At 41.8% G+C, this 143,470-nt stretch overlaps 9 protein-coding genes across 11 annotated transcripts; 5 read left to right on the top strand and 4 right to left on the bottom strand.

Moving 5' to 3' along the window:
- Positions 1-53,023: 53,023 nt before the first annotated feature.
- chst3a (carbohydrate (chondroitin 6) sulfotransferase 3a) lies at positions 53,024-62,425 on the bottom strand. Of its 2 annotated transcripts, none has more exons than XM_041947399.1 (5): positions 62,042-62,425; positions 60,353-60,388; positions 59,898-60,051; positions 58,551-59,102; positions 53,024-57,431 (listed from the first exon to the last, which is right to left on the bottom strand). In XM_041947399.1, the coding sequence occupies exons 3-5, from the start codon at positions 60,029-60,031 to the stop codon at positions 56,735-56,737; spliced, it is 1,383 nt and encodes a 460-aa protein (XP_041803333.1). In that variant the 5' UTR covers positions 60,032-60,051; positions 60,353-60,388; positions 62,042-62,425; the 3' UTR covers positions 53,024-56,734. The 2 variants fall into 2 exon arrangements, with proteins under 2 accessions (XP_041803333.1, XP_041803332.1); XM_041947398.1 differs by having other exon boundaries at positions 60,353-60,385.
- Positions 62,426-68,019: 5,594 nt separating this feature from the next.
- Positions 68,020-80,648, top strand: cdhr1a (cadherin-related family member 1a). Its single transcript, XM_041948090.1, has 17 exons — positions 68,020-68,130; positions 68,861-68,956; positions 69,416-69,561; positions 69,661-69,711; positions 69,870-69,959; positions 70,105-70,191; positions 70,889-71,005; positions 71,305-71,448; positions 72,187-72,265; positions 72,344-72,444; positions 72,799-73,002; positions 73,761-73,913; positions 74,035-74,199; positions 75,252-75,319; positions 77,620-77,848; positions 77,927-78,184; positions 80,082-80,648. Exons 1-17 carry the CDS (start codon positions 68,052-68,054, stop codon positions 80,646-80,648), a joined length of 2,634 nt encoding a protein of 877 aa, XP_041804024.1. The 5' UTR covers positions 68,020-68,051.
- A 4,358-nt stretch (positions 80,649-85,006) lies between these two features.
- lrit2 (leucine-rich repeat, immunoglobulin-like and transmembrane domains 2) lies at positions 85,007-90,737 on the bottom strand. Its single transcript, XM_041948089.1, has 5 exons — positions 90,593-90,737; positions 88,774-88,858; positions 87,732-88,522; positions 85,534-86,270; positions 85,007-85,267 (listed from the first exon to the last, which is right to left on the bottom strand). Exons 1-5 carry the CDS (start codon positions 90,735-90,737, stop codon positions 85,241-85,243), a joined length of 1,785 nt encoding a protein of 594 aa, XP_041804023.1. The 3' UTR covers positions 85,007-85,240.
- Positions 90,359-94,834, bottom strand: lrit1a (leucine-rich repeat, immunoglobulin-like and transmembrane domains 1a). Its single transcript, XM_041947980.1, has 4 exons — positions 94,713-94,834; positions 93,757-94,217; positions 92,115-92,420; positions 90,359-91,808 (listed from the first exon to the last, which is right to left on the bottom strand). The coding sequence occupies exons 1-4, from the start codon at positions 94,832-94,834 to the stop codon at positions 90,742-90,744; spliced, it is 1,956 nt and encodes a 651-aa protein (XP_041803914.1). The 3' UTR covers positions 90,359-90,741.
- Positions 94,835-98,424: 3,590 nt separating this feature from the next.
- rgra (retinal G protein coupled receptor a) lies at positions 98,425-102,820 on the top strand. Its single transcript, XM_041947956.1, has 7 exons — positions 98,425-98,582; positions 98,925-99,081; positions 99,535-99,656; positions 100,267-100,420; positions 100,540-100,657; positions 102,059-102,172; positions 102,543-102,820. The coding sequence occupies exons 1-7, from the start codon at positions 98,504-98,506 to the stop codon at positions 102,684-102,686; spliced, it is 888 nt and encodes a 295-aa protein (XP_041803890.1). The 5' UTR covers positions 98,425-98,503; the 3' UTR covers positions 102,687-102,820.
- A 12,754-nt stretch (positions 102,821-115,574) lies between these two features.
- slc18a3a (solute carrier family 18 member 3a) lies at positions 115,575-117,134 on the top strand. The gene has a single exon (XM_041948152.1). It carries the CDS (start codon positions 115,575-115,577, stop codon positions 117,132-117,134), a length of 1,560 nt encoding a protein of 519 aa, XP_041804086.1.
- A 1,814-nt stretch (positions 117,135-118,948) lies between these two features.
- On the top strand, positions 118,949-125,618 carry chata (choline O-acetyltransferase a; the record flags this gene model as incomplete). Its single annotated transcript, XM_041948088.1, has 14 exons — positions 118,949-119,017; positions 119,440-119,631; positions 119,909-120,027; positions 120,633-120,686; positions 120,808-120,988; positions 122,248-122,425; positions 122,519-122,688; positions 123,219-123,319; positions 123,434-123,562; positions 123,648-123,770; positions 123,987-124,128; positions 124,319-124,381; positions 124,471-124,608; positions 125,187-125,618. Coding segments are annotated over 14 exons (2,091 nt in total), but the record flags the coding sequence as incomplete, so codon positions are not given.
- A 1,830-nt stretch (positions 125,619-127,448) lies between these two features.
- c11h10orf53 (chromosome 11 C10orf53 homolog) lies at positions 127,449-127,899 on the top strand. The gene is made up of 3 exons (XM_041948171.1): positions 127,449-127,542; positions 127,628-127,747; positions 127,835-127,899. The coding sequence occupies exons 1-3, from the start codon at positions 127,449-127,451 to the stop codon at positions 127,897-127,899; spliced, it is 279 nt and encodes a 92-aa protein (XP_041804105.1).
- A 792-nt stretch (positions 127,900-128,691) lies between these two features.
- Positions 128,692-142,960, bottom strand: ogdhl (oxoglutarate dehydrogenase L). 2 transcript variants are annotated; one of them, XM_041947137.1, is made up of 23 exons: positions 142,810-142,960; positions 142,157-142,383; positions 141,632-141,802; positions 140,644-140,746; positions 138,998-139,113; positions 138,753-138,907; positions 138,275-138,421; positions 138,103-138,193; positions 137,819-137,998; positions 137,614-137,742; positions 137,281-137,460; positions 137,026-137,178; positions 136,275-136,377; positions 136,043-136,171; positions 135,564-135,714; positions 132,772-132,899; positions 132,511-132,689; positions 132,293-132,364; positions 131,538-131,663; positions 130,540-130,612; positions 130,287-130,450; positions 130,034-130,188; positions 128,692-129,923 (listed from the first exon to the last, which is right to left on the bottom strand). In XM_041947137.1, the coding sequence occupies exons 2-23, from the start codon at positions 142,376-142,378 to the stop codon at positions 129,800-129,802; spliced, it is 3,051 nt and encodes a 1,016-aa protein (XP_041803071.1). In that variant the 5' UTR covers positions 142,379-142,383; positions 142,810-142,960; the 3' UTR covers positions 128,692-129,799. The 2 variants fall into 2 exon arrangements, with proteins under 2 accessions (XP_041803071.1, XP_041803072.1); XM_041947138.1 differs by lacking the exons at positions 137,281-137,460; positions 140,644-140,746; positions 141,632-141,802; positions 142,157-142,383; positions 142,810-142,960 and having other exon boundaries at positions 138,998-139,075.
- Between the last annotated feature and the right edge of the window lie 510 nt (positions 142,961-143,470).

Below are 143,470 nucleotides of genomic sequence, written 5' to 3'. Positions count from 1 at the left end.
ATGGAGAAAAGATGCTAAATAGTGGTGTGATCACATGTGGATGATGAAACATCACCTTTAGGAGGTAACCTCTGTGTTTGGTATTATTCATTTATTAAGAATAAAAGTTAAAGTATCTTAGTTCACTTCAGCGACCTCTGCAAAAGTTGGACAACAGAACGCTGACAGCCATACACACACTACAGGCAATATGCACAGCAGCTATGTCATGTTAAAATATATAAAATTGCAGTCATCCCAACAAACATCAGTAAAAGGTAAGGTAAGATAATAAATCAATCTCATTTTATGTTAGCAGTTTATTTCCTTGACCTTAAAACAAGGTGTTTTTTTTCTATTTTAGCAGAATGAACTCACTGCTGGAAGGAGTTAAGACTCTGAGGTTGTTTGCCATAATAATTTATTCCTTTAAAGTCATAATCAGGCAGCATCAGAGGAATGTAAGAAGTTCAGCTCCATTGCTACCTTCCCATCAGCGAGTCATTATTACAATATTGCTGCTCTTAAGTAGCTCACTGACTGGCTGACCAGCTTTCGAATACACACTAAACCACTTGCAAGCCTGCACAAAATGGCCGATTGGCTCATTGCTTTCAGTGATAAAATGAAGAAACTCACAACAAGGAGGACACTGACACCTGCTAACACAAAGTTACTTGTCAACTCAAACCTGAGGCATTTTTGAAGGAAAACTTTTTAATGTGTTGTGCAGTCAGCTGTATTTCAGTACATAAACTTGAGTTTAGGTTCATTTTAGAATGTAAATTATTTTGACTGGAAAATGGTCAGTTAAGATGCAGCTCGGAAACTAGAGTGTGTGCTTAAATGGACATATTTGTATAGAAAAATAAATAAAGATGGCACTATTGAAATGATGGCATCATGATTTTGAAAGATGACACTTGAAACTTTCCTCCTTTGTATTAAAGTGAAGTCAAATTAATCTGCAAACAGATCTTAAATGTATCAGTCAATCGTATTTGATGACGGCTCCTTTAGGACAGTGCTCATTTAGTTTGTGTCCATCGTGACAGTTGCGAGCATAATTGGCTGCTAAAACCAACTTCTATGATTACATGCTGTTGATTATTGCGGATGAATGTTGAAACTGTAAAACAACTGGAGCATTTAGCAGTTTTCCAAATGATATAGCGTAGAGCCCCAAAACACACGCAGACACACACTATGGACAGCCTTAAATTCATTTGTCTCGTGTTAAGCTCATTTCCAGGAGATGAGGAAATGGAGTGGGGTTTTTTTCTTCCTTTTCATCTTTCGATAGGATTTAGGAAGCATGTAAGTGAGGGTTTTCTTTGTTATTTACACCAGTGCCTGGGCCCCTAAGTTTATCCTGCCTCATATGGAGCCAGCTTAAGAGGCGGTGAGCCCGGGGAACAATGCCTCTTAGAGGAAACAAAATGACTCCTGTGTTTCATCTGTTGTTATGGTAAAAAGCAGTGGCTCTAAATGACCACTTCTATGCATATGTGGATTGGTGTTTGCCTTTGCTCTGGCGGGGTGCCAGCGGCTGATCCTTCTGTTCTCCATATGGCAGCATTGTGGTGAAAATGCTGGACAATCGCCCCCGCCCTGGGAGAAGCCCCCGGGTCTCGCTGCTGGAGGAGAAGCTGTTGGTTTCACTTTTTTTTTTATCAGAACCCCCATAGGCAGGACCAGACAGCCTGCAGGCACACACACAGAGGCAGACTCACACTCACACATTCATTGATGAATATACAGGTTATTTAACAAGCTTCTGTACGATGGCCACAAATGAATTGCATTAAAGGGTGGAGAAGGGCTGCGCAGGAGGCAGAGAGACAGGAAGCGTTAGATGTGTACAATCCATACAAAAAAATATTCAAACTCATTCAATTTACATGGGAGTGTTGTTTGGAAGAATCCTATTCCTCTCTAGCATCTCTGTGTAATTCTATCAGGGCGTATTAATCCACTAAAGGAGAGATTTGAGTTAAATTCAATCAGTTCATAAGCCTGCCGATCTGATCTGAGGCTTTCCTTTCCTCTGATGCACATCTAAATAAACACCTTATCATTACAGCACTTCTGTGTTCACATAATAAATCACTTTGTTTCATTTGCTCAATAATAAAAATAAAAAAAAAATAAGAGCAAAGTAGAAACTGTACAACTACAAGAGAGTGAGGCCCCTGGTGGAAATACCCACAGGCTCTAATAGCTCACTTGACTAATTTGGAATGAATTTTAAAAAGTTCATTACTATATGTAAATGCATAGCCACGACGAAATCTGCCGGATCTGCAAATATGCTGATGATGCAGCGACAGACAATGTAGGCCGTGTTGTTTTATTTTAATGAACAATGCTCTCCCCGCAGACGGATAATGTGATTACCCGTTGCTCCTCCTCGGCAGTTGGGTTGTCTCAGTTTGCTGAAGTTATCGTGTCCTCCCTGTCACTCCGCTCTGTTTGCATGGCTGTCACATCGGCCACCCTTAATGGAGAAATTAATTACCACTGGTGTCATCTCTCATGACACAGGAGTCAATTTGATCATGTTAACCAAATGAAAGGACCACTTGATATACCCGTCCTTTGTAATCACGCTTTGATTGAGAGGATTAAAACGCATTTAGGCTATTTAACAGTATTCATTAGACACAACTGCCATTATGTGATGTGAACTATTAATTGATTAGGGGGGTCACATTCTCACTCTTTAACCTTGATAAAAGTGCTGGAATTGAGATGTCACACGCATCGAAAATGTAATGTAAAGATATACGAAATTACACAATATTTTTTGGCATTAATAAGATCGCACGTTATTAGCAAATAAAAAGGAGAAAGTCTTTAGAAAATTGATAATTAAAAGCATCAATTTGCTTTGTCTGAGGAGAAACATTACACATTGACGTCATGGCACGGAAGCTAAGTTTTGTAGATTTGCAGTCAGTGGTTCAAAGATTGATGCAGATGTACTCGATAACTATACTTAGAGGTGCACTATACAGGATTACTGTTTATTGACAATTTTTTTGGCGCTGTGTCCATCATTGTCATAGCTTCCCCTTGGAATGTGTGCAGTTTATGGTCTGGCACCTGGTCGTACCTGCGCTCCGTTATTGGCTGAGAGCTACACACCCACTGCCCAAAGGTTGCAGCACAGAAACATCCTGAAAACAGCAAAATAAGGCAGAGGACAGGTAAATACACTGCCACACACTAGTGGGTCAAAAGTCAATGATCAGTATTTCACAAAAAGAAAAAAAGTTCAGAAATGAAAACAGATTTATGTATCAGAACTTTGCTTTTTCTCATTTCCTCTCACATTTACCATCTCACGACTCCACAGATTTGTCTCGTGACCTGTAGCCTGGAAACCGCTGGAAAAACTGCATCTAAAGTAAACAAGTCAGCTGCACCTGAAGCAGCTACAACAGTAACATGCTGCCTCCACACTGATGCATCAGTATGGACATCTAATAATGACATATGAATGTAATCAGTCACAGGGCCCATTTTACTGAAGAACAAATAATTAACTGTTGTTCCTTTAAGTACATTTTGCTAATAATACTTCTGCACTTTTACTTAAGTAGGATTTTGAATGCAGTACTTTTACTTGTAACGGAGTATTTTTACTTTGTTTACTTCTCGTACTTCTACGTTGGCAAGTGAGAGATCTGAGTACTTCTTCCACCACTGTTTGCCGTCCAAATGTAGCCTGTTAACCTACCGCTGACTGCTAAAATGGGAAACCCCTGCCTGCCTCTTGAAAACACACACACACACGCACACAAACACACACACACTAGACCTGTCAAAGGACTCCTTTGTTCGTTCCATCATTCATTTCTTTTTCTACCAAAGTTCACTCCTAAGCCTACCCTGGACTCCCCTTTCTAGAGCCATCTGAATGTTGCTTTGTCACTCCTTGCAGATTCCTCATAGAGCTCAGGCGAAGCTTAACTAATCACTCATAAATGTTGCTGAGTGGACGGCCACCGCACACAGCAAAACAAATCGCTCGCCATGAACACCCTAATTGGCCCCAAGGTCAGAGGCGAGTCAGAGTCTCAAGAGACAAAATACAACACTGTTATTGGAGAAGAAAAATGTATCTGTTTCTTCTATTTTCTCGCTTACAAACAAACCCACACGGCCAGGCGAGCGTGTGCATGTAGCCCGCGGGACATGCGGGGCTCCCAAACGCTCCCCACTCTTCAGAAGCGTCCCTCTCCGCCACTGTGCGGGTTTGTGAATTGTTAAAGAGTAACAAAGCTGTTTTGTGCCCGGCAGATAAAAGACCTGTGTACCAGCGAGGTCGGCCACTCCATAAATATGTTGGCTCTTCTTATTACAAGCTGTGTCCATGACAAAGGACAAACAGCTGGGGAAAGAAATGCTACATGGCAGGAATGGACAAGGGCCATTTTCAGCCTGGCTGGTCAGACACCAGCCCCTGAGCTGTCCCCGCGAAGGCTGTTTACTTGACCTACAGGAGAGAGAGAGAGAGAGAGAAAGTTGACACAGTAAGCCTCCAGCTCTCTCATACACTGTCACCCTCTCTCTCGCTCTCTGATGACAAAGATTAAGCCTTGGAACAATATCTCCAATGCTGAGGAAGGGTCATCAATTACCCTATGATACTCTTCATTACCTTCCACCTGTTTCATCCACCACCTCCCCTCCGTGCTCTGCCCGGCTGTACGGTGTCGGTCGCATCGTGAAGGGAAGTTTAGAACATGTGCAGATGTGTATTTACGGACTTAGTAACTGTCAGCTTTGCATGTTTGAAATAATAACGTGCCGGGGTAAATTTGAGTGCTTTAGATAGAAAGTGGTAATTTGGTAATTTTCCTCCTGAATCCTGGCTTTGAAACAACATTTAGGGAGATTAAAAAAAAAACTACATAAACATATAGCTGAGAAGTTTAATATAAATGAAATTAGTTATTTAGTCTAACATTTCTTCAGGGGTGGGATGGTGCTGGGTTGGGATGTATTATTGCACGAACCAAATCTTTGATTGCATGAATAAAGTTCTCTTATATGACTGTTTGTGTTTTTCTGAGATATGACAGCAATCAGATATTATTATGTAAGAATGATGGAGAGATGCAAATCACAAAAAACTAGAGACTGGAAAACATAATTATTTTTGATTAATTGTTATTTTACACTGCAAATCACGTCGCATTCTAATGTATTTCATCTTCCGCTGTGAATTCCGCTTTGAGGTTTTTCTCTGAATTAGATTATTTCCGATATGTGGATCAGTCATAGTGGAGGAACCTGTTTATGTCTGATAAAGAAGATTGGTTTCTGAAAGAGAACAAATAAATTGGCAGCGTGTGAGGTGCATTCAGAAAACAGCAAATGCAAAGCAGCTCCTACTGAACTTGACTCTTGGAAACAGAGCTATCTTGAGAATCACGAGGAGACTGAATAAAAACAGACGACAAAAAACACGCCAGGCGACCACAAATGCATACATGAGTATTCTTCTTCGGGCCATCTCAGCTAACTCTGCTTTACAACTCTGTTAATTAATGCTGAAGCAAATGTTTGGCCAGTTCATTAACCCACTGCTATTCATCTCTCACACTTTGATTGAGGAAATTTGGAGGATGAGCTTGAGTGAAAGTTATATTTTTTGTCCTTGCTATCCCTTTAAAATCTGCACTTATCCTTATGGGCTTTTCAATTAAGCCAAAGTACCAACAGACGTCATCGACATAAAAATCATCCACCAAAGAGATGCATCTTTGGTTTTAATAGTGTAGTTTCAAATGGCTACTAATTAAAAATCATGAACATGACGGTGTCTTTTTTTGGCTTATCTATTGATCACTAAAAATTTTTGCTCAGGCACCTTGACTGCTCCCTGTATAAGGGAGGACCCCTGCTGGAGGCATCATTTGTCAGAGAGTCAGGGTTTGCTCCCCTCATTATATATTCATGTAAAGTACAGGATTTCTTATCTGGGCTGACCCTCTGTGCTTGCCGTGTGTCAGCCTGGCTGTGATGGTGGGGATTTGTTTGTTCAGTTGATTTTGGCGGCTGTGTTTCTCATTTTGTTTCAGATGATGTTCAACAGAGCGGCGCCCTTTTGGGAATTGTGCTTCCGCTTCTCCTCCTCTGAGATAATTAATATTTAAAAGATGTTTGCTAACTTTAAAAATCTTACAAATGTTGATTAAACCATTCAGTTAGTGCCATGTAATCGCTGGAGCTTCATTTCATAAGCAGATGAACTCGCTCATTTTGTGGATAAAAGTCTGTTTTACATACACATAAACAGACATTACATACAATATTATCTATTAACACTATAATTCTGACTGCAAGTAAATAACATGTTTATGTTGATAAATGCAGTGGGATGAGCACGACTGTAAATTCAGTGATTCTCTCGCTCTTGTTATTTGTCAGCAAAATAAGAATCTTTTAGAAATAATGTCAACCTTTTTATTCATAAATTGGTGCAACATTTTATTTTAATGACCACATTAATTACTGAATTACTTTACATGAACTCTAATGGCGGCTCTGCAGCTATCTCTTTCGAAAGGCCTCATGCAAAATGAATTAAAGGGTATGTATGAAGGAAAGGAAAGTCTCAAGGGAGGGAGATTTGTCTAAGTGTATTTAAGAAGCAATACTTGTAATTTATGAGCGTATTTCTTTTTGTAATTAAATACCACCTGAATATTTAACACCATAGTGTGGCTCAGTGAAATGGGCACAATGCCGTTTGGACTATCAAGTAACTATTGTCTCACAAAATGAGATATTAACTGCATTGAAAACCATCCCCTGTCGCATTTGATAATTTATTTGCATAATTAGGTCTTAATTTTAATTCACTATGCAAATATATGCCCCTTTTAAATTGCATTTAAATGTGAACTGGATCCAATGTCAGGACTAATGTGAATGTATTTAATTTTATTATCTGAAAAGCATGAGAAATTGTTCGGGGCTAAACAGGACAGGGAGCAGCACAAATGCTTTAACAATATTTGAAATATAATCCTTTTACCCATGTCTCAGAAAAAAAAAAAGAAAAACAAATATTTTCTCCCACGATAATGTTGTTTTCACAGTGTCCTATAAGAACTTTGTGTTGAATTATACAGTATCTGTTTCTATTTGGATGTCCCTTCCTTTCTAGGGAGTGTTATCTCTTGTTTCACTTCTTCAAAAAGGAGTTGTGCTTAGGAGGCATGCATTGCCATCTATTATTCTGTGAATCAAATGGGGGCAGAGACAGGGCAGCTGAGAGAGAGTGAGCCTCCGGTCCAGTCCAATGGTGGCCTTTGTGGACTGAGGGAATACAAACTCCAAGACAGGACAAAGTCAGAGGAAATTGACCTGCTTGATCCTTTCCCTGAGAGGGAGGCGGCACTCGTCCTTTCATCTTTTCCCAAGGGCCCAGATCTTTGGGCTACACTTAACAAACAAAATACTGTCTGGACCTAACTCAGGGCTGTGGTTGTCTTTGGAGCTGGGAGATGCTGATACCCAGGGTGGCAGTGGGCTGGTAAGGAGAAGGAGGGGGGTAACCTGAGACAGACAGGCCTCTGGGGCAGGGAAGTAGCCAAAAGGGACAAATTAGCTTTAGACAATGGGGGACCTTTTCCACCAGGGGGATAATTAAACGTTTCTTCATCAAAGCTGAGACAGTTTGCAAGCTGCTCATTTTGTAATTCTATCATGTTCGCCCCTGAGATATGCTTTCTGTATTATGTCCACCCCCACCACTCAAACCCCTTTCTCAATACATCACCACTGCCATCATTTAGATTCTGTTTGATTACTCTGTTGGGGGTGTTAATTATACAGAGTTAGCAGTGGTCTAATTGAGCTCGCTGGAAACAGAGGCTCTATTGGGGTGGCAACATGTATGTTCCCTCTTAGCTTACTGCACAAAGACCTTTGTTTTCCATTCTTGCTCAATGTGAGAACCATTCAACAACACATTGGGAGGCTTTTGCAATTGTTGCAGGGCATAATTATGAGGTAACAGGTTGGCCTGTCCTGAGCACCGGTAGATAAAGTAGGGTTAGGGAGCAGCTTTAAGTTAACCTGAAGTATGGAAGATAACTTCACATCCCATAAGATTAAATAAAAAGAGAAAAGAAGATCAAAAGTGTTTTTTTAGAACACGTTCATGAGTTGAAAACGTTTCTTTTCTGTGTGCATGCATGTGCTTGTGCTGTGTAGTACATGTCCGAATGGGGGTGATGCATAATGTGCATGCCTCTGAATGTGCGTACGGGTAAAAGACATTGTGCGACGGGTCTTTTTCCTTGGCCACTGAGCTGTGGACCACAGGGTTTGTTGTGTGCCTTGGATCACACGGAGGAAGCTGAATGATGTTGCCCCAGCTCTCTGAAGGAAGGCCATGCTTGGCTGGCTCCAGAACAGCCTTAACAGGATATCACAGAAGAAACTGTGGCTTTTGTCCAGCTCTCCTTTGAAAAAAAAAAAGCTGTGTCAAAGGGACTTGGGAGGGTGTTTCTTTTTCAACAGATGCTAGAACAGTGTGTAGTGGCTCTCTAGAAGCCCATATCTACAATGGCGCCTATCTAACCCTGTGACATCATCAAAGAGCGTGCTGTGTGGGGCTGCCCGGCTGCAGTGTAGGATTCATGCCATTACAACACCAGCAACATGTCTTGTAAGGCACCAGTGAACAACGACGAGCGCCGGTGCTTTTACCCCTGCTGGAGCGTTTTCTAACTGCAACAAGGTAAACCAGGAGAGCTCGGATTTTGATTCTGTTCCAGAGAGAGAGTAGATTTTTCTGCACGGCTGTATCTTGAAAAAATGAACCTGAACCTGAAAATAAACTAGAGCCGTTTGCGTTTGGAGAGCTGAGCAACATCATCTGTGATACACTCTTTTGTGCTGGAGAGAGGAGTGAGATTACGCAAATTGCACAAGTGCCAAATCTACGACACAGTAAATTCATCCGCTCGCTTCAATTGTGCAGCTCTTATTCACTCAGCATGCGCGCACCGACATGCATGTTCTTATGCGCAGTACAGTATGTTAACAATATGCCTGCATTCACATGGGAAGCATTACAGAAACAGTGAGAGTGTTTGCCAGGCTAAAGCCATGCTGTGAGCAGCCCATCTCTGTGAAAGCCTTAGCCTCGGGGCTATAGACAGACCCCTGGGACCAGCCGGCACTCAAGGGCCTATTTGTTCAACAGAATGTGTTATTCTATCACAGCAAGCCTGTCACAGCAGCAATCATTCAAATACCCATTCATTTCTGGAATTCTGAATCCTCAGGCCTCTGTGGACCATCAAGAGCCCGTTTATTTGTTTACTTGTAGAGTGGACTTGTCTCCTTGATTCATAGTCACTGATGTTAATTTCACTCAGGAAGATAATCTTTAGTTCTTTAGCAAGATTTTAAGACCTGTGGTGTCTGTCAAGAAGCACGACAATTACAGGCATGAATAAACATAGTAATGGTGAAAATGCACTTTCTGCATTATGTTTACCTTAGATAGCTAAACCGCAGCTAACGTGATGATGACAGAATATACTGCAGCATGTTTGAATTAAGACTATTCTTACAGCAGATTATGAGATCCTTGATACAAATGCATTGTGACAGATTTATCCCACCAATGCGTGCTGGGATAGGCTTTGGCCTTGTGCAACCCTCAACAAGATGAGCGGTATATGGATCACACAAGTCATTTTGAAATAACAGATCGTGTCCACCCTCTCGCAGCTCTAATAGCTTATCCAGTTCCACCCAAAACACAAAAACAATTCTTTTTAGACAATGCAAAGGTGAGTTATTGAGTTAAGTAGGTTGAGAAAACCGCGATCTGTCTTTCTTGTTATTGAAGCTGAACACGATCTTTTTTGGGCTGCAGACTGCGTTGCCGCGGTCGTTTCAAATCCACCTCCATCCCCGCTCATGAATGTTTTTCTAATTGAAAGTGATATCTTAGTGCGAGTCGCTGGTCAGAGCCTGTGAGGAGTGGTGGTACAATAGACCTGTCAGGGTTGATGGATCTCCAACACAGCTGGGATATGGGTCTCCAGACCGAAGCCAATAAGAGCAGGGCCGGTATGTAAAAACAGAGGCTCAGAGCTGTCCGTCCACGACTCGCACAAACGTACATACAAACACACACATACACACACGTGTATGCACACACAGACCTGATCAATAGCATATTCTTCTGAGAGAGAGGAGGTGGAGCTAGGATTATAGAGTGAGTGATATTGGAGAGAAGTGAAGGGGGCTGTGAAGATAGTTTCTCATAATCAGTATTTTGTACTGGACGTCTGGATTTTTTTTTTTTTTTTTTGTAGTTTCAGTATAATCAATGAGAGAGTCCATTTGGGCTCGGCTGGTTGATGATAGCCAGTCATTACAGATTAGCCAGAGTGAGTAATGGGAGCCCCACAGGGCAACGTAATGCAATTCAATAACTGCACTTGTGGGTGGGTGTGTGGTTTGTGGTCATGGTGATTATGTTTTTGGGCTGAGGGAAACATGCTAACCTGGCCAGAAATCACCAACAAAAGCCCACTTTAAGAGCGATGCTTCTTTTTATCTCTGTGAGATAATGAAGGGGATTAAAGTTTGTATAGATAATGTTTCTTTTTCTTCCACAACTTCATACGCTAATCCCGTCACCTGCTGTGGTGAATACTTCAGTCTAATCTCTGGCTTACTTTACTGTTGTACTACTTGAAAAACAAAACAAGGCACCTCTCTGATGCCAATTAATTAGGAGGATATGAATATTTCAGTGCTCTATGATACAATGGTGGCTGCACCAAGGTAGAATTCACAACAGCTCCTAATGGAATATTAATAATGTGGTGACGTTATGCTCTTCTTTTTCTCAGCTTTCAGTCAAGGTGTACATGTGGAAAGGGTTCATATGTTGGTCACACTCCCCGGGAGAGCATCATTAACCTAAATGTTTATTTTTTCAGCGGCTGAAACTGCAAACCCTTAACTTAAAATGAGTGTTTGCTGTATTTAAGGTTTATTCGGGTGATTGATCCAAGACATTCATCCATGACTAAGACGTGGAATTTTAAATTGATTAAAAAACAAGAGCTATAGCACATCAACACTCCTGCTGCTGGTTGCAACAGCTGTTTTCATATTTATTGTGCCATAGTTATAATGGTGAGCGTTTGCTGGGTGGAGATTCACAGACTACTAAATTAAAATGGGTCACGCCACACAACTACTTCTTAAATTGAGATTAGTCCCTAAATATTTATACAACTATAACCAGTAAATGTTATGTAGCTAACTGCACCAACTAACAAACCAACCAACTAACATTAGGCACTAATATCTATATTGATTAGACTGATGAGTAAGAGAGGAAATGAGATATGGTTAACACAGGCAATTTCCCCCAAATAACACAATCCCTCAAATAATAAAACATTTTGCAAATAATTTTTGACTAACTGGCAAATTATCGTCAGTTATATTACCGTAATCAGATATTTAGCTTTCATTTTAAACTGCACAAATACAACTGAAGTTTAATATATTTTTGCACCCGCTAGAATGGCAAAATTATGTTCTGAAGTTGTTCATTGTGCAATGCTACAGGAAATGCTTGTTTGCAGAGGTGGTTGCATTTGTTGGACAGTCTTACAGATGTTTCCTAGCAACCAGTTTGCACAATCCTAAAATCTGGCTAAGACATTTCATAAGACACAAGAAATTTCAGGTGCTGCCAGATTTAGAAAATCAGCCACAATGTGCCAAGAAAGTAAGACGAACGTGACTGTAAATCATTGAATTGAGAGCAGCTAATCTAATTTAAATCTAATTTTCTAATTTATTTTCTCATTTATTAAAAAAGCCTTCCATTAATGAATTTACAGGACGAGACCTTGTGCCTTTCCAAACCATTTTGTATTTTTGCGTCACAGCCCTCCTTTTAGCAAAAACAAAAATACATACGCCTCCAGCCCTGATCATTTCTGTAAAGTCCCTAATTGTGACAAGCACCCATTATGAAAATGACATAAATGTCCTGTTTAGCAACATATGACCTTAACATGGGCATTATCCCTGTAATTTATGTACGTAACGTGACGAGTAACGTTAAGAACCTCAACAGTCTCATCATATTTTCAACTTTCGTGACTGCATAGTAAAGAGCCCAAAGAGCGTCTCTGTGTTTCAGTATGAGAGTCCTCCCGACCGTTTACATATGAGAATAGTGGCGCTTACAACATTACAATGAAAGTGAGAGTCCCTGTTTTCCAGCCATTATACATCCATCTGACATGCATGTCAAAAATATGCAGTATTTACATCAGATTCACAACATTTTCCCATCATTCCCTCACGTGGCTCTGCTTCATTTTCTTAATACTGCCTAAGATTTGCAGGTGTTGAAGGTGTTCACAGATACCACAAGGGAAATATTTGGGACACCAAAGCATTTCTGTGCCAACAAAACATTTCAAAGCTGTTGTTTTACATTTATTCATTTAATTATTCTTCACTTTCATGCCAAAACCATAATTATTTTCACATTAACACCTGCTGCATCTCCCGTGTGTGTGTATGTTTGTTCTATCTGTTTAATCTTCATCATTAGGTGGGTTAGCCTGGGCTGCAAATTGCTGTTTATTACACGAGAAAGTCAGCTTCATGTACTATCTGCTGGAAACTGTGCAGCAGCAGCAGCATAAGGATAAACCTGCAGTAGTGATATGAAAGAGATGCAGATTTACTTTGCCTTCTTGCTTCTCTTCTCTTCTCTTCTCTTCTCTTCTGGCAAGGATCACACTGGCAGAGCTTGTGTTATTCATGGACAGACTCATTTCCTGCAGCAGCAGCAGCAGCAGCACGGTTCGATAGTGAAGCTGTAAAACAGTTTCAGCTAGCCATAAACACATTTGATGAAAACAAATTAGGAGCGAGAAATATAACTGACGGAAAACATAACAGCCGGCAATGGAATCACATTAGAGGGGACGCTGGATGCCGCTGCAAATAAATGTACATTTAATAAATGGATAAATACAACACATAAAGCCCTATGTTGCCAAAACTCATTCATCATTTAAATGTCTCCCTCTTTTTCCATTAAATCCTGTATTAAAACACCTTGCAAATAAATGTGAGGCTTTAACAACTTGACAGTTCGCCACTGCAGCAACCTGTTGACATTCAGTTCCTGAAACATCGCTTAAGGGAAACTTAACGCCTTTCAGATGAAATCACTAATGGCAATAATCTTTTGACAACATGAGATGAAAGTCTCTCTGATTTGTCGCTGTGATGCAGTACTATTCTTGTTAATGAATTTTTAATATCCTTAATGACAGGAGAGGAACGATGTAATTAAAAGAGCAAGTTAGGAAAAACGCTGACTCCAACTCTTTATGGGGACCGTTTTAATGTTAGTTTAATTGGAACTAACACATTATCTTAATGAACAGATTGCCTTCAAGGAGACCATTTCCCCTCCCCTATAGCAAGCTCAAACTAGCCACTATGCATATAAAGAAATTTCTTTTGCAATCTATGAAACAACGAAGAAGAAGATTTGAGGAAAAGCTACAGGGAAAGTTGTTTTTTTTTTTCTTTGCTGTGACATTTATTTTTGTAAACTTCCACAAAGCACTCTGTCACAAGGCAGGGATGAAGGGTTCGAGGTGGTGGGGATTGGGGGGTTGGGCGCAGCCCCGGGTTGCTGCAGAAGCTTTGTGGCATGAAATGCATGCATAAAGCCAAACGTGGCCAACAAGCGGACAAATTGACCACTCCACAACCTTGACACCGTTGACACCTGGACACCTATCAGCGCTCTGTCTGTTCTTTTTTTTTTTTTTTTTACACCCTGAGAGGAAGACATGGGGAGGCAGGATTGGGGTGAGGGTGTTTTTACGCTGGGGAGCTTTGGGCAGTTGAGTTTAATTTGGGATTTACAAGTGACATTGTGCCCCCATGGCTGTCTTCTTACAGGGGCCAGGTTTATGGAGTGAGACAGTGGGGTCTTTTCCTTGTGATTAGCAGGCCTGCGACCAGCCATGCACAAAGTATTATAGCCCACAGCATTATGTATCAGAGTTTACAGACCCCCTCCATCTCCACAGACCCCTTCATCACCCAACGATCAAACCCCCACCTTCACTCACACCTTTCGAAGGTCAAGCCTCTCAAACAAGTCAATAACTGATGAAGATGTGCAATGTCTCTCTGTAGACAGAAGAAAATGAAAAAAAAAAGAGAGAATTTTTTTGAGAGAAATTTTACAAGCACAACAAGGACACACACACACACACACACACACACACACACACACAAACAGATTAATATTATTAAATGTTGGGGTTTCCAACTAAGGGGGGAAAGCGGAGTATGAACTGTGAACAGCCACATGACGACCCGGAGGCTTATCTCACGGAGGCTGTTTGGCTTAAGCCATGGCATTAATACACTGATAGCCTACGGAATAGCCAAGCATAAAATGAATGTGAAAGGATGAAGAAACAACAAGAAAAGGCAGGAAGAAAGAGGATGAAAGTGGTTAGGCCTCCAGCTTAACAGACCAGAAATATAGAACTACCAGAAGCATTACAGGGAGGCCCTTATTGATATGAGTGTTATTTCTGAGACATGCTTTTGTCACCGCTTTACAAACAAAACCGAGAAAGACTAATAGAAATAACTTTTGGAAAGTTCTCCAGGGGCCGCAACATTTAGAAATAGAGAAATGTTGAAAGGCAAAAAAAGATAATGAACTTGGACACATTTATCAACAAGACAGAATAATAAGGTACTCTAAGACTGATAATTGAATTTGAACAAACATAAAGATCCGGTAAAACAGAAGGGATTGAAGAAAACAAATCCTCTGTACAGCCTTTGTAACCTAGCCCAGTGCTGAGGCTTTTATCCCTTTATTTTATTGATTAAAAAAATCCCAGAGGCACTAAAACGTACAGTCAATGATTAATGTCCCTCTCAGAAAAAGAAATTATATGGAATAAATTAAACTACTGCAGCAGCAAATTGAAAAATAAGAATGTAAATGAGCTTTGAATACTTAATATCATAGAGAAAAATAGGCAATGAGGCCCAAAAATGATGAGGGATTAGCACAGAAACATGACATTAGCTCTAATGGCAAAGAGTAGATTTTCTCTACTGTCAAAATTTAACTGTCGCATCTGATTTTCTGCCAGGTAAATGAAAAATGGGAGACAGTGTGTGGCAATCGAAAGCTCTAACCTTTTTCACAACGTGATAAAATACAGAGTCAGAGTTGCGTAGCAGTGCTCCAAGTCTGAAATAAGGGAATAGAAAAATATCTGTTTTTAAATGCAATTATAAGGACTAAGCAGCACTTATCCATTCTATGATTTTGCTGTGGTTTGTGCAGTCACAGCTTTTGTTTGCTGGAGTAGCAGAAATATCGTATAACTAGTAAATGACAACAGACCACCAGCAGCATTTGCACTGGAATGGAAGAGATATATAGACATTGACCTGTTTTAACTTTATATTTTCTTTCCTGCGGTGTGTTCACATCAGCAGGAACAAACAAGCTCTTGAAGCCAGCACTTAAAATGCTGTTTTTCAGCTGCTATCCTGCCTCCCACATTACTCCTCTGGTTATCCTGCAGGAGAGAGGAAAGGTGTGAACTGCATCAAGCAAGGCTCTCTCAGTTGGAACCTTTAATTATAACTTCACAGTATCAGTTACAGCAACCTTGCGCAGATGCTAAAACCCTCAGAGGCTTGGCTACTCTTCCTTACTTAATCTGAGCGAGAGTCAGTGAGACAGTGCTGTACCATCAGCCAATTCAATCAGAAGCCAGGACGGCACCGCACTCTGCATCGGGGTCCAATCACAGCACCAAACAGTTCAAGTCACATGACCTAGCTACTTAGCATCCTTCATCAACACCTGTTTTCTTTTTTTGTGTGTGTGCGCAATATTGTCATTTGCCTCTTCCTCTCTGCCTCTCGCAGGCTCTCTCTTTCCAGAGGATATGCTGGGGTCTGTGCGTGCAGAGCTAAAGACGCTATAAAAATTGCTGAGGTATAAAATCGAAAGTGCTCAAGCTGTCTGCGACTGGAATTGCTGGCTGGCTCAGGCCTGTTGGAGGTGGTGAAGGATCCCCGGCCAAGACCCGCTAATGTTGTAAATCAGAGAAAGTTTGGGCTTGTTTGTTTACATATTACAGGCTTTACAGTGGGCCTACAACAGTACACAAGGAGCTATGCTTGGCCCAGGCTATTGTATGGGTCATAAAGCTAAAGAATATAATGGCTGTGCACAGCTTGAACCACCCACTCCTGCACTTGTTCACTGGTGTTACTGTTTTTCTCAGATGAGGGAAAACTTGGGAAGATGCACAGATAGAAGGAGAAGCTTTGTCCACGCTGACGAAACACAACAATTTAGTCATTTATTTATTTTGGCTTTTAAAAGGGGGAATAAAAGAGCACAACCACTCCAGAAAAAGACATTAATCATCATGTGATACGGAACCATGAAAAGATGAACAGCACTGTATAAACAAAGTTGTTTGGATGACAAAATTATAAAGTTTTGACAGGCGGGATGTTAATTTATTGATGTTGATTTATTATTTCTTTAATTTACATTTTCCTGGCTGATCTTCATAATTCAGTAACAGAAAATGTGTATTTGTATTTTTGGCCACATAATAAAAGTGTAATTATCAAGAATGGCTGCGAGATTAATCAAAACAGTAGTTAAAGAAAAAACTTTTTATGAGTCAGATCGCTGAAACATCTCTCCACAGCCTACAGGGCGAGGGGGAACATAAAAAGTTTTTCTATGTGAGTGTGTGTGCCTGTGTGTGCGTATAATCCCCAGTTGGTTCAGTGATATATACTGTGGCACCCTGGTGTACAGTACATTTTCAAAACATGCACTCAGGTGTTACCGTGTCTTTCCAGGTGCACTGTGAGCCAAAACACTTATCCTTAAGAGAGATCAAGCTTGCACGATATCTTATCAGTGCCTACAGTGGCACACGTACAGTGGAAGTACACTCAGCTACTCATGCAGACCCTGCTTACAGGAGATCAAACGCAGGTCAGAGACTCCAACATACACTTGCTCATAATCCACACAAGTGCCTCTCTGTACGTATGTGTATGACTGTGTGTGTGTGTGTGTGTGTGTGTGTGTGTGTGTGTGTGTGTGTGACAGAGAGAGAGAAAGGAGAAAGTGGGGGAGACAGCTCAAGGATTTTTCCGTGTGTGTCAACAGCAGTGGTGTGGTTGTTTCGTGACAGTCATAGGCAGAGCACAGGAAATGCACCACGGTGTGGCCAGTCACAGCTGAATTTCTTCAGCGATAAGGATGGATTTTTTTTCTGAGAGGCCTGACAGTCCATCCATACAGCACCATAATGTATTTGCTGAGGTCTGATCAGTAAAGAAAAACATACCAGAAAATGCAGTTTAGATTTTTTTTGCATAGAAAGAGAGCAATACTGTGTCTAATTTCTGTTTCTTGTGGTCGGATTTAAAAGAGAACACATGTCAAGCTGACCTCTTACACATGCACTCACAAAGTCACACACACATAGACATGTGCACACAAAAGGGGGGGAAAAATGAAGGATGGAGGAAGGTGACAGGTAAACAAATTCAGTGTCATATTCCCCTGCTGTCTTCACTGTGCCACTTGGCATTTTAATGGAAGGGAATCTGATGTAACATATAGTGGTAACTACAACAGCAGCCTCGTACCAGAGGGGAAAACTTAACTCCTCAGACCTATGCATTAAACATATTGTAGAATAGAGTGTAACATTTATCACTGTCATTCCTAGAGAGTTTGTGTAAATTTAAATGCGCTCAAGCGTGCTGATGCCCCCCCCCTCCACAATGTATGCGTACAATGCCACCCCAAAGCCCATTTTCCTGAAATCCTTCTCATTGTTCTGCACGACCATACCACCAAACAGCTATTCATCTTTGGGGAATATGCTGTACAGAAATGTCTTTGTATGTGGGGCCTTTTTCTGTTGCCGTGTTTCATACAGCAGAATCTATCCACCTATTTTTCATGGTTAAATAAATAAATAAAAACCTTAAATGAAAGAAAATATATCCAACAAGATTGCATATTTAGGCTGATTTCAGCATGATATGTATAAATGATTACCTAAAAATGGGTTTCTGGCAAAGGCAATATTTTTTACGTAGAGGTTATGTGTAGCATTTCTACTTCAGTCATTTTAAAAAAAGAAATTACATTGCTGTAATCTATTACTGGTTTTTGGCTTTTGCTCTGACCTGCAGGAATGAGTATCAACCACAGAAAGACGTAAAGACAATTAAATAAGACTTTGTGGATTATTCATGACAAGCACTTTTCCAGGATTGTGAGCCGGAGTAAAATGGAACAATGATGCCTTTAAGTGTGGAATATATCGGGACAGTAGTGCATGGCAATACCAGCTGACACATTAAACATTAAAATAAATTACCTAACCTTTACAACTTGCAGTGCCAATAACAGGAAAAAATGACAGATCATGGGTTATTATTCACTGAGAGATCCTATACATAATAATGATGTCATCAATAATGGCCATGATGTCATGGCTCCTGCAGCTTTTAAAAAACATTTAAGGGAATTACTTTATTTTAAACCATCAGTCCAAGTCCAGGCCTTAGCCACTCAACTGGAAAAAAAGGACAATCTTTAAAAGACTGAGACCGAAAGAGAGAGAGAGAGAATGAAGGGTGCTGAGAGAGGAAGAAAGAAAAATGTGCCACATTACGTTTCTGTTACCAAACTGCACTCATGAGTCAATTTGCCAAATAATGCGAGCAGAACTTGACTGAAGAGGCACTTCAGCACTATTAACGTGTAAGGTTGTCAGTGACCAGCAGATGACAAATATATCTCATATGACAAATAACAGAATTATCCTGAATCTTTCATTCTTGGTGGGCTGTTGTGCAAGCAGAAGTCATTTCGACTGAAGCCAGGACATTAAGCCTGTAAATGTGTATGTAGGCCTATACATGATGTTTTGGTGCTTGTCATCTTCCTTTTCTTAGCACACAAAGACCACAAAAGCTCACCAAACTTAGCTTCAGCCCTCCACAGCACTATAGCATACTGTGTGAATGAACATATTTGCATAAGATATGCTTTTACATGGTGTTTGTGTGTGTGAGACACATGCCTTTGTGCGATACTGCATGTTTGATTGTGCCTGTACAAGTATAGTGTTATAACTATGCATTATTGTGGGTGTTTGTGTGCATGGGCATCTAGGTTTGTTATGCAGTGACTTACATAGACTGACATTGCCTGCGCGTTTTCTGTTGATAGGTTTGGCTTTGGAATGAACGCATAAAAAAAATACAGTGGGGTTATTATCTAAGTCCAGGCCTTAGCCACTTAGTTTTGTGTGATATAAATGTTTTTCATCAGCAAACAAGAGTGTGTTCTTTACTTTCTGACGACGCCTCTTGATTGATGCCATATGAGATATTATAATCATCTGGTCCCCTTTGGAATTTATATATATATATATATATATATATATATATATATATATATATATATATATATATATATATATATATAGTCACAAAGTCCAGAGTCAATACCAACTTTACTACAAAGCATGCTAAATACATTGGCTAATGTTAGCTACCACACTCCTGGGGCTGATCCGGCTGATAAATGCATCTTACAGTTTGTAAAATACACTATCAGCTATTGTTATGAAGCAACCAACACCAGGTCATGCAGCTGAGCCAAGTTACAGCTAGCTGGCTAACTTTGCTTGCTTGCATGCTAACATCATTGCTAGCAAAACACTATCTGAGTGGATATGTTAGTTGGCTAGCTTCCAAAATGGGACTCACATACATCATTATTGATTTAGCCAAGAGTAATGCAAGGCTGGCATAGCCTACTAGCTAACTGCAATCTAAGCTAAACTAAGCTAAGCCAGCTATAACTTAAACACATACCTGGCTTTGGTTGCTTTGTAACATTTTTCTACATATGATAAACGAATATGACAAAATACTGATAAGATCATCATGATCTTTTAGTTTTGTTTTTTGTGATAAACACATTCCTTTGTTTGTAAAAGTGCTAAATCAGAACATGCGTTCTGTGACAGAAAGGAGGCACCAGCCATTCTGGTCTATGTGCATCCCCATTGTAAGGGCTCATCAAGTCTCACAATATATCCGGACAAAAAGGTACATCTCCTTTGTGTGAGGCTCACGTTTGCGTCCCTCTCATGTCCTTCATTGTAGTGTTTTGTGTGATATAAATGTTTTTCAACAGCAAACAAGAGTGTGTTCTTTACTTTCTGACGACGCCTCTTGATTGATGCCTTCTGCTCACAATGATCATACATTATAGAGCACATTACAGCATATTGTGCCATTCAGTAAGGGTCATTTTCAGAAAGCCGTTTACTCTGCCTCTGCAGAAAATCTTAAATAAATTTAATTGTCTGCATCCACCATCAGAAATTACTTTTGCTTCATAATTAAGAGCTTTCACATCCATAAACTTAAATCACTGTGCACAGCTGTTGAGGTGTAATTAAAGCATTAAATATGTGAACGATCAACTCCCACTAAACAAGATGACACCAACACCCCCGGCACAGAACTTAGAGGTGAACTGCAAGCTGGCTGGGCTTTTTCTAAAGCTAAGACCTGGAGTGTTTCTCTCTTTCTTATGTTTTCCAGCTCTCAGATGTCATTCCCATAAATCTCACTGGTTCACCACAGCATATTAGTAGCTGAACTGATGCTAACACCATTAGCTGATGATTTAATGACACTGTAGATGAGGACAGTCATCCTCTTTCTATCATTCTTCTTTTTTTTTCATTCCCGCCGTCTGGCTGAAGATACAGGGAATCTGTGTGTTTTTGAGGATGAGGGTGGTGGCGCTCGTATCTCATCCACCTCCATTACGCCAAGGTCACTCCGTTGCTTTTCTTAATGTGATCAGGGAAAGTGTCACTTTTGCAGTTCTGTGGCAGTAAATAAGAACTGGCTCTAATTTGAATGTAGTGTACCAGAGGCCCTTTATGGGTTGTTAATTTAGTGTTTAAATACATTTAACAGTTGAGAGAGAGTACTGATTAGGCCGGCTCTCCATGTGAAGGCTATTTTTCTCTCCACTATTTTCACTGACTTGCTGTAGATTATTATTGTTATGATGTGACAGATGAACACCATGCTTATTTTGAATTAAGATGAACTTCAAAGGCAGAGAGAGCAATAAAATGTGTCATTTTCTTAAATCATTTCTCCTTCATTTCCCCTTTCAATTACTTATTTCTACATTTCTGCAACAAATAAAAGTGCACAAGGTGAAATTTGATGAACCTGGGTTTTAAAGTGACTCATGTATTATATAAACCCTGTTTCCTTGAAACTAGTTTTAAATACAACCAAAACACCACTATATAAGGACATATCTGCAAAACAATCACAGACAATGTATTTCATTTTATTTGTGTGCAATATTCATTCATGGCAACTAAAAGCATTTTTTATGATTATGTCCAGGCATTCAAAGCTCTTGAATAAGGTTTGGGAATTGGTGAGGTTGTGGTATTGGTTAAATAAAAGTCAAAAATGACTCAAAACACAAGACACAATGTGTCAACAGCTTTATTAACATTTAACCCAAACCACATTTTTACTAAACGTAACCAAAGTCCTGTCCCATGTTGCCAAACTTTGTAATAACACTGTTTCTTTGTAGTGCAGTACAAAAAATTAGGACTTACATTGAAAAAACCTTGCTACCAAACATCATTAAATCAATAGAATTATCAAGGTATTTAAGATGTTAAAGGTACAATGTATTCGAAATGGCCTCCTGTTGAAGGCCACTCCAAACACATTGGGGGCAGGATTTTCCCAGGTAACTGCTATCTGCTGCTCACTATACTCTTTGTTGTAGCTATCATTGGCTGTAGCCCGAATGTTGGAGTTTACACTGATGACAATGGCTCAGCCATCTTCCAGGGAACATGCCGGATCGGGACTGAGCACAGCCTGCGAGACCGAAGGAGGCCAGTTTGATGACAGGGAAAATGGTGCTGAGGTGATTTACAGCGGCTCCAACCAGAACTCTAACTGCAGTGACAATTGAGACATGGCTGGCCGGGACAGAAGAACACATGACTTTCACCCAGGAGCCCGAAGTTAATGTCACTTGAGAAACCAAAAGTGAGACCAAAAGTGAACAATCTTTTCCTAAACCTAACCAGGTAGTTCTGGTGCCTAATACTAACCAAACTTTAGACCACCAAATATTAGGAAGGTAGTTTTATTGCCGTGGATGTGTTTACACTGGAGGTAGCTGAAAGCTCTGGTGTGTCTCATACAGGCAATAAAGGGTATCTTTTACATCCGTATAAGATGCCAAGGGATGTGACAAAGCATTGGGAATGAGAACGGGTTGTCAATGCACAGGGAAACTGATGAATTTCCCTGGCTTCACTGCTAAGCTAAGGCCAAAGGGCAGCCTGCACTGCATGTTGCTCACTCTGAGCCCAGCAGCTACAACTGATGAAGTCCTTGAGTTTTCATTGCCTTTTATTATATTTCTGTAACTCACCGCTTTCGCCCACTTCCTCCACCAGCTGAGAGCACATGGTGGCCATGAAAACCAATAAGGCCCAACCAGCCACCTCCACACTACAGATTTCTCCTGACACCTAATGCCAGTTATGAAATTGGAGGATAAGTTAATGTGTCACAGTAGCATTGATTTTTCATTTGCTTCTCACTGCCGCCAGTCCCAGAGCCGGCCCAGGCCTTTCCTTCATGCTTCACGATGGATTACCGTGGCCCCCGTTGAAACAGAGCATCGTGGGGTGACAAGGGAGCCGACGTGGCTGTTCATGAGAGGTGCCACACCTGATTACAGGTGACACCATACCACCGTCATCCGCTGTGCCAGGAGAGCTCAAATATCAAGATCAACCCCTTGTTCAGTGCAGTTTTAATCAAATTGTCTGAGTCTTCCAGTGAATATTGGGATTTTAACACATTCCTCAATAATACTTCTATGAAATATGCATTTATGTGCATATTTTCTTCAAGCAGAATATATATTTTTTTATCTGATCTATAAATTGTCAGAAATTTGAATGCAGTTCTAATGATGTATGGAGCAATAAGGAGGCCTCTACAGTGGGGATAAAATGAGTGGTACAAGAAATCTGTGGCTGGTCCCTATGAAAGGAAAAATGCGCTCACGTAACAACAACACGGTGCTCAATGAGCTATGTCCTCAGTTCCATATGAGATTGGTTAATACAAAAGCTTGCTGGTGAAAAACATTGTCCTGCTCCCAGTGACAAAGACAAAGTGCCTGTGTTTGGCGTATGCGAGTCAAAGGGACAGGTGACGACAGGGAGGGAGACCAGGGAGGGAATTTGAATTTCACATCTAGGAGGAGGCAGCATGTCATTAAAAACCCTAATTTCAGTGTCAGGTAGACTTACAGGTGATCCATCATCTTGTCAGAAGAATTTTATTTTATTTTCAAAGGAGTTCAAAGCAGGCTCTCCAGACTTTTCGCTTCAGTTCCAATTAGGTTTAAACACAATTAACAGAAAAGTCTAGTCCCATGTGTATGGTCGAGAGATACCTGCCCGCTCAAGCAGATCTGAAGGAAAACAATTTATAATACAACTGAATAGCAAACATTCTGAATAAATAATAAATGAACTAAACTCCCTGTACAGTACATGTATCATCCTCCAGCACAATGAAACTACATCATAATTAACAGATAATAACTACTCTGAAGTTAATATTCCAGGGTTCCGCATATAGCTGCTGCACTGCTCTTCATATACCACCTGCAAACTGCATATCAGCACCCATGAATGCCATTTATTGGTACATTTCTAAATGTTAACGCCTGTCAACTCCAATCTCTCCAAAGGAGGCGCTCGGGAAATAAAATGCATCGGAGGGAACCTGAGAGGAGGACACACGTTAACCTAGATAGGCTGTGACAAAACACCATTACCATCTCCTGTTCACACAGCGACGTACAGGACAGCTAGTAGTCCCCTGTCCCTGGGAGGAATCCATCTAAATGAGACACACACACCCACACACACATACACATATCTTCTCACACTGTGGGATTCTTTGAAAAAGGGCTGTAAACTTTTTTGTTGCTATAATGAATGTACATGATTACTAGTCTGCAAAGAAAACATTAACAGGTATATTTCATTGCTCTGATAAAACTGCTATTGAGCTGCTATTTTACTCCTTTTATTGGTAAAAGTACAAATGTATTAACATCAAATTATCCTTAACATAGTAGAAGTGAAAATACTCATTATGCTGAATGCCCAGTTTCAGAATAATGCACATTACATTATTGGATTATAGTAATTAACGCAATAATGTGTCCATCACTCCAGCTGGTAAAGGTGGAGCTGATTTTAATTACTTTTTAGTCATTGCTTGTGAATTTCCTCCAAGGGATCAATAAGTCTTATCTCAACCTGTAATAACAGATTGTAATAAACAGATTATAACATAATATAACATTATAATAACAGATTATATTTTATACCATTACTAAGAAGCTGCACCAGTAACTAAAGGCATTAAATAAATGTAGTGGAGTAAAAAGTACAATATTTGCCTCTGAATTGTAGTGGAGCAGAAGAATAAATAGCAAAAAATGCAACTACTCAAGTACAAGTAACTTAGAATTGTACAGCACTTAAATAGCCGTCAGTTCTTCAGTAAATGTACTTTCCATCACTATCTTTTAAGCATGCTCCCTACAATGCAGTATTTTGATTAAGCATCTTTATGTATGTAAATGTAAAAATACTCCATTAAAGTAGGGCATTTAAAGTCCTACCCAGTTAAAACAACAGAAGTATTATTACAAAATTTACTTCAAGTATGAAATGTAAAAATACACATTATGTAGTAAAATGGTCCCTGTGCGCTTCATGTTATTTTATATATTATATAACTGTATCATAAACGCTGGGGGATTCATTTAGTCATTGTTTCTATGCTGCAGCTGGTTTAGGTGGAGCTAATACTGCTAGTATTAAAAAAATTATTTCAGTAAAGTCAGAATACTTCACCAGAAAAAGGTAAAAGTTCTGCCATTTTAGCAACAATTAGATCTTTTTTTAGCAATTATGGATAAAACTTATGTAACTTTTGAAAGTAACATTAACATTGGGGTCGTCTAAGTCTGCCTCTAAGTAAATGTCATTATCATAACATCAAAGTTACAAAGTTAAAGTTACCCATGAAAATTAACATAGCTAACGTGAAATCGCTAATTACATTTTCACCTATAGTCTGTGCAACTTACTCTGTGCCTGTTTTTTTATTTTTATTTTTTTGTGAGGCACATCGAACATTTCATCATGTAACTCTTTCTTAGACTTTAAAAGACAAAAAAAAAAAAAAAAGTGAGGCCAGGGTTTTGCTATGTCATCATCACATTATGGTTGACATATAGGTGGTGTTTCCTTTTCTTCCTGGGGCGCTTGGCATCTGAGGTACCTTTCATGCATTCTGTCCCCCCTCACTCAATCCCCACATTTTGAGAAGACTATTCGTAATAAAGGCATTAATGGCGAATGTAGTGAAGTAAAAGTAGATTACTGGCTCAAAAACGTACTTCAGTATCATGCAGAAGTGCATCTTAAAAAAGGAATACAAAAAGTACTTATTCCTTAAAAAAAATTAAGGAATACTCACTAACGTATGTGTTACTACCCAACCCCGAGTTTAGTTTTTAATAATCTCTCATATTTTATAAACTACACAGGTTTTATATGGAAAACCTGTTCTGTATGTTAAGACTAACTATATTTGTGAAATGTAGTGAAGTAAAAAGTACAACATTTCTTTTCAAATGTTGTGGAGTTTATCAAGTTTTCAGGAAAAAAGGGACTGTAAGGGGCTGTAAAAGAAATGTTTATAGAGTAAAAGGAACAGCATTTCCTTCTAAAATGTGGTGCAGATGAAGATAATACTAAGTAGAGTACATGGGATGTCCATCTCAGAAACTATCAGTTATCGTTTGACAGATTAGCCTCTGGGGGGCCAACGGCCAATGTTTTGGGGCCAGCAGATATAACAGATAACACATATCCAGGCCGAGACTTCCTATTTCGTGTGCCGGTCTTTGTCTGCAGTCAGATTAGCTGCTTGACTTTCAGACTTGACAACAACTTCAACATTTCAGCTAATCTCCATCAACAGATATCTGCGTAGAAATTCAGACCTAAAAAAAGCTAGTATAGAGCTAAATCGTCGTCAGTTGTTAGCCGATGTGTTCCGCAATTTCAGCCAATACGTTCCACCTCTTTTGATCTCTGTTTGCCTGTTTGCCTACTTGCAACCGAACCCTGCTTGAACGTGATTGGTCAGTATAACTCAGGCTAAAAATATATAGAGATTAATGAGAAGGTGATGAAAATATATACATAGTTTGTATGTAGGATATGACAAATCAGCTAACTCTCTGCCTGCTTTCTTTCATAGAAGAAAACACACACTGTAAAAGACAAATCTTCTCCACCTCCAGTGTGTAGATATTGAATGGTGACAGACCTCAGATGGATGTGACACCAGCAGTCCAACCACAGTGTGCTCCTGCTGGTGTCATAACACGGATATATAACCACTGTCGTCCTTACATCAGGCTGCCTAAATGGACAAAAATGCCAGGGCAGCAAAAAATGGCGAGCAAAACCCAGGGCTTCATTAGCAGAACCTTCCCAGCATGCTTTGCGATGACAAATGATTGACTTGGAACAATATCTAAGGCGATCAGGATAAAGTACAAGCCATTTCAAGGCTCAGCAAAATTCAAATTCTAATTAGACCTTGCACCACATTCCAAATAAAAATGGGTCCCAGGGTGGTTTACCCTATCAGGTGTCTCTCCCAGACCACTGAAACAAAACGAATAAAGAAAATGATTAAAGCGATAACAAAGGCATAAAATTCAAATTATAGCAGCATCACATCTGGGATCTGTATGTCACCACACTAGCGTTCCCGCTCTCCCTCTCTCTTTCTCTGACTCTCACTAACCCGTCCACACACACACACACATACACACAGCATTCCTTTCTTTCTGCATGAGGGCAATCGAAGAACGGGGGGGAAAAAGTCCAAGAGCAGGAGAGAGAGAGAGAGAGTGACAAAGCAGGGAAATTAAAAGGTAGAGAGCGAGAACGCAAATAGGCTCTCAGCTTTAAGGTTATTAATGACTCCTCAAAAATGTGCGACTTTTCCAATCTCTCTGAGAAGCGCTTGAAGGAGCCTGCAGATGAAGCTGACCTTCACAATGTTCTTTGGTCTTTAGTTAAGAAATTCACTCACCATTATGGCATCATTAGGGAAACAAGGATAAAATTACTCCATGGTTAATGACCTATAGGATCTCCACCAAAATTTGTTTCAGATCTAATAAAACTGAGCTTAACACACTCGAATGAATTATGAGGACTGCTACGCGGGGTATTAAAATGTGGGGGAAATAGATTTTCTGAAGCTAGGAGGACTGGACTTTTCAAATCAGATAGTAGAATGGAATTTTCTGGGCAATAAATTCTACCATGTCTCAATTTCATTTTTTTTTTAACCTCACAGAATTTTTCAGGCTGTGATGGAATCTGTGAGTGGGATGGCCTCTAAAAATTCATTGCCAATTGCCGTCTCCTCCTCTATCCCCTAAAGGTAGATAGATTGATGGATGAATGGCTAAATGGGCAAATAAGTGGAGAAAAGTATAACCGAACGAAAACTCAATGTATGGTGGAAATAAATGATTAGATACACACGTGGAGATTTAAAACATCCCAGAAGGCACAGCGAAGAGGACACGATAAGGTTAAAAAAAAAAATGTTGACGAAAAGTGTATCAAAATCTGCACTGATGCTGATTATCTCATGTGTTTACATTTTCTATACCTCACCGCTAAATTTAGTGCATGCCAAGCTGGTCATTAGCATAATGCAGGGGCAGTTAAGAGGACACACAAAAACTCAACAAAGAGGACAACATAAAGCTGCAGGCGTCTGTGCTTCTGCAGCAAGCAGCACATACACATGCATCAATGTGTGCACGTGAACACACCTATGAAACTTTGGATGTAAAATTATGAGAACCATCATGATTTTTTTTTCTTTTTTTTTTTAAAAAAAAAAGCCATTTCAAAAGCAGCATTGGTTTAGCATGGTTTGGTTGCAGCCCCAGAGAAGGGGTTTGTGAGCTAATGGCATTTGCTCTCTTTAAACTTTAATCTTTCCTATTAATTCCCTGCAACTGGAGAATGTGCGAGAGTTAATGTTCCATGAACGTGTTTCTCACTCTGCAATCTCTTCAAGCTAATTACCTTCAGGTGCTAAATGGGGGGAAATTGCAATCCATTTGGAAGGGAGAAATTTCACCTCCCCTTTGCCTATGTAACACTGTGGGTGCAGTTAAAAAGAAAGAAAATCAAACATAAGAAGCCAGGTCCAGAGTACATTTAATCAAAAAATGGACACTCTGTGTAGAGCCCTGATTGGCTCTCCCGTTCCAAGGTAGCTTTGGGAGAGTAAATTGCTTCCTGTAGTTTCCCGCCTCACTGCTTATTTTGCAGGTCACATGGAGGTCAGCAGGTGCAGCAGTGGACAAAACGCCGAACAGATGTTTGATTGACATGGATCACGCAGATTGGCAATCAAAGTTTTCGGATGTGAAAGGAGAGGCTCACTGAATGGCCATTTTGAAGGGTGAACACCAAGGAGATAGAGAAGAAGTCAAAATACAAATTAAAAGCAGATTAAGTCAGCGTGACAGATTCACGGTTGCTTGTACGGAACATTAAATCGCAGGGAGTGACATGGTATTCATCAATGACAGAATCAAGTTGCCAGTATACAAATGGTTCCCGAGTCAATCGCTAATCAGTAACGCAGGATGGACAGGCTCATTGCAGACAAATGGCTTTGATAAGTTTTACCTTTTAAGGGCTCGCCTGTGGAGGAGGGCTATGTGAAGAGGAAGTGGAGAGAGATAGGGTCAGGGCGAGTGAACAGTGGGGGTTCTCCTACTCTCCTCAGAGGAGTCTGAAGCGTGGAGGGTCACTTTGTCCCCTGTTTGATCTTTGTCTTCACATGACACAGCAGGAAATTAAAGATGAAAGGAGGTTCTGACTACTGTCTAATAAACACAGAGACAGAATGCCCTCATTTGCTGCCACATATCCGGTCTAAATATGTCGGATCTGGATTAGCCAAACGCTTTTGTGCACAGAGTCCTCAAAAGAGCAGGCTCATCGCACTGTGCCAGCTTTAAGACTTCTTGTCAATACAACTTTATTTGTTTTCAAATCTATTAAAAGCTACAAATTAAAAATCTGCAGTGTGAACATTTATTGTTTTTCTAACTCATTGTCTTTTCATAATAATTCCCTGCAAATGGTCTTTTCTGTAGTCATTAGAGACAGTGGCTGTGCTTAATTCATCACTGGATAGATTTTTACGAGCACGCTTAAGAGATAAAATGATTTGTGTTAAAAAAAAAGAAGAAAAAAAGCCAGATTCTAATGCAGCAAACTACTTCCAACACTTAAAACAAAAGGGAGGTGGCGTCATGATGTACAATGCAAAAATAAACAGCAACACACATTTTTTCCCGGGCCATATTTCTTGCGCATAATAATAAATGAATTAGTAGTGGGGAGTACTACAAACAGCCCATATCTTAGACAAACAGCCGTAGTGACGGCCCCGTGCTCCCACTGTGTTGAGGAATCTCCTACCAACAGCACTCCCTCCCATTTATCTCAGTGGCTGAGAGCAGGAAAAGGAGCACAGACTGGGAGGCTGAGAGGACATCAAAAGAAGAGCATCCCAGATAACTGCAGCTCTGTTTTTCTAGCGCCTTGTGAGAAACACCTCCACGCTGGTAACTAAAACCCAAGGAGCAACATAGCTTACTCAATTGCACTCTGTGTGGCCTTTCGCTCCATCATTTCATGCAGATTGCTGGAAGGCACGAGTAAACCTCGAGCGACCGCTGATGTTTTCTGCTGGTTTTATTTTTTTCTGAGCCCTGTTACTATTCCTCATTTTTTTTCTATCTTCCCTAAAATGCCAAAGCTATTTGGTTAAATCATTAGAGGTGTTATGGTCGTAGAATGGCTCAGGCGAGTAGCATCCCTGTGTAGTACTGAAAGGTTATTTTCTTCATGAACACTTGAGGGTCCACTGATCCCTTGTAAGTGTCTGTTGGAAAATGCATTGACATTTTACGTGAATGGAAAAACCCTCCTCAATAGACTCTCTTTCATTGCTCTTCAGGTTTCAGGTCATTATACCCGCAATAGGGGACCACTCAACCTAGTTTGGTATTACCTCTGAGAAAACCCTTATGCTACTTCACTTACTACATTCACAATTTTGGTTTGGAAGTAAGAGATATAAACCTTTGACCTGAGGGGAGATTTGGAACATGCAAAGGTGTTTGAGGTCTAAGCATCACTGATTATTTTTTATAGCTTAAATTTATGAAAGATAATGTCTGATCATGCATTACATGCATTATTTTTTTAAACTCACATGAATGCATCAATTGCAAATATATTTTGCAAATATCCAATAATCGAATATTATAAAGCATATAAGACCTTTTCTACAGCTTTAATTATCACAGGTGAGTGGCTGCCACTTCAGGACAAACACTGAAGCAGACATCTATGTGCAGAAATACATATCGATGTGTTTGTACTCATATATACATAAAGGGTGTATGTCTACGTGTGTGAGTGCATGCAACAATCATGCATGCAAACAACTACTGACAAAAACTCCTGCATTTAAATTCTACATAAGAAAAAGTACAGAAGACCTGGTAACAAATTGTACATAAAGTATCAAAAAGAAAGAACGTATTATACTGAGTATAATGAGTACGTACTGTGATATGTTGCGGTATTATATTGTTGAATCTATCACTAATGATACATTAACATGTAAGCAACATTTTACTGTCACAGCTGGTTGAGATGGAGCTTATTTGAACTAATTTGCTTCAACAAAGTTGATCTACGACAATATAACATGTTTTACAATCCCATCAGTTTTCTATGTAAAATCTTAAGATAAAAAGTAACTATTAACTAAAGCTGTCAGATAAAGTAAATACACTGAAGCAAAAGCTGCAGTATTTCTACTTCTATCAGTGTTTCTATTTCTATTACTTTATATTCAAGATGGAACAAAAGCTCCCGTTCCTCCCTGAAAATCTGAGATGAAAAAGTTGAAGTGTGTTCATTCACCTGTGTTAATTTCACAGGCTATAATAGTGTAACTGTTGTGCTGGATTGCATTATATTCCTGACATTCTTGAAGAAAAGGAACAGTATCACCTCCACAGGCTTTATTAACTGCATGGTTATTGCATTACAATATAGTTTACAGGTGTTCTTGTGTCAAACCCATGTACATACATTGATATAAATATATATAAAAAAGGCAAAGTTTCTCTAATCAAGCAGAATTCTGATAGAGTCGTGGGCACCAATCTCCATAGACGAGTCCATTCAATGCAAATGCTGCACCTGCCATGAGTTGTAAAAGCTTTTGCAATTTCAGTGAAAACAGGGTTCACATCATTTGGAAAGGTAGACTTGCCATTTCACGCACCAGTATCCCAGCAATCCGTAAAGACCAGGAGACATTCCTCGACAGGATTAGAATTTTACAATCACCAGGAAAACGACTTCACCCCCAACAAGTCATCCTTTCCCCATCTGATTTTCTTACTTTGTCCCCCAAATTTCGATGTTAACTGCCTCTATGCTCACTCTAATATACACAATGTCTTTCTGTGCATCATACAGCATAAATTGTGAGCATTAAACTGACTATTTTTTAGCATCCTAACTCACAAAAATACAATATAACTGACAGCAAATCCAGAATCAATAACTGCCAATCAAATAAAATAAACTGTAAATCAGCCCACCAGCACTGAAGAGAGCTACAGTACTGAGATGGTCAGAGACTATATGGATAGTAGTTGGCCAGGCTTCCTAGCCCAGTCAGGCTGAGTCGGTTCACACTGATAACGTAGGTAATGGTGTTTCTGGAAGAGTGAGGCCAGATGAAATACACCACACGGACAGATACCACAGGCATACTGGCCCCTTCTGTTGGAAAATTTCATTTTTTCCGGCAGGAAGCCATGAATGCTGAGGCTGAATCCAAATCCGGTTTTCCGCACTTTATCAGCGTGTGGCCCACCAAGTGGTGAGATGGGGGGGGTGGGGGGGTGGGGGGGGGGGGGGGTGGAGGGCTGGGGGTGCGAGTGGGTGGGGGGGGGTGATCCACTCAGCCGAGACCCTCCACTTTAATCCAATTTACAGCCTCCCCCAGCAAAAGATAATTACAACCCTTAAACCAGCTAGGAGAGGGGTAGAAAGAAAAGGCCTCACTCACCCAAACTGTGCCTCTGGCCCCTGAAGTCTCCACCTAGAGAAAGAGAAGAGGGGGGGGCTCTGTTAGCAGGACTCAAGCAAAGGCATTGTGACAAACTAAGAGTGTGTGTAGCTAATGAGGCAAAGTGATTTTTTTTCCAGCAAATGGATGCCCGCTGGGCAGCGGTAGAATGCACCCCAGGACTTCTTTGCTCGCTGATGTTCACCACAGATGTAGGGGAGGTGTATTTTAGGTTGGTTTTTCAATAAGTGCGTATGTACTCCATGAATCAACATACTTCAGTAACACATATTTTTGAAGCTCTATGGTCATCATGTTTGTGTTTTATCAAATAATCTTAAATGGTTAGTTTGTCAGGAATATTAGCACCACATTTCAGTAATTTATTTACCGTTGTCCTGCTACAAAAAAAATGATAACTATTTTTTGTTTTCAGTAAATATATTTTCTCTGAAAGTAAATAATTTTCAGATCCTGCAAAATTAAATCTGATATTTTCACCATTTCTTCTTCCGGACTGCATCTTTGTCAGACGTCTTTGAAGTGGGAACGAAGGAGTGGGGTTAACTTTTGCAAAAGAATGTGAAGAAATAATAATGAAGGGGCTCACAGGGGAGCGGAAACGCTGGCCAGTCCTAATTAATAGAAGGAGAGACACTCCCAAAGTCTCCCATTCACAAGCTCACAATGGAGTTCTCCACCAAGCAGAACCTGGAATGGAATATGGGAGGAGTGAATGGAGACAGGGTAAAAAAAAAAAAAAAAAAAAGACAGACTCAAGCCCTCATTCTCTTTGCACCCGTCTCTCTTATTGTAGTTCTATTTTATAGCATTAGCCCCAGGCCTGTGGTCCCATAGTCCACGTTCCATTCACTGAAACTGTGTTCAGAGAGTCCCACTGGTCAGTTTTGTAAATACGGGTCCTGGCAGCGCGTATGAAAGGATGGCACATTTCCAGAACTTATCCAATGTAGGCCTCTCCTCCTGCTCTTTCAAATATTGTTCCATCCCCTCCTCACCCCCATTACACTCCCCTGCACCATCTCTCTCTCTCTTTCAGGTGCATTAACAGTGGATGGAGTCAAGAGCATGGGTAGCCTATGGGAGGGGGGGGTGGGAGGTGTGCGGAGGGGGGGTACTTATTTTGCCACAAGTCGAGTCAAGAGGGGAGGAGTTTGTGAGGGGCAACAGGAGAAGTGTGGACCCACCTGCCAGTGATTATCCTCCCAGTTAGAGGGTTTAGTCTTGACCTCTGAACTTCAGAGCTGCCCCACACCACTAATCTGTTAATTAACCGAGAAATACCCTGGAAAAACTTTGAACAGCCATTGTGTGTGCGTGTGCATGTGTGCACGTAAGTGTGTAAAGGGAAGAGACAACAAGGGCAACAGAGAGAGAGACAGAGAGAGAGGTGTACGGAGGGAGCCCACTGTGGCATGTGGTTACTCTGTATACAGCCCGCTGCTGTGTTGCCGGAGAAGGAGGAAGCTTTACATGGTTAGCACTCGTCTTTGTTGCCAGATTTCAGGTCGAGGAGGCCGCCATCTCAGCAGCTTGATGACACTCGCTTTTGACCCCAAATGCACTGCGGACGCCAAAGGACAAGCTGTGTGTATATTGTTTTATTCTTGTTTTCTTTTTGGCAACACTATGGGTCATGTTGACCAGTACATCCCCACCTCCTCTCTACATGTACTCTAACGCCGCCTGACTTCCTCCTTTGCTCCAGACGGCTGTTTTGTCACTTGAACGTAAAGAAATGTCTTTTGGGGCCACTTCCCGAAATGATGGATGCTACGAGGACAGTCGCACAATGCTGTGTACTATATGTTGTAAAGCAAATACAATGTTTTTACGTGCAAATCATTTATTGACTTTTTTGCCATACATAGTGAATTATTACACATTGCAAACCCACTCGATTAAACAGGGGCACTCATGTTGCAGGAAGCGATCACTGTAGACCAGTGGTACCCAACCTGTGGATCTGGATCTCACTAGGGGTCACAAGATAAATCTTAGGGGTCACCAGATAAAAAAATCAAATATTGCTTTCTAGTTTGTTTAAAGCCTTATTTTGCTTTTATTTCTATACTAAAACTGTATTTTTTGTTTGTTGCCTCAGAGCAACATTGTGCAGTTAGACCACTTTTGTTCAGGCAATATCCTGCTGAAGTGTGGAGATGTGCTCAGATGCATGATTATGATCGTAGTCAATGTTTTTACTTTATTATCTACTGATACAGGAAGTCAACACAAGAACATTTTATGGGTGGAGGAAAAATGATAGAGCTGTTAGGGTCATTCCCTCTGACACTGTAAAGTGCCTGTGGGTCAGGCAATTGTATGTGCGTGACACAATAAATAACAGCTTTCTAGCTAGTATGAAAAAACAATAAACCAAATGAAACCATTTGCATACCTACTTATCAGTTCATATATCATCTTTGTGAAAAAGGCCTTGTTTTAAGCTAATTTCTGATACATTGTTCTCCACTATAATGACCCCATAACACTGATAATAAAGTATATTTTTCTTGGTTGATGAGACACACCTGGTAGTCCTGCTGTAAACAAACAAAAATCTCTGAGGTTGCTCCGACTGGTGAGGCAGCTGATAAGTGGGGCAACAAAGTCAATTAGTTCTGTGTTTATTAGTATGTGACAGGTGCTGGGTCATGCAGATTAACTCACAACCCTTGGAGGGATGGGACAACAATAATGGTGAAACATGTCCGTCCGACCAGAAAGTAAAGGTAGCAAAAGGAGCATAGCGAAGCCTGCTCAATTAATTATGTGGATTAATGAAGTTCTGCTTGATTAAATGTTGATGCCATTAAAAACGCCTATTTTTTCTCCCCAATGTGACATAATGGACACTCTTACATAAATAATGGAATCCTTCATGGTTGCGGAAACCAACACATTATATGTTATAAACCACTCCTCCTCCTGAACCCTCAATCAATTAATTAAGGCTATTGCCCTTGATTATCCAATCAAAGGTTTCAGTCGGGTTTGACCTCTAACCTTCAACCCTCTCTGACTGGAGGATATTGATTGAGTGAAATGGTTTATTTTCAGCTACTGGAACAACCTTACCTTTAAAAAGAGTTGCTGACAAAGTGTCCTTTCATTGACCCCAGAGAGCTGTTGTAGCTAGCTATTGTTTTTGTACACTTCAGGTTGAATGACTGGCTCAAACATCAAGTTGCACCCAGTTAGACAACTATTACATTAAATAATTGTCAAAACGAAGTGAGGGATCAATAAGACTCACTGGCCTCTGAAAGCTACTGATGCAAAAAGTGACCTATCCTGTAATTCAGACACAATAATGCCTTATTTAATTTTACTTTCATGATAACAAATGAATTATTTCCACTATTTTACAGTGTGTGGGCACATGTGATATGATTTATTTGACAGAAGTGTTTGTTGCGTTGTTTTGTGGTAAACCCCACTCTATCAAAATTGTGTTTATTTCGCTTTTTTTTTTCTTATGATGGAGGATCTTTCCCCTTTTGTGACAAATTAAGCATGTAATGTTTGCAAATGCAATTACAACATAACTGATGTTTATACAAATAAGCAATGCATCAACAAAATGCACCAATCAATGGTTCTCGTCATCCTGACCTGAAGCTGCTCACCAGTCAGTGGAGCAAAGCGGTGCAGGCATAATGAGCTATAGTGTGGTCAAACTATGGTCAGCCTCAGGATGTCCTCTTCGTGGCAACACTTTGATCTGATTAATAATCAGCCCTGGTTTGGTTTTTACTGTTAATTTCAGGGAGTTTAATCTCTCAGGGTTGTAGTATGTGTTTTTTGTTTGTTTTTTTTTACAAATCTGCTGTTGCTGCTAGTAAGTGATGTTAAGAGCAAATTGAGAAAAATGTATGCACAAAAATAAACCAGTTCTGCGAGAGAGTATGATCGAAAAAACAAAGAATTCATAGGTGATAAAAGCCCATATTTCTATGTAGCCAAGGAGTGCTTTTTCTTTGTAAATTATTGCTCATTATTAGAATAAACAGCAGCCGCAGTGGTACTTCTCCTTTCCACTATCCTTGTCATCACCATGGAGCCCAACTGTAAACAGCATTAAGGCCGCGTTAATATTTAACAACCACAGTCATGACACAAACTCAACCAGGTAACTAGAATTTGCCCTCCAAATATCAGTTTTGGGTAGATGATTAACTAAAGGTCATGTTTCACGAGAATTTTAGTTCTGCTGCACCTTCCCCAAGTGGATTTGAGCTGCAAGGATCCATGCGAACAGTTCTTCCCCCTGGCAGAATTCGAAACACTACTGACGTGTCAACATATCAAATAACCGTTGTGAAATGCCATGGCTGCATTCATTCCTTGTTTTGGTGCTTGCTGAACAAGGCTGCGTGGGATTGCTCTCCCTCACCCTGTGGTCTGTCCTCTAGGGTGCAAGGAATCTGAGTCACTCACTGCACATCAGGCTTTCCCCCCGGGGGCCCTGGCACTGGCAGAGGCAGGTTAACAAACTGTAAAGGCTTCAACTGAGCAGCACACAAACTGTTTTCTCTCCACAAAGGGATTGGCTCCAACAAATGTCATAAGCCTATAATGAGATAGCTGATCTCAGTAGTAAAGAAGAAAAGAAAAGAAAAATGCTTCCTCTCTCCAGTCAGTGGCTATTAGAGTCAGTGAGAGTAAAAAGGGGAAGCTTCCCCATTTTCTTAGAAGCCCTCGGAGGCTGGCCAACATGACAATGCTGGTCAATTAATTGGTGAAAAAGTGAAAATCCAATTAATGTGTATCAAGCTGGCAGTTTTGCATGATGATGGCTCATTAGGAGACCAAGCTGAGGGTGGAGGAGTAGATGGGTGGAGGGGCTTAAACCCCACTCATTAAAGCTCTGTCTTTCTCAGTGGGGTTTTAGGGACCAGCTTATTTATGCAACAGGTTCGAAACAAAACCTCAATGTAACGCTCATTTAGTAGATTTGAAACTGATGAATTCCTAAATGGCATGGGTGGGGACCCTTTGGTTCTCTGGGAAAACTAACTTGTACATATAGCTGCTGTATTTATTCAACATCCATGGCTATGGGTGCAAACACACACGCACACACACACATATAAAGCTTTCAGTGCACAAGTGAAACAGTGGCGAAAAGACGAGACAGGTAAAAATACCTACACTTACACACACACACACAGCTTTTTTAGATATTTTAGATATTTAGATTTAGATTTTTCAGATATTTTAGATATTTTAGATATTTTTACATTCAAAGTATAGTTTATATATTTATTTCAATCTGAATTGTAAAGCCTAACCAGACAAATTAGCTTAAGGTACACAGCCAATAATCAGTACATCTGTTGCAATACTTCCTCTTATGCAACAATGTTTATCTGTATTGTATCTGTTAAATAAACTAATAAATAATTATTCTTACAGTTCTTACATCCAGCATCAGCACATAGTTTAGCAGTTTGTATAACTGTGGCCTGCAGCTGGTTAGTATGTTTTTCCGCTGGAAAATGCACCCATCATTCATCAGCATTATAATCAACTAAAGCTAAAACACTGTCCTCTGTCAACTGGAGTACTGAATGCAACACATAACATGAGCAAAATGCACACTTTAAAACATATAATTTCATAACATTTACACACAAGAGATGCTATTAAAATGGCTAAAAAAGGGAGGTAATGGCCCCATCAGTGCATTACAAAATGAGATGATGGTGCTCTCTCGGCCACTTCTGAACCTCACCATATACTGACAAAATAACGAATGTGCTCCCATACTGTTGCAGCCAGCCTGTGTTTGTCTAGCCTCTGCCTCTATGTGTAAGATTAATACTCTTGCCACACTCTCATAGAATAATGTCACTTTAATCTTGTTTGGGGCGAAATTCGAAGTGGAGTGTGTCTACTTGTTTCCTGAGATTACTTCATCTTTCTTTCGGCAGCGGTGTGTGACTCTGCCGCCTGCTGTCCCCTGGCATTGGATGTCCCATTACCCTTCACACGCCGCAACTTTCTGCTGTTTGCACAACACTGGCCACAGGACCCAACAGGAGGCCAGTATACTATTGATGTTTTTAGTTTTTCTTTACCACTGTCAAACACATTCTGGTTGTGTGAAGCCTACTATAGAGGACAATTGCCAGTGGCTGAGCCGTTGTGAATGTTTTTAAAATGTTTCACCCAACGAAGAATATCACTGCTTCATGCGTTGCTCCTGTTGTCTGGAACAGAAAATAACATTCCTGCTTTCTCCTGTTTTAAAGCTGCAAGCTTTGGTTACTTTGAATTTAGGAAAAATATGTTAAGTATTTAGCTGCTGTTGTGTTGACATATGAATAAGAGTCTTCTTTAACTTTTCAGATTGTATCGCAATTGTGATCATACTTACTGTATTCCTTCCTTAGATGAGAGAAAAGGCACATTTCTGGGAAATCATTAATAGCAACGACTCATTTCATATGTGTCCAGATTTGTTTTATAGGTGGCCAATGAAAATGGTCCTTGCATACTGCACCACAAAGTTTCCCCTGTCGGATTATGAGCCCATTTGGCATTCAGTAATTTGTATTTTTGTTCTCTCCTTCAATAATTTACAATAAGTGTCTCCACGCGTACGCCTTTCCACTGTGTTGACCCCAGCATTTCTGAATGAACGAGCTGCAGTGCGACAGCTATAAATCTCTAATGAGGCTTGATGTAAACACCACAATGCAAACCACATATATTCCTTGTGCAACATTTGCACCTTTTGCACACACACAAAACATAATCTCTGGTTCAATAGCTACAGTTCAGGATGTGTTTATTCTTTCTTGTTTATTGTGCTTGTTTTCTGTACGCTCTTTAAAACCTGTAAATAATTTATTTGACTTGACTAATACAGTGTAGGCTTAAATTTATTACAATAGTCGTATGTTTAATATGCTTGTTAGTGAATGTGAATTACAATTTATGTCTGGCCAGTGCTGCTATTTCCATCCCTTCTTTATGTCTGAGGTAGACAAACACACTTTGTATGGCAAGCTTTGTGCTGTTTGGAGAGGCAGTGTGTTTTCCCCTCACTTCCTAATAATCTATTCTGTTCAGCCAGCTGCATACATTGACAAATGTTTCCAGCATTAGGTATTTACCCGGTGAAAGGTAATAGATGCAAGGGTTTAAAAATGCCTGCTGCAAGAAACAGCAAGCACACTGGCAAAAAAATATCACAATAGGAAATTCGTCTCTTCTTTGCGGGAGGAAAACTGTCTATTTGCAGTAGCCTGTTTCTGTATAAAACAAGGCCAAAAGCTAAGGAAAGCAAACAGGAATGCTTCATGATGTGCATGCTTGAGACCTTTTTCTTACCTTTTTGTGTCACTAATCTCTGACTTCTGAATATTTTCTTAATTATTATTTTTTTCTGTTTATGAGGGCGTAACTCTTTTGACCTAAAAGTAAAAGTGGACTTTCATGTATTGTTTTATGTCCTATTAGTGAAGAGTGTTGGAGCTGGTGAGGAGGTGGTTCACTTTGTGTGGCTTCATTATTATTTGTCACGAGATGTCTGAAGTTCTCCAAAGATTCACTTAAACTGTGTATGAGACGCAGGCTAACTCGCTGCCTGTCATACAGTCAAACACACCCACATGAAATCCAGGGATTCAGGTTGTGTAATCTGTGAATTGTCTTTTGGTTAGTTTGTTGTAATTTTTTTTGTCTTCCACTCTTTCTTTCTGATTTATATTGGTACAGCTTGTTCTTGGAGGCTAATGAAAGCTGTGACGGTGCATTAATGAGGCTGCTTATTGCAACTGAACTCCACTTCCTCCATTTACCTCACTCACTTTGTTCTCCACATTTCCTCCCCCACTCCCCTGCACTCCAACATTACACCCACTCCCTTACTCTCTTATCTCACACTTCTCTGAAATACTTGTCTTATTTACTGGTTCTCGCTAATGCCAAATTCTTTATCATGAAACAGTGTTGCTAATAGGATTAGCAACATCAAAATATGATATCAAGCAAGGCTATGAAAGCAAAACGGAGTGAGTGTTAGAGAGAAGATTAGACTTATGTTCGTCTGTGTCGTCTTGCTAAAAGTTCTTATTAATTATCTGATGTACAGCAAGTGCAGTAACAAAGTATTCCTGCCTAAGACAAATTAGGATTTGCCTTTAATGAATGAATCTCCCTTATACATGCAAAAAGTTAATTGCCATATCTATCATATAGATCTTAATCTAGAATATATGTTGGACTATTTAAAAATAAAAGACTAAAAGTATTTCTTGTGGAATTACTGCAGATAATATTTGAATCAAAACTGTGTTCGATCCACAAATAAAACACAGAATTTAGATCTCAAGCACTTCATATCTGCCAAAGCTCTTATTTATAACAACTCCATAATAATTCAGAAAACGTATGAAGGGAAATAGGATAAATATGAAAGAAGATTAAATGTAAATGTCTGAAGAGGAATAATGTCTCATCTAGTGCTGAAGGGGATTTAAATGGACGCCATCACAAACAGAGCAAAGAATCAAAGAATCTGTTGGTTACACTCGGACTCAGCCTGCTGGGATTAATGGATAACTCCAGTGAGAGACGCCTCTGTTCTTAGGCAAGACAAAATGACCACAGGCAGCCAAAGAATTCGGCGGTCAGTAACTGTGGCTGTTTCCCATACATATATTATTATAGCAATAGCAGCAGTGGTGATTGAATTTCTGACCTTTTGTTGAAATGGGAAAGGGGAGGGGTGCATTTCAATTTTTGTTGTGTCATTCATGTCTTAAAATAACTACAGGGATGAAAGATCATGGCTTGATTCAATTACAGTGCTGTGTAAAGGCTAAAGATTACTGTATTCAACATGGAACCTCACTTGTACATATCTGAGATAAATATAGGTGCTGGTTTCACACACTTTTGATTGAAACAGGTTAAGAGAACATTCTCAGGTTTGCTCTTTAGAGCCCATTTGGAGCCTTGAAGCTTACATTACAGTAAACTCACGTTTCAAAAATGAATTGACAAATACACCTGAACCCATGACTGTATCGAGAAAATATAAGCACGGTAATACAGTAGATTTTGGTTAATAGAGCTCCAGCTCTGGTTTCAGTTTAAGCACATTCTCAAGATGACAAACCTGATACTGGACTCTTCATACCACACAGTCCGCCCAGCACTCGAGAAACCAGAAACTGGAAAAGTTTGGTGGTAGAACCTGGTCGGCTCTGCCAATCAATAGCAAAGTTTGCATTAAAAACTGCTGACAGCTGTGGGAGAGAGTTCCCACTTTCATCTAGCGCTGTCTGGCCCTCCAGCTAACCTCACCGTCACCCACTCCCTTCGCAGACCTGCTCTCTTTATTAATCTTTGTCGCATCCCACAGCCCGACCCGGAGAACTGCCCCAGACGCTGTTTTCACTTATCACTAAACTTTCAGCTCATTTAATTTTTTCTTCTTTCTTTCTTTTCTTTTTGTTTTTTTTTTTTTACCAAACAACACTCCACTTGATAGCCTTGAACCGAGGGCCTGCCACTCCCGCACAGGAGCCCACCCGGCAGCTCTGTCTCACCGTATCAACCTGTTTGCTGAAAGGAGGAAAACGAGCTCAGCGAATGACATGTAGGTGTGTGTGACAGAGAGAAAGAGGGTTTGTCTTTCCTTTAAAACTTACCTTTTTGCTTCTTCCTGCAAAACTCAATCTGTTGTAGTGAAAGCTAACCAGCTAATCAACAAAAAATATTACCAACAGTATATAGATAAAGACAAAAAAACCCAAAAACATGTCGTTACTAAAACAGGTAATACAGGCGTGCTTTGATTTTTGGTCGGTGTGTCTGCTGAACTTTGGTCCTTTGTTCCTTGCTGCTGTTTTCTTGGTCTTGAGATGAGAGGGTCCCAGCTGACGGTCACTGCTCAAAGACGACCTGCCTCTGGTAAATGCAGGCCTCTGCTGCCCCTTAGAGGTGGAAGGAAAGAGGAGAATTTGACATGCAGGGAAGACTTTATTCTATGAATAATAACATCCTTTTTTATTACTGTTTAGTATTAGATTGTATTAAATACTCACTAGTTTTCATTTAGTCATGGTGACAGATTATTGTGACTTGGAGTGAAAGTTGTTGTGTAATGTCTTGGGCTTTTCTGGGCTCAGAGGCTGGTGTTTGGTGTGTGCGTGGCAGGTCTAATCCCATTAGCGCTGCTGATCCTGGGCCTCAGGATCTGTTGTGTCTCTATCAAACCTGCTTTATGCCTTGTCTGTTGAATCCCAATCTGCTTTCTTAGCAGCAGAAGTAAACAGTCTTGTTTACAAGTTGTACATAAAAAGGCCAAAGCAAAACCTCCTCAGGCTTGTTACGTTTGTATTTTAGACAACACCAAGCTGAACAACTGCTTTTTATGACGCTTGAGAAAATACGTAAGTATTGTACCTGTACAACTACAAAGGTTAATATGCAATAATGCAGGTGAAGATGGATTTTGTACAGCCAATACTGCCCCCTGGGCATCACAAAGAGATTTTATATTTCCCCCTTTGTCACTTTATAAAATCATTTGAATTGTGTTTGTGCTTACCATGAAATGAATTGTTAATAACATTTCAAATGTAGAATTAATAACCTCCCATTAATAAAATGAATCAGGAACACAATGAATAAAATAACACAATTTGAGCTAATGGTGAAATAATCTCCTTTTACAAGAATTAAATCATAATTAACAGGAAATATTTTGAAACTCTAACATTTTTCCTCTTAATGTCATAATTACAAAGTTTGGAAATTTGTTTTTCAAACTTTAATAAGTTACCTAAGAATTTTTCAGCAGCACACATGCAATTTCAATTAGAGTTACAGTATGGTGCCACATTTAAAATGAGACGAATATTTATTAAAGGGGGATTGTTGTGGATCCATCTCAAAGTTGCAGTGGAGACGAGGTGTTTAGAAGCTGCACAGGACCGAGCCATCGTCAGAGCTGAGGCCGACATATGACAGACGCTGTAAACATTCATGACATAAACTCTCCTGAGTGGATGATCACTTTTAACATATTTAATCAACTGTGTTCAAACTCTTTGACTGGCTGGTCTCTCTAGTTGTCTGGCATGAGAGGTTTATACCCTTGACTGGTTGTTGCTATAGTTGTCGTTTATCTAGTGTAGATTGCCAGAGTTGACTGACCACATAGTCCTACCAAGCAGGTCATTTTGGTAACAACTAACCTCGAGGGCAATAGAGTTGCCTTCTAGATCTAAACTCAAGCTGTGCATTGTAGCTGCATTTCTGCACCATCATTGTCCAAGCAGAAGGCATGAAAACAGGTGATATTATTCTGGTATGGACTGATGTAAAATAACCCTTGAATTAACTGGTAGAGACGGTGTTAGAGTAGCTGTTCAGCCTTCCTGGAGGCCGAATAACCAAGAAGCTTTAGAAGGGGAAGCAAACATTTATTGAAGCTCAGTTTCAAGCGAAACAACGCAAATTCTGAGGGTCATGGAAGAGCTTTTTGCCAGAGATGAAGGGCTGCACCCTGTCCCCTTACTGTTCCTACTGCTTAAAAGCTGCATGGAGTGCCTGGAGACTGCAGAGGTGGAGATGGTCCATACTTCTTTTTTTTCTAAATCTGATTTGAGATGATCTCAGATGTCTGCTGCCAAATAAGTCCCAAAGAACAGGTGTGGATCCACACATTTGAAGCCATGGTCATCTCCTGGGACAAAGGTGTCCTGTCCAATTAAGATGAGGGGTGGGCAACTGGAGGAGTGGGAGTTCAGGTATCTCAAGGAATAATTTATGAGAGAGGTCAAAAGACATTAACCTCCAATTAGGCTCTGTGGCTACAGCAATGTGAGTGACATGCAAAGACACCCAAAATAAGTTTCTCGTCAGGATGGCTTACCTTATTACATTAATAAAGTAAATAACAATAAAATGTATTATCACTATGTTTATACATTGAGTTATCAAGAAACTTATTCATATTTTCTTATTTCAGAATCTTATCTTCCCAATTGTCTTCCCATCTTGTGTAACAGGATAACCTGGCACTTTTCCTCTTTTCAGGAAGAGATGGCAACCAAATGGAAGGCCAAGAGGAAGTGTATGCAATGTCATTATATCCTAAGGTGTTAAGTTCCTTTTTGTGAGTATTAGTACATGCACTTAACCTTCAATCCCCAGCCACAGGCCCTTTGGGCTTGTTACCTAAGAAATATGTCTCCTCTTTTCTCTCCTCGGTGAGGTTCCCCTGAAACTTGTCAACGAGACAATGTGGAAGGAAGTAAGAGATAAAGTTGCCGGGGCTCTCTTTTCTGTGCAGTGTTTATTTGCTGTGTCAAGGATTGAGAGATTACACTGTTTCTACGCAGTGTAAGGGAGGAATCTGGTCAAGCATTTCCTCAGGCTAAAAACATCACTTGAAGAGGCAAAGGAGGATTACTGACACCTGCATTAAGGATGAAAATCCCGACTTGGGCCCATTTGCTGTGAGTAGGGAGTCATCATCAATCATTTGAGTGGAGAGGCTGCAGGAGCTTTATTTTGGGCTGAGGGTACCAGAAACTTGGCCTGTACAGTATTGAATGGCTTTTCTCTTTTTCAAGTTGCGGTAGAGTCCCATCTGTTTTCTAAACACTGAAGTCTTCATGGCTCTCAGCTCTCTCTGAACTCTTGCATAGACTTTATGTATTTAGCAATAAACTTAAAATAAACGATTATTTCTATCGCAAAGGGCTTAAAATCAATACTTCATGTATAATTTATTCATAAAGGCAAAATAATTAACTAACTCACCTATTTGGTCAAATATGATAATAAAGGAGATTTTTAGATATTAGCTGGTTGAAGGTTTGTGGGCAAATATTTGCCACATTCATGCATATACAGCACAATATTTACAATATACAATATACAATATAATGTACTAGATATAGACATATTTAATTAATACATGCTTCTTATTAGTTATCACCTGTCCTTTGTATTCAATCTACAGACGCCCACTCAGAGGCAGTGGGGATGGTAACACTAACCCTCATGCTGTCAACAGTGTGATTGATCACCAGCAGATAAACATCAGATCGGCAAGTGAACAGGACAGACATTGATCCCCAGAGGAAGAGAGGACTTGTCACACACCAGCATACACAAACCTCGGCGAAACATCTGTCAAAATACCACAACGACAGAGAACTGTACCTCTGTGACTAACATGGGAACCCGCAGACAGCTGTCAGCTGTTTCGGATGCTAGTTGATGGCCAAAGAGTACAATTCTTTTTCATTACTTAGCTGTACTGCGCAAAGAGTGAAAAGTTTAAATACTGCAGTGCACAAACTGACCCATAACTGACCAGTGTGAGGAGGTATGAAATTCTCCTTGTAAGGAATTAGAAAAACAGGCAATTAGTTGTGGTTTATTTCCTGCTGGATAACGGAGATGAACTCCTCGTGCCCTCAGGCACACCAAACAACAGAAGTGGGTGAGGCATCCCCTGTTGATCGTTCTGGCCACCATAAAGAATCCCCTGTGGCAGTTCTGTCACAAACAGAGCAGAAAACAAAGTAAGAAATGCGTGCATGTTTTCACAAAACGTCAATCCCAACTGGTCACATGAAGCTCTCTCACCTGGCTGGACCCTGAATATGTTTTTCCTGTCATTAGCCGCAGACCTCATGCGACGCCATACTTAAGAACCGAAGAAAGGGAGGAAAAGAAAATGAATGAGAAGTGAATGGTCAGTGTGACAAAAGGGGGCCAGCCTTGCGTCGACAGGAAGAAAAGCATTAGCGCCCTTTATGTGCATGGCGGCGGATTTCCGTGTGCTACACTGTCAGTGTATTTTCCCCTTAATTAAAACAGTCACAAGTTTCATTGAGCGGTGAATCAAAGGGTAGCTACACCATAAAGCAGACTCAACTCTGTAACCCTGAGTGTGTGTGCATGTGTGTGTGTGTGTGTGTGAGAAGTGAGAATCAAGCACACACAGGGATGAAGGGGATTTAAGCTGTGCCCATTCCCATGGTCAGTCACTCAGAATCGGTCATTACTGTCCTGCCTGGAGATGAAAACACAGCGATTAAGAATTACTTGGAGGAAAACATGACCGTTTCTAAACTGCCTCCCTGTAAGCCTGTGCCCTCAAAGACGGGAACAATTTAAGATTTCTTTGTCAGCTTTTTATTTGCAGTTTGCCACCCAAATAATGTTCATTTTAGTCGCACATAGATGCTGACAAGGAAAGCGATGTTTGATAAATAATCATCCAAAGAGAGGAACTCTTCCAGGCAGGGCATTTCCCTCAAGCCAATCCCACTTTTTTATTTTAACAAAACAAACTGTCATGTTAGCTAATCCGTCAGTGATCCATAGCAGGCTTCTCCGATGACAAACCTCGCCGTCTCTCAGCAGAATAACACAGCCGGACAATAGCGGACTCAACTGAGGGAAGGGAAAACGCTTGCTCCACTTTGGTCAGTGTATGGGATCTCCTCTCTGCTGCTTTGTCATACTCGGTCCCTGGATCAGGAGAGCACCCGATCCCCGACGGCCTAATGACCCAACACTTTCCACGCCATTTCACTTCCTTGTTGGTGGAGGGGCAAACCTGCACCTACGTTCATCCCCTCATCAATTATAAATCATCCAGTGTTTGGATGATTAAAAATGCAACATTATTTTCTCTCTCCCGCCCCCAAAACAAGTCCTCTGGGTTTTGTTGGAGCAGGGTGGGATTCCCCTCTCGTGTTCTCTCCAGGGGACAGTCAAAAAGAACGGAGGGCATGAATTATGCAGGCAGGATACATAATGGTAGAAATTGCTAATCATAGCTCATGCAACTTGAGAATGTTGGACCAGAAGACTGATTGACAGCGGGGTGCAGAGGAGACGACATAGTATAAGGTAACAGTGATGTCTATAGAGTTTTGTGTGGGGGGCTCGCTGTGGGCTGACCTTGATGGGGTACACCCATCACTCAGGACAGAGGTGTACTCAAGAGCGCTGGCATTGCATGAGGAAAAAGTGACGCGATGCTATTGCTACTTCCTTGTATTCCACTGCAGTGCCAATTGAGAAAGATCACAAAGTGTCAATACCACAGAAAGAAATTTGATTGCTAAGCGTGAAACATAATAATCATTTCCCACATCATGTCAAGATAAGACTGCAACAGCTGGAGAAAAGCCACCGTTTTGGGGGGAGCATGATAACGTTTTAATGAAGCCGGCAGTGGCAGCAGTGATGGGATTGTATTGTCTGACAAAGCTGACATTCCCAGAGTGAGTTTTAATCCCCAACTCTGGCACTTCAGATAGACCTTTCCTATGGGGCTCGGTGTCTGGAAGACATTCAGCTGCACACTGCTACCTTTTGTTTCATGTCAGTCTAACCTAACCTGGCTGCTGCTGTGAAGTTCACTGGGAGATTAGGGAGTGAATAGGAGGGCTTAGTATTACTTAGTGGATGGCACAATATCATATGATATCAATTTCTGTTAAGGATGCTGCAGCTGCTATCAGTTTTTCAATATCAGTTACATGTTCTTTGCAGTCTTTTAGATGTTGGATTACAATGCTGATTGTCTGCTCACCGTTGATAGACTATAAATTGAAAAGAAATACAGTTTATCGTACACAGGAACTCATGCTAACCCAAAATTCAGTGCAAATTAATTCTGCATGGACACAGAAAACAAGCCTAAACATGGCTGAACTTTTCTATTATGTTTAATATGTTCATGACAGATATCGAATGTCTCAAATCAGTTCAAGATATGTGTTAAAATAAACTATTTTTAGGATGATTTTTACTTTAAATTTAACTAAAGTCACATAACATCAGGTTACATTATTTTACCGCTGTTTTGTATATGTGTATAACTATTTAGTATTTATAAGAATATTTAGAATTTTTTTTATCTTTATTTGCACTGTATTTGAACATACTACTGAATCAAAGTTTTTCTATTGCACTCATACAGCTCAGATGTTTGTTTTTGTCTTCGTGCTTTTATGGGCTTGTTCAAAATGGACTTAAACTTGATAGCTCTTTATATTTCAAGTTTAACAAAAAAGGAAGGAAATCTTAGTTGTCATAGTCATTTAATGAGTGAGTGCAACTTCTAAACCACTTATTGTTTAGTCTTATTATTACAGGTTTAGTGCATCTAAGATTAAGAAAGGAAAAAGAGAGAAAAATAAATAAATACAACATTATATGTTGAAATGGAATAAAGGATAAGAGAACAAATGCACAATTTCCAGGACATTTACTCTGAATAACAAGACCCGCACACAATTTGCTGTGTGATAGCACCTGCATAAAAGCAGTGAGTAAATGCAAAAATGGGACCAGTTGGTTGTGAGTGTTTGTGCCGTTTGTTGTCACTCCACCCTCTGTCACAATGATGGAGTGTCTGTCTGACAGCTGCTGTGATTCCTCTGACCCCCCATTGTATTCAAACAACACAGGCTCCTCACACAGGAAGAGCAGAGGAAACAATGGTACAGGTGAGTCTGGAAGAATTTTCCCTCAAGGGCTGCCCACCTGAGGGAGGGGTGTGTGTGTGTGTGTGTGTGTGTGTGTGTGTGTGTGTGTGTGTGTGTGTGTGTGTGTGTATTACTCATGTTGTGAGGACATAAATCTGTTTGCACAGTCACATTGTGGGGACTCGTCTCCTTATGGGGAAAAAAACACAACTCCCCATAACATAAATCATAAAATGTTTAGGGTGAAAACTTAAGGTTAGGGTTTGGCAAGTAGTGGTCGTGGTTATGGTTTGGGTTTAGTCTCCAGGAAATTAATGTAAGTCTAGGTAATGTTCCCAAAAGTGGAAAATGGAAACACAACAGCGTGTGCTTGTGTGGCCATGCATTACTCATATTGTGGGAACATAAATCTGTTTACAAGGTCACATTGTGGGGACTTATGGGGACAAAACCCAAGTCCACATAATGTAAATCATTGCATTTTAGAATGAAGCCTTGAATTAAAGTTAGGGTTAGGCAAGTAGTGGTTATGGTTATGGTTAGGGTTAGTCTCCAGGAAATAAATGTAAGTCTATGTAATGTCCCCAAAAATGATGGAAACACGACTATGTTTTTGTTTGTTTGTGTGTGTGTGTGTGTGTGTGTGTGTGTGTGTGTGTGTGTGTGTGTGTGCGTGTGTGTGTATGTATCTTGATTCTAGCCATTGTCTCAAAAATACTGTATTTTCCCATTTATGTGCAGCTTTTAATATCGGTGTACAGACAGTTAGCGTTTCCCCACTAGAGGGTGTCCACTTCTCTGGTCAGAACCAGCTGATAGAAGAAAACTCATCTATCATATCAATGTTCTCTCTGGTTAAAATTTCTGCCTCTACTTCACAGTCTTTCTCCTCATCATAAGCATAAGATGTTAAACATTAAGATGTCCTAGACCCTCTTTCACCCATTTCATCCCAAGATGAGTCTAATTTGTCTTTAACTGTAGTGCAGGTGTTACATTGCTCCTCAGGAGGGATTGCTCTATACCATCCAAGATTAGTAAGGCGACATGTGTGTTAAGTCCAACCCTGCCTGCCTGTCATTATTTGCGGATTAGTGCTGGCCTGCACCCTCTTTGATGTGGACATCTTTCATACTTTCGTTGAAGGACGCGGTGAAGGGAGCAGGCAGACAAACAATGGAGTGAAGAGGAGCAGGCATAAGCAGGAGTCATTTTCTGTTTTGTCTTGAGCTGCAGGAAAACTTCCTGTAATGAGGAAGATAAAACGGCACAACAATTACTCTTGCACATGTGAGCAATCACCTGAGAGAGGCCCCACACACATGCAAATGCACATATGCCCACATGCATATAGGGCATACATATATGCATCTCTGCACGCCCGTGTGCACATGCACACATAATGTACACAGTCATGTGTTTTCTGTACACACACACACACTCACACACACACAGCTCAGACACACACAAAGCACACATACAAGAGAGAGTTGATGCCTGATGATCCTGTGGGGTCTACTGCCCTCTGCAGGACACAGAGGAGATAAATGCTGCATATCACAGCAAGGCACCATACAGTTATATTCTTGCTTTTAATATTAGCATTAACATAACATTAACATTATATATCCTGAAATTGTCACTGCTACAACAGAACTATGTTTTAATGCAATTAAATTTTTTTGTATTACTGAGCTGATTCCTTTTTTGGGTGTTCCACACGGCAGCCTATCTGTGCATGGCCAGCGTATGGCTGAGTGGAGCCACCTTACCGAGGCAAACACAAGGCCTCTTTCAGGCAGAGCAACTCCAGAGGCATATGAGGGCACTCAGTGTTCCACCCCAACCACAGGATTTATTTACCTTCCAGCGAGGGGCAGCCAGTAAGAAGAGATGGAGTGTGCTTAGAGAAAGGTAGGGGTCCAGTGAGTGTGTGTGTGTGTGTCTGTGTTTGTGTGTATATGTTTGCTTGAAGGGTGGAGAGCTGGGCTGGTGTAGCAAAGTGATTGTGTGACACTGGATAGCTTAAGATAGAACGTGAATGTCATGATCCCAAAAGAAAAATGACACAGATCAGACACACACGCAAAATTAAAAGGACAAAAACATTCAATTACAGGTTGATGCCAGTCAAGAAACCTCTGTATATCTTTCCAGAAGCAGCCAACTGTCCAAATCACGTAGTGAGAGAAGGCTGGGCTGGGATAGGGGATGTTTAAGAGAGGAGGAACATGGATGGGAGCCAGAAAAGGTCGATAAGGGCGGGGGAGGGGGTTGGGTTTCCTGTTTCCCTAGCTCGCTCCCTTCCCTTACACAGCACAAGTGGAGTCATTCAATCAGTGTGTGCATACAAGCCCACTGTGTGCATCTGTTGGTACTGTAGCTTAATGGTATGACAGTCTAAACCAGTGTCACCCTTAGAGCAAGCAGAGCCAAATTGTACAACGCCAAGTTATGACTAAATTGAGCCAGTCATCTATGTGAGGGGCTGCAGGTGAACAGGCAGGTTACTGTGCACATGTTTTCAATGTTCTGCGTGTTTGCAAAGACCAGACGCTACAAAAATCAAGAGAACCTAACTGGTTCCTAAACCAGATCCACTGTGGTGTACATCTTCACTCCAGCTGTCTTTCATTATCACAGTTTCATGTTATCCAAAAGGTTTCAGCTTCGACAAACAGGAAGCGATTCCTCAACTGGGGATTTTATGTCCAGACAGAGGATGTTTGAAGCAATCGCATCTGTATGTGTGATTGCACTGAGCAGATCACTACATCTGTAACTGCCATCTGGTACCAGAGCAGATAAACATTATAAGGATTCAACTAGAGGAACTGAGTCCGAGCGGACTATTAGGGAGAGAAGAGTATGTGTCAGTGTTTATGACTAAGATATACTTCCAAACTGTGTGATAATAGAGTATACATATTATTGTACATTATTTTACATTAGTCTGTGTGAGAGTTAAAATCTAAAGTAGCCACTTTGTACCGGCTTACTTTAAGTTTGCATCAAGGTTTTTACACTTGCTCACAAATGTATTCCATTAGTATAAATGTACTTAACTAAAATGTACTTTAAATTTACTTTACTCTGTAATCATCTTAATTTTCACTATGTGATGTTCTTTTGTTTTTGCTGGCCCCTACCATACATGGATGTTGGAGACCTCTCTATAGGCTCTATTTCTATGCTCACTTGATTTGAATCACCTGTCCAAAAACACTCAAATTAAAAGGTGTGTGTGCTGCTCTTTTTCCTCTGGCATCTTCCACTGAGTCAACACCTCACTAAAATCATATAAACATACAAACACAATTCTTTAAGCCTAGTGGGCGGTGAGTTCATGATTTTTTTTCTCATACTTTATCAGACATGAATATGTTATTGGCATATTATTTTGAAAGCTCAATTCCTTGGACTCTACTGAGGCAAAATGGCTTAATCAAAAAATGGGACACTGTGTAAGACATGAATCCAATAGAGGGCAATTATATTATATTCAGCTGAATACAGAACAAACACAAGATGCTGAATGTTCAAACTGATTAACTTTTCACGTTTTCTTTCAACAGCACTCAGTAAGCTTTTGGGGGCTGAGGACACTAATTATGGAAGTTCAGAAAGTGAAATTCTTTCCCATTCTTGGTTGACATGTCACTTCAGTTGCTCAACGGTCCAGGGTCTCTGCTGTCGTACTTTGCGCTTCATAATACGGCACACATCTTCAGTAGGAGACAGGTCTGGGCTGCATGGCGGTCAGTGTAGTGCCTTCACTCTTTTACTGCGACTGCAGAATGTCTTGCTGGAATAAGCAGAGACGTCCCTGAAAAACTTGTCATCTGGAGCGTGTTGCTCTAAAACCTGCGTGTAACGTTCAGCACTAATGGCGCCTTCACAGACGTCATTCAATATAGATCTAAATCGGATTTGCAAATGAATGCATTCTGTTTTTATTTACATTTTACTTTATTTCTTGGAATCTGTATTATGCGACTGTATGTGAGGGATAAGCTCAGTTCCTGTCACCAGTTCTTTTTCACAAAAATATTCATACCCTCAGGGCCCAACAAACATGTTCCTGTTTAAACATCTGATAGCTCAAAACATTCACAAAGCCTTTCAAAACTCTTTTGAAATGTGTGCTGTTCCCATAAGCTCGCTGTCTTCTTCTTATGTTTTGGTGCACTGCTATTTATCGAGATGCAGTTCCTCCAGTATAGGGCTACTGTGTCTCTCTCACTTTCATGTTGTGCCCTGTTCTTGCATCCACAAACTGTTCATGCACCTACACATTTGCAATCAACAGAAGTGAGTGTCATGTATCCCATCAGTTTCAGTTCAAAGTGTGCATGTGCACCTTTGTGCACGTGCTAGTAAAGCACTCAAAAACGAACCTCAGGGACCTAGTCATGAAACTCACTGCTCGACAGCACAGCCAGTGGTTTAAAATGACACTCTGGAAACTGGACCAGACCTCACTCTTCAGTAGCTTATCAACCAGACTTTTCCTCTTTTGCAGGATGGGAGCATCTGCTATGCTGCTGTGGGAATAATCAGCATCAGGAGAATGATCCGGGGTAGAGTCAGCTTGACCAACAGCTGTGAGCTCCGAAGTGCTTTCTATCAGCTGGGCCGTGAAACCGACAGAAGAATGCAGACTTGAATGGGCTCCCTGTTTCTGCCTTTTCTCTCTGCTTATTCCCACTCAGCCTTTTGAGGATCCCTGGCAACAGCATGCATGTGGATGTGAAGCCGGACTGAATGCAACTGAGTAAACAATCCGGCATTAATCCCCATGTTATCCATGTCGTCCTCAGCCTCTACACATTCCAGTGTCACACTGCTGGAAAACCTTAAGGAAGTACCACTACCGGTGTATTTCCAGATACTGTAACATGGTGATCATTTTATATTTGACAGATTAGACACATTAAATAAACTACTGATGGCATCAAAGCTTCAAAGCACCATTTAACAACAAAAGAATGATTTTAATTACTTCAACGGTTACATCTGTGTGATACATTTCTAGTTGTTTAAGCATAATCTGTGCTTTGGCCCCTGGTTTCCTCTACAAGAATAACCAAATATGGAAAAAGGAAAGTTTTAACGGTAAACAAAGCAAGTCACTGACAGCACTGACAACCTATGAAACCGTTACCCACAGCGTCAATGAGAGTCAGTCCTTTAAAGGACCAGTGTGTAGGATTTAGGGGCGTCTAGCAATGAGGTTGCAGATTGCAACCAACCGAATACCCCTCGCCTCGTCCCTTCTGGGCTACTGTAGAAACATGTCATGCAACACAGTGGAAGGAACCTGCTCCTTCTGCAGATATAAAGAGCTCATTTGATGAAAACACAATGACTCTTATTTTGATTCTACACAAATGAAATGTTACCCATCCCATTTCTGCCATATTCCACCAATAGATGCCCCTAAATATTATACACTGGTCCTTTAAAGTGATTTTCCTCTGAAAACACCTGGCAGTCTTAAAAAAATGTCTTAAAAACACTGAAGTGTGCTTCTTCGCAGAGAGCCGCAGCTGTTGTCAGCTTGAATTCATCTCAAGTTTTCACACCACAACGAAGTATTAAAATCTCAGAAAGGAATTCTCATAAGCACTCCTGTAGCATAATCAAGTTCTCCGCTGTCTATCTGTATGCTCAATTTGTTCCAAGCACTAATTGTTTCGGCGAAACGTGGCTAAATACAGCACTCTCAGCAGAATCTGACCTGACCTGAATGTGGCATATTATTTTGAGAGCTCAATTATTTGAACCCTACTATATGCAAGTGACACAGAAGCGCTGCATTTATTTTAGCAAAATGAACTTCGTGCTGCAGACCCGTATTCAAGATTTAAATCAGAAAAAAAGAGGACTAAAGACTTGATTCCCTGAAGACTTGACTCATTCCTTACAAGCAAAATATTAATGTGTCAGGTTTTGGTAGTAAAAGCTGTGGAAGAAAGACAATCAAAACTTGTAATCAGCTGATGAAGAGCTGTGACTATACTTTGACTTGGAACTGAGGAACTGAGACTTGGACTCGCTCCAAAACTCATAAAAAACAGTGAAAACATTAAATTTAAGTTGACAATAGCATCAGATCTAGGAAGCTTGAAACACCAGTTTTTTACAGCCGAACATACATCTTTGTGACGGATGAATAAAACTGTATTGCTCCTGATGATTATTGCCACTCTGGATATATGCATAAACTGACTACACCCTTTCTTTCAGCTAGACTTGCTATTTCACAGTATTCCTTAAATACTTAAGTAGTCAGTCTGGGCCACTCGAGGCCTGCCAGTTGTAATTCATTCATATTCATACTCTAAACTATACGTCAGTATAAGCCCACTACTATATGCACCTCTAATGCATATCCCTTTTCATTAGCAGCACGGCAGTTTCAGCGGTGCCTCCGCCAAGCTGGACACAATGCTGCCATTGAACTGGTCACAGCGGATACCTTTATATACCATCAAGAGTGACAGTTAACGCAGCAGCACCTGGCTTTCGCTTAAAGCGACAGTTACAAATTCGTATTAGTTGTCACCAAAACCATCAACGTGCACAAATCTCAGTCTCACAACTAATAACTTTAAAGGGTGTATTTTTTCAGGTCTTAATATTTCTGGTGATTTTATTTCCTTGGAATGGAAAGTGATTAAAGCAACTCCCCACATGGGAATTTTGCTTGTGTGTCCGAGAACACATTTGTCAGAAATCAGTGGGTCAGTTGAGATTCAGAGCCCGCTAACAGGAGCTGCAGGTAATTAACAGAGAAGCTGCTTTTGTAAAACTTACTTAGAGGTGAGCAGGCAGCACTGGGTAATACATTACTATTATGGCTACTGGTAACACTTGCAAAGATACGTTTCGGTATCTGAAGTAATAATTCTTCCATAGCGTTAGACTACTCATTTCTAGATCCATCTTAATTGGCATCTTTTTTTAAAGGTACACCATAGCGACTCCTGAATTACATTACAAGATAATTGCTTTAAATGGCATTTGGTTAAATACATCCAAGATCATTCTGTAGTTTCACACATGCTTTTGGGAAGACATAGACAGTCTTCATGAAGACACGACAAAATGCACATTCACTTTACCTGAGTCTGATATGTATGTTGTAAAGCCCCATAAAAACACATCAGTTCTAATCCAAAGTGACTCGGTTGTCTTGTCTAGTGCAGATCTATCAAACTACAAACCAGGTTGAACTAGCCAGAAGTAATCACAAGCGTCAAAAGCCTTATGAATAGAAACATCCTCTCGTTCAGACACAGGCCCACAAACAAAACACACGTTGCTTTCACTGTAGTTTATCCCTGAAAATCTAAACAGCTATCAATAAACTCTTACAAGTTGGGCTTGACATCTATGCTTATTTCATTTCAAATGAAATACAGAGTGTGACAAAAGCTTAAATATCAGGCCACACCAGTATGCAAATAAATACTTCTCTTTATCGAGTGGCTCATCGTGGGGACAATGAGGCACATGGTTGGTGAGTATGAACATTACTGCATGGCCCAAATCTTACTGTCACCACTAAAACATTTTGTCCTTTATGGCACCTTTGCTGACTAGTTTTGGTCTGTGCAATAATGGCTTCTCCCGGCTCCGGTCCATCGCGTGCAGGGTTTTGCGGATTCACAGCTACATTTTCGACATCTCCATTATTGAAACAGTTTCTCCTCAAGCAAGCTGATGGACTTGTTGATTAGTGCCTTTTCATCATTCACAAATCTGTACCCAAACAGCTTCATGGTGGGTCCACACACTCTCTGCACTACCTGAGCCAGCGTAAAGGGAATGCTGAATCTCCATTTCTCTGCCTGCTCTGACGAGTTCTTCTGGGTGGAGTAAATCCCGCTAGCTTCCTGCGTGGTCTGGGTGTTCTTCAGAATCCACTCCCTCGCTTGGGGACTAAACGGTATCCCTGTGAACCTGTACATCTCCTCCGCCTTCTGCATGGGGTAGCGGGCGATATCCTCATAACGCACCAACATGTAGCGGTTCCTCAGCCAGCGAGGTCGGCTCAGTCCCACCTCCGCAGACATCCTAATGTGATCGCAGTTTCCTTTGAGCCTCTTCACTTCCTCGTCATCTTCAGGCACCTGGCCGTCCTGCGCCCAGGCCTTCCACGTCTGGTACTTGGAAGAGAAAGCCACCATGCGGGACGCTAAGATGGCCCGAGGATCTCGGACCAGCTGGATCACTCTCACGTCCAGGCGAGGATCCTCCAACAAAGGCTGCAGTGTTTCCAGCTGGCGCACACGGACAGTCTTAATGGCATGATGTTGTTTGGAAAGGCAGGATTCAGACGCAAGGGTCAAGTTCAGCGGCCCACAGCGACGAGTCTTACAGTGATACCTAAGACAAGATTTGTATAGTTATTGTATCACATATATCTTTCAAAGAGTTGCAGAGTGGGAGGACGTATTTCCGGCCTCTGAAGCTTCTGAAGTAATGACTTGTTCACTTTCTGTGGAAAGAGTTGGACAGTTACACTGTTCAGCACTTCCAAAGCTTGTATGGGCTTGAAACTCTTGGCTGAATCATCAGAACAAAATATGAGCAAATGCCTTTGTTTGAAATTAGGTTAAAGGTACAAGACTGTGAGATAAAAACAGAAGCGGTGAAGTCAACTACGACCCCCTTCACACCTTGCATTAAAATGCGCTTTGGGTGATCAGAGTTTGACCACATGTAAATGCAGGTGCAAATGCACCCAAGACGCATTGAGGACAGACTGTGATCCAGTCGGCCAAACCACCTCCAGAGGTGGTCAGGGACACACTGTGACCACATTAATGCAGGTGCATTTTCAGTCCACACATAACAACTGCATGGGCCGACATTACTATGTACCAAATGGCTAGCGCAACTACACATTTCTCCAACTGTATGGCCGAGCGCAACTGCGTGTCTCTTCTGGATGACATCAGTCGCAGTCTGTCACAAATAAATGAATCATATCTGGAAACAATCTGGCTACAGGACACATTTTGATGCAAGGTGTAAACAGGGTGTATAATTCTCAATGGCCATTTCAGTAAGAAACAGTAAGAAACAGCCATCACAGTTTCTTAAATACTAAGGTGTCATCTTCAAATGTGTTGTTTTGGTAAACATTGCCTACTAAATGTACATAAAAGCACTTTGCAGAAGCTTTCTGAGTCGATGTTAGATGATATGGTGCAATGTTTTGTTCCCAATTGCAATGGCAAAGCCTTCTGAATGTGTTACAGCTCTTCAACCAGCAATGTAGGTTGCAGCTCATGAGAATAATACATAATGGACATCTCAGAAACTAAGCTGATATAGTTAAAACTGACAGCCACAACATGAAGGTAGTGTTGTTAAATTATCAGCGTGACTTCTTTTATTTTGAGGATATCATCTTTAAAAGAAAAATACTGCCAGAGCCAGCAGCCACTGTATCGCAGCTCAATTTTAGCTCCTTTTTCAATGAATATCAAGAGAATTTACCTCTCAAAGACATCTTTGATCACAGGAGTGCAGACGGGTTCTTCACAGAGCGATAAACTCGACTCTCTGCGGAAAAGAGCCGGGGTGACGTGGTCCTGAGGCGGGGGAGAGATGAACTTCTCAAGAGGAGAGAAATCACACAGGAAGAGCCCCTGGAGAACATCCCGGTAGATGCCCGCCAGCACCGTGCCGTTGTTTGCCTCTGTGGCCATGGTCAGCATGCGCTCGACGTGCCACAAAGGCTCAAACAGGTAGAACATGTTCTCCCCGTGCTGGTTGAAAAATTCCCCCACAAACGAGGAGCCCGTTCGTGTGGTGGCCAAGAGTAGTATGTGCTTACGGCCGCCGCTGTAGCTGAACGTGCTGAAATCATCTAGTTCATCCTCGTCCTGCTCCTCAGAGAGACTTGAGTAATTCCCTGTCGTGCCTGTGAGTTTAGAGAGCAACATTTTGAGCACCATCAGGGAGCCTTTTTGTGTCGTGTTGCTGTAATCCAGTGGAGTCTGTGGGGTCTGCGGTGGGGTCTGCCTCTGGATGAGCTTATCGGAGACCCTGATGAGACACAGAGGCTTGATTAATAAATATCAGTTAACAACAAATGAGGGAGTATGAATATCTAAGTTCCTGTATGTTTGACGATACATCCACAGGATCACAGCTTTGGTCTAAATTACTTAAAAGGAATAGTCTGATATATTGGGAAATGCAGTTATTTGCTTTCTTTGCGAGAGCTAGATGAGAAAGTCAATAATACTATTATGTCTGTGCGTTACATACGAAGATACAGCCAGCAGTTGGATAGCTTGGCTTAGCATAAAGGCAGGAAACAGGTGGGACAGTTAGCCTGGATCTGTCCAAAGGTAATAAAATCCACTGCTCACATCTCAGAAATAGTCCATCATTTTCACATTTCCGTGTTTCTATGGATTAACAGAGCCAAGCTAGCTGCTTCCCCTTGTTTCCAGTGTTAAGGCTAAGCTAAGCTAACCACCTGCTGACTGTCTTCCAGTTAGACGAGTCTCGAGCCACTCAGAAACACTTCCATCCAATCTGCAGACCACTAAGTCTCTATGTGCAGAGTAGATAATGAGTAGTAAGCAAGATAAAAGGCCCTGAACACTTGCATTACCAGAGCGCTACTTCTCAAATCGTCTCTGTGTTGTCTTAAAAGGATATTGAGCAGTTTTCTCCCCTAATGCATTTTCATCAGAAAGCCAAGATGAAAGCTTAGATGGACAGTGATGCTGGATGCACGAGGCAAAGCTCTGCCTCGAGTGCACGTGGTATACGATTTACCGAATTTTCTTCAGCAAAGTCAAATTACAGATGGATTTTTAATTCTTTTACCTTGATAGGATGTTGCTTTCCTTTTCGATGATGACCAGGGCCACGATGCAGATGAAGACAATCGCATATTTGGTCTTCATTCTTGAGTCCTGGCTTTGTAATTGGACGTCTAGGGTCTGGTCATAGCTTGTCATGCAGAGGCTAAAGCTTCATTCTGCAATAAGAAAGGTGCTTCAGTGAAGACAGTAAAAAACATTTTTCCTGCTTTATAATGACACTAAACAAATGTCATAAGGCTGGTAAAAAACTGTGTTTGGGCTTGAGAACACTTTCAATGGTAAAGATGATGACAAATGTACATCCAACACTACCATGAAATCCCATCTTAGCTCTGAGAGACAGACCTAAATTCAGCCAGTGTTTTCCAATATCAACAGTCACGGCTGCATTGATCTGAAACCTGAGGAATGTGCGAGCGGTTTGTCGAACAAGCAGGTTTTTGTCAACTCGCTTACCTCATTTCTCAGAAACCACAGAGGAAGACAGCGCTGCTTTTTGGTAGGGCAAGGGGTCGGCCAGGAAGAAGAAGACGCATGAGGGACAGAGAGAGAGAGGAGGTTCATGTAAACAGGGCTGGTTTTCAAAGCCAGCGAACACAGTGAAACACTTCCACATGGCCCTGAGTCAGAGGACACGGGCGGCGCTCGACACCCCCGTCTCTTTGACATGAAGCCTCTTTCAAAACTCAACGAGTGTGTGTTGCTGAGTTTTGCCACCTTACAGGAAAATGCGTGCCTCAGCATGTCGACAGTCAAGTGATCTTTGATGCTGACGTTCATTGTTTATCAGCACGGGGCAAGTCAGAGCTTGGTGCTATCGAATCTTGCGTCATTAGCTGTAGCAGTGTCGTTGCCATCCTTTGGGAGTGTTGTGTTTAAGGCTATTTAGGCAATCAGTTAGAGGACGAGCCACATTTATGTGGCCATACCAGCACACACTACTCTTTACAGCCAATGAGCCGCACTGAATTTCATTTGAAATTATTCAGTGCAGCAAATTTCTTGATTCTGAAGAAATTGTCTATGGACTCTTTTTTTCATGTTCCTGAAAAAGAAATGTAAACCATGGACACACACACACACACACACACACACACACACACACCATTTGGACTTGTCAGGGGAGTGAATAATTTCTGCAAAGCATATCATTAAGGGAAAAAGACACAGTTTCCAAGCCGTTGTGGAGTGATTGTGTGCTCTGTAAGTAAATATCACCCAATTATCTGAGCTTAATACGCCATAGCCGTCAAACTGTCAGGCTGAAGCACTTGAGCTGAGCACTTTTACATATTAAAGAGTCACTGGAGCGTTTGGCAAATCTGACTATCTGCTCAAGCAGAAACGCATCACTCTGTTTATCATCTCACTACAAATTACATTAATGGCTGCCTTCGAAGCCTTGAAGCAGCATCTCACGGAGACGCAGAGAGCTGAATTCCCGCTGAAGGCTTTGCTGCTGTTCATCCAGGGGTGTTGGTGTAAACAATTAACTCTTATAGGCAAATACTGAAAATCATTATGATTTGTGTAAGTGCCATTTATTTTTTCTATGTGATTGATTGATTTATTCTGGGCATACTGCCATTTCGAAATAAAGGAAACTACCCCCCTCTATGTGAGTGTGTGTGTTGCCCATTTAATACTATAGCAGTCATTTAGGGGGGAGGGGGCATACAATTCAGGAGCGTTTCCAACATCCCCACCGCTGAACCTAAATGAATACAGACTGATGAACACTTCTGAATGCTATTTATCTCTGATGCTCTGAGACGCGGGCGTGATGCTTTCACATACTCAAAATTAAATATGGAAATATGAGCAACTCGCATCTGTAACAGAAAGACTTATTGATTGACTACATTGCATACGTAGCTTCCATTCTCGCGCAATCATCATTTATACCTGCATCATATGAGGAAACGCATATCCACCACTCCTGTATCGTTTGAGAGAGGTGGAAACAGAGTTTTATCATTATTCATCATGCAGAGGGTTTTACGCGCATGGCAGCAGGATGTTTGCGCCGGTGGATCTGCAGGGCTGTTGTTGTGGTTTTTAAAAAAAAAAAAAAAAAAAGCTTTGAGTCATTTCCTGCCACAATACGCGAGATGAGGAGATGTTCAGGTAGCGGCTGTTACAAACCTTTAGCTGGTCTCTCTCTGCAATCGAGCAAAACGTCCCTGAACGTGGCGAGAAGCGGTATCGTCCCCTGGTCGCATCTTGCTGCATTGTCTCGGACAAGGACACACTGCTTCATTGTGTCCGAGGACGCGGGCTCCTCTCCTCTGCCGGATGAATGAGAGGCGGCGCGGAGGCACGGACGACGTGCGGAAACATTACGGAGAGCGAGCGAGCTTTTGTTTTTATTTGGACTAAATATGAGCCTAAGTTTAAAAAAATAAAAATAAACGCCGTGTCACAGGGGTCTTTATGGAATGACCCGACACCAGGCGCACTAAAGCACCAAACCCCCTGAAAATGAGTTTGGTGTTAAACTATCAACGCTTCTAAACTTTGTCTCCAACTTTCCCCCCATGTGCTGGACTTCGGTGCGCGAGCGAGCGGACTGTGGCGACGCTTCATTCACGTCACCGCTTTCCCTGCGTGGGACATCCTGTGCAGGCGAGGTCACGTGGTCCCCAAATACCCTGCAATTTTGTATAAAGACCCCCCTTGTCTGAGGAAGTGCCTCCAGAATATAGAGTCCATGCTGCTCTGCAGGCTGAAGGAAAAGAATTTAATTGCACGTTGTGGATGCTGTAACCTGAGAGGCTACCCTGCGCATTTAGGAATTATTCTCCTGTGCTAATGATTATTTATCCCACGCAGGGAAATTGAAGTCACATAATTTGCTTCAGATATCCTTAAACATCTTCAGAGCAACACATCTTAACACGAACTGCATAAATGTCCGTTCATCTTTAGAAAAACTCCTTTAATAGAGGCTATTTGTGTTGGAATGAAGATAACACAATATAAAATAGATACATTTAGATAGATAAGGCATTAATAAGACTACAACTTTATGTTTTACTTGGTTAAAGTGTTCTTTGTAAGCCTGTATAGCCTGAAGAATTATATACATATGTATGTTATAATAAGCCACTTGAACTGATTGTTCAAAGGCAAAACAAACTAATCAAATACACACAAATACACTGTAATCTTTGCTTTGGATGTGTATTGTGGGCTTTAACACATAGGCATCCTCGGGTCAGACCTTACAGACCTTGTTGCAAGAGCACAGCTGTAAATATTAACGTGAAAAATGGCTGGATTCCATTTAGCTGCTTCAGTTTCAGGATCCCGCTGTTGTGCATGCTGTCTCACTGCCATGCCTTACTGGGACACTGCCACAGACAGGTGCAAATATTCTCTACTCTAAGACTTCATGCATTAGTAGCGTTGCTAGTATGAAGATGAAAGCTGCTACACACTATCCACAATGCACTTTCCAAACACGCTGCACTCATGGAAATGCACACGAAAAATAAAATCAATAGAGTTTAATTTTGTTTGTGCATTTATTGTTCACCACCAGTCTTTCACCACCTGGAGGCAGCAGTGTAAAAGGATGCAGAGTGCCGGCGAATCAGTGACTGCCTGCCTGAGAGAACAGGCTCAGTGTCAGCACCAGCGGTCAACACGGTGCACATCAGTATCATGTCACATTTCATGCACCTTATTTATTTATTTATTTATTTATTTATTACCAAATACATTGTTATTTTCCTTGCTTTTAATACACATTTAATGGAAAAGGTATTCTGGACAATACGAAGGGGATTATGTTTCTATTTGTACATTTTAAGTAACTTTTAGGAAAGCAGTTCTTAGATTTTGTTTCATACAAGCATTTTAACATTACTTTTATTTACTTTATTTGTATTTATGGTTTTCATGTACTGATTTAATGCTTGCTGCAAGCAAGCATTTTAATTTCTTCTAAGGTACATCCTGAAGTTCCAGTGACAACCAGTGCTGAGGCCTGAAAGTATTGTTGAAATCATAGTAAGCATACAGGACTAACATGTCCAGAAATTATGGTGTCACCTCAGCAGACAGGTTATAGTGGTCAACTCAGCCCATGATTATTCCTGCAGAAGTAGTGCGTCTTATCTTGCATTTTACACGATTCACGACTCTGTATTCACCCCGCGAGCACTCTCTGAGGTTTATGGAATGAAAAGGCTGCTAACCTACAGTATACTGCATGGAGAGATTAAAGGGGTGACCTAGTTTTAGAGTGGACCTGGACTAAAAGCGAACCTCTGCCCTTGGCAAACCACACTAGAGATTATTAATAATAATCCAAAATGGTAAAGCTGAATTGGGTATCTTGACAACAGGTGCTCTGACAGACAGAGTGATCCTGTAGTAACACAAGAACTTTAGGCTACAAATTATTCACAGTCTCTCTTTCTATTTTTGACCTGGTGAATCTCAGTTTTCAAAGTAAGCACCAGAATTTCTTTTGAATGTGTTCAAAAAGCAAACAAGGATTATCAAGGCTGTATTTTGATTTTGGAAAGCCAAAAATGAATATTTTAACTAATAATTTTAGCAATACTATACAGGTGGAGAAACCATGTATCTGTCAGGGAATGCAGACATATGACTGATAAAAGCTTGACATAGTGATTTGTTTGATATGGGTGTATTTTTGGTATAGCTGGGATGCTTGTAATCCAAAATGTTCCTGACGTCTTAGTGACAAACGTTATTTGGTAGTCTACATGTTCGTTTGACATTTTTACGGACCCTCACGTTTCACAGACATGCGCAGGACTGGTGCCAAACTAATTCTACTTGCAGCTCCCTCCGTCAACATCGCCTCTTGATAAATGGCCAAAAACGTGCTGGAAAAACTTCAGCCACATAATGTAATCATACACAGCAAAACCCAAATGTTGCTGGGGAAAACATTTTCTCATATAATAAAGCCACATTCATTTGAAGAACATATTTCAAAATATATTTAAGTGCAAATATTATTTTATTCTGATCAATTAATTGACTAAATGTGGTACAAAATTGTTTCTTGTTGTTAATTTGTATTTTTATAATGTACTTATTTCTGCCATCCACGTGAGAGCCTGGATTTGATGTAGCCTGGATGTAAGCATACTTTTTTTTCCTTCCTTAAAATTTGTAAATCATTACTTCCTGCACAAAAGTCAGAGAAAATGCAATTTGTTTCATACACAGGATAAAGTAATCTATGTTTAAGCGGGTCTGGGAACTCCTGGAAGTTTGTTCCAGATATTTACAGCACAGTGGCTAATAAAAGCAGGTTCACCATGTTTGGATTTAATTCTGGGAACAGTCAGCAGACGGGTGCTGTCTGACCCGAGAGGTCGAGCTGGTTGATGTTGCAGCAGAGCTACCTTCATGTGTTTTTTCATCTCAGAAAGATTATCTTTATTTCCGATTGTCTCGTGATGTAGACAAGAGGACAAAATATATGTTTCAGTCCCTGCCGCTCTTGATTTCTTGAATTTTGTTCGCTTTCATGTGGATGCTAATCCCTTTAAGGGTGACATCCTTTTAAACATAGACCGTGACTGAAGTGGTCCATCTGGTCAACACGATTTGAGACATTGTGCAACAGTGTCAGTGGCTGATTTATGCCGATGCAAATATTTCAGGATACACTGAGCCCGTTTAGACTGCAGGTTTGGCCTTGCCCATTGATGACAATAATCCAAATCAAATGCACATGCAAGCTGAAGTGCTAAGCATCTCCATGAAATTTCCCTATGGGCAGCCTAATGGCTCTGTCCCCAACAGGAACAAAGAGGTCAGCATGTGCCGCTGTGATTGAAGGCACTGGATTAGAAACTAAGAAGATGACTACAGATGAGCAGTGAGCTTTTATCCCTATGTTTTTTTTTTTACACAGTGATCATTGTGTAGACACTTGCACGTATAAGCTTCAGTGGCAGGTTTTTATTATAGAATGCATGCACTGACACTTGCTCAAGCTTTAAACATTTTGAACAAAGGTCAGGTTCACTGCGACAGATGACGACAGGTCATTGCAAACTCACGCAGCGCTGCACGCAACATGCCCACCAGTCGACTCTGTGGCTGCTTGCAGCAACATTATGTGTGCTAATTGTGCTTTACATTTATGTCTGATGGAGCCTGTACGACCACAGACAGGCTCTGTGCATTACAAGATGAGGAGAGATTAGAGCACAGTGGGTTAATCTTTAGGCCTGCCATCTGCCGGGACCATGAGAATTAAAGCAGAAGCTGCGGTCTTGACCACCAACAAACAGAAGTGACCTGACAGGTGATCTTTAATCGTGTGGCCATCATCTGAAAGTTATGTATGTTGTCCCTCAAAGGGCATGACAATCATTGATGTGGTTTTAAATATTCTTTGGATTCATTAGGTTTCCAATCCGAAAGGTCGGACTGTACATGCGGGGAATGCATCAGCTGCCAGAGGTCATCGATCTGAAATCATACACTGACGTTCATAAAAATGAATGTTGGTGGCTTTCATTGTCTGTGTGCATGTGGCAACTTACAGTTTGCTGAAAGCAAAATTCATGCAGCCGCTGAGCTTATGCTCAATACTACTGTACTAAATACATTCTACCAGTACCATACAGATTATACAGTAGGTTTAATTTCAGTATGAGAATGGACCATAAAAGGTTTATTCATGTGTGTAAGTCCTCTTGCGTGCAACATGTTTTAATGGTGTACATGCTGTGGGCACCATACAATTGTTCTGTTTGTGTATCTTGATTTTATTTTTCTGTATCTGTATCCTGCGTTGATTTTCAGTCCCAAAAATGTACTAAAGGGATTTTTTTTTTTGTTTCTTTTTATAGTACAAATCATTCTGTATTCGCTAAGTTTACAAAGAAGAAGATCAGTGGGTCATTTGAGTTGCATTCATCCACTTTTTGTCCAGATTAAAGAAAAAGATGCAAAAAGATTTAAAAAGTAACTCTTGAAGACATAGAGGAACCTATCAAAGACAGAGGATCCCAGTCAAATGGACCACTGTGTGAATATTATATAACATTTGTTTGCAAGAGTCTACCACTGGGTGGCAAATAAGATTATCAAACAAGAAGATTAGACAGCTTCAGCGCCCAAAATACCATTCAAAAAGTCCCAGAAAGACAAGAAGTTAATCAGTGTGGTTTTTGATTAAAGATAACGTGGCAAGAGTGAAAGAAAGGAAGGAAGGAAGGAAGGAAGGAAGAAATGAAGGAAGAAAGAGGTGTTTGTTGTTTGTCATTATCCTTTATTTTAGATACATCAGTTTATTTCATCAGTCCTCACATTCACTTCATGATTTCTACCATTTCATCCAAACAGAACTATAATCTCATCAGATCATTCACTGCCGCCATCTACATCATCCTCGGTTTCATGATTATCCTATTAATTGAGTCAATAGTGGAGGTTTTTTTTTCCTTTTCCTAATGCAACAGATGGTTGTGGAGTGCATAGCAGATGGCAATGTATACAATACGGGTAAAACAGTGACCAGCGTAATGGTGCAGATTCTGCATCATTTTAATCGGTCTACTCCGTCCACAACAGAGTTGGTCGCTGTACTCTATGTAAAAAATATATATGTATGATTAAAAAGCAGATAACAGAAGTTATGTTTCACACAGATTTCTATTAGTTCCAATTCATGTAGAATGTGTAGCTGTTAATACAATAACATGTTAAAACAAGCAAAATAACACAACAGCTGTTTGTTCAAAGCATTTGACATTTTCTAAAGAATGAATATTTTGACAGTTTAGCTTTCTTATCTTCATCCACAAGCATCTCTTCTATCTATTTATGTTTATTTAGTAATCATGAGAAATTAAAGCTGTTGATCTGAATCAAAATCAAAAAACGTACAGAAAGTGTAATGTATACCTGTCCATCACGTGCAAAGTCGTGATGTATCCTGTTTCGTGTGCCGTGCAGACAGATCCATCTCCTGTGGATTGGTGGTTGAAGAAGCCCAGTTGGACTGAGGCGGCCCAGCAGTAACTCTTAAGATGTGTCATTGGATTAGCATGTGAGCATCTGCCTTTAGCCTTCTCCCGTAGCCCACAGACACCTTGAGAGCTGCGTCTCATGCACAGGACTCCCGACGGAGCCGTCTTCATGTTGCGGTCTCATGACTTCATTCTTTAGGATGAAGAATGTAAAGATATCACATTTGCCTCTGGTTTTTGTGTTCGCGCAGGCCTGCTTTGGTAAGTTTCACATCTTAATTCTCTGCTTAGAGCTGACGTGTTGCTGGGATCAGACTGTGAATGCTGCTCAGATGCATTCCACAGCCTCTGGGTTGATGATTTTCTCAATTTATAGCTGAATTCTGCTCTGTTTTCAGTTCATTCATGTTCTTGTCTAACCTGGTCAGTTTCTCTTGTAGGTGAACGTCAGTTTATACTTTGTATGACTATGACACTGATTGATTTGTTTGATTTATCAGTTTGGTTTCAAAGGAAATGTAAAATCAAAAACAGTGTTGAGATGAATGTGATATTAAGAATAAAATCAGCATTATTTCTATCACCAGAGATCTCAGGTCTATGTATAGAGAAGGTAGCTTAAGAGGTTGACGTAACTCACCTGTAATCCCAGTCAAGTAAACAGGGGGCGTAGGCCCTGTATAGATGAACAGAGAACATTGTGGCCACCAGGGACAATTACAAAACAACAGTAGATACTAAAACATGGCAAAAGGCTGGCTCAGCAGTGTGATGGACAGCAATATTTATATGAACATTACCAAACACTGGCTACCATAAGACACCGGTCATACCACACCAAGTAAGACTGTTGCAGAGTTACTAAACTGATTAATGTTGGGTTTTATAACGTTTCAATTCAACTTTCAACTGTCAGAGAATGATTACATTATTTCTTCTTTTAAACATAGCCTTCAGTCATTCAATGCTGGTTTTACACCTCTGTTCTCAGCACAAGCAGACTTCGCACCCTATTTCTACGACAATGGACCCTACAGCCGCAACGGGAACCTGGCACTGTTCAGCCTCTCAGAGGACACACCTGTCGGTGAGATCCACCTCGGACATAAAAGACATTTAGCGTGGACAGCTAATAGGCTGGCAGTTCAGCCAATCAACAAAATGGCTTGTTTTAGTTGCCAATATCTCAGAGTCCAGGATGGTAAATAGTCTTTGATAGATGAACAGATGTTGTGGGGCATGTATGCGTCCTCACACTAACGTGGTCATCTGCCGGTGCCACCTGTTGACGTGAGGGACAGTTTCCTGGCTGTGAATGTGGTGCAGCTGTCCCTCCACACCTTCCCGTCAGTGTACTTATCATACTGCTGATCTAGTGGTGGTTAGAGGCTGGTTAATTATGCATTTGGGAACCAGCTTTATTAAGTGTTCCTTTATTCTTAAATGTATCCTTTTAGAAAAGGAACATACATACACATTCAGCTGTCTGAAAGAAAAGATTTTTACACAGCTGAGGCTACTTTGACAAAATTTCTTCTTCTTTTAGGTACACAGATCTATTGTCTCAATGGCACAGACCCTGAAGGCCAGGAGGTGAGGTATGGCCTTTCCTTTGATCCAGGGTCCAAAGAATACTTCAGGGTCGACCCTGTATCCGGAAACATCACATTGGTGGAAGAGCTGGACAGAGAGGTAAACTTAACGTAGGCCTCAGAGGACTTTAAGCTTTAACATACAATAATTTATTCATCATGTGTGTCTTCATACTAACTTTATTTCATCTCTGCTCAGAAACAAGATTCTGTTGACGTTCTTGTCAGCATCACAGACGGACGAAGCCAGGTATCAACATCTAGTTCAATATATGATTGTGCCATTTAACGGCATCTTTTAAAAGGAATCTAAGTAAATAAACTTGAACATGTTTCATGTCTTCTTCTTCTTCTTCTTCTTCTTCTTCTTCTTCTTCTTCTTCTTCTTCTTCTTCTTCTCCTTTTTAGGTTGTGGAAAGAGTCACAATATTCATAATGGATGCAAATGATGAAAAACCTGAATTCCAAAACATGCCGGCAATCATTGATGTACTTGAGGTGAGTTCAGTGTATGCTTTATGCACATGCAAGTGTCAGTCTCCCCACGTAGAATGAAAAATATGAAAGTAAATATATGTTGCGTCATTTTTTTCAATTCGCTGTATGTTGTGACTTGAATTACTTTCTGCGTTGCACATTTCAGACAACTGAGTCTGGCAGCAGCATCTACAAAGCCGAGGCAGTGGACAGGGACACGGGGTCCGGTGGCTCAGTCACCTACTACCTCCAGGTATCACGCAGCAGTTCCCACTCACATCACACCCACCCTGACTTCTGCGTAAATGAATACAGTATGCAAATAAGAAATGAGCACAAATAGAAAAACAAACAAACAAAAAATGTTCCTAAGATGAAACTGAAAGTGGTCAGTTCTAGTTTTAATCTGCATGTGACATAAATAATCTACAGATCTACTGATAACAAGGTTAACGTCAGTTAGATTCAGGCACATGCGCTGCATTTGTGCATGTGCCTGAATATGCTGGTGTAGTTACGAGAAAGGGGATTAAATCACAATCACATTTGTGTCAGGTATTGGAGGCTTAGAGTGCTGCTTTGGCTGGGGGTGGCAGGGGATGTTAGTTTGCACTTTGGACTATTAGGACCAAAGAACAGCTGGCCTGGAGTGACAGTGACGAGTCAGGCAGTGCACATCTGGACACAGCAGCTTTCACCTGCCTGCCCTGTCCTTGAGCATATGGGCTCTTTACATCCAGATGGACAAAGAGATAGACTTTATACAAGATGTGGCCTAATTCAAGTGGCTACTGAATGTTTTTATGCAGCCATCTGACCACTTAACGATATCTCACGTGAGCGGTTGTAAATGGGGTTTAAGGGTTTCAGCGACAGGCTTTTACGAAATGTGACTTTATATGTGTGTGCGTGCTTTTAAAATCCTGTTTTTGTCCTGTTCTCTGTCACAGAATCCTCAGTCCACTTTGTTTGCCGTGGACAGACATAGTGGTGTCCTTCGAATCAAATCGGGGGAAATGTTGGACTATGAGAAAACAAAGACACACTTTGTCACTGTCATTGCCAAGGTAATAATTCACACTCATTCATGTTTCTGCCATGCTAGAGTGTGCTTCCATTTTCAATTTAAAGGTACCCTGTGGGCTTTTTTGACCGCTAGTAGTGCAAGCCACAAAATGTAGCAATGTGCCTGCAAAAGGCAGAGAAGAAGAAGACTTACTAGCTCACATGGATGTAAACAATGCAGGCCGTGCAAACGTTTTACGAGTAAAGAAATATGTTCAGGACGTTTTGTAGGCCTCAAATCGTCTTTAGATTATGCCTTTTTTTAAGTGTAAATTAAAACTGTGCATTGCTTTGGTCTCAGGACGGTGGCGGTAATTTTAACGGCAAGGAGCAGTTCATGTCATCATCTGCTACCCTGACGATCAATGTGATCGATGCACAGGACACTCCGCCATCTTTTATTGGGACACCGTATTTTGGCTACGTTTATGAAGTCTCAGTCCCGGTGAGCATGAAAACATCCTTCAGTGAGATTCTGCTTTGACTGTGAAACATGACACTTTTTGCAACTAATAATCACCTCTCAAGTCATTAAACATTTTGCATAGCAAGACATGGTAACCTAACATAATGAATACTGTTTATTTATGTACTCATAGTTTCAATAAGAACCAGAAACAGAGCTCTAAACCCAAGGCAGCATTATCTCTTATCACACAGATTTAGTTGCTGGCATTTACAGTAACGCCAGCGCCACCTTCTTCATAGCGTTTCTCACAGCAGGTGAAAGCCACGTTATCTCCTCAGTCACAAAATGTCACTGCAGTATGACATCATAGGAGAGAGATTACGCATTTTCACTTTCATCCAAAAGGGAATAATTAGGACGCTGACATTTGAACGTGTCTTTGAAGACTCAGTGAGCTCAGGTGCTGATCAGCTTTGGCTCGTATGTTTTGAGTTGTGCACCAGCCACAGGGTGACTGGATTAAAATGACGGCTTTGACCATGTGATGCAACCAAATACTGAGTTACATCACGTTTAGAGTGAGTGTTTATTGGCAGACAAATGTGGTATTTAAATATATCAAGTATCAGTAACTGGAGAAATATGAAAACTTACAGTATATTTCATAGCTGCATAGAAGGTTATTCATGTATCCTGGTTATCTTCAACTTCCACAAGTATTCATCAATCTTGTTTCACTATTCATTTAACATTTCTGTTGATTTTTTCCTACAGGGATCTGAAATATTCACTGTTTTAGCCAAAGACGGTGATGTGGGAAACCCAAACCCAATCCGTTATTCCTTTGATGAGGGTAAGCATTTCACTCGGAGAAGATTAGGGCGATTTTCGAGATAAAGCAAAAGCGCTCAGATGTCTGTTCTCTCGCCAGGTGACGACGGTGTTTTTCACATCAACAAAACAAGCGGTTGCATCACCCTGCTGACTCTCCCCATTTATCTGAAGAGAGAAATCTTTAACATTAAAGTCAAGGTAAGTTAATTAAGTGAGTTCATTCTTTATGCCTGAATTCATGTCAGCCACTAGAGAGAAAAGACTAAGTTTCAGCATTTTTAATAGCGGTTTTTCACTTTTTCGCCTGTATCCGCCTGTGTGAAAGATTGTACAGTATGAATTGCATTTTATAGACTGTAGATATTGTTACAGGATATTCATACAGGAATAATCAATGGAACAAACCACCTGCACAGAAAACAAGAGAAATATTGCATCATAGCCTAGCCATAACCTGCCTGGTGAAATTGGCACATAAAATATCCCACAGGCTCTGACTACATGACTGATAAATGTGGGCTGACCTGCATAACTTTTACCCCCTGTGTCCAGGCATCAGAGGTAAGTCCCGAAGGCAGGCTCCTGGACTACGGGGTGACCACGGTGGTGATCCGTGTGGTGGACCTCAACAATAATCCACCCACTTTCTATGGAGAAAACGGCCCACAGAGCATGTTTGAGTTGACCATGTATGAGCATCCACCGGAAGGAGAGATACTCCGCGGGCTGAAAATCACCGTCAACGACTCTGACCAGGTTGGGGAGACAGTTATTATTCTCCTCATTTGACTGTGATTAGCATGAACATGATCCAGTATTTTCAGTGATCTTTTACTGAGCAGGTATCATCTCTTAGCACTGGTACAGTGTTATTGCCATTGAAAGCTGCCTCAGCTATCCAGGAGAGAGGAACAGTGATTGTTATTATGTAATAACACTCATTTTCTGACCAAATTACATTGTTATCTAACAAGAAACTGATTTAATCAGCATTCATTGCGCCACAAAGCTGTGTTCAGGCTGGTGTCTGCCTTTCGGTCTATGAAATGACAGTAAGCCTGCTATTATCACAGGTAATCCTTTTAAGATTGCACAAATTTGAAAGTAAGCCGACAAAAATTAAAAGGTACTCCCTAACTATGCCATTTGCTAGCTTATGCAAGTCTCTGTGTGTTTCCAGCTCCCTGCATGAGCCTCGTCCAAATGGCTGATGTTCACCAAATGTATTTTCTGTTAATACTGTTACCACATCAGGGCGAGCTCTCTCTGTCCAGTGATATTATGTTTCACCCACAATATTACTGGTGCCGCTGATTTTTCTATTGATTTCTCATACATTAGAGTAATAATGAAAAGAAAGCTTTTATATTGATTTGATGGACTATATACTACATGGATTATACTTTATGTCTATTTGCAACAAATGCAGATTACTATAAATAGGTTCATGCATGTTCAGTATAATGCAACAACTGTCGTTTTCACTAATGATGATGTGTGTTGCGCTCCTGCAGGGTGCAAACGCTAAATTCAATCTGAGACTGATCGGACCAGGAAGGATGCTGCGAGTCGTCCCTCAGACTGTACTCAATGAGGCACAAGTCACAATCTTAGTGGAAGACTCTGCTGCCATGGACTATGAGAAACACCATTTTCTCACATACAAGGTTAACCCATTGTGCACCACGGACTAAAATGGGATTAAATACTCACAGGTCACACATTTTTCAATAAATGTTGCATTTTGCTCCTTTTCACTGATTTATTTCCTGTCTCTCACCTCTTTAGCTACTTGCAGTTGAGATTGATACACCTGAGAGATTCAGTGCCACGGCGGACATTGTCATTCACCTCCTGGACACCAATGACAACGCTCCCAAATTCTCCTCAGATTACTACATCGCCAGAATTCCAGAGAACTCGCCCGGTGGCTCCAATGTGGTCTCAGTCACGGTGAGCGAGCCTTCATCCTGTCTAAAAATACGTGCCATCACCAATGTACGTCACTCTGAGCTAAAGAGGAATGCTGATTTGAACAAAATGCCCAAGAGAGCCATTAATTCCCTAAATGTAGACTTTTTGGGCGGTGGGGGTTGGGATAATATGTGAAAACATGTAGATAAAAGCTAGGCGAGGTAAGCTGCCAGATGGCTATCACTTTCATTTTGTTGTGTAACACCAGATTCCCTGATTTTTTTTCCCTAATGCTTAGTAGCACATGCAGCTGCAGCACAAAAATATGTGCAGAAATAACATGAAGACATGTTTACACAGATAGATAGATAGATAGATAGATAGATAGATAGATAGATAGATAGATAGATAGATAGATAGATAGATAGATAGATAGATAGATAGATAGATGGGTTTCTTTTTTTTTGGATTATCTCATCCTTTGCCCTTGTCAGTTCATATGAGCCCTGCAGAGGCTCAAAGCAACAGGGAGGCTCGCTAATAAATCCTGCCCTTGCGTGAACACCACAGAGGCTCATTTCCTTGATCCCAGGCAATTTCAATCAGATAAGAGAACAGCCAACAAGTGACCTTGGACACATGGAGACAGCGAACAGGCATCCCTGCAGCGACAGACAGACAGATTAGCTGACGCCCATGATGATGATGTTCCTATGACATCAAAAATCAGTCTTTATATAGCTGACCCCTGTAACATCATGTTCCAGTTGAGCACAGATTCATTCAGTTTACCGAGTCCACGGTGGCATTCAGTTCCTGTTTCTCTCTCTCACTTTATAGTCATACAAAGAAACCTAACAGCAATATTTTGAGGTTTATCAGAGTTATGGGGTAGAAAGTAAAGAGTAGCCGACTCAAAGCCAAAATAATGCCAGGAAATCAGGGGATATGTCTTAGCTCACTGAGCCACATATTGCACTAAAACTCTTAAAGAGGAATCGCAGATTATCCTGAAAGTTACGTCGAATTGACGTAATTTATGCAAGTGCTGCAACCAAACTCATAACTTGTTTTTGTCTGTTTGTCTACAGGCAACAGACCCCGACTCGGGATCTTGGGGTGAAGTAAAGTACTCCGTCTACGGATCAGGGGCTGACCTGTGAGTATAAGAATGTAATTAAAACTGAGCACCCCCTTCGAATTCCTCTCCTCCTTATAACACTGTTATTTTATCTCCATATCTAGACATAATATCTCAACCACAATGCCAACTCACCTCCACACATTCCATGGCTTAGGTTTACTCATTAGTGCTTGGCTCTGAGTGGTCAGCAGCAGGAAAACGCTGTTCATAAAGGACATGTAAGGCATACTTTACATTGCAGATATTGAATCTGAGCCTGAGTGTGACATTTTAATTTTAGACCACTGTACTACTATATATGAAAACTAGCTACAGCAAAAACCCATCTGCACTCAAGCTGCACAGATTTCTGACAACAGACTTGTTTTTCATATTAGAACTTGGTTCTTTTTATTGCACCTAAGCACTGTAGTCCCTCAGAGGATTTGCTGGTATTTTCTCTGAACTCATTTTTTATTAGATTTCCAGTGGAAGTCTAACCTCTGAGAAAAAGACTCACTGTTCTCTCTAAGTGATTATAACACACAGTGGACCCACAGCTTGCCTTTCCTTTCAGACCACTACTGATAGACTCCTGAGTATGACCTACATTTTCTACAAAGTTAGTGCTGTCTCAGCACTGTGACTACTAATATTGTAACTAATATTGTAATTGTTGGAAAAAATAGTCTGTGTTTTTTTTCATCACATTTCTATCTGCATGTCTTAGCGGACCAAAAGACCTGGATTTGGAAACATTTAGAACAGTGAAGCAAAGGAAACATGAGCCTGTAATGTGCAGCGCCACTGTAAACAGACAGATGTCTGTCAGCGAGGGCATGTTGAATCTGTTCCCAATAAACCACTCGCTTTGTCCGATGAAATGTAGGTAGAAACTATTCTTTGACCTCTCAGTGCAGATTTTGAGCTCTGTGGCGCTGAATTAGAGGAGATATGTGATGTCACATGACAATCCAGGATTTCCAAAATAAGCAGAGGAGAGAGATTTGGAACACTTTTATCTTGACTTATTTGGTCAAAACCATTTAGAAACTGTGTCACCTCAGATGTCTCCAAAATGCCTCTTTGAACTTTGTCGCGAAGCAAAACAGAGCTGCATTTCGTGGTTCTGCGCCTCTTTTATTTCTGACTTGACACCTTTTTTATATTATCTTGAAGAATACTTGAGCATACGGGATCATGCGGTCCTGATCTTTGCCTGCTCTGTCTTTGTTAATCCTCTAATGGGATTGGAGGAGAAAATAGACTGCTCTTTGCTTCTGACTACCTGGCACCACAAAGTAACTGTTGGGTAGCTAAACAAGTCAGTCAGTGAAACAGTCCACTCTAGTTCTGTATGTTAACAGTCCAATCTTAAATGACTAAAGTCAATTGGAACAGGGCAGTAAAGTAATACTTTAAAGGAATAGTTATGTCTATGTACTAAGTATGGAGCTATTCAGCAGGTGCTTGGCCTAGCTTAGCATTGTTTGTTCACAGAAATCTTAACATGACTATCTGCAGTTTTAGGAGGACTTAGGCGCAGTAGCTTCTTTTGAGGAACAGCAGTTTAGCCATCTGCTCAGTGTGCAACATGTGTGTTTCCACAAGTTCTTGGCGGCAACCTCAACCCCTGACAAGAGGAGTCACTGCAGCTGCTACTGTCTGTCAGCATGCTACTCCCTGTAAAACCGCAAAATTTTGTTGTCACATTTATTTTTATGTATCATTTAAACACACACAAAAAAATACATTTAGATGTGCTGATAAGTGACTGTTTGAGTTTTGAAGATAGCCAGGCTAGTTTCACTCTGCATCTCGTCTATCGGCTAAGCTAAGCTAGTCGCCTCCTGACTGTAGCTCCATAGCTTAAAAAGTGGTGTCACCTCACTCTCAAAAATAAATGCAAACAAGCACATTTCAATTGCTTTAAAGTTTCAAGCATGGCAAAAAGGCAAAAGTTACTGTAATTCTTATTAACCTTTCAAATCCAGTAATGAGCTATCAAAACATAACACCTTTCAGGAGTTATATAATCTGCTTTATGCTTGCTCGTCTTGAAAAAGCAAACTTTCTACACCTAATTGTCTCTGAAAGCTTTGACCCAGTGAATTTAAGTAAGGGCTATTAGTAGCCTAAGTAATAGCAAATCTAAAGCCTCAAACCCCTGCAGTGAACAAGACAACCTAGACGAGAGCGTGCCGTGCTATCTGTGCCTCCAGAAAGGTGGTCTTGAGTATAATGTATTTACAAGACTGTGTGGAAAAACATGGTTCTGTATTGCATTATTATGAAAAATCTGAATTATTTTTCCTAAACCACATCACCATTTATAGATTCCTGATTCAGCCTGCATCTGGGATCATCTACACCCAGCCGTGGGCGAGCCTGGATGCGGAGGTGAGGTCCAAGTATAACTTCTACGTGAAGGCAGAGGACTCAGAAGGGAAGTACAGCCTGGCTGAGGTCTTCGTGACCGTCCTGGACCTGAACGACCACCCGCCTGCATTCAACGACAACTTCCTCGAGACGACTATGGTGATCGGGGCACCGGTGAAAATAGAGGTATTTGTTCTCTCACGATTCAGTAAGTCAGACAAGGTGAAACTCAAGAGTAATGTCAGTACCATTACATCCTCACAGGCTGTAGACGATGATGCAGAAGTGCCCAACAATGTTATCGAGTACGCCATCATGAAAGCTGAGCCAGACAACAACATCTTTGACATTAACGCTGACACGGGGGAGATCGTGCTCAAGTCCTACATCAAGTCAATGGCCATCATTCAGAACATCACCAAGCAGAGAGACTGCACCTGGTCGCTGGTGGTGCAGGCCCGGGACCGAGGCCAGCCGTCCTTCAGCACCACTGCAGTCGTCAAGATCGACATCACTGAGGCTGTAAGTTGCAACAAAGTAGATGAGTGGCACTGTGCAACCCTGTCTCCTAGAAATTCTGCTTATATACAGCTAATTTGCATAAAACACATAAACATAACCATAAAAAAGTTGAATAACGCTGTAGTTACTATGAGTACCTACTATGGCGAAAAATTAATAGTTTCCAGTAAACATACATTCAGTATCAATATTTTTGCAACTTGCAGGTACATTAATTTACAACCGTTCCTCATTACGTTTATGCAAAACATAACTCGGCCAACATTTTGCTTCTGTCAAAACATATTTGTTGCTAGTTAAACAGAATTTCTTGGAGACACGGCTGGAAGTCAATTAAACCCACACCATACAGTACAATGTGATGAATTCTATGGATTCAGAAGATAATGAACTTTAAATACATGACAGACAGAGTGTGCAAAGTTGCAACCATTAGTCCATCAGGGTTTATTTGTTTCATTGAAATTATCGTTTCATGTTTTATGCAGCTGTGACATGTCATTCTAGTTGTAGCTGCACGCTGCGAGTGAGCAGTTCTGCTCTTTTAAGCCTGGTGTAACCTCTTTGCACCAGCTGATGTCAGTTCAATGATATTTAAAAATCAGTAAAATAAATAGAATTACAGTTAATACTGACTATAGGTCTCAGACCAAAGTACTTTTTTAACGCTACAAACTGCAAAAATATGATGTAAAACTGTTTTCACTGCGCTGCAGTACAGAACATAAAGAATGGCTTTGTTCTGCTGAGCACATAGTGTGACCGCTCATTCCCTCTATATTTTCAGTAATTATCAGGCGAAGTCCTGAGCCCAGTGGTTGACTGGGCGCTGAGCTGCATTTTTTAGTTAAAATAATCTGTAAACAGCAAATGTTCTGTTTATCTGTTTAATCAGTCCCTACCATCAGTTTACATCCAGATTAAATGCTGGAACATCTGATCAGTTCGTGCGAAGGTGCAGCTTTTCTGCAGAATAACCAACATCAGTTGTTTGCTTGGATAGCAATCAAAACTCGTAGTTGTAACAAAAAAAAAAAACTCACACAAATGCAATTGTCATGTTTTCAGGTCAAATCCAGATTTTTCTCGTACTTCTTGGGCCTCAGGAAACGTCCAGGGGCCGTGTTCGGGATTTGTTTGACCGTTGTCACCTTCGCCATTTCTCTGACAATCTTCATTTCAACTCTTATATACTGGAACTCTGTGAAAAAGTCCCGCATACAATCTCAGGGCAAGATCAGAAAGATTATAAGGAGGCCTGTGCCATAAATGAAGCTTGCCTTGAGATCATCAGCACAGTAGAACTGTTGTTTTCACTCTGCAGCTCCAAGAATTTGTGGCAATTCATTTGAAAAGGATTTTGTGGTAGAACAAGGCCGTGTCTGTAAAAGAGTACAGGAGCACAATGTAGACTGTCCCCTCAACACATTCCCATTTCCCCCCGATGTTTTGATTTAGTACTCACGTCACGACACCACAACCAAAGTAAACAAATTATTTCTGGTTAATCATAGTCACATCAATTCATAGATTCATTCTCAGCTGCTGGATGGTCTCCACTATGGGCTTCCAAGTCAACCTCTCTGATCTTGTCTTGACGAAATATCAATCAATAAAACAATAAATTAAAAAGCATTATCAGCATTTCTAATGTGTTTCATGTGCATCCAACAGGACACTGAAAAATAATTCGTTTTTATGCAAATGGTATTATGGCAGTACATTTGCAGTAATTTAGGAATTTTGTATTTTGCACCTTGCATGATATTTTTGGCCAAATGATGAATACATGCAGTACTACAGCACATACACGCGACACTATTTAGAAGTTAATCTTTGTGTGACAGACTATGACTTCACTCCCATGGATGTGAACTCTCCCTGTGCTCTTTTACAGACCCAACTCAGTGGGGGGCCTTTGGGATCATTTTTGATGCAGAGTAAAAACAAGCCTTTGCAAATCCTAGGCATGCTTGCTGGTGTCATTAGTCTCATGGTCATAGTCACAGTCATCATCTCCACTGCAACATTCATGCGCAACAAAAAGTCCAACCGTATCCTGCCTAACCGCCGCGTGAGGAGGAGGCCACGGAAACAGCAGGCCTGGAACTTCAAAAACCCCTTCAAGAAACCGGAAACTCCCGGAGAGAAATTCAGAGTGGAAGAGGAGGAGCAGGAGCCGGAGGTCATTGTGGAGAACATCAATTATAATAACAATGTCAACAATGTTGTGAGACACTGGCCACCACCACCCCCACCGCCGCCTTCCGCCCCGTGTCTGCCCCCTCCTCCACCACCCTACATCCCGGGGGACAGGCAGAGGGCGATACCCACCGTCTCAGCGACAGTGGCACCCAAACCTAAAAAGAAGCCAGTTGTGACGAGACAGGACACAGTGAACAAAGCGCTGGTTTCAGAGCTCAAGATGAGACTGGAGCAGAAGAGGATGATGAAGCATCACTAGTGCTTGAAGAAACAACCTCACCTCAAGGTCCATTTAGTAGCAGCCGTGGAGCTTTAATGCAGCAGATCCAGTCTGCCAAGTTGTCATGGGAATGAGGACTAAATTTCACCGAAGCTTATGGTCTTCTCCTCTCACATGTCCGACAGCTGTGCAGACTGCATCTGAAGACGATGAAGATCATGTGATCGAGCTCCAGAATAGCCACTAAATGGACCTTGAGGTTAGATGTTGTAGACTGGTTAAGGTCTACAACATCTAACCTCTAACCTAACTGGACAAAGTTAAAAATGAACAATGAAACTCAATCATTAATAGTGCTTTGTGTGTGTGTGTGTGTGTGTGTGTGTGTGTGTGTGTGTGTGTGTGTGTGTGCACGTGTATTACTTACGTTGTGGGGACATAAATCTTTTGTTTACACAGTCACATGGTGGGGACTTGCCTTCCTTATGGGGACAAAACACAAGTCCTCATAACGTAAATCATTAAGTTTTAGGGTGAAGTCTTGAGTTAAGGTTATAAGTTTAGGTTTAGTTCAGGGCACAGAGTGGTTATGGTTATGGTTCAGGTAAGTCTCCATGAAAAAAAATTAAGTCTATGTGATGGAAACACGACTGTGTGTGCATGTGTGTTCAAGTGTGTGTGCATGCGTGCGCGTGGGTGTGTTTGTGCGTGTCTGTTTTCAGAAAAGATTAAATACACTGAAACAGCTAACAGCTTAATTCCTCGTGTCTCAATAATGTCATTTGTCACACGTGACAGATTCAGATCACGTTTTCAATTCTCGACCATTCATCGTTTGCTTTGGCCGAAGTTTCCGTGTCCTTTTGATACAGATAAATTCCACCTTTTGAACCATTTGTTGACACACTAGTGGCTTAAAGATCCTCAACCCAGATCCCTTGTCGGGAATGAAGTCGTTCAGATTTCAACAAGCGAGACTGTTTATTTGGGATCCAACCAAGCTCCTTACAAGAGATTTCATGACACTTGAACTGACTAAAGAGATCAGCCCAATGGAAGGGAACCAAAGTGATCACGTTAGGAAGACCTTTAATCCAAATGCGCAGGTGTAAAGCACCGTTTAGAGCCCTGTTTTGCAGCAATCACAATATGTTTATTTTCTGATTGGTGTTTCGTTTGTTTACCACTGTATATGTGATGGTTTATCTGTTTCAATTGGTGTCTTTTTCGGCAAAAAAAAAAAGTTAGTAAAAAAGGATTTTACTAACAATAAAAGAATCGTTTGTAATTTCAACAGTGGTGGAAGAAGTACTTAGATCATTGTCCTCAAGTAAAAGTAGCAGTACCACACTATGAAACTACTACATTACAAGAACTGCATTCAAAATGTCGCATATAAAAGTAGAAGTACTCATTACTGCATGTAGAGTGACCCCGGTGTCTTAATCAAAGTAATGTATTGGAGGATAAAGTAGTATAAAAAGAAAATACTCAAGGCAAATTTCCTCAGAATTGTACTTAAGAAAAAGAACAAGAATCTCAATTTACATGAATATATATTTGGATTATTGACAACAAAAAGTAGGTAAATTATGCCTTTTGAAATGTATTTTAGAGTTTACTTGATTCTGCAGATATTCAGTCTGCCAGTGTGGCCAATCTGGTCCCAACCAGCTAAAACTGTCCAGGATTAGAACACACGGAGTCCGAGACACTCAGATCATCAGACTGAAGCCTTGAAGGCTCTGTGAAACACACAGAGAGACAGCTTAGCCATTAGCTTAAGACCAACACCTCCTTAATGAGCCTGCAAATATGCTCTCCTGCCCCCTTCTGGAGCTGAAGGAGAAGCTGTCTGACCACAGCCCAGGGCTGAAAGACAAAGAGGGTCACTGTTCCCACATTCTCAAACAAAATGATACTGTCTAAAACTGAAGCTTTCATGGCCTCAAGCGAGATTTTCACTGAATTATGTTGTTCCTCCCTGCTGCCAAAGCACATGAAAGAAGTTGGTGCAGCATGCGCAAAGTTAAAAACAGAGCAATCTGAACAAAGCAGTGTATCCAAACACTGAATAACAGATATGTAGAGTAATGGCAATGTGCATATTATGGGAGTCAGAATTAGATGTATGAAGAAGGCCTTACACAACAATATTACATTTGCTGTTGTTTTTAGTAAAACCTCACCAGATGTTCTGCAAATATGTAATATATTATCCTGATACAAGCCCCTTTTGCTCTCCTTAGCTCCAATGTCAATGTGAGCACTACCAATTATGAAGTTACACTGAACCACTCACTGGGTATTTGTGTAGACATCATGAGCAAACATGCACACTATTTCAAAGTTACATAAAACATGAAATTTGCAGATTACACTCTCTAATCCAAGGACCAACTTGTTCATCTTTGTGCAATATTGCATCCTTGGCTAAAAACCAAAAGTCCATCTGCCCTGATCTAGTTTGGACTGACAAGATGTGTGTGACTGGCATCGAACTTTCTGCAGCCTCAGCTGGCACATTTCACTTGGTTATGATGACGCAGAGCGGACTCTGGGGATTATTTTTGTTTTTATTTGACGCAAGTACAAACTGCCTCCTAAACACAGCCACATTTTGCATACATCTACACGCTTACTTTTCCACTAATGTGCAACATGCTGCTTTTTCAGGTCAGTACTGTCCCAAAGATTCTTGAGGATCCAAACCCAAATATTGGGTCAAAATCGTCACACGCGTAAACGCAAAAAGTTTTTCAGTGTTGCAAGCTGTTAATGCTCTGAAATGAAATGAGGGAATATGAGGAGCAGCCCAAATGATCATGCATTATGCCATGTAAGAGGCAGCCAGGATTACTGGGCTATTTGATAGAGGATTACAGAGTTAAAAGTTGCAAAGAGCATTGATGCTTTAGAATGAAAGAAAGCTATGCAGAGGCTTCAAAACAGCCTCGGACGTGTTTGAAGCAACAGAGGTTCTGAAAGGTAAATGAAATACTTGTCTTTCTGGGTAAGAAAATTGATTAAAAAAAGGTATTATGTGCACATTGTTAACCCCTGATCTTTGAACACTGCTGCCCACGAGATCAGCAGCTGTTACACAGCGTAGTGTTTAAATAATACACTGCTTTATGCAACATCAGGGTATGTAGGGAGAAAAATAAGATGAGGCCAAATAAAGATATCATTCATGTGTGTTCTGTGCTGAAACGGCTGAAAATGAGTGTTTACAGAAGACATTGTCTTGTGTCATACACCGTGGCTGAGGATTACAACAAAAAGCAGCATCAATCCCACACCCACAAATCATATAAACACATCTGAACAAGCAAGAAAGCAGATGTGTTTGTGCGCCAGAAAATGAGAGCTGCCAATCTCGAACCAGTCGTTTAAAACCCTGATCTTCAGTAGAAGAGGGTGGGGGGGTTAGCAGAGATGAACTGATCTCCTTGCATCACAGGAGACAACACATGGAGCTGGAGGAGGGGGCGCGTGTGATCTGATCATAAAGTGACGGCAGGAGGGGATATTGGAGAGGATGCCAGTGTTTGGGTATTATGTCAAATGAACAATGCCATTGGCCGAGGCATATCCGATGTGCCATCTGTCTGGGCCGGGCAGCGCGGATCATGTGTGACGCATGGCCGCTGTGTGATGTGTTCACAGAAGTGGGAGACAAGGAACTGTGGCATGCATGTACAGTGAGCAGCAGAGGGGATTAAGCATATCTTAACAAAACTTTACAGCTCACATATAAAGATTCTTGCTTTGTGTTTCCATGAGCTGCAGTGGAGGTTGAGTGACAAAAGGAAGGAATTGTGCACTAAAAACTCTGTGATTAGACTCAAACTGTTGCGGCGTCACTTGATAACCATAAAAGAGACAGTTAATTAAGGTTTGGTGACATTTTTTGTGGTGTCACTGCACAATGTACGACACCCACATACACCCACACACACACACACATTCATTTACATACACACAAATGAATGCACAAATTCATTTCAAATGAAAATCTGTAATTGAAACATTTCATATTTACCAAAATCCACCAATACATGATGTGTCTTCTTGCACTTTTAAAAGAACAATACAACAACTCAACATACAACAGTAACATACTGTACGCCAGCTTCACTAAATCTAATGAAGACATCGTCTACTGACACAGTGCACAATCACTTTCACATAATCACCATCTGGTATAAGAGAGTTTTTTGTTCCAGATCCACTATTATGTTACAGTAAAAACATGTCAACTGCATTGATAATGTTGAGCTAAAAAGGTAAACCAGTATGAAATGAGTCTGGTAAATAAATGCATATATAAATACATAAAACATATCAAAATGCTAACACAGTTAGATAAAGATAAAGCAGAAGATGAAGTTAGCACCTGCTACTGAAAGACTTTTAAAAGGTGCACTCATCAGCAGTGGTTGCAGCACACCTTCTTTTAAATCAATCACAAAGGCTTCATATAAAGTAGGGATTTAAAATGCGTGAGAACTGACATTTAGACGTATCGTGACAACAAGACAAACATGTTTCAGACAGAAACAAACAGCAGCACGTTCTTTACAGTGGTGCAAATCCTTCAATCACACTCTTGACATTACGGTCACCATTCACATCTTTGCAACAAACTCCTCGTCCTAGAACAGAGGAAGAGATAAGATTAAAACCAAGGCAGACAATATTGTCATTCCTCTGAATATTGTATTTGTGTGAGTGTCAAAGTCAGCATCATACAGCAGACCTATATTTATTCTATTTTACAAAAAGAACTGATACAGGGTGAGACATTGGTCTATTACAAAGTCAGTTTCATGTTTTTCCTAGTAATTTAATATAGTTCAGCTGTGAGTCTGCTGTGGTCGGCTTTGCCCTTATGCAGTCTGTCATCTGACCTCCTCCTCACCTTCCTGTCTTCGCTGGAATCTTTATTAACCAGGCCCTCGTCACTGGCGGCCTGCAGGCTGTCGAAGGTGCCTTGCCTCTCCCGCTCCATCCCCGACGGGCTGCTTTCTCTCCGCCGGTTCTTCCAGAACTGCATGATACCCTCCAGGCAGGCAAACTTGGTGTCAGTGGTGCAGGCGTACATACCTATAGGCACAGCCAGCACCATGGCTAAAACTATCACCACTATATGAATCAGCTTCTCCCTCTGTTCCATCTCTGTAATGTCGCTTCCTGTTACAAACACAATGCACTGTCCAGCACGGGGTGCCTGGTTCTTGAGAGTTACACAGATTTCATACTTGGTAGCAGGCATCAGATCAGAAACGGAATAGGAGTGAATCCCAGGGCCGATGTAGATCATTTCTTTTTTAGCGGCGTCTGCTCGGCCAAAGTGGACGGTGAACCAGGTTTCGGCCGGGCGGTCCAAGGCGGCGTACCACTCAATGGAGATGCCGCGCACTGTCTGCTTGGCGATGCGGATGTCAATGTAGACGTTTTCATCACCAGCAGCGGGCTGAGCTGGGAGGAGCGATGACTGGGAGCCGCCAGGAGAGCGGACATCCAGGAGGATGTGGACAGAAGAGTTTCCGATGAAGTTGACCGCAGTGCAGGTGTAGACGCCTTGGTCAGCTGCGTGGAGGGAGGGGATCACCAGGAGGGATCTGATGGTGTCTTCGTCCACTCTTTCCTGAGATTCTGGGAGGAAAACGGGGATATACAATGTTGTTTTAAGGGACATGCTTCATTCAGTGTGGAAATCTTATTTTGTTCATTATCTATAGCCATTTTGAGCACTAATTATTCCACCAAGGTCAGGTTAATTAATTAAACTGTCCAACTTAAAGGGAAAGGCTGGACAATGATATGACCCCCTACACACATACACTTATTTTCATTATCAATTACTGAATTAAATGTCAGAAATAGTGAACAAGGGTAATTGCAATTTGTGTAAATCTAAGGTAACATGATTAAATTACTTGTTTCGTCTGACCAACAGTGCAGAAGCTACAGATGTTCAGTTTACTGGAACACAAGACAAAGAACATAAGCAAATCCTCAGAAGTGAGAAGCTGAAACTTGAAAATGTTTGGCATTTTTACTTGAAAAATTACATAAATGATTAATTGCACGTCAAAATAGTGTTCATGTTGAATAAAATTATCACAAAGCATGAGGACATTATAACATGGTCCAAGCATGTGATAAGCACATAAGAAGCAAAATATGGTAGTAAAATGTGTGTTTACTTACTGATGTAGTTAATTTACTATTGATGCAATATTTACAAGTAACATTTGTGATCACACTTAAGAAACGAAGGCTGGAAATGATGTCCTCAAATGACTTTAACTGATTATCTACCAGGAGATGGTGTGTGATCCAAACCATGTCAGTCATGTCCACGACGAATCAAAGAAGTCTGAAAGGGACAGTGACTGCTTTTCTTCATGAAAGCAGTTTAATTAGGAAGAGCTTATAAGTTGTTACAAATCGCTTTATTAATGTTTAATAAATCACTTTTTGTAACTCAAAGTCAAAGCAAAGTGATTCCTAGCAGCAATGAAACACTCATTATTCTATTTAAATGATTTTATTCGGGAGTGAGGGAGTTTTTCACAACCTGGCAAACAAAAACTTCCTTTTATTAATTGCTTATAAGATATAAGCATTAATAGATAATTTATTAACCAGTGTAAAGCCATAGACCTCATAAAGGGTATTAGAAAGTGTATTTTAGTCTTCCTTCTCATTTTAATAATCATGTTCACTTGTGCACTATACTTGGGTCACTATAAAGTATAAACGTGTATGAAAGCACTGATGATGCACTGGTTGATGGCAGTCATGATCTGCAGTAGGCACTGCACTCAAAAGGTTAAGTCTAATGACGCAGATGTTTACTTAATTATACAGTAGCGCAACACGGCTGACATTAGGTAGTCTATAATCTCCAGCACTCTTAATCAACACTGATGGTGTGCAGATCGAGAGAATCAGTGGTGATTACATCGCCGTGGGCCAATATCCAGATTTAACCCCCCTCATCTTTATACGGGTCCGCCATTAAAAACGTGTGTTTAAGTATCTAATTTAACATAAGATGTCAGTCGAGCTGGGTGTGTGAGCGACATGCCCTGGACATCACACTCTTACCCTGAAATCCTCTGATTATCTTCAGGCCATATGTCCACCACACCGCAGGGTCCGGCCTGGCCTTGGCGAGGCAGCGCAGGGTGAGGTTCGCGCCCTGCGCCAGGCTGATATTCGCGGACGGGGTGGTGACGACGGGCCTCATGCACGCCTGCAGCTCGACCTCGTGGAAGAACTTGCCCGACCTAAAGTCCGGCCCTGAGCAAGTCAAGTAGGAGTTCATCAGTATAATCGGGGGGCTTAGGGACCTGATGAACTCCACGAAGCCCTTCAGGCGGCAGTCGCAGAGCCACGCGTTGTCGTGGAGCGCCAGGACGACGTTCGGCACGAAAGCGGTCGCCTCCCGCTCCTCCGTGCTCTGCAGTTTTTGATAGAGAGGCCAGTTTTGGAAGACCTCCTTCGATATGACCGTAAGCCGATTGAAGGATAAGTCTAAGTAAGTCAGACCTGGCAAAAATTTTAACGCATGCTCCGGCAGAACGTCCAGCTGGTTGTGCTTCAGGTCCAGGATCTTGAGGGCCGGCGTGTCCTCGAACGCTGTCCATGGTACTGAACGCAGCTTGTTCCCCTGCAGACGGAGCTCGGTTAAGTTCCCCAAACCCTCCAGACCCTTTGAGTTTATCACTGTGATGTCATTGAAGTTGAGCCACAGGTTCTCCAAGGCGGGCGTTTGTGAGAACGCTCCTCTGGGTATTTCAGTGAAGTGAGATTTCTCTATGCGTATTTTGGTCATATCACCTGGAAGGTTCTGTGGTATGGCCCCAAACGCGCTCTCCTCCATACACACGAGCGACCTATGAGTAAAGGGAAGAGCTGAAGTGATCATTTGGTTGCTGTGTAACCTGATGCTTCATAAACACAATTCAGTAGAATCACAAGTGAGTTAAACCTCAATCGAGCCCCTGCAGGAAACCCCTTTTGTCTTTTTGAGACAAAATGAGCCTGCGTGCCTTTAATTTATCATCCATCGCCCAGTGACACACTTACAAAGGTTAAAAATACCTCTGCCTTGGTGAAGACTGAACCGCGGGAAGTCAGGTCTTACCTTCCATGACGGTCTTCTACACAGCTGCACCCGCGTAAACATTGAGAGGAAGTTTCATGCGCCTGAATGTTGAGCAAAACTATAACTAGCAGGTAACAAATTATGTCCATAGTCCGCGAAAATTCCTGAAGTTGAGGGCTACATTCGCTCAAGACATGCCGAGTGCGCTGGAGGAGAGAAGCCTATTAAGCTTAATCCCTGACGTGCCACGCACTGAACCAGCGGACACACGATTAACACTGCGCACTCATGTCTGACCCATACGTTCAGTTTGGTAGCGCTTTCTGATAGGTCAACCTCTAGGAAGCCCTAACTAGTACAGTAATTTACTAACGCTTTATTGATCACGTATAAGCCATTAATAAGAACAAGCTTTGGGTTGCCAGTTTGTGAAGAATCCCTTTCTGGACTGGGATTTAACAATTCTATTTAATGCAGTTATAAAAGTTGGCAAGTCATCAATAGATACTTAAAGGTTTCAAATTCTCTAATAAACCATCACATTTGCATTACATGATAATAAGTCATTAATAATTTGTGTTTGGAAAAGATTATTGACTTATAAGGTCTTATTGATGAATTAAAGAGCTAAATGTCCTGCTGGACAACCAAAACCTGCAAAAAAAAAAAAAAAAAAAAAATTCTAAAAAAAATTCTAGCAACCCAAAATCAATATCAGTGTCTGATGTTTAAAGCATTAGCATTAATAAAACCATTGCAACTTACAAACACTCATAAAGTTTGACTTATCAGAAAATGGTAGTTACCTGTTTGACCTGAGACAGACACTGACGGCCAAGAGTTGGCAAATTAACACAAACAAATCAAAGAGTTTTCAAATCCTTGCTGAATAGAAACCCAGTTTGACAATTCATCAATATTGGAGATAAGTGGAGATATAAGAACACACAGTACCACTAACTGGATATGTATATATAAAAGTTTATTTAACTATATTCAAATAATATCATTGGAATGAATAGATCTACATTTAATGGGGTAATGATGCCTCTAGGTGGCACAAAACAGGTAGAGATATTTCAGTATGTGTCTCATTGCTGGGAATAGAAATCATTTAACATTTCATTTTGCATCATTTCCACCCTATTTACAAAGTGTCATAGTTCAGACCTTTCTGTACTTCTCTCCAGCTCCAGCTTTCCTCCATTCACCAGTGTTGAACCATGCCTATGTGTATATCTTCTCTGAGAACATATGACAGATATATACAGAGGCACAGGCTTAACTGTATATGTAAGTGTACATCATCCTGTAAAGTATATACAAATCCTACACGTACATATATGATATAAACAATGGAGTATCGACTGTTGAGTTCCCTTTAAGTCAGATCAGGTTGCAGAGGTTTCTTCGCTGGGCCATGCATGTGAGATGAAAAATAAATGACAATGACTGTTACGCTCGTTCAGCTTTTGACATGTTTTCTCTTACAGGCTTAGTGATAAAAACATTCTTTTAGACATAAAAGCAAGAGTGTGTTTGAACGCTGTCTTACAATGAACGCATGGACACATTTATGACAGTCCAGTTAGTTGCACTCCGTCTGCAAGAAACGTGACATATTCTACACATATCTGGAAGAAACAAGTGAATTAAAATGTGAAATATTCTCTAAACTGATATTTCCATTATAGTGCAGCGTGCAAAAGTCCTTTGATAGAAGTTGGCTCTCTGTGGTGGTGGAGTTGGTGGCGTGATCCAGCGAGGAGGGACGGGTGGCGGGGAATCCCATGGCGTGGGCGTATGGGAGCGTGTGGGCGGGGGACTGACGTCAGGATGTCGCTGAGGGTGAGAGTACGGGTAGTGGTGGGGATATGGATGTGGGTGGGTGTGTGGGTGAGGGTGGTGACGGGGGTGTGAATGGGTATTGGGGTTAGGATTGGGACGTGGATGCGGGTGAGTGCGAGGGAGGTGGTGCGGAGCAGGAGCCGGAGCTGGAGCATGATGTCAGCAGAAGTACTCGTTAGGCTGTCCCTCTATCTTAGCGGTGGCCTCAGAGTCCAGGCTGGAGCGCGCTGACAGCAGCCTGTTGGACTCCTCTGGGTTCAGTCTGTTCAAATACTCGCCCTCGAGCCCTTTGGCCTTCGTGCCAGGCGACAGTGTTTCAAAGGTCACATATGAATCTTGGATGTCCTTGGATTTCTTTCCCCAGTACTTCTGAATGCGTCGCTTCAGCGCTCCACAGCACACGATGACAGTGAGCGGGACTGCGATGATACAGGCCACTGTGATCACAATCACGTTAATCAGCTTCTGGGTGCCAGTGGCACTGGCTGCTTCATCAGTGGAAAATATGACACACTGTTCCTTCTTGGGGATCAGCCCCCTCACACACACACAGGCAATGTACTTGGTCCTGGGCACCAGCCCTTCGATGGTCACGCGGTTCTGCCCCGCCCCAACGTTGATCTTCCTCATGTCCCTCTCACCAAACACAGCATACAGCACACTAAAGGCTGTTGTGTTTTTGGCCTTAGGGGCCCTCCAGTTCAGAGAAATGGTATTGTCTGTGTCCCCCACCACCTTTACTGAGCGGACCACCCTGTCCGGGTCCTGCTGCAGCGACGAGGTGTTGGCCGCCAGGTTGCTTAAATTAGTCTTCTCCAGATCCAGCAGTGCGTCTGGGTTGGAGGAGGTGGCAGGCCCCGGGGTGGCTATGTCTGCCAGACTGTAACTGGCTAGTCCAGGATCAGGACCAAGACCAGGTGGAAGGCCTGGATCCAGGGCGGGCAGGGATGAGGGGCTGGAGGTTGGAACCACATACCTGGCCACCAGTTTCTCCTGGTAGGCAGCTTTGCCCATCTGGTTTGGTTTCTTGGCTTTGGCTTTCTTGTCGTTGCTGGTTTGGTTCCCCTCTGGTTTTGGTGAGTTGGAGACAATGAGAGAAATGACAGCTTCGGCGTTTCCTGCGTAGTTGCTGGCCTTGCAGATGTATTTCCCAGAATCACGATAGGACACAGCTGGGACACTGAGAATGGACCAGGTGATTCCTTCCTTTGAGGTTTCCTGCTGGACTGTGGTGACAGAGAGGAGGGAACACCATCATTACACAATAAAGTTCAACAAAGACAAGTAAAATCTGATGTGGCATCTGAGAAATCCTTTTTCAGAAATACCAAGCAGGTGATTATGCAGTGTTGCACTGGTCATCATCAGTGTTGCATAAGTCAGTTTGTAGTTACAGCTGTCAGTCAGACTTACAAGCTTACTGTCTCCACTGGTAGCTTTCTGTTTAATTAACAGCAGCACTACAGTGCAGACAAAAGCATCTTATGTCAGGCACAAAGAAGTGATCGACATTCAAAGATCTGCTGACTCACCACTTCCATTAAGGACTCGACCATCTGCCCTGCGCCACATCAGATCTGGGATGGGGACTCCAATGGTGCCACAGCGGAGGAGCACATTGTTCCCAACGGCGCTGCGGACTCGTGCCACAGCTGTGTGGATGCGTGGCAGCTGACAGCGTCGCAGCTCCGCGTCGCTGAACAAGACTCCTGAAACGCTCTCCGGAGCTGAACACCGAAGCCTTGTGTCAATGAACGCCACCGAAAGAGTCGGAAACTTCTGGAACTGGACCAGGTCATAGAGCCGACAGTCACACACCCAGGGGTTGTCATGGAGACCTGAGGGTGAGGGTACAAGTGAGGCAGGTGGAAGACGAGCATCCAGCTGTGTGCAAAGTGATAGACCGGCCTGCAGATGGCCGGTGTGGATGTTAGGATGTTAATCCTGTAAGAGGATTAACATTTAATTCATCATGACCATGACTATGGCAATGATGGTAGTGGTGGTGATGATGATGATGATGATGATGATGATGATGATGATGATGGTGGTGGTGGTGGTCTAGTGATCAAGGTCAGGTTTTACTGTCATTTCATCCTCATGTCCTTGACCAAAGCACCAGCCTTTAAAGGTGAACCCGCACATCTGTCCACTGTTCAGAGTATGAGGATGGGTTAAACGCAGAAGACGAGCAGGTGGAAAATGAACTTTCTACTTGTATTCTAAACATGCAGTAGGCTATAGAGTGCAGCAACACTTTGCGTGCAGTAGTGCTAAAAAAATGATAACAATAATTGCCAATCAGGCTTCTTCAACACTTAATTAAACAACGTCTTGTCTTCAGTTGCAGGGTAAATATAGGGTGGAGGGTCAATAGCATAGAATGGGCCAAGAAATATATTTAAGTATCAAGAGAAGTGGGTGCAAAGAATTTGAACGGTAGGATATGTGACTATTTAGTCGTATGTGATAAACCGTAACCTTCTGAATTAATTTAATCTTGGTGACACTTTATTTTAATGCCCCTGATTGAGCATCAGGCCATTTATAAACATTCACTAAATGGTTTATACTATAATGTAGTTGTTAGCAGGTATAAGTGCTTGTTAATGATTTTGTCAGCAACTATAACTCATCTTGTGGGCACTCATGCATGAGTTCTGGTGTATAATAAATTACAATATAGTAAAAGTTATAATAATCTAAAATATGTGGTCATGGGATTCAGATTATTGAAGTTAGAATCACTGAAAAATACTGTCTATTGAAAAAAAAATTAAAATGGCTTTGTAGCTCTGTAGTTACATTATAGTTCATTATAAACCTTTATATTGTGCGTTTAAGTGCTAAATAAGGGGTTTAAACTAAAGTGTTACCTTGCTTTTTACCCTGTGGTTTTCTAAAGCACTTAACGTCTTCAAATATTAATAGGGCAATTTCTATCAACTGCCACCGACCATCCCTTATCAAAACATATACACCAAACGATGTGCTGCTTAGAAACTGTTTTGTCAAGCTGCTGTTAAAGAATGTTGCTTTGCGCAAAATTAACACACTTTCCTTTACGCACAATACTTCACAGCGCGCTTAAGGGATTTTATAATTGAGGTAGGCATAAACCTCAAGATGAACGTTTGGGTTTGGTTCGACGTCAGGATGCGCACTGTCCCTTACCAAGTATCATCTTGGAGCTCTCTGGCCCTTGCACAGGTTTTGCAGCCAGCCAGGTGGACAGCACCTCTGCCGGCAGGGTCAGCAGGCTGTTGCTGGACAGGTCCAGGTAGGTGAGGTTCTTGATGTAAGTGGTGGCCTCCGCTGGCAGCGAGGTGAGCTGGTTGTTGTGCAAATCCAGAAGTCTGAGGCTGGGCATATCCATGAGGGACTCCCAGGGAAAGGCGGTGAGGGAATTCCCGTCCAGACGAAGCTCTTCCAGGTTGAACAGCCCCCGGAAACTGTCCGGGTTCAAGGCGGACAGCGTGTTGAAAGACATCCACAGGAATTCCAAACTGGAGAGGTAGTTGAAGGCTTCGCTTGGTATCTGCTGGATGGCCGTCTTCTCAATCCGCAGCTTGGACGTGTCAACAGGGAACCCGACAGGCACAAGAGATATCTCGGGATCATTGCAAATCACGCTCCTGAAAGTGAGACATCGCAAGTGAATTTGTGGTCAACACCAAATCAAGATCCACAAATTACGCATTAAAGGACATTTTTACAATGTAACAAAGTAAATAAAAGTTAAATAATTAATCAGAAATTGGTATAAAAGTCTAAGATTAAATCATGTTTTATAGTCCAGAGGATAAATTATGTTCCAAGTTCACAAGCGGCAAAAATGCAGAGGCTGATAATTTTGAAAGAACTCTCATTTCCCAATCCATCCAAACTCGCATAAAACGCATAGACGGGGGTTGAAAGTGCCTTTGAGGGATAATCCTGCATTAAATAAAATTGGACCGACATGCACTCCCTGAATTATCTTTTGTACACGTGTTCACCTCTGTGCAAACACCAGTGCTCATATCAGGACAAGAGCTGTCCGTCTATAAAGATGCGTCTGTGCGCACAAACCAGAACAATCATATTGTGTATTTGATATAAAATCATTTTCACTTGCACTTCCTCCTTACCTGGCCTTTGATCCGTCACTCAGGTTGTGGTAAAAACAGCTGCACTGCGACGGGCAGGCGCTCACTGGGGAGACAAGTTCACCTATGGCCACGTAGAGCCCCAGGAGCAGGACGAGGAACATTTTGGCCCACTTTTACGCATACGCAGCTTGCCTACATGCGCCAGTTTGCGCCCGCTGAAGTCAAACAGACTTGGTTTTTTCTCTCATTTACAGGAATATCATCCGCATGGCTTTGTCCCACCGCTTCGCTGTCCCATAGTGATCCGACTGCTATGAGTCCCGAGATAAAAAGGATAGACAAGGATTAGCGAAAGGACTGGCGTTCTTTTCATTTGGATGCGTATTGCATCCCGGAATCCGATAGGCTGCGCAGAGACGTCCCTATTTATTATCACAGAAAAACACTTCCGAAATGGTCATAATCCACTGTGATGTTTGGATTTTTTTTCTTTCCCTCAAATGTATCTTGTTCATTTGAGCCCTGCCGTGACTGTTAATCTGAAAGTGGACAGCGCTGTGTTTTACCACAAGGTGGCCCCTACATCATAGCCTGTGGCTCCTACTGTGGGGCCTGTCCACTCAACAGATGTTCACTTGACATTTTCTTAATCTACCATCCTTTTTTTTTGAAGAAGAAGAACTTTGAACGTTATAATCACAAAACATCCATTATCATAAAGCAGATGTGGAGACTTGGATTTAAACAATACAGCATTATTTTTCCCCCCTTGCAAAATAAAGAAATTGACTCTGCTGGTGGGATCTGAACCACAGATGGAAAGCAGTGGAAAAAATCATTCGACTACACAATGTCTCTCATCAAAGAAAATAAAAAATCCTTAGAATTAACTCCTTGTGCTCAATAGTCAATAATCAGACCTACACTTTTCCATTTACATTCTGATTTCGCTGTTTGGCACTCCCATCTCATTTTACCTGCACACAGTGTCAATTACACGTAGACCCTTCATCGACAGGAAACAAAGTAGTATTTTCCAAGCCAACAAAAAGACTAGAATAGTAAGGAATGTATGTTTAATCAGTTTACTCACAGTGGTGTCAGATTTCACTTCAATAATCCATTTGGACAGAGTCCCACACTATCAAGGGAAAATACCTCCACTTGTAAAGCTTTTGTTTTGCAGTGTCGGTAAAATACTACATGTGTTATTTGGCACCTGTTCATTGTATCCTCCCCTTCTATTTCATCACACTGAACGTTTAGTGTTACACTTGGCTGGTACTGCAAAGTTTGCTGCCTCCTGCCTGAAGAGATGGCGAAACACAGCCTTTAATGTGTTTCAACAACTTGGCAGCAAGAACCCATTTTAGATCTGACCCACACTTAGAGACAGGTCAAAGGTTTTAGTGCACAACATTAAGTTTAACAGAGATTAATAAACCAAGTAGAATAATGCAGCAATAATAGCTGAATGGAGACAATAATAGTTGTTGCACTTAGAAATCTTGAATATAATGTCATCTCTTTTTCTCTTGTATGTGTGTTGTGTGCCACATACAGATATATTGAAGTCTTCTTTCCTCCATCCTGAGCAGTCGCCCTTTATTTTAGTTTAATTACACTGTTTAACCTTTAGTATTAAAATCCCTTTGAGTCACACGTCTCTCAGTATGTATGGTTTTAGACCCGTGCAGGTCCGTACTGAGGCTCTAAACGTGTTGAGCAATCATGTTGAAAACCTTAAACATTCCATATTGCACCACAAGTAGTTAATCTCATTTACTGAAGCCAATAAAGCCGTCCTTTTACATTGTATGAACCAGAAGACTGGACTAGATCTAAGGTGCGAAGTCATTCTTAGTGTGCAAGTCTCATAACAACAGATACGCTGAATCAACATTAAAATAAACAGGATTTTGGAGTGTTTGCTGCATCACACAATGTTATGACTGACTTGAGTTCATTTCAATGCACAATGTCTTCAGCAGAGAGCCATCAAAATACCCATTAGCATTGTACACACTTCTTTGTGCCAGTGTTTCTTTACACTTCTGAGATAATTTCTCACCTTATCTAACCTTGAACGGGATAATTTATGAAAGCAAAGAAGTGCTTTCATTGGGTGTGACCAATTTTAAGAGCAAATTTCGCCCTCGCGAAAATTTGACAACTGCACACGTAGACTCCCACTGGGGTCAACCAAGGACGCAGGGATTTTTATCTCTTTTTCTTCAACATCACAAGACCAATGTAAGAAATTCAGCCGACTGTCACAGCGTTACCATGTTTCAACATAATTCAAAAGATAGAGTTCAGTGGTAAGTCTTCTTGTTGTTGTGACACAGGCTCTGAAATGAATACACAGAATTAGCCAGTTGTTTTTAGTAGGATGTAAATAAAAATACAAGCATATACTGGATCTTGAGCATTTGCACTTCAGTATGATTTAGCACTTTACACATGTTCACCTATATTTCCCAACATTCCTGATCTCATAATCCTGAGACTGAAATCAGACTTTGGCCACACAATGTCAGGATTGTATCCCCTCTAGCCCTGTGGCATGAAAAGCTGCAAATGATGTCGCAACTGAAACATGACGGATCCATCGTAGGCTGTGGATGATGGCTGGATTTCATGTAATTTGCACACTTGCTGATCAGCGAAAGGTGAATTGAAACACAGGCTTTTATTGTATACCACACACGCACCCCTCCCCCCCAACAATCACACAGGAAACCTCAGACTGAATCAAGCTTCTGTTGACATTTGTTGTGTCTGCAGCTCCAAAAGTGCAATTTTGTTTTGTTCTCTATCATTTCAGGCAGATGCCGCAGTTGCTTTAATCTCTTGAGGTCAGTGTGTCTATCAAAAGTTTTATTCCCTGCCAAAACGACAACAAAGCAAACGCTGACGTGCCCAATTTCACATCCGTCAGTCAAAACTGAGTCCTGTCATATGGGACGAAGGATTAATAGACCTAAAGGTACATATCTACATTACTCATATGGACCCTCTGTAGTGCAACAAGAATCAGTTTGTGTCACTAATCAGCAAATGGGCAGGGCTACTATAACACATAACATAACACTACACACCACATACATTTTACTTAAATTATTAATATGATGATGTTGAATAATAATAAACTAATAAACTGTGCATGAGCTGCAGGGCATTGACGTGTGCAAACAGAGGGCTGGAAGTATTTTGCATGCAGAGCAAGAGCATACTCCACATGTCTTTCACATACATTCACGTGTGTATTTTTGACACTGTAGCCTCTGGATACAACATGAACCAAACACTCAACCTGCAAAAAACAAAAACAAAAAAACAAAAAAAACATGGAAGTGTCAGCATAGTGCTATCGTGACAGTAACTGAGGAATGATAATATGGCCGGAGGCTTTGTTTTCATAAGAAATGTGAGTGCAGTCTTCGTGTAAGGCTGAGGTGCTATAGACACCTGTTGTTGTCTCTCCTTAAAGCGACGCATCATTTGACATCAGCACTGGCTGCATCCTCACCGGGACGCAGACACACACAAAGGCTTGTTGTGTAACTAATTGAGGGCTTTGCTGTTGCGGTGGGCAAATACGCATTAAGGGTTGCGTTTGTGCGGTTATGTTCATTAAGACATTCCTGCACGGATTGGGGCGAGAGAGAGCGGGGGGGTTTACATAATAAAGTGCATGCTTTTCACGTGAAATGCCCCTTTAAAAGCGGACTCCCTCCGGTCACACTGAGGCACATCGTAAAGGATCGGACAGAGAGGAGCGAAAAGTCTGTGACAGCTGCACTTTGTTGTGTCAAATCGGCTTCAGGATGGTCTCGTCGTACCCTTTACCGGAGGGCTTCTCCGACTTCGATGTGTTCTCCCTGGGATCGTGTCTGCTGGTGGAGGGTGAGTGTTTTCCTTTTGTGCTGGAATTCAGCCAAATGCTGCGAGGCTGCGAGGGCTGCGCCCTGCGCCGCATTAACCTATGACAGGACCCGACGCCACCCGGGCGCTGGCAGCACGATGTTGCGGGAGGAAGGAGCCGCAGCTTTCGCTGTAAACTCCCAAATTAAGCTTTGCTTATAGCCTGCAAACGAAGAAATGTCGCTGTTCGAAAAGAGTGTGTTTACACGCATCTTGATACGTGCTGCGTGTGGCGCTCACAGCAACGGTGTGCGCCCTGATTCCCATTCACCGCCGCACACTGCCCTCATTCATGATACTCATTTCTATCTCTGCCGCTTGAAGGTCTGCTGGGCTTCTTTTTGAATGCGGTGACAATCGTCGCTTTCCTCAAAGTGAGAGAGCTGAGGACCCCCAGCAATTTCCTGGTGTTCAGCTTGGCGATGGCTGATATTGGCATCTCCATGAACGCCACCGTCGCCGCTTTCTCCAGCTTCCTGAGGTGAGTGATGTAACCACCCCCTTTCGTAAGGAGTATCGATTGTATGTGGCCTTACGAAATGCAGTGAGGAAATAATGCGACATAAAACTGACCTCGAGGTGAATAATCGACACGGGAACTTATAATCGATACAGGGAGGAACGATCAAAGCTGGAGAGGGGAGGAGCGGTCAATACGCCGCTAAAGCTCATGTCATAATGTACAGAGGATTTCCAAGCTGTAATCAGGAGATGAGAGATGCTGCTCTCATTATGCACGAGTCCAGGGATTATTATAACCACTATTATTGTTATTTAAGTTTTAAATGCAGACCCACAATCTGAAATAAGCAAATTCATTGAGTGGCTGCAGGTTTTATTTTCATAAGTTTGTGTGTGAGGTCATGAGAATAAACTGTTCATTTTTACAATTGAGACGAATGAATGAATATACGAGCACACCCTCTGTCTCCAGGTACTGGCCTTATGGCTCTGAAGGATGCCAGACTCACGGTTTCCAGGGCTTCATGACTGCCCTCGCCAGCATCCACTTCGTGGCCGCCATCGCCTGGGACAGATACCACCAGTATTGCACCAGTAAGTTTCCACCTGCTCCTGTCCCCGCCCAGTAGGTCATGCACAGTCACAACCAAAGACGCTCTGCTTTCCCTCTCTCGCAGAGCACGGGTTCTCTCTCTCTCACGCACACACACAACAGATTTATGATTCCAGTCTCCAGCCGATCTTAAGACCTCCTGCTTTTCTGGAGAGGCCAGCTGGTCAACAAGTGGCCTGTTGTCTTTGAGACTGCCACAAACTGTTCTGACGTGAATCCTGTTAACAGAACAATCAGAGCAGTTGTTATAAGCAGATGAGTGAATGGTGCTAAAACTGCGACCGAGGGGGGGCTTGAGTGCTCGTAGAAATAATTTTCTTGTTATGATATTCCAACACTGAGATACTGCTATTTTTAGCCATCACTAATAGCAGGGTAGAAGGGTAGGAGGAAGTGACTACGGCTGACCTGCAGTTTTCATATGATTTACTGTGCTCGTTAGACAGCTCGTTATTCTGGTATAAACACGTTAAAACAAATTGCTTCAGTAGCAGCGTGACTTTTACCAGATTGAGAAAAATGTGCAGTCGTCTCATGTTGTCGGAGGCGTGGAAAAAGCAGTGATGAATGTTCTCGCCTTGCTCTTGTCAGGGACAAAGCTGCAGTGGAGCAGCGCCATCACTCTGGCTGTGTTTGTCTGGCTCTTCACTGCCTTCTGGTCTGCCATGCCCCTCATCGGCTGGGGAGAGTATGACTACGAGCCCCTCAGGACCTGCTGCACTCTGGACTACAGCAAGGGAGACAGGTACTGTGCATGCACATACTCCTGCACTGCTAGAAATATAAATATAGATGTTTTTGTGTTCACTGTCCTTCACTGGGAGTAGTTTACACTGAGCCATTTGTGCACTTTTCTCTCCACAGAAACTACGTGTCCTACTTGATCCCCATGAGCATCTTCAACATGGCCATCCAGGTGTTTGTTGTCATGTCCTCTTACCAGTCCATTGCACAGAAATTCAAGAAGACTGGAAACCCCAGGGTAAGTAAAGTAAAAGATAATAGATCCACCAACTCCACCTACATACAGCCACAGAAAACGCTGAAGTGATGTAGATGTGCACACTTCAAGTTGGCTCTGTTTTGCCGCAGTTGCTCCAAATCCAAATTTAATCGCATGCATGATGCAGAGGAATATAGAAGTGACTAAATCCAAGACACTGGCAGTCATAACAGCCAATGCACAAATCCTTACAAATATGCAATCCACATAAAGATTTCTTCCTGCTTTGAAGTCACCCACTGAAAGGAATCAGAGGAATTGCCCTGAATTTGACATCTATTTCATCTCTTCTGAGTGTAAGCACATCGTCCTCACGTGGTCCTCATTCAGAGCAACAAAACAGACAGTGAATGGGGAGCACTATATAGGTCATCACCACAGGGGAAAGACCAGGCACTTCAGCTGGGAATGCAGACAGTAGCTGGTGTGTGGCGAAAAGAACAATGTATCTGTGAATAGAGTTCAGTAGTGAAGTTCCTCAGGGCTGAATCAGGTTGCCTCTCTTTAGGTTGCATAAGCCCATTACTCACAGTCATCTGAGTTGGCCGGAGACACTTTCATTACAAGCATAAAGGCCACAGAGTAGAGACGCCAAGCTCTCCACCAGAACAATGCAATTATGTAATGTACGTAATGTACGTAACGTAACGTAATGTATAATCACACACTGACCAATGTGTCAAGCACATGGCATGTATGACATAAAAACCTGAAAGGATACATTTGTCCAGATGGAAGTGATGACAAGTCGTGTCAGATGCTGTTTCGTGAATATCTTTAAACGCCCCTGTAACTGGCTTCCAGTCAGGACTTCTCCCATGCCGTGCAGGCAAGTTTCACTCAAACCACAGAATTGAATTTTCAATTTTAATAGAGATCTCAAGGTTTCCAAAGATAACAAATGGGTCAGGTTTTGCTTGGGGGGAATAAAATAATGCAATAAATCAAGAGTATTTCTATTTTATGGAAGGTGCAGCCACAACAGCATGAAGTTGGAGATTTGCATAGAGTGTAAAATAATTTCCCAACTGGCAAAATAAAGGAACTCTTAAAAGTGGCTCTGTATGTGTGCACTCTGACAATAATGTCTCATTTGACCCCTGGATTACAGCAGCCTTCCCCTTTAACTGGCTAGCTGTTTCTGCTTTCTAGCTGAGGGAGAAAGATCTTAACACAGGTACTGTTTTTCTCCCGGCATGATCCCCGGCGTGTGACTCGCCCCCGAGTAATAAAACCTCATGACACAAGTCCTCCTCCACTCTTTATGGCTGATCTGTGATTAATCACTCTTGTTCTGATCCTCTCTCCCTCTCTCTGTTTCCTCCTTGTTTATCCTGCTCTGCCCCACTTCTCTCTCTCTGTATCAATTCTCCTCTATAGTTCAACCCCAACACTCCTCTTAAGACCATGCTGCTCTGCTGGGGCCCCTATGGTATCCTGGCTTTCTACGCCGCTGTGGAGAATGCCAACCTGGTCTCTCCCAAGCTCAGAATGGTAACGACAGCCAGTACATACACGCACACAAAAACCCTCCACTATAATTCAAACATTTTAATGTACGGATATTGAAATGCAGCTCATAAGATGCTCATAGTCACATGTTGGACATACATATATTGTTAAATATCTTAAATGTTAAAGTCCCTATTTGTAAAATATAAAGATTTCTGACTGTGGTAGTATCATAAAGACACTGTGGCAGATAGCATCATTTTCATCAATGATCAGAATGATTTTTAACTGTAATATAATTAGCTGAACAAGCTTCATGACTATATTTTAGTGCATTTTCATGAGACTCTGTAAGTCTCCGCGGGGTCTTCTGAGCACTAACAACCTTGTTGCCTCGTGCCCGTCTCTACAGATGGCTCCCATCCTGGCTAAGACCTCTCCCACCTTCAACGTCTTCCTGTATGCTTTGGGAAATGAGAACTACAGAGGAGGCATCTGGCAGTTCCTCACCGGGGAAAAGATTGATGTGCCTCAAATTGAGAACAAGTCCAAATAAACAAAGCATGCAATAATTCCACACATTCACTGTCCTGGTGGTTTCTCACAGGTAGCTAGATGTTTCTGTCAGTGAGTGTACGTGCATGTGTTGTCTTGAACAGTGGTAGCCATTGTCCCTTGTAAACATCCGTCACGGATTTGTTGTCCTTTGTTTCTGTGGTTGTAGCCTATGTCCTTTATGAATTTGGGGGGGGGGGGGGGTGGGGCATTTTGAAATGACTTGTAACTTGTAAGCTGCTGAAAGTGAACACAACTGAACACGTCCAAACAATTCCTCTTGGGAGGGACTATTAATTGCAGCAGTATTTCATGTAGTAAATGCAACAAGAACAACAGAGTTGGACTTGGCTACTTCTGTCACAAACACGTGATTTCTCTGGTTTTCTCACACATCAATTTGAAATTTAATGTAATTTCTTTCATTAAGAAGGGGATGACTTTAATTTTCAAGTTCATTTCAAGAGGTGCTTTCTGTAAATAGACGTCACCCGTGATGCAGAAATATTGCTAGTGCCAAGGTTCATTTATAACAGTCTGACAAAGACAGTAATTTGAGACGCTTCAAACCAGATTATGTACACTTTGGCAAATATTGGCATTTAATCTTTTAAAAAAACATCAGGTGTTTGCCTTAAAAATCCATGTAGCAATACTTTTCTTTTAGCTGAAGCAAGGTATAAATAGCTTTCCACCAGCCAACATCTTTGTCGCCAAACAGCAGCCATCTGAGCTCTATCAATCATACGTTAGCATGCCTTCAGGGCAAAATTACCCCTCATCAGCCAAGATTTCCTCTCTAAAGATTCCCGTCTCTATCATATAGTCCAGGTGGGAAGACCCTAAAATACATGAGTGGAAACAAAAAAGCTAAAAGATAAAACCTGAAACTTCTAACAGGGGATTCATGCTACAGATTGATTATGTTTGTGGCCTCTCTGCGACAGTTGGAAGGCATCCTTCCCTGTTCACTGTGCCTGTCGGTGAAATGCGAAAGTGTGTGCATGACATGACTTTGTTCCGTAAAGTCGTGAGTGATCTCTGTATCCAGAGTACAAGTGTGCTAATCCTCGAAACAAGAGGACCATTCTTCAAAACGCAGCCCCCACCACAAGGTAGAGATTAGTCAGTAGTCTGTAGATTAACTGGATGTGTTCCTCGCCTCCAGATGTGAGAATGAAATAAAGACAGAAATCTGAGCGACAGTTAAACAGCATCCAAATAAGACATGTCAGAATGAGTTGTTGGTATTTATGTAACATTTGAATGGTATATTCTTGATTTAGATTAGGCTAAATGTAATAAGATATGGTTGCTCCTCAGTGCTCCTTCCTTTATGACTTAGACATTATTTAATTTACCAATTTAATTGTGCATATTAGCAATAATTATTATAAGAATATAAATGTTATGTTTCTTCATGTATGATTTTGTTTTCTAACATCTCTGAGCTTAGAAACATCTTTGACATTTCCTTGAAATGTGTTGTCTAATGAGAGTGTCAGACAATACACAATAACATACTGGTTATCATATAATCAATGTTCTTTCAGTAGGTTTCAAAAACCAAGTAGTTCACTCTGTCGTCTGAATGTAGCATGACGAATTGGTAGAAAATAGGAAAATGCCATCAATATGCAACGAACCTGATCAGATCTGGGGTCAGAGTGGAGTATGTTCTGAAACTGAATAACTCCGTAACAAGAGCCGTGGATGGCTTTTTAAACATATGGGATGCTTTAACAGATCCAGTTTCTATACTATGGCGCATGCATGTGATTCATGACAAATAATGTACACCCTCAGCAGGCCCATTCACACCCAAACCTTCCCATGTAGAATAAATAGCTTCTGTGTAAAGCTCTGAATTCATTAAAGATTCATTCATGGTGAGTATCTGGACTCCAGATGTTAGGAGCCCAGGTGACAATTATTATTCTGCACAGTGTTGTTATATATAGATTTTGTACAGTTATCTGGACCCTACAAAATGCTGTAAACTTCATCCACTCTCTCCATCTGTCCATTTTCTGTTCATAATGTACAGAAAGTGATCTTCCACAGAGTGATTAACGTAAAATAACAACAACCTGCAAAGATTCAGCAATTCATGGATAATTAATAAAGTATTGAAAGTGTCTCGATTCTGTGTGTTTTTGTGTTTTGTTCATAGTCAAAAAAGCAGCAGGATCCATCTAACACTTTGAGGAGGAACCTCGGTCCTCCAAAACGTATACAGGCTGCAAGACCATTTGATACAGCCTGAAAGTCAATTCATTTTTGTCAGTCATATACAGACTAAAAAGTTCTTCCAAGTGGTCAATGAATGCAACATGCACGAAGCGGCTGATGTGCCTTGTTGCTGCCGAGGCGCAGCTACAGCCAGGCAACGTAAAACTGTTCCAAAGTGTCAGTTTGTCTGGTATAATTCAGAGAGATGAAGGAAAAACCTGAGGTAAATTCATATTGTGGCATATACAACTGGAAAGAGGAAACACTTTGTATTTGCCAATGTGCAAAAACAAAAGCCTCCTGTGACATCTGGATATGCTGGTGACTGTGTAAACTCCTTCAGGCGTTTGGAGAGGGGTTTAATGACACATTAATATTTAATATATTTGCTTCACTGTTTAATGTGGTACCAGCTGATGTCTCCGAGAATTTAAAACACAACTTCACTGAGCTGCAAAGCAACAATCTTCAGGCAGGCTTCTTGCAAAGACTCAAGACCGACTGACCCAAACCTGGAAAATCAGCTGAGGGCAGCGTCATCATCCTCGCCGCCACCAGACATCAGACAGGCATCTGAAGAGACTCGGCAAAGAGAAACAGCTCCAGCCATTGCATTCGAGGTTAGTGTGACCTATGTGGCCCAACATCAAAGGATGTTGTAAAAAATTGAAATGGCCCTTTCAAATTTGAAATCTGATCTAAAGCGTGTTAACCACTAACTGAGAGGATGCTTTGTAATATCTATTCAAATGACACTGATGTGTGTAGAGCTGGAAAGCTTTCATTTAATTCTTACAAAGTTCTTGTAAGTCAGTGAGTGATTCCACTTTCTGCTACTTTATGCTGCATTATACTACGAGGGAAGCATATTATACTATTTTTATATTGTACTATTTACTCCACTAAAGCTTTAGTTGCTTTGCAGTTTCAGATTATTAATAAAAAAAACAGAATCAGAAAATTAATTATGATGCATCATTACAGATTAAGATATCCAGTAGCATGTAAAGTAAATAAAGTGGTTAAAAATGAACCTAGCCTTTACCAACAAGGTTACATTTATGTGGACATTAATGCCTAAAGTGTGGGTTTTGATGTTACTACTTTTGTTCAATTTTTGAATGAATGACTTTCACTTGCAACAGAGAATTTGTGGTATTGCTACTCTTACTTACGAGAATGATCAGAGTTTTTCCACCACTGGATGTGTGTCCGCGCAATTAAAGCAAAGCAAACGTCCAACCGGCATGATGAAGAGGTTACAACATACAGCAGAAGCCCCCAGTTGGTGATTCTAAGCAGATTAATTGACAACAGCCTGTCAGTGGAGTGGGTTGTTGCATAATTATGCGGTAATGACACATGCAGCAGTCAAACCCAGTCCCTTTTGCCATCAGCATCATTCTTATTTATTCAAGCTAATTCAGTCATCTGCAGAAAAACACTACGGATTTGACTTTTCTAAAATCTTTCTTCATGCATCAGTCCTGAGAAGATTATTTTCATTATAGTCAAAATAAATCGTCCACTGGAACCTTCATGACGTGAACATCAAAGTCCCCAGACACTGGTGGACATATGGAGCCGTCATCTGGCGGGAAGAGTTAATTTGACCCCACTTCCTAAACAGCTGCAGGCCAACATGATCAGCTGCCAATCAAATGGACTTTTAGAGTGTCAAAGAACATTATGCAATAAATAATTAGAAAAATAAACTTAGCTTCAAACTGAAATAGCAGTTTCAGTTAATTGTTTATCACTTTCTCCAGAGATCAGAATGGCAAAGTATCGCTGACTGAGAAACTGTACATTAAATAAGTTGTACATAACTTGGCCTGCAAGGCAATTAATATATACAAAACAGTACCTCGAAAATCAAAAATGAATTCTCTGGCAATTACTTTGTTTCAGCAATGCAAGAAAATAACATAAAATTAGACTAACATATCCTTGAGAGTGCTTCGTGACAGCAACACACCCAACACGAGCGTCCTGCTGCTGCTGCTGCTGCTGCTGCTGCTGCAGAGGAGCAGCTCCAGGCAAAGAAACATTGCTTCAAAGTGTCGGTCTGTCTAGAATTTTCATTCCTTTATTCACAGAGATGAAGGAAAACCTGACTTGGACACTCAGTGATAGCAAGTGTCTGTGTGTGATTTGGCTTTCATGGTGGACATCACCAAGCAGCTCTCTGAGCTGAACCTCAAGCTCTAGCAGCTTCTCAGCTCTCTGCATTCAAACGGGAAATCATTTGAAGCTAAATTAAAACTGTGGCAAACATTACTGGAAAGAGGAAACGTTGTGTATTTTCTGACACCGCAAGAATAAAAGCCTGCCGTGATATCTGAATATGCTGGTGACTGTGTAAACTCCTTCAGGCATTTGGAGAGAGGACACAAAAAGCAAACAAAAGGAAATAAATATGTTTTCTATAATTAGCCCAGTCAATCTTCATAAAGCTGCCGGGCAGACATGAGGACAAGGAGTTGGGCGACTGAGATGCGTGACGTCAGCAGGAATCCCACTTCGTCGCGGAGGGTTTCCCAGAGGGCAGCTCCAGGGCAGGATCAGGCGGGGAACTGTCTGGTTTCATGCTAGCCGACTGACCAGTAGGCTCAAGGCTTGCAGCCTGGGTGCAGTCTTGCTCCAGAGCAAGGTCCAGTAGAAAAGAGACCAGGGAGCTGGATGTCAGGGGAGGCAGCATGTCAGGGACCCTTGTGAAGGCCTGGTCCCCCAGAAAGGAGACTTCTGGGAGTCACCAGGAAGGCTGTTCCTAGGGAAAAGGCTGGACCAGTGGCTAGCTGACTTAGAATTTGGAGCAGATGGAGGCTAACAGGCTCTATGCTAAGCCTAGCATGGGAGTCACAGGAGGAATCCACAATGGCCAGCATGGTTTTCCAAGATTATCAGTCACGGATAAAAGTTCAGCCATGCCTTTCAAAAAACAGGGCTTAGCATTCATAGTGGCCCTCAGCTTATCCTTAATGTCCACTGAACCGTTAATAACAATCAATGGCGGATCTCACCTCCTCCACATCCTCCGACAGTCAAATCGCTGGGTCCATTTCCATTTAGTCAGGTTGTATCGTTTAATTCTGGTGGTTCAACGGCACCCAAAAGCAGGACACGTCTGAACTCTGGAGGGTTTCTGTCTTTGCCACCGGCTACTTGACCTTGACAAATGATGACGAAACCTTCCACTGTTACACAGCTGTAAAATTATTGCACAACCAATAATATTTGAGCACTTTGTATACCTGATGTGTGAGTCAAAGATACCACTTAAAAAAGATGTTTTTTCCATCTTCATAGAGTTTACCAATGTCTGATAGATGTCCACAGATTAATTATTTAAACTACACAGATTTACTTCAGATAGTTGCTGGATTATATTATAGTTTGAATCCAGATGTCTGGCAAGAGATCACAGTTTGCTTTTTGTTTTGTTTTGTTTTTTTCCATCGGCTTTCCCTCTCTTACAATCAAACATATTCAGGTACTTAGAGTTCACTGAGGATTATGTCTGGGCAACCAGTGAAGTTTTCATACAGGCTTTTTGAGAGGATTACTCAGCAACATGACCACGAGTGCAGCAGATCTAGAGAATCAAAGAGAGTGAGGACTGTTACAGAAAGAAAGTTATATGAATCAGATGGAACTATGGAAAATAATACAGGGGCTGATGAGGTAACGCAGGATGATACTGGTTAACCCAATCAACAGCAAGCTACAGATCATGGGATTTTTGTATAGATGCTCCCCTCACTATTGCGTGCAGTTAGTAAATACATCTACAATTAAATTAGGAGAACCAGCTGACTCTGGAGGCAATTAACATGCAGTCAATGATATTTTGATGTTATGCTGTATTACCGAACTAGTGGACAAGTGCTAGAGTTGGGGTAGTTGAACAGAATGAAGACAAAATCAGATGATAGCAGATTTAACAGAAAAAAAATACACGTTACAAAGCTAATCATTTTTTCTAGACATGCCAGCCGCTCGACGATGATGGTAGCATGTTTAGCAGGTACAATGTTACAGCTGCTGAGGATAATTTTTGGTCATGACTAAAAACATTGTTTTTTATAATTAGACGTATATAATCAGCTCTCTATTTGGAGATGTCAAAAGAACTCAGAGACAAGAAATGAACATACAGCATTTATGCTACATTATAAAAGATGTAACTCAAAGAAGCAAAGCCAGAAAACAGAAAAGATGCTGCAGCTATCCCCAGCTTCCCTTAACAGACTCTTAATCTTAAAAAAAATCTTGTGTAAACAATCCATTTGCTGCACATAATTTTGCCAAACTGACGCCATTCTCTGAATCAAAGCTTTTAATAGAATCAGACAGACACATCGAGATTGAACTCAGGTTGCAAAAACTAGGTGAACTGTCCGTGTGCTGCATCAGATCGACCACACTTCCCTCCATCAGTGATCTTTACTGTCAGACGTGAAGCTGGTTATATAACCCCCGACCCCATAAGACGGCACATACACACACACACACACTCACACACACTCACACACATGCGCTCTTGTTGAGCAGCCACAGGACAATCAATGGTAATGCTGAACACAGCTGCTCTTCCAATCAATTCATTGAATTTAAGAAATCACACCATTCGTAAACAGTGTGAGCTACATGGAACAAATTAGCATGAAACGACGCAAATTCAGTCAAGACAACGATCAAATACACACCTCGTGCATTACATGTTAGAAAAAAAAGCATATTTGTTTTGAAGAAACATTATTTTTACAGGATTAGTGTTTCAGTGTAATCTGGATTAAAGTGGAGCTGTGCGTCACTGCTCTTTAGAAAGCGCTATTTTAATTCATTAAACCGCTCACTTTGACCAGTATAGGGGTGGCGGCACTCTGACCACTTCTCACTATTCACACCCTGACTTACGCTAACACACACAAACACACAAATACACACAGAGCGGCTTGTGCTGAACAGTGAACGCCGCCGAGATGCATCAAAAGAGCTCTGCTGGTGGTGGTTGTGAGTCCACCCAAGCACACGTGGAATGCTCTACTCACTATTTCATACAGAGATGGGATCTTCACATGCATTTCTCCTCTCTTATCAATTGTTTAAATCCCCACTCAGCACTGGAAGCAGCAGGGCTGTGCTTTGATTAAATGAACAGATTCACGTATAGGGGTGATGTTGCTTCTAATCCATTCAGATACACGGATTATCCTATCAATTAATTTTTCTTGCTTTTCAAATGCAATATACATGCAGCACCGTCTAAAGCATGTACTGTATATGTAATTATTGCTTTCCATTTCTATCTGCATTGAGTTGTTGAGTTTCCATACAGGACACTTACATAAACAGGACCAGCTCCTCATTGGTGTACAATGTCCTCTGAACTTCTGCTGCCACATGTTAGCTTTACATACACTCCATTACATGAACCAGCAGAGGTGGAAAATAACTATTTATGCAAACACTGCTGTCAAAAGCATCTACAGCATGCAGCTCTGAGAGGCTTTACTCAGACACAGCTTGCTCTGAGCTAAATGCTAACAGCTGCATGCTAGCACGCTCACAAAGACAACACTAAAATGCCGTTTGCAATGTTTACCATGCTACCAGGTTAGCATGCTAACATTTGCCAATTAGCATCGAGATGTCATTAGTTTCAAAGGTATTTGATCATTAGCCAAAGTATCAGACAGAATTTAAAATGAGACCTGATGATGACACGAGATGAAGAGCTAGGGGATGACCAAAGTCAATACAATTCACCCTGAGGGGGGACATGAATGCATGTACTAAATTTCATGGCAATCCATCTATCTGTTGTCAGGACGTTGTTTCTTCAAAAAGAAACATTGCCATCCCTCATCCCTGTTGTTAGCATGGCTAAAAGTCTTGTATATCCAAAATGAACTCTGACTTTGCTCTGCTACTTTGCATCTTTCCTGTTTACATTCCTTCTGTGTGTGTGTTTTTCCCCCTCTTCTCTACCTTCCTTCCATGTATCCTTCCTTATTTCCTTCCTCTCCTCTCCTCAGCCGACCAAAAGCATTCAAGTCCCCCAAAACTGGAGATGCAAGGTTTTTCCACAAACAGAAAACCGGCTCCTGTTCTCCAGCTAATATTTGTTTACTTTTACTGATGACTCTTATCTGTATTGAAGTGTTAGCCACTGTGGTATCAGTGGATTTTGTGAAGAAAGGATTTCTCTACGTCTCCCACACAGCTGGAATGCAAACTATGTGAACTTTGGTTGTCTGTTAAGCAAAGAATTTACATTTATTGAGAACACCTTAACATAGTGCCGAAAGGTATCTCTGTCCTGCTCTCTGTCTGTACTGCAGCAGGCAACTTTATCAAAGTTCAAATACTCTTCGTCATTTACAGATTTCAGCCTTCCAAAAAAAATAACTTATAATCATTCAGGTCCACCAAGGTTATTTTTTCTGCATTTGGCTGCAGTGGCTTGGGATTTTGTTTTGGCTGTTAGAAATTAATACTTTGGCAACTGCACAAGATTACGTGGTGATCTTGAATCTCCTGAGCTACTTTCAAATCAGATCAGAGCAGAATCACTGGGAAAACAGCAAAAAAAAACCATGCTAATCCCCTAACACAGCCAATCCAGATATGAGGACGGTGCTGACTCCGCCCTCGGCCACAGCCATGAGGACACTGAACTAAAGCGAGAGGTGCCAAAACAAGTGAACAAAGTTTGTTGTTTGTGCTTGTTCATCTGCTCCTGTGTGTGTGTGTGTGTGTGTGTGTGTGTGTGTGTGTGTGTGTGTGTGTGTGCGTGCGTGTGCGTGTGCGTGCGTGTGTGTGAGAGAGAGAGAGAGATCGGGCACAGCCGTCTCTTGGGTGAACCAGAAGCCAACGCAGAGTTCCGGCCTTCATGACTCTGCTTAAGCTCTCCAGTTACAGTATGTTCACTGAGGGAAATAAATGTGATTATCAAAGCTGTTCTCTTGCTAATATGACGTAACATTTCAGCTAAAAATAAAACAGGAAAAATTTTGAGCCCCTTTTTGGTTACATTCCTAACTGACATTGCCTGGATTTAACCCGTCTACGTCGAAAAATAAAGCTCCCGGTGGAAACAGCAGGCCAGATTTCTCTGATTTGCCTCAAAAACACTGGAAATGAAACGTTTCTTTGTGGCCTAAAGCTAAATTCTTTGCATTCAACTCAAGACCTCTTCAGTAATATTCATCTTTACCTCCATGCAACTGTCTGATGTGTATATACATCATACACTGTTGCACTTCTCAGGAACTTCTAGAACCAATGTCAAGAAAACCATTATTTTCCCAGTTTTTTTCTGATTTCAGTGGCTAACTTGTGTGTTCTGTCTACATGTTGACTTGCCCTTATGGAAAGGCAGATACAAAACAGCCATTAGATCAGGTGAAATGGACTACACAATGGCCAGGTGTTACATAAGGGCCAAAGATGGCTCGCCCACCCTCCCTACATTTCATTGGCCATTACAAAGTCTCATCAGAGGTGACATCCCAAAATATCTCAGGCAAAGAGAGATGTTTTGGACTGACAGGAGGCCTTCATGGCAGCTTGAAGCCATTCTCAGGCTTCAGTTTGAATTGAGGTGAATGACCGAGTGGTCTTAGTGAAGACAGAGGTAGGTTTAAGACCACCTGTCACACACACTTCACAGAGTTCTCCGTATTTCATCCCACACAGTGAAACCTGAACTTTGTTCAGAGGACATAATCTGGACTTCTATTTGTTTTGGTCTCCGTCTGCTTTTACAGTGTTGTTTTACATTCATGTTCTTATTTTACGGACATTTCTTTCCTGTGTTTTGGTGATCAGTGTTGGCTGATTAAGTTGATTGTTTTTTATGCACGATAAATTGAACCTTTGTGGCTGTATTCTTATATTCCTGTTGTCTGTGCTTGGTTGTGTGTCGTTTCAGTATGTGCCTGGGTGTCTGTCCTCTATTTCTTTACTTGTGGCTATCTGAGAGTTTGCACCTATATTTTGTCAGTGGTGATGAATTAGTTCATTCTATTGATTGTCTTGCACAATGATTCCTAACCTGGGTGTTGGGATTCCAAAAGGGGTCCCTAAAAACTCTGAAGAGTCCCTCACATAATTAAAATTATGAGAAAGAAAAGCTTAAATAATGTTAAACAAAATAGTTTTTTAACTTCCCTCTAGTTATTTTTGCTTCTCTTTTTTTGCTCAAAATCAGTGAAATGAATGAATCTAAGGCAAGAAAACTGCTTTTCAGTTGAACTGCTCTCAGTTCTTGTCATGAGTTGGATACAGGGAGAACTACTACATTTTAAATATCCACAAACTAAAACGTTTGGGAACCAATGGTCTTACATATAATCGACTTTCTGTTCAACACTGCACGTGCTGAAAAAGGCCTCTGATCAAAACATACAATGCTGAATTATGTTTCCATAAAACAAGAAGCTAGACTAATAAGTATGATAAGCCGGAAATCGGAAAAGTAATTTGACTGTTGCTCAGTGAAAATGTGTGAGGATATGAGGACATCTACTGGCTGCACCAGGACACATGACACCCAGAGAGAAAACCAACAGGGAAAATCCCTCTTCAGCTGTTAACTTAAGAAACACTGAAATCTAAGATGTCAACACACAAATATGGGCTTCATTAATTAGTGAAAATATCATTTCATTTACATGTAGGCTAGCTCTCTCTAACTTGATGACATTCATAAAATCAGTCACCATCAAATCAGGTTTTTGGGCAATGATTCAGAATTTTTTTCAAACCAGTTCCTTCATCCTCCACTAGATGTCAGTACTGTTCTGTCTGATGTTTCAGATCTGATCATCAATCTGCAGCCTCCTGCCAAAGGTGAGGAACCATTTAGTGTCAGTATCCAAGTTTTATTTATTCTGGAAAGATATAAGAGCAGCTAAAGCAAAAAGACAAAAACCAATAGCTCTGCCCATGGAGACAGAGAGACTCTACTATGATGTATTATTCAAGAAACTCATCTAAAGAAGTTGATTTGCATTTGATTCTTTTGTTATTATTTAATTATCTAACCCCATCAGTAGATTGGTTTCATGGAGCGTGCTACAGTAAATGTTGGCGACAGCTGTTGCCTTTCTGCACCGGTAGGTGGCAGCGTCCAGCTTTATTTAAACCCCTGGTCGCCCATCTCATGAAAGCGGAACAAATGAGATCTCTCGATGATAAAAATATGATAGTTAATCTCCAAGATTCTCTCAAAAGCTATTTGTTCACAAGAGCAAAAGAAAAAATAGAAAAGAATAGTTCAGTGTAATAACATTTTGTGCAAAAGAACAAGTTTTGACTGAAAAGTAAGAGGAAATGGGCATTAAAGTCTAATGATATAATGAAAGGTAGATCATAAGGATGAAATCTTGTCACTTGTGGGTAAATTCATATTTTTCCTCTGTCTTTTAACACTAATCTTGAAGATCTGGCTCGTGCATGGTTCAATACAGAGTCACAGTGGTAAAATAGATTAAAACACGGCTCCGAATCAGACTTGCCGGATCGCGCTTTCGGTACTTTGCTCAGTTACACTTGAGCAGTGTGGAAGCGGGGGCTTGAACCTAAACTCGCCTCCCATAAAACACCAACATCTTGCTTTCAGACACAAAATACAGTGAGAGGTTCTGTCACAGAGGGAAAACGTTGAAAAGATTACAAGATTAAACTTAAAGGTCACCGCTTTAACCTCCTTTTGTGGACACCTTGTGCGGAGCTGTCCGCCGGGGCGCGGTGCTGAAACGGTTCTGTTCTGTGAGCATCTTTGTTTCTTTGCTGAAATGTTCCTGCTGAGCTCAAGTTTATTAACCAGATGTTTCACAATGTTATTGCGTGAGAAGCGAAATGTGTGCGAGAGTTTCACCGATTTGCAGACCTACTTTAAGACTTCATGGAATCGCAGAAAAGTGTCATTTAAATTCGCCGAGGTTAAATAAAGCATCATCTGAAGGAAGCATCCTCGGCTCTGCCCTGAAGCAAGTGACCGGCCAGCAATGCGCACTCTGGATTTTGTATTTAATTAGCATAAAAGACCTTGTGGAGAGCAGCAGGACTGTGCGTCACAGCCATCGGCAAAGATGGGAGGGGTGAGGGGGACACCTATGGGAGTCAACAAACTGCAGTGTGTATTCCTTCCACGGCCGACAAAAACCGGTCCGGCTGATGTGAAATGATGACTTAGCTCACAGCGTTACAGGTGACTGGAGACAGCTGGGAGCATCTGGGAGCCGGAGGGGCGCAGAGGACGGACCTAAAACAGCGAGAGCACTGATGGAGCCGGCACTGTGAGCTGGAGGTGAATCCCCAACCTGTGGGCGCAGTCCGGGACCAGCGCGTCACCTGAATGACGGGATATGAGACAATGAAGCAACTAGGGACGACGGGGATAAAACGAGTCCGAGTCACGGGAGTGGAAAAGCGCGTGCGATGACGGGCGGCGCAAGGGACAGAGAAGAGGTAAAGCAGAGGAAAGTTGTCTAGCTCATTAGCAGGGCTCCCGGTGCTGGATAAGAAAACGAAATAAAAGACAGAACAGATGTGCCACGCGTGCGTAATTCTCTAAACAAATCAACTGGGGGAAGCCGAATTTCTTTTTCAAAAGACAGGACTTGAGACAGAAAGGGAGAAAATCATGGAGCCGGAGGGGACCACAGAGGGACAAGTCACTAATTTGGCACAATCTGCCGCGTCCAAACTGTCCCAGATGGGCGAAAGAACTAAACAACTGGGCAATGTGATCCAAGAGCCAGAGCGGCAGAAACGGATTATTCTAGTGATAGTCTGTATAGCACTTTTGTTAGACAACATGCTTTACATGGTAATTGTGCCAATCATACCCGATTACCTTGAAGGGCTACAGAATGCAGCGGATCGAGCCCAAGCTGCTGCACCGCACACCAACTCCACTAACAGCACCATCCACAAAGTACCCAAGGGGAACTTCGACCTACAGATCGGCGTTCTTTTTGCCTCCAAAGCCATCCTGCAGCTCCTGGTGAACCCGATAAGCGGCACGTTTATAGACCGGGTCGGGTACGATATTCCACTCTTCATCGGTCTCAACATCATGTTTCTCTCCACCCTTATTTTTGCTTTTGCTGAAAATTACGCGACTCTGTTCCTGGCGCGCAGCATGCAGGGCCTCGGCTCGGCTTTCGCGGACACTTCAGGGATCGCTCTGATCGCAGACAAGTACACGGAGGAGAAAGAGAGGAGCAAAGCGCTGGGTATTGCCTTGGCTTTCATCTCTTTTGGAAGTCTTGTGGCGCCCCCCTTTGGAGGGGTCCTTTACGAGTTCGCAGGGAAGCGGGTGCCCTTCCTGATTCTGGCCTGCATCTGTCTCACTGATGGCATATTGTGCCTGACTGTACTGAAACCCTTCTCCAACCGAGAGAGAGAAAACATGCCAGTGGGCACCCCCATATATAAACTAATGATTGATCCTTATATAGCTGTAGTGGCTGGTGCTCTGACCATTTGTAACATCCCTCTTGCCTTCCTCGAGCCAACTATCGCCAACTGGATGGAGGAGACCATGCATTCCAGCCAGTGGGAGATCGGCATGACATGGTTCCCTGCCTTCTTCCCTCATGTCTTAGGTGTATATCTCACTGTCAAATTAGCAGCCAAGTACCCTCATCTCCAGTGGTTTTACGGGGCTATAGGTATGGTTTTCATAGGCGCGAGCTCCTGCACAGTGCCAGCCTGTAAAAACTTTGGACAGCTCATGATCCCGCTGTGCGGAATCTGTTTTGGCATCGCCTTCGTGGACACGGCGCTCCTGCCAACACTGGGCTTCCTGGTGGACGTGCGGCACGTGTCAGTGTATGGCAGCGTGTACGCCATCGCAGACATCTCTTACTGCGTGGCCTATGCCCTGGGGCCCGTGGCGGCTGGACAAATAGTGCACGACCTGGGCTTCGTCCAGCTCAATTTAGGAATGGGCCTCGCCAATGTACTTTACGCACCGGCGCTCCTGCTGCTGAAGAATGTGACACAGATGAAGCCTTCTTTCTCCGAGCGAAACATGCTCCTGGAGGATGGCCCAACGGGACTGTATGATACGATTAAGATGGAGCAACGGGAGAAGAAGAGAAAGGGCTTGTGTACAACGATCGACGAGAACGGCTTAGAAACCTTTGCGCAACGGTCGTATTCAGAGGAGGAATCCTCGGGAGGAGAGTATGCGTAAAAGACCTTTTAATGAGTGTAAAACTATCAAAGTGCCCATGTAGAGTTGTTTGCATCCCGTCCGATCCAATCAATTGCATAACAAGATTAGGATTGTGTAACAACATAAATTATTTACTTCTTCTGGTGACAGTTCCTCCGGGTATTGTCAAATCAAGTAGCTTCAAGCTTTTGCAGTAGAAAGGCGCTCGCTGGCGTTTGTTCATCTTAAAGTGAGAGTATTGTGAACGATTTGTTGAGATAAATGTCTATTCCTTAACAGTATTTATCACTGTATCAGAAACTGACTCATATCGTATTCAGGGATTATGTGTAAATGTATTTTAACAAAAGAACAACTGTGATGTATATGCGTCTTTCAGTGTGGTCTGTATTCATTTTTGCCAGAGTTTTGCTGCTAAACTCAATATGCAATACTGTGTGTCACACGGCCGCTTGAGAAAGATACAAAAGATGGACAAGTGAGATCTGCGTCTTGTTGTCTGTATATTTTGTTTATTTTGGATGATGTACTTCTGGAATGCATAGCCTCGTTGTATGATCTGCGACTGTACATACATGTATATTCATGTACATAATTAAATCAATATTATGCGAATGACACTGTTTATGGAAATTATTTATTTAGAAATTATTGATTATTATTTTCTTCGATACATGTGAAGGAATCCTCTTGAACAAAATGACCATGATATGATAAATTCTGAGTATATTTATGAAGCTTACGTTTTTCTTTTATACACATTCCTGGATTTTCCCCTTTTAATACGCACAGACTGAACAATCGAATATTAGACTTAAGGCCCGCGCTGTTTCTGTTCCTTATTAATAATATAAAACAGCATGTAATGAGTGAATCATTTAGTCCATTATAGAAAAGTAACTTAAGGTATGTTTTGGAGTAAATAGACTGATAATTTCATGTAGAATCTTACGGCTGATATTGAGATTGACGTCGCGCGTAAAATCAACAGTTTGATAAACCATCTGCGCTTATCCAAAATGCAAATCATTGCATACAATATTAAACACACGGCGCCAATTAAACCAGTCAGATGCAGCGAGATGGAAGCAATGTATGCGCCCAAATTGCTCGGACTTGCTTCAGGAAGCCAAGGGAGGAAGTCCATGCTAAATACGGCCTAATTGTTCCTCGGCACAGTGTGCGAGCATCCGAGGCGTTCGCTGTCTAAATAAGATGGGGTGAAAATGTGAAGAGCCAAATAAACTTCTGGGCGAATAGCAGCGCTTCTGGGAGGAGCCTGGCAGCCGGGAGGGGTGAGGTACCCTCTCAGCAGCTCTCCTGAGCCAGCGAGGGAGTTGCGCTTTTGCAATGTTGGGGATTGAAAGACGCTCAAAATGATAAAGGACCAATGTAGTGATTTTTAACAGAAATTCTGCCAGGAATGCATTCGGGTCTAGATGGATAAACCTGTAAAGTCCCGACGAGCGGGATTGTTTTTTTCTTTCTGGTGAGTAAAACATTTCATTTTCATGTGATGGTTTATTTCAATTTGCTTAATATTCATTTCAATATGTTGCAGGTTTGCGACTCAATTTTGAAATGATGATGCATCCCAAAAGTGCTCGTTCTTGAATTTGATTTACTTAAGATAAAGACAGATTTTACTCAGCGATTAGTATTGTACATTTGTTTTAAATGTCCCCTACAGTGCACTGTTTAAAGCCAGCTTCTTTTAGCTTGTCACGGTGACTGACGATCATTTCAAAGAGCTTTCACTTACCGGAACTTGATACTGACATGATTTTATTTGTGCACACAGAGTTTATCTCAAAGGGGATCAACCTGCTTGACTGCCGCCCTGCACCGCCAACATGCCAGTTCTGAACCAAGAGCCCTCCAAGGATTTAGGGGGCAGTGATGTAAATATCTTATATCAGATTTACATCTATATGGATCTATGTCACTGGAATATGCAAGGGAGAAATAATGTTTCACAACCAACTAGAATGTCAAAAAAAGATGTAAAATATACATTTTATGCATAAGATTTAGACTTTAAAAATTAAGTACCAATTCAGGTATGATATTTGATATAGGATTAATTAATATTCTCCCATTCTGAGTCAAGTGAAGTGAATAATTTATAGTTTCTTTTATTTGTTAAAGTGCAACTATAAGCTGAATTGTTCTTTATTCAAAGCAATCTAAACTGACATGATGTATGCATCAGAGGTGATTTACTCTGAAGTTTGACACGCCGATGTTGGCGTGAAGTCACAAATTTGGAGGAAAAACTTTGCTATGAGAGTTTGCTGAGTCTTTCATCCCACACACTGCTCAGGGTCTCCCAAAGCTGCCGCTCCCCACCCTGAAAGACACACTGGATATGTACCTGAGGTGTATGAAGCACCTGCTCACGGAGGAGCAGCTCAACAAGACCCAGCATATAGTGAAGCAGTTTGGAGCCCCTGGAGGAGTGGGGGAGCTACTGCAGAGCAAACTCATGGAGAGGAGGGAGAAGAAGGAAAACTGGGTAAATAAAATGATCAAAAACACACAATAATGATGTGTGCAAATGTCATTTCAAATCCAAAAAATAATTGTTTTCACAGCAACACTAAACATTATGGGTGAATAACCCACAAGTTCCTATATCTTAAGGTTTAGGCTACCACATGCGCTTTGTGTTACCATAAATCACATTTTCGGCTTGTTATACACCATCGTTTACAAACATTACTGATACTTACTTATTACTGTAAACAAACCTTATACAGAACTCATAGCCACATCCAATCTTCCTGCTGCAGGTGTACGACTACTGGCTGAATGACATGTACCTGAACAACAGACTGTCTCTGCCCGTCAACTCCAGTCCTGCGATGGTCTTCCCACAGCAGAACTTCAGGGCTCCCATCGACTCTTTACGGTACGAGGCACTGCACGACCGAGACAAATGAGTCAGGAGAGAAACCTCGCAGTATGATACAATGAGACAGGTCAAATATATTATCGTGCAGCGGTGGAAGTGATCCAGCATTGTTAGTCATCCTGTGCAACGGATACTGTTAAAGAACAAGCTGCCAGCCATGCATTGTTTAAAAAAAAAAAAAAATCAAAAAGTTATCACTTGACAGGCAGTTTTTGATTATTATGGCAGGAAAACTTGATAAATTATAGTATATATATACTCAAACAGGCTTTGATCGATTATAGCAAATTGAACACTTCCTTGCCACACTGACAGATGAGGCTATTACCCAGAACACCTTGAGAGCTGAGAGGCCAGGCTACTGGTGGCAAGGTTAATAGACAATGAAGGCTGTGGTTTGGTTAACATGGTATTGATCTGGGACTGGCCCCCTTAACCAGATGATTTACATATAGCATTTGTACTGTTAAGTGTAGCACAGCAACACAAAAACAAGGCCAACTGCAGAGAATCACCAGTGCAGACAGTGTGAGAAGGAGTGCAACATATAATAGGTGCATGTTTTCAGATATATTTTACAATGTTGAGTTTTTCTTTCCTAGGTTTGCTGCACACTTAATTTCTGGAGTTTTGGAGTACAAGACTCTTCTTGATGCGTAAGTTAGCACCCAACAGGAGCCCGAATGAACTTGAGAGATTCAATCACAGCAGAATTGGCTTCACCCAGGGTTCATGTGTAAATTAAAGCTTGACAAAGTCGTGCGTGTCTGTGTGTAGACGCGCCCTGACTGTGGATTATGCCCGGGGCCAGCTGGCTGGAACCCCTCTCTGTATGGAGCAGTACTATCGCCTCTTCACTTCCTACCGCCTACCGGGGCCTGAGAGGGACACATTAGTGGCCCAGGAGAGCAGTGTGATGCCAGAACCTGAACACATCATTGTGGCTTGTAAAAACCAGGTCAGACACAGAGGAAAACACATCCAAAGTTGTCTTAGATTAAACTTTCAGTGGAGTTTTCAGCCACAGCACGCAGCCATCATCAGTGGATTGAGTTTTCTTAGTTGTCATGGAGATGGATTAGTTGGCATGTGAGCTGTTATCTGTGTTAACATGAAAATTCATTCTCACATTTAGAAACATAAGTCTGACAAAACAACCAAGATTTCAAGCATTTGATATTCTGTCTTCATCAAGAACTTTCATGTTTAACCTACAAGCTAACACAGAGAAGTCCTAAAAATGCAGCGGATGAATTCATATTCACCTCGCAACAGACACAGAACAATGTTTGAGTGGGAGCTAGACGATACATCGTGTACCTGTCACAGCAGAACACATGGATCATCACTCACTCTTATGGTACGGTAAACAGACTCTGTGGCCACTATACCTGTCTCCTACCCAGTGATTAACAGCCAAAGCGCTCTCGGCGAAGTAAATTATCCATAACATGTGTGACATTTGCATGTTGCTGCTATGTTGCAACTCCGCAGAAAAAGTGCTCAAATGAGTCAAACCAATTCAAGATGCTCACTTACAACCATCATTAAGTCATTTGATAAAACCAGTAAAGGACCAGTATTGTCACTGGAGACTGGAGCTCCACAAGAAGCTGATCTTACCAATGAGCCACTCTGTGAAAAGCAGCTGTTTACATTTGCAATAGCTGCTGAATATGAAGATAAGAACAGCAGCTTCAGATTAAGCAAATTACTAGACTTTGTTTAGCGACTGTAGACTTAAGTCTTCAGTCTTTATCTATTTAAAGAAAAAATCCATTTTATTACCAGGCTTATTCTATTTAGTTCGTTTTGGACATCCTCATAATGTTCATGTGTGCTCGCTTTTAGTTTTACTTCCGAATAATGAGGTTAGAAGTTAGAGGTTAGATCTGCCTGAATTGTTGAGGGTTTTTTTTTCACAAAATATCTGTGTAATTTCTTTTGGACTTTGGTATGGCAATGTTGCCTATCAAATCACTTTAGTAGGTAAAGCATTGCCAAAACTGGTAAAAATGATGGTCAAAACTACAAAAATTGAAGTTGTAATAAAATGGAATTAACCCTTAAAGTCTCTGCTGCTCTTCACCCTGCACATCCTCGCATGTTTCCTCATATGTCCAAGAAACAATTCTCCTATGTGCATTACATTAAACATTAAACTACGACCTCAGGGACAAGCAAATTGAAATGTGCCCAACGTGAACCTCTGTCCAGTTCTTTGTGCTGGATGTGGTGATCAACTTCCGCCGGCTGAATGAAAGAGACCTGCTGACTCAGCTGGAGAAGATCGCCAGGATGGCTGACAGCGAAGAAGAGCAGCTCCCACCTATTGGTCTCCTCACTTCAGATGGACGGACTGAGTGGGCCCAGTCTCGTAGTGTGCTAATGAGAGGTGTGGTCTGAATAGAGGTTTTAAATCAGGTCTCATTGTTTCCAAGTCTGTTTTTGTCACCACATTAACTATTTTTTACATATTATCCTCTAGAGTCTACTAACAGGGACTCTCTGGACATGATCGAGCGTTGTCTGTGTCTGGTCTGTCTCGATGACGCCACTGGGCCTGAGCTAAGTGACACCACAAGAGCTATGTTGATGCTGCACGGCGGAGGAGTAGCCAAGAATGGGGGCAACCGCTGGTATGACAAGCCCATGCAGGTTAGTGAGCACAGTAAAGATACATTATTATTTTCCTCATTAAAACAGTTGCTATTGAGGAACGGAAAAAAAGAAAGTATGACGAGAGGATGAAAGGAATGAGGATGAAGAATCAATGCTTTACAGTTGGATCGATTTGCCTCTTTAATTACTGAGGAAAATAACTGAACACACCCATGTTGCTCTCTCATAGTGCCAGTGGTTTTAATTAGTCAATCCCATGCCAAGAGAAGGTTCCCATTGGATTACAAGCCTGATGTCATTAGCAGGAGCTTTGATGGAGATGTTTTGATAAAGAATTCAGATTAGTTTGATAAATCACATGATTCATATTCATGACGCAGAGAGTTGGAGGCTTCCTCTGTAATTTATTTCTTCATGTAATGTGTAGATGAAATGCATGTAGCTGCAGTACGCAACATGACGCACAAGCACGGTGATGAAACTGTAACTGCGAGTGAATTTTAGGAAATCGAGCGCCGCAGTTTCCACTCAGGAAAGTCCCACTGAAAGTAGCGTGACTGTGTCAGTTTGTCGTAGGGGCTGACGGCTGCTGTGGAGTCGTGTGTGAACACTCACCGTTTGAAGGAATCGTCCTCGTGCAGTGCACAGAGTATCTGCTCAAATACATGTAAGAATGGAATGGATTCTGGAAGTGCAAAATGTGCGTGTGATATTTGTTGTATGCTTACAAAATCCACACAAGGCTATCCTAAACAAAACTCATATTCCCGTGTGGCATCAGGATTGGCAGCCCATCGAAGCTGGTCAGGGCTGCAAGCGTGAGCGAGCTACCTGCACCACGCAGACTCCGCTGGAAATGTACTCCAGAGATCCACAAACTCCTCGCCTCTTCTGCTGACAAGCTCCAGAGGTCTGGCTTAACTCTGGTTTCTGTACCGTCGAACAAATGCATGAACTCGTTCAGCTCACAGCAGGATTCATTCTTATCTGCTCAGGTTGGTGAAAAATCTGGACATGAGCGTCCACAAATTCTCAGACTACGGGAAGGAGTTCATCAAGAAGCAGAAAATGAGTCCTGATGCCTACATCCAGGTTGCCCTTCAGTTAGCCTACTACCGGTAAGAAAAAGATCAATATAACAGGGTTCACATACAGAGGTGTATGTGAACCCTGTTATATTGATTGATCACTTGGACTGGACTTGGGACTTGGATGCAAACACTTGAGACTTACATGTGACTTGCAAAACAATGACTTGGTCCCACCTCTGTCTCACACACCACATTAACTCAGGGCTCCGAGCTACAAAGCCTTCTCTTTGTGTGTTGCCCCAGATGTCACGGCAGACCAGTGTCGACCTATGAGAGCGCTTCCATACGCCGCTTTCAGAAGGGCAGAGTGGACAACATCCGCTCCGCCACAGCAGAAGCCTTGGCCTTCGTCAAAGCCATGAGTGACGGGGAACCGAGCACGAGCGTAAGATGTTTCTCTGTGGACGCTACAGTTTAAAAGAATGCCGCTGCAGAGTAAAAACTCAGCTTGAATAAAGTAATGAGATTGTCAGTTCGATTCAGTCTGTGTTGAGGTACTGCACCATGAAAAACTGCACTGACTGTAAATAAAAGGATCTAATAGTCTAGTATTGATTCTCCATTTGTTTCTCCAGGACTCAGACAAGATGGAGATGTTAAAAGATGCCATAACTGCGCAGACAAAGTACACTATTCTGGTAACTATTCTCTAGCCTCATCCTGATATCTATTGCGACATTGGCTTTTCAAAGAAAATACAATAACATGTATTCATTCTCCCTTTCAGGCTATTACAGGAATGGCAATAGACAATCACTTACTAGGGCTACGTGAAATTGCTCACGAGCTGAAGATAGAGAAGCCAGAAATATTCCAAGACGACGCCTATCTCATCAGTAATCAGTTCATTCTCTCTACGAGTCAGGTACATTCATCATTCAACAGAAGCTCTGCTTTATCAGAAACGTGTTCAGAAACAGGGCACTCCACCAATTTATGCACGTAAAGTTACGTGCAGCACTGCCCAGCCTGTGAAGACGGTCGTACGATGTCCTCTGTGGCTCTGCAGGGAGCTTCTTGAAGTCTGAAAAAATAACATCAATGACGTGGCCAGGGCTTTCTTAGCGTACGCTTGAGATTTTCTAACATAAGCTCAAGCTACAAACTGGGGGAGCGTGTTTTGAAAGAAGTCGGCATTTAGGAGCCAAGAGGGCTCCAATGAAAGAAGGGCTGCCATTAACGGTTATTGTCATTGTCAATTAAACTGCAGATTACTAACTCAGTAAGTGGAGTAATCGTTTCTGTCTCCTGGCCCAAATTTATGGAAATGCAATAAATTGCTGTAGTTCAACTTGAAATGTGCACTCTTGTTTCTCCTGTATAAGGTTTCTTTGCAGTGGAAACAATAGCGTTTCTATACAAACAAGCAATTTGACTCTAGAGAAAAGGATGGATGTTTCTAATAAAATACCACCAACCGACCACGATTCACTCCTCCCTCAGGTTCCCACTACTGTTGAGATGTTCTGCTGCTACGGACCTGTGCTTCCCAACGGATATGGAGCGTGCTACAACCCTCAGTCAGACCACATCATCTTCTCCGTGTCCAGTTTCCGTGAGAGCTCGCAGACGTGCTCAGCAGACTTTGTCAAGTGTCTGGTGCAGGGGCTCCTGGACATGAGGGATCTGTGCAATAAATGCAACTCCGGCTCCAATCCGACCGCGCAAAGTCAGCGCCAGACGCTGGAGACGCACACGCAAACAGACACAAACTGGCAAAACAAAACACAGCAGAGACCAGCCGGTCCGACCAACAATCAGCAAACACTGCCGCGGGTTCTGCTGAGGACGCCAGACCAGACCAAAGTGGAGGCTCAGACCCAGACTTCATCACAGGGAGTAGCACAAGCTCTTAAGAATGGAAGCAAACCATAGGCAAGAGTCAGAGCCAGTGGAAATTGTGGTGCAGTGATTTTAAATGTGTGTTTTTGTGCTGCAACAACTTGAGTCATTCACAAAACGTACACTGTCAGTGTGATGCAAAATGTTACGTAAAGCTGTTGTTGTTTTTGTTTTGTAAAATGTATCAAGTGCTGATGATAATCTACTTACTCTTATGGGATATTAGAGGTGTTTATTTATGAGGAAGTGTTCTGCTGTTGTAACAAGAAGATATCCATTACATAACAGGGATTCAAACGTCTGTCCAAATGGCTACTGTGCGTAGGTAAACATTCAAGCCAAATGTGAGCTTTTGATTGTTGTTTTGCACTAAATTGAAATGAAGCGGTGAAAGAAAAGAGTGACTTCATGTTTGGTGATGACCAGTGCCACAGTTAAGGCTGGGGGGAAATGGGAAGATTCATTCTCCGTTTTCCATGTCTGCATCATTTTGTCCATGAGGCCTGTCGGTCAGTTTGACAGGGCCAACGTTGTCTGTGAGTTCTGATGAATGGCCAATCATCTCACTATAGGTCAACTTGCAAATCGCATGCTGCTATCTAACGATTTTCTGAAGATTATGGTACACTGTAAAACTAGAATCTTCTATGCAATTTCCTTTTGTGTCGTGTCTACAGCAATACGTGTGGTATAAATCTGTATCCTGACATGTAGTTCATACTGTACTGTACTGTATAATATACTGGGACTCATAAGAAACAAAGTGACCAAGATTTTAAAGGGATGCTATCTAGTTTATCAAAGAATGTTACCTTTAATCAAAGCTGTGTATTTGTAAATCTATGAGCAGAATATATTAATTAAGTTATTTATTTTTGTATGCTATAACCTAATGTTACAGGGTGTAAATATATTATTTCAGAAGTAAGTATATGAAACTTACTAACCAGAAGTGATCACTCTGACTGTCTAAGTATTGTGTTTATGAAATACTGTAGAAGATTAAAAGACACTAAAATCAAACTAAGGCTTGTGTTAATTTTGCTGTTTACAGAGTAGATGTAATTAGCTGCTGTAGATATATATATAATATATAATATATATATATAAAATGTCACTTTAGACACATATCCCCTTAGTGCACAAGCAACTGATTATGTCAGTGTCTGCTCTGAATCTATGGACCAGTTTCATTATGGAAGCAGAATATGTCTATATGATTAAAGAAATGCACCACATAATACATCTTTACCGAGTTGTTTGCCTCATAATTCTGACTTATTTTGTCAGATGTATTCATTTATTTTTACAGGTATTGTGCGATGCACATTGATCACTATCACTGCAAATGTGTCAGTTTGCAGAAGGCTTATTCCATCCCTTGGAATTATGAGAAATTGTGAGAAGGTTTTTTATTAATGTACTTATTAATATGACATAGTATGTCATAATAAAGCAGGCTTATTTGTATAGTATCTTATTTGTGATATTATAGTAGAGTCAAATTTATAACGTCTTGAATTTATGAGACTGAGTCACAGTTATCATCATTACTCAGACATCTTTATGTTACATAGAATAAGCAGCTCATGAAATCTGTTATTATTTATCATATTCATATCTCATATTTTTTGGAAACACCTCATAGTCTGATATTTGACTTGACTTGATGCTCATAAATGTAATTTGGTGCGCCAGATGTGTTAGATCATACAGCCTTAACATCTTAGTGAGGAATAAAAGTTTTTGTTTGTTTGTTTGTTTTTTCAACGAGTGGAGCAAATGGGACACATTCTGGAGAGGAGGCCGTGCTAGCAACGGGTGAGCTGTGCGTGACAGTTACCAAGGTTACGACAACAAACAATGCCGAAAAACGCGCGGGTGACACTTTGCTACGGACCTTATGAATCCAATGGAGTCGTACAGCACAGGTGCTTCCGCTTGCAGGGTCTCCAGGGTATGTTTCTCTTTGCCCGCATGTCGTGTGCTTTGTCGGCCGCCTCAGCTCAGGTCCAACATGTGTCTGTCCAACATGTCCGCAGCCGCCCTGGGAGCGCGCGGCCACCAGTGCGTCATGGAGGAAACGCGCGAGTGGAACAAGGTGGAGCTCGTGGTCGGCGGGGAGGTCGTCTTCAGCTGCGATATCAAGCAGCTGCAGTTTGGTGAGCACAGGTTCGGTTGTTGTTGTGATGGTAAGCAGGGTCACAGACCGGCAACCTGTTTTTTGTTTGTTTGTTTGTTTCCTGAAGGTGGAGATGGACAGCTGGACCCTGTCTGCAGAGAAGCTGTCAGTGCGGTGGAGAACGCTTACTGAACACAAACCTACTTTGTACATTGCACATTGTTTGTATTTCTGCATGAATTTACAGGCGTGTTGCGGGTCATGAGAAAGCTCATTACTGCCATCACTGCATCATTAAAGTATAAAATCAACTAAGGTGGGACCTGCAGTCTTTCTTAAAAATGGGCGTATTATAGCATGCCAAAAATTGTTTTTAACACATTTATCATTTCAGTTAACATTAGGCTCACATGGTGCAGACATGGCTGTGCTTATTTATTCATTTTTGTTCCTTATTAAGTTATGTTTGATTACCACAAACTGATACACAGAAAATCTGCCAGCAAAATTCCAGCATAAGTTGATTTCTGGGTCTCTGGGGAAACAGTCCATCCGCCATATGTAGCACGTTGTGTGCACTCAACTTAATGAGAACGTGGCAGGGGACGGGGTGCACATGGTCCACTGAAGGCTATGAGTGTCAGTCAATGGCCAGAAGTATCGAATTGTAAAAACTCAGTCTTGCTTTAACCCACTGATTTTTTTTTTCACTGTCAAGATCATCTGCAACCAAAAATCATGACCAAAGCAAGTTATTAAACTTAAATATATTTTATTAAGTCCAGTGTGAGTTGAGCTCCATGAAGTTGTGCATATATCCAATACCCTCACTAATATGCGGACACTTTTATTCCCCTCAAAAAACTAACACACATGAACATGTAAAAGTACATTTGTGCTTGCCTATACTTCAGTCTCCCAGCTGGACGTGGAAAGGGTAAGCTACAGTATAGCTAAACAGGAAGCATAAGTTTATGGAGCATTTCTAAGCACAGTGGTAGATAATATCAATTCTGCCAAACACCTGGGGATTTTAATGTGACAGCCAGGCGTCAATATTGCTCTCAAAGCATCCGAAGCTCTGCTGTGCTTGTGCGTGCGCGCATCCCTCAGCCTCCGCAGAGGAAGCCGAGCCTTATGTCCTAAGTAGAAAACATGGCTGCGAGTCTCTGTGCCAGCTGGCTCACGTCTCCCGGTGAAGTGAGGTGTGACAATAAATACAGACTCCTTCGCCGGGCAGCCAAAGCAAATACAGGCACTAAACCTACTCAGGTGTTGAATTTCAGAGCAGTCTTCATGCCTGTGATATGGGATTCATTGTTTAAGAGGAACACCGGTTGGTGTTTTGTGTGCGTCTCGTAGCTTCTGCTATTCGTCTACAAAAATCAATACAAATACAAATCAATACTGCTAACATACACTAGTATTCAGCATGGCAGCAATGAAGGTATCTACACTAAAGCTACTCCAATAACAATGATTGTCACAAATCTAGACTTCGGTGTGTGAATGTAATTAGGGGTACAAAGCGTGTACTATTGCTACTTCACCACTTAACTAGGTGACAATTCTGTGACTAATTGATTATATTTAATGTTTGTGTAATATCTAAATTTGAAATGAAGGTGTTGGAGGTGTAGCACCGTTTGGAGGCTGAAAGTCATCCAGTTCTCTTCAGACTGTGGGGTGTGTACATACACTGCACTCATTCTGTAAAAGCCCTCATAAAAGGTGCAGAATGAATAAAGTGCAGATTCTTCAGGTCAGGTTACATGATATCGTCCAATCACGCAGACATGGTGGCTTACTGAGACTATAAGGATTAGGGGTGATAGAGTTTTGGGTGACTTTGGGTTATATAATTAAAAATGACTTGCCTTCACTTGACATAGGGCGTGGCCAAGGAATGACAATTTGTCACTATATCCTGTGTCACAGTGGAAGACAAGTGATTTTGTGCCTTTTCCAGAGTGCTGCAGAGTGTGGCAAAGCTAAAAGAGTTATAAATCTGCCACATCCAGACTTGATAAATAGACCGCGCTGTTTGGACATGAAACTGCACCTCCAGCCTGGTTCTCGTTCCACTTCTCATCTACAAGCCCTTCCCATGGAAGGCGCTCAGGTTGAAAGCTGTGTCCATGAACCTCTTCAGCTCGTTGAGGTGGGTGGACTTGTTCCCCGTCGCAGGAGCAGCTGCAGGGTCCCGTCCCACATACCTGAAAGAAACGCTGAAGGTGTGTCACCAGTGACAGGAGTTTAAATGCCCCACCTGGCTCTCTGTACTGATTTAGAACAAATCAGGTGAGAAGGGAACAGAAATCCTTACCAAACGGGCTTCTTGTTGGCCACCACTGTGAGGAAACGCGGCCGGACGTAATCGTAGTAGCCCATGTTCTTGTGCTCCTCCTGACACCAGACCAGCTCGGCGTCGGCATATTTCTCTGCCTCTACTCTGACCAGGTCAAACGGGAATGGGGAGATCTGGGGGGGGAGGCCAAAGAATTAGCGGAAGAAATGAAATCTCACTCTCATTTCGCACAGCGCACGGCATGCTCAGACAGAGAGGAGGGATTAAACACCTGCTCGAGTCTGATGATAGCAATGTCTTTCTCCAGTTTCTGCTGTTTCCTCTCTTTAGCCAGTTCATAGTAGACTTTGCCAGTGCAGAAGATCACCCTCTTCACCTGGGCTGGGTTTTGGCTCGCCAGACCCTGGTCTGGAATCAGCCTCTTGAATTGAGTTCCTGCAGACATTGAATATATGCTGCCTATCATGTCATACCAATATTTCTGACAAATTCTTACGTTTTACAGGGATAAAATAAAACTCCACCTGTGGCGAGGTCGTCAAAACTGGACCTTGCATCCGGGTGCCTCAGCAGAGACTTTGGAGTAAAAATGATCAGCTGTGGAAAAAAAAAAAAAGTTAATGCCAGTGACAAACAACAGATTGATTCCATCATCCGTATCTTCATTGTGCTCTTTGAAGTGAAAAAAAACTCCAGGGATAAAAGTTTTTAGCCCTTTTCACGCTAATTTGTTGCCACCATACAGCACGCGACATCAGCACTGGGAAAACAAAACATTTCTTTAACAATCAAATAAATAAAACCCTTTGTGCTCAGCCGACCAAGTCCTGAATTTCAGGAGTTTTTCATAAAAAAAAAACAAAAACAAACAAACATTATCCCCTATTGGCCTCCTCACTAATTTGCTCAGGAAGTAATTTTCTCATGCTTGGTGAAGCATTGCATTTATGTGCGACAGGGGATCAGTTAAGACATTCGCTTTGGCTGAAAACTATGAGAGACTGAGGAAAAAAGAGCTGCATGTATACAAAAAATAGACATACTTTACACCCAAAAACTTTATACCCAAACTAGTTCTACTTTCAACTACAGTTCAATGGCTGATTGAGAACATATATAGAACTGCATTTCTAGTGTGCATGAGTTGGGTCAAAGGTTCCGCATGTTTCTGCAAACATGCAGCAGTATGTCGGTCATGAAGCAATGAACAAATACTAAGACATCACCCGAGTTTGTGCCTCTCATGTTTGCACATTTGAGCCTTTGATTTCATTAAAATAACAGATAGATAGACACAAAAAAGATAAATATAAGGCAAGCAAAACATATATTTAATGTCAGATATAAGAAATGTGTTCTAAACATCAGTGTGTTGCCATATGACCATCTGGACTTTTTATTGCATGCCTTGGATTTGTCTTTGAGGAAAGCGGTGGCTTATATGTGTGATTTCGATGCAATCTAGGCAAAATTTCTAAGCAAGGCGGGCATAAAATACAGTGAAGAAGATGTTACACTTTACCGGTTTCCTGAATGGCAGCAGAATCTGCCGTCTGAGCACGTGACAGTAGTTAGCAGGTGTGGAGCAGTTGACCACAATCCAGTTACAGTCGTACAGCTGCTGGACTTCAAAATCTCCACTGAACTCCTTAATAAAAAAATAAATAAAATGACTAATTAATAATTATAAAGATTATTGACTCAGAAATCACAAATTTAGCTTTATATAGACAAAATTACATTTGCAGTTACAGTGTTGGTTGCAGCAATGTTTCTTTGGCTGATTGGCTAGGAGATGCATGAGTGCATCACTGCTCTGTGTGTGTGTGTGTGTCTCTCTCTCTCTCACGCACACACACACACACACACACACAGGACAGGGAATGCTAGTTCCTTACTATGCTCACACTAATAGTTTGATCAATATCCCATTTGAAGATGAATCTGGTAAGCTTCTGCTGATACAGCCCGCTGTGGTTCCCTCCTTGAGTGTTGCCTCGTATCAGCTCACCCATGGGACCGGACTTACTGCTGAATACCAACGCTTTGGGGGCCATAATGAAGAGACTTTTCAGCTCTAGAGAAATTGGCAATCATCACTTAAGTCATCACTTAAGTGGTCACGACATCAGCATAGCCAATAAAACAGGAAGCTATTGGATGTTAACTGCGCACACTGCGCAGTGCGCTTTCTTTGACATATAATGCATTAGGTGATCATGCTCCTCAGACTGGTAACCATTTCATCCATAATCTAAATTGTAATTGTGGACATACAGGGAAGTGATCAGGATCATCTTTGCTCATTTGCAGGAAGCGTTCAGGTCGAGCTGATGAATGTTCTGGGCCCTGAGGACAGAGGACAAGAAGAGCAAGACACATAATAATAGAATGTGAGATGAATCCCACCAAAACAAATATTCCAAAAATATCCTAATTCATCTGTAAATACTGCAGAATGACACAGTATAACCTGGTTTATTTGAACTTCTCACCATTCCCTCCATCCCATGTGGCAGGAGTAGGACAATACCATTGTTGCGGACCCACTTGGCCTGGCCCGGGCTGATGAACTGGTCAATGATACACTGGGCTGTGTTGTGAAAGTCTCCAAACTGGGCCTCCCAGAGGATCAGAGCATTCGGACTGGCCATGGCGAAGCCAAGCTCGAAACCTGAAGTCACAGTCATCATCACGCAGAGCTACAAAATGACTCGGCATAGGGTGCCGTGTGGCCAGAGTGGCCTCAGTCTTACCTAGCACCCCATACTCTGATAAGGAGCTGTTGCAGACAGTGTAAGGAGCCTGGTTATCCCACAGGTGGTTCATGGGAACACAGATACGTTTGTCCACCTCTTGGTCGTGCAGAACATGATGACGGTGACTGTAAAATACAAGAGAGGCAGAGCAGAAAGGACTGAAACAGTCATATAAGAACCAGGCTACAGCCATGCTAGCAGCTTTGTGAGGCTGCACTGTTTTGAGCTAAACGCTAAAGCCGTCATGCTAACATGCTCACAATGAAAATACCTATATGTTAGTATTTAGAGTTACTGACAGATTCTCTTGCATTGCATTGCCATCATTGCAAGAGCCACGCTGTTAGCATAGCTGAACACCCCTGCTGTGCCAAGTTGGTCTTTAAAAACATCGTGAAGCATAAAAAAATAATTGAACGTAATGACATCATCTGTTAATAAGAGAGGTTATTAAATAACACTTAATGGATGATGTCGGATATAAACAAAAACAACCACATAAACATATTTCAGAGGCTGTGACGCATGTTGCATACAATACGGTTTTCAGCAGGGCTGTAACTTACCTTTATTCTCATGATTAATTTAAGTATTGGCGATTTTTTACCAGAAATCTTTAAATTGTTTAATCTATAAGGTCAAAAAAGAAAAAATCTATAAAAAAATTATAGAACAAAATGTGTTTTTTGCTTGATAAATCACTTAAATGAGTAATTCATTATTGATCATTGATTTACTAATCATGTCACCACTAGTATTTAGAGGACAAAAAACAATGTGTGGTACTTGAAGCTGCAGGAAGATATGGCCACAGAAGATTTTCAGGTTATCTAGGACAACAGGATTTTTTTTCAAAGGTTCTTAACCCAGTAGATGCCAAAACACACACACACACACTGCAGCCCGTGTTCCAGCCCATAAAGGCACTCCATGAAGAGTACCCTCCCTCTCTCCTCATCCTCAGTCAGTATGAGGTCCAACAAGAGTTGATGGGAGCAAAGAGCCAAGCATTAACAAGCTCTGCCAGCCCGCTCGCTCCCAGTGTAGAAATCAGCCTTAAAAACCAGCACGATCAGACAATCACTTAAACCCCTTTAACATCACTTTAATGACATCTACACATACACTCAGACACACGCAGTGCAAGAGGTTATGCAATGGTCAGGCGGAAGAACTGCAGGAGATGACCGAAACCTATTGAATATTATCTTGAATGTGATATATTACCACAGAGAAAACTAGATCATGATTTGAGCCCTTTGAAAAATATCATCCATTATTATGGACTAATGAGGGCACATAATGTACCGCATAATTGTTTTTCTTGATCCTTGCTCCACATTTGCAGGAAATACACTTTCTCCTGAAGAAATCCTTTGATGGAAGAACAAAGTCAAAAGCATCCAGCATTAATTGAGGTAACGCACATGATTTCATGTTCTTCTCAATCCACTTGCACAAAATCCGAAGAGGACGCTCACGAGAATGAGGTCTTTCTCTGGGATTGCCTCATAAACTGCGTGCCCATCTCTCTCTTCCGTCTTTCTTTCACATACACACATACAAACACACACACACACACACACACTTCCTCTGCCTGGGGGCCCCATTAGTCAGGGAAAGGGGTGCACGACGCAGCGCATGCAACCCACCCAAACACGACGAGCTGAATCCATTAGTCCACGCTGTTACGTACATCACAGAAACGCAAGCAGGCCCACTCAACTGTAACATGCCAATATGCTCAGCTCCTAAGAACTATGAAGGGAAACAGGGTGGTGGGGGATGAAAAAAGTGCAGGTGGGGGGAGGAAAAAAGATATATATAAGGAGTGGTGGTAAAGGAGGGAAAGTAAAGCTGGAGTACAATAAGTCAAGAAGCTTGTGGACTCCCAAGTGACACAGAAGAGGATTTGCATAAACAACAGGTGATCCAGAAATGACGAGTGGACGTAGCGTTTGACTCCTACAGTTTTTTTATCAGCCAGGCAAATTACCCCACTGAGGGGGACAGCGGACTTGGAGGAGTGGATGTCAGCGCTGAATGCGAGGCAAAAGAAAAAGCCCAGCAGCCTCTGGTTAGTTAGTGTGATGTATGTCGCTGTGAGCCGAGGCGGGGTGGGGGTGGGGTTGGTGTCAGCCAAGATGGGCCGGTGGAGAAATGATAGGGGACAGATGAGACAGGCGCAGTGAAAGGGGGAGCTGGTTTTGTTCATGTGTCACTCGTTCCCTCCATACCATGACAACACCATGTGGGCTTCACAGTTCCCAGGAGACTGTGCTGACGTCTTCTGTCTGTCAGACTCCCTGTGCCACCCTCACCCACCCTCCCAATTACTTAATTCACCATCTTTAGTTGACTGTTCCTTACCCTTTATCTCTAGTCAGGCAGGCTGAGTAATTGTACATCTGGGTGGCATATGTGGAAATCATTACCACAGTACTGAGAATAGTCCAATCCAATATCGATATACTGTTTATCAAAATATGGTAAATGTATGCAAAGTCACATATAAAATTAAAAAGCTGACGTGTTGTCCATTGCATGAGAAAAAACTTCATACATATCATAATTCCAATATGATTCAGCTGAAATATGATTAGCTATTCTATTTAATTAGCGCCCAACCCTGGATGTTTGTAAGGAAAGATGAAGCTAATTTGTCACTGGAAAAACAGTGGAAAAACTGGTGGCAGTGGGAGCACTGAGGGCATATAGGTGTAAAAAAGACTCGTAGAGTTCCTCACAGGGGCAACATTGAGCTCTCGGTTGTGTTGACGTGGACTCACCTAAAGGTGCCCCGCTCTACATCCTGCCCGCTGAGTCGTACATGGATGCCGTCTTTGAGGAGGGAACCGAAGGCCATGTACTCTCCCAGAGCCCAGTCCATCTGCCGATTCTTCACCAGGTCAGCCCGACCACGCAAGATACGGGACACGCCTGGAGATCACACACACACACATGCACAAACAGGAGGAACAAAAGGGAAACAAAGTGATATCCTAAAACTCTCGTGGCCATCTTAATTGCTATAGTGTGAGCCAAGTCAGCTGTGCAGGCTGAACAACTGCTGTCAGGAAAGGATGTGTTTACAGGTGAACTGCTTCAACTGCGGTTCATGTTTTATAAATCTTTACCATTCAGCAGCATGTATATCACATTGTGCTGCAGTAATGTGTGCTCTTCTGTAGATGTCTAGAACACCATATCAGTACTACTGTCTGCATTATCATGACTATATTCACCAGCGCAAAGCGACCAAACTCACCAGGGTGGATCTTAAAATCTTCCAGAGGCACTGAGCTGGCTGTCTGGCCGATGTGCTGCAGAGCCTCCTCGTCAAGGCCTGTGGGGACACAGCTCATGCTCTTGGGCTCTCCCTCTGCTGTGAAGAAATCTACAGATAGAGAGAGAGGGACTCAGAAACAGAAAGCATTCACAGAACGAGCTGTCAATGAAAAATTGAACTTGAATTACTGGATTGCAAAGGGACAATTTACCTGGCCAGGGGGAGTCGAGCCAGTGTCGAATGTGTAAAATCTTTTCATCCTTGGAGCTGGTGTATGCCTCCTCGCATATCTTGTCGTATTTGGCAACTTCCTCCTGCAGCCACATTTGGTAATGTGTAATAGGGACAATGAGAAATGCTACATGTTAAGTGATGCAGAGTTTGTTTACTTCAATTAAATGACTACAGCTGCCAAAACCAAAACTCTGAGAGACAGAGAGAGAGAGAGATTAGAAAAAGCCTCCACCAGCAGTAATGGTTCTGCCTTGCTATATTACAAATAGGACTTTTGCAGGAGTCCATATAGCAGGCCACACAACAGAAAACGATGTCCATCAAAAGCCAGGGACCAGCACGCCAGAGAAGAGCTGCAGTATTTCTCCGACATGTGCCGTAAAAAAAAAATGTTTAGAATGGATGTTACAATCAAAGTTTCTGTTTTGGATGAAGAACCTGAGCAATTCCACTGAATGGCGCCAGAATCTGAGGTATACTTCAACTTCACTGGGCAATACATACTCTATGTGAGGGATTGTGAAGAGAGGTGATTGAACTCAGGCAGTAAATTGAAACTCAAATACAGCAGTGCTGGCATAACATATTTGCTCGAAGGCTGGGGCAATATCTAAGTGTGATTTAATGCACGTAGTCCAGCGGGTGGCGATACGAAATAAAACAGCGTACAGTAGCAGCTACCAATATACAGTACATTTGACAAGAGCAAACAGCATTAGATCACAAACCTCAAATTCCTGCAGCGTCACCACACCCTCAGCAATGAGCTTGTCAGAGTACTTTTTCAGCACGTGCTCCTGCCGACGGATCTGTTTGTACATCAGCGGCTGGGTGAACATGGGCTCGTCCATCTCATTGTGGCCGAAGCGTCTGTAACTAACCTGTTAATACACACACACACACACACACACACAAGCCATCTCAAAGCTTGCACTTAGAATTGTGTTTTCCTGATAAGTCAATAACACTCGGCTGTGACTAACCAGGTCAATGACGACGTCCTTGTTGAAGGTGGCCCTCCACTCTGCAGCCACCCGGCACACGTATATGACAGCCTCGGGGTCATCGGCATTCACGTGGAAGATGGGTGCGTTGACAACCCGAGCCACATCAGTAGGGTAAGGGGAGGAGCGGGCCACTCGAGGGTCTGTAGTGAAGCCAATCTGAGAGACAACAATCACATGCTAAAGCAGGTATCATTTAGAGGCTAGAATCACTGCTCCCTTTAACTTATAAATATCTAACCAAAAAGAAAACAGCTTATTTTCTGGCAAATGCGTCAGGTCACATGCTGCTAACACCGAACTCTCCTATACCTGGTTGTTGACGACCACATGGATTGTACCATGTGTGGTGTAGGAGGGGAGCTCACTTAGGTGGAAAGTCTCATACACAACTCCTTGTCCAGCAAAAGCTGCATCCCCATGCATCAAGATGGACATAACCTGGACAAAAATCACATCTACGTTTAGAACACCAAACACAAACAAGCCACCATGTACCTGGTACAGTGACTGTTACCTTCTTTCCCTGAGTGTCTCCCCTGTAGAACTGCTCAGCTTTGGCCTTGCCCTGAACCACTGGATCCACTGCCTCCAGGTGGGAGGGGTTCGCCATGAGCGACAGCGTGATGTTCCTGTCCGTCTCACGGTTGATCCTCTCGTGGTACATCCCAAGGTGGTATTTGACATCACCCGAACCCTACAGGTGGAGAAGAGGTTATGGAGTAAAGCATCAGTTGTATCTCCACAGTGTTTTTCTCTCTGTTATTTTTCCACAGCGTCGCGCATCAGCAGTTCCCTCACCTCATCGGCGGCCTCTAACTTGGGGTCGAACTGACAGAAGATCTGATCCAGGTCCTTACGGATCACATTGGCCAAGACATTCAGTCTCCCCCTGGAAGCAGAGTTTACAAAGCCTGCATCAAATACGAAAGGACAAGAACGGAGAGCTGAGAAAATGTGGAGTACACAGTACCGATGAGGCATCCCCATGATCACGCTGTCGATGCCTGCAGCGCTCGACTTGTCTATGATGGTTTTAAGGGCGGGGATGAGCACTTCACAGCCCTCCAGGCCAAAACGTTTCTCTGATGACCATTTTCTGGCCAGGAAGTCCTCAAAGCTGGACAAAAAACAAGTTCAGTGTCGGTTCAGATGTGCATAGGTGTGGTAGCACTGCACAAAAGATGTGGAACGATACTTTGGAACAATACCATGATGATTTGTACTCGAGCTTTTAGCGAATTTATTTCAGTACCAGTGTGTGATCATAGCTGAGACCATTAATCAAAGAAGAAAATGAGCTCACATGAAGAACAGGGTGTTTATCTTTCCAAATATATGCATGTGCAACAGTTCATGTTATGCGAGTCTCTGATGTGAGCTATAACTAAAAGTGAGGTATTGTGCTGTCATCAAAGTGTAAAGCAGAAGATGTTTTTTTCATTGCTGACCGTGTGGATCTGATCAGGCGGGCTAGCAGCGTTCTCTTCTCAGCATTAGTGAACTGCATGATTCCTGGAGTCTCGATTTTCTGACGAATCCACTGGCACTGGTCCACATTGTTAATAAACATGAACTCTACCCCTATGTGACCGCAGTAGGATGTCTGAAAAGGAACAGCAAATAGCATGGTATGGTGTCATGGCTTTCCCCTGTCAATACACATGTCTGGGACACAAACACACAAATATAATACCTCTAGTCTGCGTATGATTTCTCTTAGAGGAAGAGTGGTGTTTTCTCCTCCGATGAAGGTGGTGGGGGGCAGCTGAAAGCTCCTATCCAAGTCAGACTCATCAAGACCGTAGAAACCTGCGTTAACACCATGAGAAACACACACAAAAAAAAATTTGAAGACATCACCTTGGGCTCTGGGATACTATCAAGTCAAGCGTGCCTCAAATGGCCGTACATACATTAAAAACAGCAAAACACACAAAACTGTAAAGAAATGAGATAAACTACATAGAAAGCATTATATATGAATATTTGACAAATGCAGTGAAACAGTAATGAGCAGCATTAGTATACTATATACTGTATATACAAAAAAGTGTGATGAAAATGTGATGGCAATTTATAGACCAAATGGTTAATGCCTTGATTGAAAAAATAAGATTAATTGATTGTGCCATTTGTTACCTGCAGCTCTAACTGACTGATTGATAGGCCTAATCTCTCTTTGGGCTGGACTTTTTTTTTATGAACAGGACAGTACTGCTCCCTGCAAACTTAGAGCATAACACTGCAGTGAATTAACTTGAATTCTGATCCAAGCAAATTTGTTTTTGATGGTAAAGAACTGTCTACAGATTCTTCATCGTCAGCCCCACGCAGGTTTCTGTGCTGACCTGAAAAGCCCACCTGAAAGAGCTGGTCAAGCTCAAGATCGCAGGCCACATGAGAGGAGACAGGTGCAAATCATATTAGGAACACAGCAAAGACAAAGGCCGGCCAGGAATAGACTCTTGCACTATCAGCTGACAAATAAGGGGCCACGGAGGCTGTCATTAGCTTTCATTAGGGAGCTATAGCCCTGGTGACAATACATAATGCGATGCTATGTCCTGACACACACTGATCACTGATAACAGCAGCCAACAGAAACAATGTCTCTCTCTCTCCTCCTTACTAGCTATTACTGTAGACTTCGATCCCTTTCTGTGGCTGTCCCGCATGCACCGATCCTCTGCCCGCTAAATGAAATGCAGAATGACAGGAGCTGGGCCCGAGATTAATGACAGCATTCGGCTGACCGGTCCTGGAGGAGAATGTGAAGGGGCTTTTTATTCTGAAATACCACTTACAGTCCCGGGTCTGAAGAGTTATGCAACCCAAAAGAGATGTGTGTATGATGCGTGTTTAGATGCACATGTATGTGCTGTACAAACCCTCAGAGGGAAAAAAAATGTTACTGAAACACAGCACATGGAACATACCAGATATTCTAATTATGAGGAAAATTAAGCTTTTGAAGTAGACCCGCCAATAAGAATAACATGCTTATGACTGAAATCTTTACGCACGACAACTATCCTGAGGTAATTAGAAGGAAGGACATCTATAGTAGGAATCTAATCAGCATATTTACTGCCTGCAGGTTTACTCTATATGCTTTGGGGGTTAAAATAAGGAGTTTGATGCACAAAGTCTTTACACAATGTATAATTAATGCATTCAGATGACAAACTTGTGACCCTGTATCAGTATTTTTGAAACATGGGTTTCATGGAGCCTGAGGTTATGAAATTACATGACAAATCCCTTCCTCTTTTCACAACTTAGATTTTTGATAGGCGAATGTGATGTTCCTGGGACGACTGCAAGAGCTGTGAGGCTCACCTAATTTATCAATGGTGGTGATCAGGTCAGAAGGAACGAAAGAGTCCAAGTCAGCCTCCAGGATTCCCAGAGGGTCTAACTGGGCGACATGGTGACCACGAATCTACACAGAGAGACGGACAGAAAAGTGGAGGTGGAGCGATGAGGAGAATTGGGTAATAAAGAGAAAGTGACAGGTGGGAGAGAATAAGATTCGGCAAGGGGCTGCCATCACAATGCTGAGTGTGAACAGCTGGAGAATAAGCTAACACTCAGTTATAGGTCAGCCTCTCTGAGAAAAGAGCCCTCTGGGAGTGCTTTTATGTCTATGTGTACACACACACACACACACACACACACACACACACACACACACACACACACACACACACACACACACACACACACACACACACACACACACACACACACACACACACGAACACATTCCCAACAGGATTGCAACAAGCTGGGAATAAAAGTGACGCCTTTGCCAAAAGACAGAATTTAATAAATCCCTCGGATAGTTCCTCAAATTAATTTGAGGGCGAGGGGAAATGGTACCACCTGTTTTGTTTAAGTAGTCTCTTTGATATTTCCATTTTCAAAAAGCAGCCGGGGTAAGTGGGTTAGAGTTAATCTTGCAATTTGCATAACCTCTCGCAGTGACAAACAAATTGTATATTCCTTTTAATACAAGGACGCACAGTCTAAACAGCTTTCAATGCCAGTTGCATCTGTTCTGGCAAGTGGATTTCGTTTGATGCGTTTTTTACACAAACACGTCAGAGATACAGATAGTCAGCCAGTGGTTGCTGGAGGTAGATGACATCTTAATTCTGTACACAGACGCTGCATTAAGATTTAAACGGATGCCCACGAGATATGTGATCAATCTTTTAATTTGTAAACAAAATAAATCCACATCATGCAAGCTGATAGCTGATGTGTGTATGCATGTGTGTATGTGTGTGTGTGTCACAGCTGGGCCAGATGAGTGTGGGGGTACCTGGTAGGCTCTAATGAGAGTGTGCACAGCCAGGTGGTCCTCCACCACTTTCTGTGCCATGTCTGGTGAGTGGGCCAGCACTCGGCCCTGGAGCAGAGTGGAGGGCCGTCTCTCACCCGCCTCGCCAGACGGACCAGAGGCCTGGATGTTGCGGAAGAAGGCGTCCCAAGACTAGACCACAGAGAAAGACAGATGCAGCTGAGGCAACATGGACCAAAAGCATCCTTGCTCCATATTGACTGCTAGGTTAGGACAGTGAAAGGCCGAACAGCAGCGTACTGTACTTGAACATGTCCCAGGTGACTAAGCTACCAGCACAAACACATTTATTAAGTTCCCTCTGGCCAGAGATCTGCTGAACTTTATTTCAAGACCAAAACTGGCAGTAGCAGCAGTTCATTGTTAATTGCAGTTTCCAAGTGTGCTGGACATGGTTCCCTCTGCAAGTATCCATTCATGGGCAAATGTTTTATTTCTTCATTTTATTTACTAATGTAGGAAGAATGTGACACGTTGCCCAGTTACCTCGTGGACGTTTTTGTGATCCTCCAGCCAGGCAAAGTACATCTCCTCCACGTAGCTGGAGCTACTGGCCACCGCTGAGGGAACAGGCGCACCCCCTGAGAAGCAGCCCCTCCTGGGTTCAACCCAGCGCCTGGCCGGGCCTCCTCCACACCCTCGCAGCCACTGACTCCCCCCGACACGCCCACTCCTCAGCACACCCGCTAACGCCCGAAACTGACTCATAGCGACTGGGACACAGCGAGAAAGTTCGGGGTTAGAGAGAGTTCACAATTAGACCTCCAGATGCAGAGATGTCGGTGTTTTGACTGACAGTCGTTTATGAAAAGTCAGAAAATGTGTGCATGCTTGCGCTTGATTATTACAAACCGTGCTCTGAATCTGAATCTGAATCTGCTAAGAATGATTAGAGTTTATGCACGAGGCGCATGTCGCACTTTCTGCGCGCGTTACGGATGAAACGACCTCAACGAGCGTATACTGGCGAAGGATTTCGCACTGACCGAACTGTGCATATGTCGTGTGAAACCTCTGCAAGAGCAAATACGGCCTGTGCGTGTTTCTGCGCAAAGTCTTGGCAGCTCCATAAAGCGCGTAACCGCAAGCAGCCCATGCGTGATGGTCTACTACTGCAGTATCTACCCGCTTCACCTCACCTGTTCCTGCAGGATGCGTTACAGGCTCCTTCGGGCTACAGCGCCGACATCAACGCCAAAACACTGCCTGTCTCATTCTGGGTCAGTTACGCTTTGCCTGGACCACTAATCCCTCAACGTCAAAATAAATCCTCATAATCTTCCCTCGGCCGCGCCACTGGAAAAGCGCGGTATCGCGGGAGTGCTTTAAAACGTCATCTACGCTTTATTTTAAAAACCTGACATTTACCTCAGACTGCACCGGCGCTATTGTCATCGCCGAAGGGTCTAAGTAGGACAGGTATCAGAGAAGGTGACACAGATCCGGGCGCACGCACGGCTTGACACGCCCCCCCCCCCCTCCTCTCTCGTGTGTCAGGTGGTGCCTCTGCACAGCGAGCAGCCTCGTGCACCCGAGAGCGTGGGGGCGCCTATAGATAATGTTCAAACAGGGACACAGAGAAGACAAACGTTCACCTAACTTCATTTTTTTTCAGACAAGTTTTTCCCGTCAAATAGTACAAATAAAAACGATCAGAAATCAATGGATAATTGTGTTTGAAGTGTTTTGTTCATGTTCTAAGAAGAATACTTACTTTAATCTATGAGCCTCTCCACATCCAGACAGGCCATTTTTCCCCTCCAAGTTACATCACACGTATGTCTTTCCCCACAGTGTTAA

This window comes from Chelmon rostratus, chromosome 11, assembly GCF_017976325.1.
Source record: "Chelmon rostratus isolate fCheRos1 chromosome 11, fCheRos1.pri, whole genome shotgun sequence".
NCBI lineage: Eukaryota > Metazoa > Chordata > Actinopteri > Chaetodontiformes > Chaetodontidae > Chelmon > Chelmon rostratus.
Note: the sequence above shows the minus strand (reverse complement) of the source record. Positions and strands in the feature narration are given on the sequence as shown.

Bases quoted from the DNA above. Each gene is read 5' to 3' on its own strand.
- chst3a (XM_041947399.1), bottom strand. From the start codon at position 60,031: ATGACAAGCTATGACCAGACCCTAGACGTCCAATTACAAAGCCAGGAC. The intron at 59,103-59,897 runs GTAAAAGAATTA...GTGTCTCATCAG, and splicing joins GAAAGCAACATCCTATCAAG to GGTCTCCGATAAGCTCATCC. The intron at 57,432-58,550 runs GTAAATTCTCTT...ATCTTGTCTTAG, and splicing joins ATCAAAGATGTCTTTGAGAG to GTATCACTGTAAGACTCGTC.
- rgra (XM_041947956.1), top strand. From the start codon at position 98,504: ATGGTCTCGTCGTACCCTTTACCGGAGGGCTTCTCCGACTTCGATGTG. The intron at 100,421-100,539 runs GTACTGTGCATG...TTCTCTCCACAG, and splicing joins GACTACAGCAAGGGAGACAG to AAACTACGTGTCCTACTTGA. The intron at 102,173-102,542 runs GTAACGACAGCC...CCGTCTCTACAG, and splicing joins TCTCTCCCAAGCTCAGAATG to ATGGCTCCCATCCTGGCTAA.
- cdhr1a (XM_041948090.1), top strand. From the start codon at position 68,052: ATGACTTCATTCTTTAGGATGAAGAATGTAAAGATATCACATTTGCCT. The intron at 69,562-69,660 runs GTAAACTTAACG...ATCTCTGCTCAG, and splicing joins TGGAAGAGCTGGACAGAGAG to AAACAAGATTCTGTTGACGT. The intron at 69,712-69,869 runs GTATCAACATCT...TCTCCTTTTTAG, and splicing joins TCACAGACGGACGAAGCCAG to GTTGTGGAAAGAGTCACAAT.
- c11h10orf53 (XM_041948171.1), top strand. From the start codon at position 127,449: ATGCCGAAAAACGCGCGGGTGACACTTTGCTACGGACCTTATGAATCC. The intron at 127,543-127,627 runs GTATGTTTCTCT...ACATGTCCGCAG, and splicing joins CCGCTTGCAGGGTCTCCAGG to CCGCCCTGGGAGCGCGCGGC. The intron at 127,748-127,834 runs GTGAGCACAGGT...TGTTTCCTGAAG, and splicing joins TATCAAGCAGCTGCAGTTTG to GTGGAGATGGACAGCTGGAC.
- lrit2 (XM_041948089.1), bottom strand. From the start codon at position 90,737: ATGCTCCAGCTCCGGCTCCTGCTCCGCACCACCTCCCTCGCACTCACC. The intron at 88,523-88,773 runs GTAAGACCTGAC...CTTTACTCATAG, and splicing joins GTAGAAGACCGTCATGGAAG to GTCGCTCGTGTGTATGGAGG. The intron at 85,268-85,533 runs GTGAGGAGGAGG...CCTCTGTTCTAG, and splicing joins ATTCCAGCGAAGACAGGAAG to GACGAGGAGTTTGTTGCAAA.
- slc18a3a (XM_041948152.1), top strand. From the start codon at position 115,575: ATGGAGCCGGAGGGGACCACAGAGGGACAAGTCACTAATTTGGCACAA.
- lrit1a (XM_041947980.1), bottom strand. From the start codon at position 94,834: ATGTTCCTCGTCCTGCTCCTGGGGCTCTACGTGGCCATAGGTGAACTT. The intron at 92,421-93,756 runs GTAAGGGACAGT...CCTCACCCTCAG, and splicing joins GAGCTCCAAGATGATACTTG to GTCTCCATGACAACCCCTGG. The intron at 91,809-92,114 runs GTGAGTCAGCAG...CTGTCACCACAG, and splicing joins TCGAGTCCTTAATGGAAGTG to TCCAGCAGGAAACCTCAAAG.
- ogdhl (XM_041947137.1), bottom strand. From the start codon at position 142,378: ATGAGTCAGTTTCGGGCGTTAGCGGGTGTGCTGAGGAGTGGGCGTGTC. The intron at 139,114-140,643 runs GTGAGCCTCACA...GTGTTAACGCAG, and splicing joins CACCACCATTGATAAATTAG to GTTTCTACGGTCTTGATGAG. The intron at 130,613-131,537 runs GTAAAGTGTAAC...TTTTTTCCACAG, and splicing joins TGCTGCCATTCAGGAAACCG to CTGATCATTTTTACTCCAAA.